At 35.0% G+C, this 144,179-nt stretch overlaps 1 pseudogene across 1 annotated transcript; it reads right to left on the bottom strand.

Annotated features, from left to right (window-relative positions):
- Window positions 1-44,905: 44,905 nt before the first annotated feature.
- LOC308340213 (nucleophosmin-like) lies at window positions 44,906-113,893 on the bottom strand (annotated as a pseudogene). Its single transcript has 2 exons — window positions 113,638-113,893; window positions 44,906-45,412 (listed from the first exon to the last, which is right to left on the bottom strand). The product of its transcript is annotated as a nucleophosmin-like (transcript).
- Between the last annotated feature and the right edge of the window lie 30,286 nt (window positions 113,894-144,179).

Here is a 144,179-nt window from a genome sequence, read left to right as displayed (position 1 = left end):
GGCTTTGAATGAAAAAACAAAACAAAACAAAACAAAAAACAGATGGACTTAACAGATATATTCAGAACATTCCATCCCCAAACAGCAAAATACGTATTCTTTTCAACTGCACATGGACCATTCTCCAGAGTAAACCACATAATAGACCACAAAACAAATCCAAAAAGATCAAAGTCATACCAGGCTTCTTTTCTGACTACAACACAATGAAACTAAGAATCAATCATAAGAAAAAAACCTGGAAAGAGCAAAAATGCATGGAAGTTAAATAGTATGCTACTAAACAATGACTGGGTAAGCCAAGAAATCAAAGCAGAAATAGCAAAATAGATGGAAATGAATGAAAATGAAAACAGAGTGGTACAAAATCTTTGGGATGCAACCAAAGCTGTCCTAGCTGGAAAATTTATAGCAGTACAGGCCTACTACAAGAAACAAACAAACAAAATATCAAATAAACAACCTAACCTTACACTAAAAAGAGCTACAAAGAGTACAAGCAAAACCCCAAACCAGTAGAAGGAAGGAAATAGTAAAGTAAATGATGTAGAAACAAACAAACAAATAAACAAAAATAACAGATTAATAAAGCCAGGAATTGGTTCTTCGAAAAAATCAACACAATTGATAAAACTCTTGCAAGACTCATCAAAAATTTAAAAAAAGAAAAAAAGATCAGATAAGCAAAATCAGAAATGAAAGAGGACAATTGACAGCTGACACCAAACAAATACAAATATAAGAGAATATATTCTTAGGGCACCTGGGTGACTCAGTGGGTTAAATCCTCTGTCTTCAGCTCAGGCCATGATCTCAGGGTCTTGGGATCAAGCCCCACATCGGGCTTTCTGCTCAGCAGGGAGCCTGCTTCCTCCTCTCTCTCTGCCTGCCTCTCTGCCTACTTGTGATCTCTGTCTGTCAAATAAATAAATAAAATCTTAAAAAAAGAATATATTTACATATTTATTTACATACTTACATATTTTCATAATATATTACTTACATATTTTTCATAATATATTAGAGAATATTATGAGGAATTATATGACAACAAATTGGACAACCTAGAAGAAATGTATAAATTCCTAGAAGCATATAACCTACTAAAATGGGAGCAGGAAGAAACAGAAAATTTGAATGGACCAGTTACCAGCAATGAAATTGAATTAGTAACCAAAATATTCCTCAAAAAAGGCCAGAAGCAGACAGCTTTACATGTGAATTCCACCAAACATTTAAAGAAGAGTTAATATCCATTCTTCTCAAACTCTTCCAAAAAATAGAAGAGGAAGGAAAACTTCCAGATTCATCCCATGAAACTAGTATTACCCTGATACCAAAAGTAGATAAAGACCCCACAAAAAAAAAAAAAAAAAAGACAATCCCAGGCCAATATCTCTGATGAACATAGATGCAAAAAATTTTCAACAAAGTAACTAGCAAACTGAATCCAACAATACATTAAAAAAATCATTCACCATGATCAGATAGGATTATTCCTGTGATGCAAGGGTGGTTTAATATTTGCAAATCAATCAATCAATGTGATAGATCACATCAATAAGAGAATGGCTAAAAGCCATATAATTATTTCAATAGATGCACAAAAACCATCTGACAAAGTGCAACAACCATTCATGGTAAAAACCTTCAACAAAGTAGGTTTAGAGGGAACATGCCTCCATATAATAAAGACCATTTATGAAAAGTCCACAACTAACATCATATTCAATGGTGAAAAACTAAGGTCAAGAGAGAAGGATATCCACTCTTACCATTTTTATTCAACATAGTACCGGAAGTCTTAGCCACAGAAGTTAGACAAGAAAAAGATACTAAAGACATCCAAATTGATAAGCAGGAAGTAAACTTTCACTATTTGCAGATAGCATGGCTATGTATACAGAAAACCCTCAAGACGCTACCCAAAAAGTAACAGAAGTGATCAATGAATTTGGTAAATTCGCAGGATACAAAATCAATGTATAGAAACCCACTGTAGGGTGCCTGGGTGGCTCAGTGGGTTAAAGCCTCTGCCTTCAGTTCAGGTCATGATCCTGGGGTCCTGGGATCAAGTTCCGCATCGGGCTCTCTGCTCAGCAGGGAGCCTGCTTCCCTCTCTCTCTCTGCCTACCTCTCTGCCTACTGGTGATCTCTCTCTGTGTGTCAAATAAATAAATAAAATCTTAAAAAAAAAAAAAAGAAAGAAAAGAAAAGAAAAGAAACCCACTGCATTTCTATACACTAATAATGTAGCAGAAAACAGTATGGTGCTGGCACAAAAATAGACACATAGATGAATAGAACAGAATAGAATTTCCAGAAATTAACCCACAATTGTATGGTCCATTAGTGTTCAACAAAGGAGAGAATAGGATAATGGAATGGGGAAAATGTCTCTTCAACAAATGGTTTCAGGAAAACTGGATGCAACGTGTAAAAGAATGAAACTGTGCTACTCTCTACTCTCTTACGCCACACACAAAAATAAACTCAAAATGGATTAAGGACCTAAATGTGAATCCCCAAACCATAAAAATCCTAGAAGAGAGCACAGGCGTAATATTCTGATATTGGCCCTAAGAGTATCCTTCTAGATATGTCTTCTGAGGCAAGAGAAACAAAAACGAAAATATACTATTGGGACTACATCAAAATAAAAGACTTCTTCAGCAAAGGAAATAACCCAACAAAACTAAAGAACAAACTGTGGAATGGGAGAAAGTATTTGCAAAAGACATAGCTGATAAAGATTTATTATCCAAATATGTAAAAAATTTATACAACTGAACACTAAAAGAAAGAAAAATCCAGTTAAAAACAGCAAAAAACATGAACAGATATTTTTCCAAAGACATACAGATAGCCAACAGACACATGAAGAGATGCTCAACATCACTAATCATCAGGGAAATGCAAATTAATTAAAATAGTGAGATATCACCTCATACCTGTCAGAATGGGTAAAATAAAAAATATAGGAAACAGCAAGTTTTGGTGAGGATATGGAGGAAAAGGAAGTCTCATGCACTGTGGGAAAGCAAACTGGTGCAGCCACTCTGAAAGATGATATGGAGGTTCCTTGAAAAATTACAAACAGAATTACTGTATGATCCAGTAATCACACCTTTGGGTATTTACTCCCTCCCCCAAAAAACACCAAAACAAACAAACAAACAAACAAACAAAAACAAAGCAGAAAAAAAAAAACCTAATTCAAATATATATATGCATTCCTATATTTATTGCAACAATATTTATAATAGCCAAGATACAGAAGTAGCCTATATGTCCATCAACAGATAAATGACTAAAGAAGATTTGGTGTATATGTTGTATACACTGGAATATTATTCAACCATAAGAAAGAAAGAAATCCTGCCCTTTGCAACAACACAGATGGAGCTAGAGAACATAATGCTAAGCAAAATAAGCCAGAGAAAGATGAATACCATATGATTTCACTTATGTGTGGAATTTAAGAAGGAAAACAAATGAACAAAAGGAAAAAAAGAGAGATGAAACAAAAAAAAAACAGGCTTTTTAAAAAATTGTATTTTTTATGGGAGAGAGAGAGAGCAAGAGAGAAAACAGAAGAAGGAGCAGAGCCAGAGGGATAAGTAGACCCCCCCCCCCCCGAGTGTGGAGCTGGATGCGGGGTTCCATCTCAGGACGCTGAGATCATGAACTGAGCTAAAACCAAGAGTCAGATGCTTAACCAACAGAGCCACCAGGCGCCCCTATATGAAGTACGAAAGTTGGAAAATCAGTCTGTGCTGACAGCTGTCAAGGTAGTGGTTACCTAGAAGCAATCACTAAAACTGAATTCAGTAGGGCTTCCAGGTTGTTGATAATGTCAATTTACACAATTTCCATTATGGAATAAACAGGAAACCAGTGCATTTATCTTTCCCTAACACTTTATCTTCTTAGTTATTGTAACTTTTATCCAGATTATTAATGCAATATTAATAATATAGGTTATTATATTATTATATTCAAGGAAAATATAAACTTCACCGTGGACATTTTTGATACTTCCTTTTGCCATAAAAATGTATATAGCTTACTCTTATTCAGAATACAATTCTAATTACAAAACATTTCATTTGAGGCTTCACATGAATTCCCTCAACATATTTTTATATTCTTAAAATCAGCAGACTTATAATTTTAATCAGGTTCTCTCAAATTTTGTAGTATTCATCAACGGAAGCCTTCTACTCTAGTTGTATGGTCTGTTCAAACATTAAATGAAGACACACTGAAAATTTCATATTCTTTTAACAATATTTTTTTTCTGTAGACTAGATTGGAAGCTGCCTCTCTTCTCTGTTTCTATGTATATAAGCTATAAAAATAATTGAAGCTATATTATTGTATTTATTTTCCTTTTGCTTATCTCCCATCTTTTAATCTATTGACTGTTTTATTATTGCCATCTCCCATTTTAAACACAGGCACTAGACGATGGCAGAGATTCAGTAAAGATCTATTTAATTGAGTTATAACTTCATATTATTTTTAAATGAAATATTTAACTGTCAAGAGACGTAGAATAAGAGATTTTTAGTTTATTTTCATCCCAGGAAATAAGCCTAAGAAAATGTTACCATGATAAAATATCTTAGTAAATATTGACCCTCAGAAATGAAAAGTAGGTTGTATTCAGTGTTAATAATATCAAGCAAAATAATTAGACAACTTCCTATTTAAAAACCTATTATATACCAGACACAGGAGCTAAAAATTTAATCAAGCATTCTTTTCCAGTATCGGGAAGGATTTAAAAATTTGCTCAAATTCTTTTCAGTGTTTGAGACTCTCTCCAACCTGGAAGGTTTTAAGAAGCAAGAAGTCAAGGGGTGCCTGGGTGGCTCAGTCGTTTAAGCATCTGCCTTGTGCATAGGTCACAATCTCAGGGTCCTGGGATTGAGCCCTGCATTGGGCTCCCCACTCAGCAGGGAGTGTGTTTCTCCCTTATTCTCTGCCCACCCCTCCTCCCCACCCCACTCCACCCCTGCTAGTGGTCCCTGTCTCTCAAATAAATAAAATCTTAAGAAATAATAATAATAAACAAGAAGTTGAACCTGTAAGTTATGTCTTTTAACTGTCCCTTTTTTTTAGAAATGATGCCCAAGACCTTCCGCAACTTTTTAAAACTACTATTGATTTCAACATGTTATTATAAAATGTTAAAAAGATGACAAAATATATTGATACTACATTTAAGTAACTTCTAAGAAGCTCTGTAAACTCATGAATAATATGATATAACTGCTTATGAATATACAGTATATTATCTGATGCCTTTCTTATGTGAAAATATGAGAAACTATAAAGAATACTTGAGCATTTATTAGTTTTAATTTAAAAGTTTATTCCCTAATCTGAAAATAATTATTTTCTTTGGTACGTTGCTGAATTTTGTGTGTGTGTGTGTGTGTGTGTGTGTGTGTGTGTGTGTGTTTTAAAGACTAACTTACCATGATGTGCTAATTTTCTATTGCTGCTATAGCACAAAATTTCTAAATTCATTATCTTACAGTTCTGGAGGTCAAAAGAATGAAATGCCTCTTAAAAGTAAAATCAAGGTGTCAGCATAATTGCCTTCATTCCAGAGGCTTTAGGGACAACCCACCCTTGCTGTTTTCAGCTTCTAGAGGCCTCTTACATTTCTTGCTCCATGCTCCTTCATCTTCAGACTGCATTGCTTTTTGTACCCAGTCTCTGCTTCTGTCATCACATCTGCTGATTCTGTCTTTCCTTCTTTCTTCTTATAAGAAATCTTATAATTAAATGGGCCCACCCATATAATCCAGGATCATCTTCCTGTCTCAAGATCTTCAATTTGATCTAACTGCAAAATCCTTCAATTACTCTGCTTGGGCTGCCATAACAAAACACCACAAACTGGATAGCTTGAGACCAATAGACATTCATTTTCTTCCAGTCATAAGGAGGATAGAAATCCAAAATCAAGATGGCCAATGGCAGTAAGTCAATAGTTAATTCCCAAAATATTTAAAATAAATAACTTAGGAAACCTGTCCATTCCATATGGATTTTTAAAAATTGAACTACCCATTATGTATAAGTTGATTCTAGTAATTAGTACCCACATATTTATTATTACTGCACATTTACTGTTTTTACTAAATACATTTGGTTTCCCTTTAATTGAAAGACATGGGAGAGTCTAAAATTATATTTTGAAATATATTTTAACAATAATGTGTGATTTTATTTAACAATTGGAAGGACTTCAAGATATGCTATATTTTATAAATAGTTACAATGTAAAATCAGCATGAGTTTTTTATTTGTACTTAAGTGTTATATATACTCTCCACATAAAAGAACTGTTTCCACATGACATTATTGTGCCAACATTGTTATACCATCTATTTGGCTAAAGAACTGAGTATCAGCCTACAGCAAAACCCGCTGACATAGGAAGTCTGCAAATTTTCATTAATTTCTTCATTAGTTGCCCCATATGAATCTAAGACATCATGTGGCAATCAAAATGGATTTTAGGAACACCAGGATGAGCCAGTGGGCTCTTTTAATGTGGTTGCTTGCAGGAAAGTAGAATTCGTAATTGTCTTAGAAGCTAGAAGGTCAAAGTAGTTTGGATGTTGACATCATGCCTTTATCAATTTTGATGTTTGCATTCATAAACTAATATAACCTGATACTTGTGCTTGGATGCCCTTTCTTAACAAAATTACCTTTAGTAGTTGGATCTTGAATCTGAATCTAGTAAAAAATTTAGGATCAATAATCAGCAAACCTAATGTTGTTAGCTTTTTAAAAACAATAAACAATGAAGAGTGGAATTATCTTAGGAAATATAGGAAAGTTTACATATCTTCAAAAATATAGAAAGAAGGCAACTGGAATAAAGTTTCATATCGGTAATTAATTGACCTTAACTTATAAAAATGGGTAATATCAATAAATGTAATATTGAAAAGGACCAGAGAATTGCCACTTGAGAACAAGATACAAAATATCTAGATGTTATAAGTCATCTTCCAATTCTAATGCTCAATGCTAGCCCAATAGGAACATCTACCAAGTTGTGTATTAAACTTTGTGTTTTGCTGATGATAAAATTGAAAAAAAATTTTCATTTTGAATCCTTTTTATTCCTTTGTGTTTGTTTTGTTTTTAGTTATTATATAAAAGGAGCCAGAATTTTAAAAACAGCGATATATATAGAATAAAGGAAATACTGAAGTCTTACTAAAAATAATATTTTTTCTATATTTTCTTTATGAATTTTTTAGTAAAGGAAATAGTACAACTTTTCCAGTTTATAGATTACTTAGATTTTCATTATTTTCTCAGAAATAGAATTTATTGAACTAAACACATTAAAATATATCTTAAAATCATACAATAAAATTATACTGAAAATAAGTATAATTACCTTATTTGAACAATAGGCATTAATAATTCAAATCTGATTTGTTTCTTTTAGGAACTGAATTATATACCAATTAGCCACATTGTCTCTTCTGATTAAAATTTTCATCAATTAAACTATATGTAATTCATTTATAAGAAAGTTTTGTGGAACTGATAATATCCATTTGTCTGCACAATTGGATTTTCAAACGTCTTAAAAATAAGGCTGTCTTGAGTAATCAAAAATAAATTTTTAACATTTCAGAACATTTGTTTTCAACTAGGAGAGGAAGGATTAAAATACCTTAAATATTTTATAAATAATATTTATTTATTTATGATTTCATATTCAGGAATACTCAAACTAATGAATATAATTGATTTCAGCTTTGGGTTTTGCTAACTATTGACCAATTGAGGAAATAGGCATCCAAATTCACCAGTGCCTATTTGATGCATAAAAATTTGATAACAATGTAATAAATAATACAGGAGTTCAGAAATCTAGATATCATAAAACCTAATAATTTCATATGAAATATCAATACTGTTGACTGATAAGAAACTGAGGAAATTATATTTAAGTGAAAAGGTTTTAAAATATAGGTTATAGAACAAAAAGTATGGTATGATCTAGTTTATGTACATATACTCATTTGAATGTTTATAGGAAAAAAGTGCACCAAAATATTAACTGTAACTACCTCTAGTCACTAGAATTTTAGAATTTCAGTTACATTTCATATCTCCAAACACCAGCATGTAGGGCTTTCCCTTTTTCTAGGACTCTTGTAAAGCATGAAATAAACTTAGGGACAGACTTAGGGGTGGAAGAAAAACAGTCCAGAATTTACCTTCCGTAGTTAAAGTGTTTAAACTCAAATTCATTGCCAATTTTTCTTCTCATTTTTTTCTTTTCTTTTCTTTTTTTCTTCATAAATTTATCTAAAGATCTTTTTTTCCCAAGAAGAGAAAATACATAACAGTATGACAATGGGCCAAAATTGGCTGTAGATAGTATCATGGAGACTTTGAAGGGAGGCATCAGTTTACTAAGGTAACAGATCTGCCCATAGCAAGATACTGTTCAATAGATCAATTTTTGTGCTGTAATTCCAGTACTTGTTAAACATGCAGTGATGTGCTTTTAACCAACATAGCCCAACAAAGATTAAAACTGGAAATATATGGTGACATTGGCCAGCTTTTTTAATTTCTACATAATGGTTTTTGTTATTGTGAGATCTTAAGTAGGTCTGAAACAGAATAAGCATAGTATCGAGGCTAAGTAGTATATACTTTTTTTTAAGTGTCTAAAATTGAGACTGTCTCCAAATAATACCATCAGTTCTGCCGTTCTTTTCAAAACTCTAGTTTTGTGAAAAGTCAGGGACAAAGGCAACCTTATGCACAAAGTCCCCAAGTTTTGTTCCGATGGACACAGGAACCTCTCTTACACTCAGGGATAATGATAGAGGTTTCTAGATTTTTGACTTTCAGACCTTTTGCTTTGTTTGCTCCCCAACAACACAAATCAGGAGTTAATACTGATTGCTTATATAGCAACTGGATTTTTATAAAAGACTGGTTTCCAGGGAAATTTGGGAATAAGCAGGAACATGATTTATTGTCATTGAATGGGACTTTGAATTTCCACATTTTTTAACCTAATTTAAAATGGGAATAATTGTTAGTGAATACAGGATCTGCCACTTCTTAGCTGAAATTTTGGTATTGTAAGATGATGAATCTAGTTAAAGACAAAATCACAAAACTAAGTAAAATGGAACATAATAATAAAGAAGACAGATAATACTTGAAGTGATGAAGAGCTATATAAAAAAAAACAAAAAATAAAAAACAAAAAAACACTAAAGATAGTAAAATAGTTGTCCTGTCCCTTCCCAAAATAACACTCTGGGCATATAATTTTGAAGTGAGTTAGAGAAAAAAGTCAAGAAACAGGTAATTCTTTTTAAAATCATTTTCTTATTTGGGTTTACTTGACACAAGATTACATTAGTTTTAGGTGTACAACATAGTGATTCAGCATCTCTGTATGTTATGCTGTGCTTACCACAAGTGTAGCCACCACCTGTAACCATACAACGCTGTTACAATATCATTGGCTTTATTCCCTATACTGTATCTTTTATCCCCCATGACTTATTTATTCCATAAATGGAAGGCCATACCCCTCTTTCCCCTTCACCCGTTTTGCTCATCTCCTCACCTTCCTCCCTCTGGCAACCATCTGTTCTCTGTTTATGGGTTTAATTCTTCTCTTTGTGTATTTATTTGTTTTGCTTTTGAACATATGAATGAAATCATGTGGTAATTCTTAATTTCACACTTTTATTCATCTTACCTCTTTCCTCAGGGTTCACTACATTTGAGAAGTCCATATCTTGCATCTAGTTGGAAAAGTCAAAAGTTAACAAACAGTTTCCCCTTCCTTACATTTACTTTACAAAAGATAAACTTGGAAATTTAATTTCTAATTATCCCTCACATCCACTGATTGTCTTCATTACTAACTCTAAAATTCTTGCCCGGGTACCAACTTCTGTCTCCTGGATCATTACAATAGATGACCAACTGTTCACATACTTTCCCAATTCCTCTGATCTGTTATTCACAGAGTGACCCAGACTAACCATTGTAAAATGTAAATCTTAGAATTTTTAATCTATGTTTAACATCCTTTAATAGACTCAGTTTTATCTTATAATAAAAAATTACACTGTTTTAAATGGCCTCTCTCTTTTAGATTTGTCTCTCTCCACTCTCTTTGTTTCTGTTACACTGGCCTTCTGTCATTTTTTTTTTAAATAAGATATACCTCCTAATATCTTTGCATATGTACATATTAAATTTAATAGCTTTAAAATTCAATTAAAATTGATAAAAATGACAAATACAAAGATCTCAAATTAAAGGAAAGTTTGAAATGATTAATATACTTAAGAAAAGATTCTCAACCCTGATAAAATTTTTAAAAAATACCATTTTTAAATGATAAGATGGACAATCTCAAAAGTGACAATATTCAAAGTAGACTATCCTATGAAAAGGGTGGGATTTCCCTTACATTGTTGAAAAAACTCATTAGTAGTTGCTTTTTTGAAGAAAAATTTCTGGGTATTTAAAGCCCATACTCATGTACAACTTGATATAGCCAACATCCCGCAGGAATCACAGTATATACACATAAAATATCTTTATCATATATTTCATATTATATTTATATTAGCTCAAAATTAGAAATGAATTAAAAGCTAAATAAAACAATGAATTGAGGGTTAAATAAATACAATAAAAATTAGCATATTTCTACCTTATCAGGACAGATATACTTGAGGATAGATAGTGGATGGCACAGAGAAATTTTTTAATTTTACATTTTTTGACCACATTTCTCATTTTGCACCCTCTAATTCCTCTTGAAGGTACAAATGAACCCTTAATCAATTTTCCAAACACAAGCCACCTCAGATATGCTCTAACCAAATGAATGTGTAGCCACCTGAACGTGCTATTCCTTTATGAATGGTCCCCCTCCAATTCCTAATTTCTCCTTAGGAATATACTTGTATTTTCAGAGTGCATACGTAGCTAATACATTTGAGCCTTATGTCTTATTTTAATTATTGACCAAATTTACTTGCAATTAAACAGTATACTTGTTTTGATCTCTTTGAGTTCTTAAAATAATTATACTTATGTGTAATAAAGCAGAAGTGGGTTAATTGAAGTTATTGTTAATTGCATTAAAAAAAGATCAGTCAGGGGGCGCCTGGGTGGCTCAGTGGGTTAAAGCCTCTGCCTTCAGCTCAGATCATGATCCCAGGGTCCTGGGATTGAGCCCCACGTCAGGCTCTCTGCTCAGCGGGGAGCCTGCTTCCTCTTCTCTGTCTGCCTCTCTGCCTACTTGTGACCTCTGTCTGTCAAATAAATAAATCAAATCTTAAAAAAAAAAAAAAAAAAATCAGTCAGGACAGTTAAACAGAACTGTCGATCAATGTGACAGTATTTTTAGTTAGATAATTAAAGAGTTTGGGTAAAATTAAACAGAGTCACATATCCAACATTATCTCAACATTAATATAAAAATTGAAATGTACTAAGTAGTAAGCAGGCAGACCTAGATATGATCTCTTCTTGTAAGGATTTATACCTACCACTCTGTCTCTTTCAGTGCTTCTCAGTTCTTTGACCTCTTTATCTCAATCACAAGTATTTTGCCTACTCCCAGAATAATTATGCTGCCCTAATGCCCAAATCTCTGAAAATCTCTTTAAATGGAGACATCATTCTTTCTGTTGTTCTTGCCCCAAACATTGGAGTAATCTTTGCTTCTTCTCTTGCCAGTCACCTCTTATCTATCAGGAGAGCCTGATGGTTATTCTGTCAGAATATGTCCAGAGTGTTACCACCGTTTATTACTTCCTTTGATACCATTTTGTGCATGCTTCTATCATCTGTTACTTGAATTATTCCAATTACCTCTTAACTGGTCTTGGTTTCATCTTGTCCTCTGTAGATCATTGTCAATAACTGTATTTCACTTTAAATATAAGGCAAGTTAGAATGTATTGATGTTCTGTTCAAAATACATCTAATTTCGAGGGGAAACAAAAGGTTCATATAGATATAATGTGACTCCAACTGAAAAGATCATCAAATATGATTCTGGGATCACTGTCTTCTTTTCTTGCTCTCACTTTACTACAGTGACATTGATTGGAGGAACACATGGATTATTTTTTAAGCAATACTTTGCTACAAAGCCTTCACTAATATTTTAGCTTTTCATTGGGATCTACCTACCCTGACCCTCCTATGTAAAATTACAAACCACCGAGATTCTTCCATTTCATCTTCCCTGATTTATTTGTCTCCCTTACACTTGCCAACTTCTGATACAGTATCTGTGGCAAATTATGTTTTCCAAAGGGGCACGACATTATTTCCCATCCCATATACTCATCTGCAGCAGGAACTTGGTGGATCCTAATTGCCTGTCTCTTGAATTTGAACTGCCAGGTAAGTCACTTCTCGATGTATAAATGCAGAAGTCATGCTCTGGGATTTCCATGGCTATGTCATAAGGAATCTTGTCACTTTCACTGAGTTCTTTTAGAATGCTTTTTCTTGGGTCTCTCCCTCTTTGAATTTAACCTCCATGCTGAGTGACATTAGTCACATGGAATGGTCAAAAATATATGTGCATCAGTCCACAACTCCACCTCAGCTAATGGTTAACATTCACTGAATGAACCCTCTTGGATATTCAGCTTAGTTCAACTTTCTCATAACTTCTGCAGAGTCAGCAGACAAGAGACTGCAGCTTCATGAGGAATTCCAAGGAAGAACTGTCCATCTGAACCAAGAACAACCCACAGATAGCTAAGGGATAAAATACTTTTTTATATATGCTCAAGTTTTTATTTGTTTGCTTTAAAAATATATATATTTATTTATTTTGAGAGAGAGAGCATGTGCTGAGGGGGAGAGGCCAGAGGGAGAGGGAGAGAAGCAGACTCCCCACTGAGCACTGAGGCTGACACGGGGCTTGATCTCACAACTGCGAGCTTATGACCTGAGCTGAAAATCAAGAGTCAGTCGCTTAACTGATTGAGCCACTCAGGCGTCCCTGTTTGTTTGCTCTTAAATGCAGTAATAGGTCACTGTTATTTATCATGTTTATTAAAATATCTACCTAATAATGAGTAGGCCCCACGAAGGCAGGCCATTTTCTGTGTATGAGTATTGCTACCCTGGCCTTCTTTTGGCATCTGTTTGCATGATAAATGTTTCTCCATCCCACCACTTTCAGTCTGCAGGTGTCTTTTGGTCTGTTAAGACCAAAATACAAGACTTGGGTCTTGTATTTATCCACTCTGTCATGTTGTATTTTGGTTGGAGCATTTAGTCCATTTACATTCAAAGTAATTATTGATATATATCTATTTATTGCCATTTTGTTACTTGTTTTAGGTTGTTTTTATAGGTTTTCTCTGATCTTTTCTTCTCTTGCTCTCTTTTATGCTTTGTTGGCTTTCTTTGGCAATATACTTGGAACCCTTTCTCTTTATTCTATGCATATCTCGCCCATTGGTTTCTTCCCTGCAATTCACAATCTCCGAAAATGTCCCTATTCAGTTCAGGTAAGCATCCTCCCTTCTATCTAGTTATTGGTGACTTTTTTCCCCCTTGGCATTACCAATTCTGGTTAACTGCTTTCAAATTTTATCTTGACAGACAGCTTCTCATCATTTCCAAATTATTCCCAAGTTTAAAGCACCATCATTGCTTACATTCAGTCAATCTCCCAATATTCCTTCTATATCAGACTTCTATCACACAGTCTCCAAACAGGAATAAAATCATCTCTCAGTGATATGCTCCTCCATCAAATACCTTCAAAGCCTTCTCAAAAATATTTAGACAAAAATGTGAAAAGCTTACTTGCCTTACAGAGTTCTTCAAGGTACTATACCTGACTTCTTCAGTATGTTTCCTGTCAATGCTGTTTTTGCTCACTGTATTCTAGCTAAAATAGTTACTATGTGTTTTTGACCAAATATTGAGCATGTCCCTATCCAGGATTTTAGATTATGCCTGGAATCTGCTATTTTTCATAATTTTCATAATCTACTTCTTCAAATTATTCATAAACCTTAAGATTACCTCTTTAAAGAAATCTTCCCTAACTACAGTATCCAAATGCCTTGCTTTACACCAGGTGTCAGCAAACTTTTTCTTAACAGGACAGATAGTAATATGTTAATCTCTAATGGTCATATCTATCACAACTACTTAAACTTCATCATTGTAGGATGAAAACAGCCATAGGCAATATGCAAATAAATGAGTGTGTCTGTGTTACAATAAGATAGGCAGCTGGCTGGTGGATTGTAGTTGGCTGACACCTTTTCTGCATCGTTGGCATACTTCATTGTTTTTCCACAATTTATCTACCTAACCTTGCGTTATATGTTTATATTGTTTTGGTTTACTGCATGCCTTTCTGTTGAATATAAGACCCTGAGGGAGGGTGATTTCTCAGTTTTGTTAATTGCTCTGTCATAACATGTAAAACAAAGCCTCAAACATTATGAAGCTTCAATAGATATTGGCTGAATGAACAAATGTATACATGAAAGAATTGACTGAATATTTCATCCAAATGTGAAGAAATACTAAGAACGTACTGTCTTTAGGTTATCTTAGACACTACTGGGTTTTTTGGGGGTTTTTTTTTGTTTTTTTTTGTTTTGTTTTTTAGATTATTTATTTATTTGACAGACAGAGATCACAAGTAGGCAGAGAGGCAGGCAGAGAGAGAGGGGGAAGCAGGCTCCCCGCTGAGCAGAGAGCCTGATGTGGGGCTCGATCCCAGGATCCTGGGATCATGACCTGAGCCGAAGGCAGCAGCTCAACACACTGAGCTACCCAGGCACCCTGAAACTGCTGTTTTTAACAATCACTCTCCATCAATCTTAAGGAAGCTGCTAGTTTTAAGAAGTTGTTACTTTTTTTTTTTTAATCCACATTTTGGATACTCCAGATAGTCCATCTGTTGAAATGATATTCTCTGTTCCTTCATTGGTACAACAGTTGATTTCTGTATATAAGTAACTCTGTCTCTTTGGTTACTTTACCACAGTAAAAATTAAGGCCCTTTCTTAGGCACTATAAAGCTAAAAGAAAGATACGCTAAATTATCAAGTTATGTATTTTGAATGGTTGATATGCAAATAGCTTATTGTAAAACAATTGTGACTAAAAGTAAATGTCATATTCTGTAAAATGCGCTCCCATTATGTTTAGGTGAATGAGGCCCAATTGTTTTATGTTGCTTTCTCAAGAAATATCTTTGTTGCTCTTTGATACATAGATTATTTACTAATCTCTCTTGGAGTTCTGTTTTTCTGCCTTCAGAGGGCTACTCCACCTATGAAGCAAATAAAACAGATAAAATAGAATCTTAAGTATGAAGGAGTGAAAAAAGAAATGTCTATGTGTTGTTTGGGGTGCTAGGTTGCAGGAAATTTTAAGCAATCTGGGTGTGCATCAGCTTGAGAAGACTAATAAAGTGTAATGAATACACACAATGTAATAACACTATAGTCTGAAGTGAAGGAAGACAGCAGCTCCAGGAATTACTCATTTAACAAAATTAAAACTTTATATCCATTGAATGACAATTCCCTTTTCCCAGCTTCTGTGACTTTAACTTTATTAGATACCTCATATAAGTACAACCAGAAAGTATTTGTTATTCTGTGACTGGATTATTTCACTTGTATCTTCAAAGTTCATTTATGATATCACAAATGGCAGGATTTCATTCTTTTTTAAAGCTTTATAGTATTCCATTGTAAGCATATACCACACTTTTTTTTTAATCCATTCATCCGTTAAAGGACATTGAGGTTGTTTTCATGTCTTTGTTATTACAGATAATGCTGCAACGAACATAGATATTCAGATAGCTCTTCAATATCTTGATTTCAGCTTTTTTGGATATAAATACAGATGTGTGATTGATGGATCATATATGAGTTCTCTCTTATTTATTTTTTGATGAAACTCCATGTTATTTTCATACCTGTTGCATAATTATTACATTACCACCAACACTGAATAAGTTTCCTAATTTCTACAGTACCTTGCCAACACTTTTTTTTTTTTAAGACTTTATTTATTTATTTGATGGAGAGAGAGATCACAAGTAGGCAGAGAGGCAGGCACAGAGAGAGGGGAAAGCAAGCTTCCTGCTGAGCAGAGAGCCTGATGTGGGGCTCGATCCCAGGACCCTGAGATCATGACCTGAGCTGAAGGTAGAGGCTTTAACCCACTGAGCCACCCAGGTGCCCCTGGGTGCCAACACTTTTTAATCATTTTTTTAAGTAATAGTCATCCTAATAGATGTGAGTAACAAAATGATATTATGAAATTCAAAATTTACTAAGAGGGTAGATCACATGTTAAGGGGGTAGGTCACCTGATGATAGTTAGCAATTCATAATATTATTCTTGTAATAAATACAATTAAAATGATTGGCTTATATTCAGTGCCTTTTCAGACTACTAAAATTTGGATAGATTTATTTTCTTGTGATGATCATATGTAACCCTACTCAATAAAAGATACAGTGATGCTTATAGTGAATTGTACTTCCTGGCCTAGATTTTAAATGATCACCACCAGTGCAGACAATGACATTGTTGAAAATTAATTTAGTAACAATATGGAAGATATGTACATATAAGTTTGCAGATTTCATAAGAACCAAAGATAAAAACTTTTTTTATTTAAAAATGAGATACATACTTGTTTTTATATATAAATCAAAGACAGTGTTGCTCACTGCATTTTTTTATTGAATTACATTTTTGATGTTTTCACCTTAGTTTGAAAAGTGCACACTGATAATACAAAAATAAATTCAATATAATATAATAAACATTTAATTTTTGTCACATGATTAAAAGCGTGAAATGTACAAGTCATAAAATTGTAGGTAATAAAAATAAGAGAAACTTTGAATCTTCCAATATGTGCCTATTTGCATTTGATTTCTTCTTGTCACATACATGTACATGTGCAAACAGTATGCTGGACATTAGGCATGTGGAATGGGGGAGAAATGAACAAGATAAACTTGATCCCTATCTTCACAGAAGCTATAAAGTAATGGGAAATCCACAAATTGAATACTTACATAAAAAAATAGTTTATAAAATAAATTTGGGTCACAGGGTAGTGAAATTTAAACTTTTTTGAGAACATGATGCTTAAACTAAAATCTAAAGACTCAGCAGATTTAGCCAAACAAAGGTGGTGGGAGAAGGGAGTATCTGATACGGGCAATGGAACTATGTGTGCAATTGCCTGTCACAGAGAAGTGAAAGGAAGAAAGATCTAGAGTAGCTAGAACATGAGAAGTTATAGTACTTTACCCAAATACAGTGCTGCCAACAGTAGTTCCAAAGGTAAGAAAGAATCTACATGAGGTGTTACTTTGGACTTTTTAGCTTGAGAAAGAGGATAGCCAGTGATATGTTTTGAAACAAGAGAGTAATCTAATTTTAGCTTACAAATATTTGTCTCAGTTCAGTGGGGAGAATGTGCTTGATGGTCGAGTGGATGTAGCAGTCAAATTACTGAGTTACTGCATTTGTGCAAGTGAGACATGATGGCAATTTAGACTATAAAGAGGCACTTAAAGTACATCTAAGGAGAATACAGAAACACTTGAAGCAATAGTAGAAATTGATTAGCGACATGCACTTTGGAGGCAGAGGAATTAGAGTTTAAATTTGGATTTTATCACTTATTAAGTATGTATGTTTCAACAAGTTTTTGGCTAAAATTTAAATTCTTAATTTCTAGATTAATATTAGTAATAATAATATTTACATCATAGGGTTATTTTGTGAATTAAATTAGTCAACATTTGCAAAATATTTTGTCTGTGGGAAGCATGTCGTATGAATACAGGCTACAAATATGGCCATTGTAATAATAGATATCATAGGACTTGAATAAACGGATGTGAGATTTAGGAAAAGAAGGGAAACAGCTATGACTCCATTTCTTCAAGATTGAGAGACTAAGTGAATGGTGGAGGCTTTTAGTAAAGATGGGAGCCTGGAGGAGAAAAATATGCCGGGGTTACTGAGGAATAGATAACAATGTCCATGTCCCAGGCATTCTACTAGGATTGAGTAAAAGTAAAATGAAGCCAGAGCCTGCCCAGTATTAGTTAATGTCTACATAATTATTTTGTCCTTCTGTATGTCTCCTTTTCTAAATACTTTCGTCATTCCTTCTTTTTATCAGAATACTGTTCCAGCTGTTGTCCCACTCCCACACAGCTTAGTATTTTTTTCTGCAGATACTCCTCTTCTACCTGTAAATTGAAAAACAAAAGTATTCCTCTGAAAACTATGAATATTTCTCTCTTGATTATGGTTTTTGTAGGTTAAAGCCTGGTCTAAATAAGGTTAAATTCCGCAGGTGTGAAAGCATTCTGTGAATTTTTTTTTTTTAGAAGATTTTATTTATTTATTTGACAGAGGGAGAGAGATCACAAGTCGGCAGAGCAGCAGACATAGATGGGGAAGAAGGCTCCACACTGAGCAGAGAGCCCGATACGGGGCCCAATTCCAGGACCCTGAGATCATGACCTGGGCTGAAGGCAGAGGTTTAACCCACTGAGCCACCCAGGCGCCCTGCATTCTATGAATTTTTGTGACATTATTTCATTCTCTGTTTTTTTTTTTCATTCAACCTAACAGTTTTGCAAATTCACTTAATACTTGTTGTAATTAACTTTTACAAATTCAACTTTCATATTACTAATACAATGTTTAAAATTTTAATACTTACTTGCAAATTTAATTAACATTAATTACTATATATCAGAACAATTTTCTTAATATTCTAAGCCACTTCTCATTATATGTCACCAAATTAACATTAATTACTATATATCAGAATATAATTTTCTTAATATTCTAAGCTACTTCTCATTATATGTCACCAAATGTCCTTCGTGAAACTCTTTATTCATTCATTCATTCATTCATTCATTCATGTACACATGCATTTACAGCTCATATGTTTGTTCTATACCAGTTGTTTTTTGCTATGCTTTCAAAACACAAGCTTTATAAGATCATTACATATATATGTACTGAACATTTACTTTAGGGATGACACTGATGGGCTTTAAACAGGGTGCTTGATGTAGTGAGCACTGGATGTTATATGCAACTCATGAATCACTAAATTCTTCCCCTGAAACTAATAACACACTACATGTTAATTAAATTGAATTAAAATTAAAAAATAAATAGAGGGTAGGTTTTCATCTGGAAAAAAATGTCATGGACAATGCACTAAGTGAATTGTCATGTGTGTGTTCCAATAAAAATTTATTTATAAAGCAAACTTTAAGGGTGGTGAGACAGTTTGACCAACTCCTACTCAAGGAATGAAGGAACAGCTTGATCACACTTTTATGTTTAATAGTATGATGCCGAGAAGATGTATGAGTGGAAACAGGGAGTCCAGTGGGAGCAGTCTGCATAGTCGAGGTGAAATGGTGTAGTAGCATACCGGTGGTAGGAAGCTCCTGGATACGCATATATTTTAAAGATAAAGTGCCCATAAATTCTTGATGTAGATTCTGGTGCGCATGCATGCATGCATGTGTGTATGTGTAATTGAGAGAGAGGGAGGGAGCAAGAGGTGTCAGTGAAGTTAAGATTAGTACATGTCACTGGAAATTCAGAAATGCCGTCAAATTAGGTGGGAATCAAACTATAGTTAGAGAAATTGAGGAGTAAAATTTAGAAGTTAACCTTTGGATGTTTTCACTTTCAGATAATTATTAGATATCCAAGTATGATGTTAAATAAGCATTTGGATATAAGAATCTGGGGTACAGAACAAAATCTGTCCTGAAAGCAGGGAAATGAGAATCTTCCATTTATGGGTTATTTTTACAGCCACGTGTTGGATTATGATCACCTGAACAATGAAAGAACATAGAGAAAAAAAAAAATGGAGCAATGAGTAATGATGGTGACATGCCAACCTAAATAAAAGGGAAAAGAGGGGAACATAGAGACTTAGTAGGAGAAGCTGGTTATGTAAGAAGACCACAAAGAAGACAAGGTTTTAACAGTGCTAGGTGAAGAAAGTGATTAAATGAGTTGAATGTTGATGGTGTGTTAAATAACTGATACATCACCACTAGATTAACAAATGTGGAGATCATTGCTGACCTTGGATAAAAACAATTCTCTTGGAGCGATGGTTAGAAAGATTTGTTTGGAGTAGATTTAAGAAAGAAATGAATGAGTAGAATTGGGGACAAAATACAAAAAACTTTTTCAGAACTCTTGTGGCAAAGGAGAAATGTGGATTAGAGCTTTAACTAGCAGGGAAAGTTTGGTCAAACAAGATTGTTGGCTGTTCTTATTTAGGTGGGAGAAATAAAAATGTGTTTTTGTGTTAGTGAAAATTGTCGAGAGAGAAAATGATGTTCTGAAGGAAGGAAGAATTACTGGAACTACATCTTCCAGAATACATAAGAATAGGTAAGACTTAGTGCAGGGGAGGAAGGATCGACTTTAGGTAAGAAGGTAGATTGTTAATTTATAGAAATAGTGAGGAAGAATAAACAATGAGAAATAGGAAACGGAAAAGTTACATAAGAAATAAGGCTTGAAAGCAGGAAGAACAAGTAAGTTTTTCATAACTTAGTGTTTCTGAAAAGCATATGCACTCAAGGTGATAGTTTGCTATTTCCATCATCAACAAAACAATGTGCCACAAATGGGTTTAGAAAGCATGTAAAACAGATGTCGAGAAACCTTTCATCATACAGAGACCAATAAACATCAGGAATGACCCACCAAGCAAACTGTGGGTATGGAATCATTGGAGCCCTCTAGGAAGTAATTTAAACACATCTTTAGTGATCAAAAGTTTTATGGAGAAAGAAGTTTGATGAGTTACATGGTATTTAGTTTTTTTAACCTACATTTTCTCTGTTTTATGTTTTTTCCCCCATGGTTTTGTAGGAAGATGCATTTCTTCCATCTGTTATTTACCATCTTAGGTACTGCATAGTAAACTACAGAATTCAATCTGAAAATTCAAAAAAAAAAATCTTCACTGACTAGCAGTGGAGAAATTTTAAATAAAACTGTTTGCAATTATGTGAATCTATAGTCTGCAAATACTTCATTTAAAAATAATAATAATAAATTAAGGCATAATGATTTTTTCTAGGTTTAACTGGAAAATAATTATTCGGTTACTCTAAAGAAACGTTGATAGTGTCAGTAGATATATATAGAAATATTTTTAATTAAGTCTGATTCAGAAACCTGTGAATCTCAAAACCTCAGATTTTTATTTCTGTTAATTTAGGAGAAAACATAACGGCAAAAAATGTGGAGACTAAGAAATTGTTGATGTTGACAGCTTTTTCAGTTTTCGTTACTACTTTTTTGTCTTTTTTTCACAGATGCCACTTTTATTGTACTAAATACTATTTATGTAGGTCACCACAAATAAATGGAAATGAGATTTATAAAATTGTAAAAGTTGTCAGGTGACTTTAAGTGTATTCAACAAAAGAGTAGTGTCATAATAACTAATGAAAGATATGTTCATGTATATCATTTATGTGCACTATTTGTCAGTTTTTCCTACGAAAATAAAAGAAAGTGTATTTGAGATGATTGTTCAAATATAGGAAAAGTATGTTAGAAGGTAGTATAATTATTTTTATAAATATTTATATTAAGTATTAAATGAAAAGCAAAACTTTATATTGATTTGACAGTTACCAGCCACATTTAGTCAGTTCGAGAGCAATTTTATTTTTCCCATTATGAAGCCACAATCTGGCAGTCTCAGCAAAGCTTCACCTACAGGACTACCTGATTAAAAAATTGAATTGACCAACAAAATGTATTAATTATGTGCTGCAGCAAATTATGGTGCCTTCATCAGTGCCCATATTTGATCCAATTGAATAAAAAAATGCATATTTTTGATATACAAATTTAAAATCTTCTTTTAATACTTCACAATTCCTATGTCAAATATTGTGTGTATAGCTTATTACATTTTCATAAGATGACATTTGTCCTTCCTCTCTCTTCATGCCATGAGTATTTAAGAGTGGTTATTAGTTTGAACATTCATATTTTTAATTTAGTTTAACATCATAAGCTGTAATGTACATATCTTTATTTTTTTTAATTTATGTTTGTGGAGAAGTAGACTTAAAGAATTTATGTAATTTGTCCAGGGGCACACAACAATCAGTTTTAAAGGAAATATTTTATTACAGCAGATTCAGGAAAATATTTCTTAAAATACACATACAAATATTACCTATAATTCTATATTTTAGGAAATTGTTCTTGCAGTTCACTTAGAATTATTTCCTGTAATTCCAACACCAGAGATTACTTAGTGTTCCGTGAAGAAGGTTGGTCATTTTATTCAGTCTTTTATAACTAATCCTCTGCTCTTCTTCCTCTCTCCAGTGACAATGAGAATTCATTCTTTCTCGTATCCAAGGCAAATCCTTTCATCATGAAAATAGTATATTTTCTCCATCTTTTCAATGACTTCAAGAGAATTTACTTTCTTTTAAAGCTTACCTGGGTTTTCTAAATCCACCTTTCTACTGCAACATCTTACAATACATTCAGGATTCTCATCTCAGAATAAACCAATAACATGTCAACAACATTCCCTAGTTTCACTTCTACTGGTATCTGATCTCTATGCATTAATCTAAATGTAAGCTTCTAATGGGAATTTTCTACAAATGTTGTATCTATTTACATATTTCCCATTGACATTTTCTCCTTTGCTCATCTAACTTCTCATCTGACCTACCCCTTCAAAATCACTCATGCTATGTTTATGATTAACCAGTTTTCTAATCAAATGAATACTCCTCATTTCTTAAGAGTTTTACCTCAGCCCATAAAACCCACTGCTTCACTGCCATCTTTTGAAAACAACTTTATTGAAGTATAACTAACGTACAACAAAATATGTATTTTTAAATTACAAAATTTGGAAAGTTTTGGCATATGTAATGTATATGCATACAAAACATCACATAAATCATAATGCATATATCCATCATGTCCATATTTTTCCCTTTCTCTTTATACTCTTTATACTTTATACTTTATACTCTTTATACTTTATACTTTATACTCTTCCTCCCATCTTTCCTTGTAGCAACACTCATACCTGCCTTCCATCCCCAAGATAACAGTGATGTGCTTTCACAGTAGATTAGTTATTATTTTATAGAGTATGATACAAATAAAATTATGCAATGTTTCTTTTTTGTATGGCTTCTTTCATTCAGCATTAAGATTTTTTTCCATGTTGAAATATATATCAATATTCCAATTGATTTCATTCTGAGTATTGTTCCATTATATAGATAATACCACGGTTTGTTTATCAATTTGCATGTTAAGGGAGTTATTTTCAGATTGGAGATGTTACAAATAGGAATGCTATAAGCAGTCTTTTAAAGTCTTTCTATAGACATATATTTTTATTTCTCTTGCATAAATACCAAAAGTGGAATGGCTGCCTCATGTAGTAGTTGAATGTTTAACTTTATAAATCCCTGCCAAACTGTTTTCCAAGAAAGCTGTAGTATTTTGCATTCCTACCAGCAGTGAAAGACTTCCAGTTCCTTTACATCCTTACCACCACTAAGTGTGGTCAGTCTTCTTAATTTTAGTCTTTTTTTTTATTGAATGTGTTATAGTATCTCATTGTAGTAATAATTTACATTTCCTGAATGAATAATGATGTGTGTTTTTACATCCATAAGCTTATTTTCCATCTATATGCATTCTATGATGGAGTTTTGGTCAAATATTTGGACCATTTTAAAATTTTCTTCTTTCTTATTACTGAATTTTGAAAATTTGTTACACATTCTTTATTAAATATATTAACTGCAAATGCTTAACTCCCAGCCTGTAACTTATTTTTTTATTACCTTTACACTGTCTTATGAAGAGAAGTTTTTTCCAAAATTTTATGAAGTACTGTTTTTCAATTTGATCTCTATGGATCATGCTTTTAATATTTTATCTATGAAATCTTGGTCTAATCAAGAGTCACAAAGATTTTCTCCAAACTGCAGAAAATAGCATTGAAATTAAACCTACAGTAATAGAAACATCCAATTTCAATCACATAAAGAAAAATGAGTAAACAAAATAAACAGAAAATCAGTAATATTGAAATAGTATAACATATGTGTGACTGGAGGAGGAAGGAGACAAAGAAGGAAGAACAGAAAATAGTTTTGAAGAAACAGTTGCCAGAAATTTTCACATTTTTTTGAAAGCATAACCCACAAATCCACAATCCACAAATCCACAAAGTCCAATGAATCACAACAACAGATGAATAAAAAAATCAATCCAAGCTACATCATACAGGGGAAAAAATGAAAAAATCAGCCTGTGTGGGGGAAAAGAACCAGTTTAAGTACACACAAACATGATAGGAATCATTATGGATTTCTTGTAGGACTCTAACCAGTTCAAATAAAATGGAAGAGACTCCTGAAGTGTTTGTTTATTTATTTATTTATTTATTTATTTTTTAAGATTTTATTTATTTGACAGGCAGAGATCACAAGTAGGCAAAGAGGCAGGCGCGGTGCGTGGTGGTGGGGGGGGGGGTTGGGAAGCAGGCTCCCTGCTGAGCAGAGAGCCCACCGCAGGGCTCGATCCCAGGACCCTGAGATCATGACCCGAGCTGAAGGCAGAGGCTTTAACCCACTGAGCCACCCAGGCGCCCTTCCTGAAGTGTTCAAAGAGCAAAACTCTCAACCTAGTATTTCATAACTAGTAAAAATAACTTCTGAAATAAAGACAATACAATTTGTTTTTAAAGATTTTATTTATTTGAGAAAGAGAGGGAGCACAAGAGCAGGGTGAGGGGTAGAGGGAGAAGCAGACTCTCCACTGAGCAGGGAACCTGATGCAGGACTCCATCCTGGTTCTCCAGGCCTGAGCCAAAGGCTGGCGCTTAATTGACTGAGACACCCAGGTACCCCAAGACAATACATTTTAAACAAGCAAAAGCTGAGAGCATGCATTGCCAGACATGCTGTATTAGAAATATTAAATAATTCACACAGAAATAAATGTTACTAGATAAAAACCTGACCAGTTCCCAAAGAGGATTTTTTTAAAATGCTGGAAATGACAAATATGTGGGCCAAAAAAAAGCATATTTTTTCCACTTTACTGTCTTTAAACAATAACTGATTATTTATAGAAAAAACAAATGTATTAGGGGTTTGTAACATGAAGATACAATGTACAACAATAGTACAAAGAATTGGAGGAGAAAAATAAAAATATTACTTTATCACATTTGCATTATATATGAAGTGGTTTTATGTTATTTGAAAGTGGAATGCCATGTGTAATGTGTGTGTGTTTGTAGCCACTTCAAAAAATAAAAAAAGATATAGCCAGTAAAACAATAGTGAGGATGAAAAAGAGATGCAGAAATGAGTATTTTTAATTGATTTAAATTCTGGAAGGAAAAGAAGAAAATGTTTTAAAAAGTAATGAAACAAAGTACAAATAAGTAAAATGATAGCTATCAACCCAACTACATCACAATGAATATGGATGACCTAAACACTCTAGATATATAAAGGTAAATATTTCCATAGTGTGCATACTCAAGAAAAAACTATTGCTTCTTTTGAAAACAGGAAAGTAATGTATGGAAAGAGATATGCCATTTAATATCTAAGTCTAAGAATAAAGAATGTTACCAGATATATAAAGTGACATTTCTTACTGATACAGAGTTCATTTAGCAGTAAAATTTTAGCAATTTTAAATATGTATGTACTTAATAACAGAGTATCAAAATGTATGGAATGTTAACTCACAGAACATTAAAAAAAGAAAAAGAAAATTAAACTTTTCTTCACAAATCTCTCAGAACAAATAAAGCAGTAGTCATTAATAACTGTCCATCAACATGAGTAGATTAAGATTTACAGAAAATTAACTCAAACTATGAAGAATGCTCACTGTTTTTTCAAATGTATATCATACTTTCACAAATATAGACTGCATAAAAGAATTTCTAATTAATTAAAAATGATTGAAATCATTTTTGAGTGTTTCCTGACCACAAGGGACTCAAATCGAAAATATTAATGACCATAAAGTATACATTTGTCATTTAGATTACTGGGATTGATTGTATTTCTTGGTTGATTCTACATAAGTTGAAATTAAAATATTTTAAAAATACATGATTAAATTCTATTTCATTGAAAAGTCACTGATAGTGATAAAGTCTAAAACTTGAGAAGTTGTATTGAATATTATTAGAATTCACAAAAAATGTATTCCATAATATTAATTAATTAAATATAAAACTGTAAATTGCATGTAATATTATATATTTTTAAAATTTTCATGTTACCAGTGTAGTATACCAGGTAAGAATATAGAGACTTGAAGTCAGCTTTTCTGGTTCTTATTGTTATTATGAGCTAAATAAATTGCTCAATCTACCTGATCATCTGTTTTGTTTTGTTTTGTTTTCAGTTTGAAAAATGATATTTATAACTACTTTTATCCCTGGGTTCTTTCTAGAATTGAAGTGAAACAATCCCTATGCTGTGCCTGCACATTGATTGGAATATAGTTAATACCCAGTACAATTACATTCTATTAGTAGTCACAAAGTAGCAGCAGTGTTAGCAGAAGTATTGTGGTAGGGTAGCCATATTATTACCATTTATTTACAATGTGCTTATAGACTAGTAAATTTCTCTAATAACAGTACTTTCAAGTATGTGTTTTAGGTTCATATTTTTTATGACTGGAATTTTCTCTTGGCTTTAGCTTTCTATCATATATCTCCTTTCATTCATTTTTCTCAAATCCCCATGATGTACAGACCATATATTTGATCCCAGAAATAGAAAACATTGGAGGGAGTAGAAAATAAATAATAAACAAATAGATGCATACTTACATACATTTAGATTGCCATATGCGCTTTGAAGGAAACAAAGAAAGTGCATTGTTTGAAAATGACTGGGAAAAGGGCATGACCTAATTTGGAACAGAATCATCAATGTAGACTTCTCATTGAAGATGTTCTTTATTTTCTTAATTTTTTTTTAAGATTTTAGTTATTTATTTGACAGACAGAGATCACAAGTAGGCAGAGAAGTAGGCAGAGAGGAGGGGTGGGGAAGCAGCCTCCCCACTGAGCAAAGAGCCTGATGCGGGGCTTGATCTCAGGGCCCTGGGATCATGACCTGAGCCAAAGGCAGAGGCTTTAACCCACTGAGCCACCCAGGCGCCCCTGAAGATGTTTTTTAATCTAAGACCCAAAAGTAGAAAATGGTCATGGGTGATTTTTCAGGTACATGGAAATTATGTAGCACTCCAGAACAGAGGTAAGTAGTCTAAGAGGTAAGTAATCTAACAGAGGTAAGTAGTCTAAGAGAATATTAATTCCACTGGAGAAAGAAAATTCAGGTCAGATAGCTTGGAAGTAGAAGGTGAGATTGGCATCTAATATATTGGGAGTCATAGTGTCACTAGATGGTATTTAAATACTTTGGAATGGATTTTGGGAAAAGACATTTGAGTGGCATAGGACAAGTTATGAACTCCCTTTTTGAGGTCTGAAAGGAAACTAAAGAATTGAAAAAACAAACAAACAAACAAACAAAAAAGCCTGATTAAGATAAGGCAGAAAAAGCAAAAGAAAGGATAAATAGCTACTATTATGCAAAACAAAACAAAACAAACAAACAAACAAAAAATAAAAGGAAATTTTTCTGAGAAATACAAATTAGAATCTTTAATTTCCTGAAGTATTTATATACAGTACATTATAAAATGCTTTATGTATACATATATCTAAGGTTTTGGTATGAATAATTTACCTTTTAATATTTATTTGATTCACTAATTAAAATGATTTTTCTTGGGGCGCCTGGGTGGCTCAGTGGGTTAGGGCCTCTGCCTTCGGCTCAGGTCATGATCTCAGGGTCCTGGGATCCAGCCCCGCGTCGGACTCTCTGGTCAGCAGGGAGCCTGCTTCCCTTCCTCTCTCTCTTCCTGCCTCTCTGCCTGCTTGTGATCTCTGTCAAATAAATAAAATCTTAAAAAGAAAAAAAAAATTTTTTTTCTTAAGTTCCTTGTTTTTTCTGTCTTGTCACTATAATCCTTATTTCTGTCTTTAGCAGTTGTCCCTATTGAGATAATGCTTTCTCTTTTCCTTTTTCCTGACTGCCAGATTGGAATTTCTAACAGCCTACTTGGTGTCTCTGACAAATAAATATATTATTTAGATATATAGATATTTATATGGTTAGCCTAGAGTGATCAATTCTCTTTTGTATCTTCACATTGGATAATATATATGAATATTTTAGCATAAATTATTTCTAAAAATCCCCTTTCTCCAGGCTTCTTAGTATATGGCTTCTGTTGCGATTATGATGAAGATGTATCTATCTGCTCACTTTGTTCCGTCTGAATTTTCTCTGCTAGCTGGTTTGCTTTATACCTTGGCAGTTTTCCATAAAATACTGTTTCCATGACCAACATCACATCCAGTTGTTTCATAGCTCATTTCATTCCCATAATCACTTCTCAGCAGCTACTTTTCTTGGACAAATTATCTTATAAATAAAATTTTATTGTCAAATTTGTTAAAAACTTGCATTCTGTAAGCTCAGTTGCAATCAAGTTTCTAAATGACACTCATCAGTACTCTGAAATTACCGTTAACACAATTGTTATTTGCCTATAAAAATCTGTATCCATTGATTTTTCAGATGATAATCTGAATATCTTTTTTGAATTTCAGATGAAATATATATAAAACATAGAATACCACCCTTTGTTCCCATCCACTCCCACACAAAAAACACTTAATTCTGTAAATCTTTATTTTTATTATTTTTGAACAGGATCTTTCCTATCCAAGAAAAATTGTCTTTGTTTCTCCCCTTGCATTTGGTTTCTGATTCTAGAGTGTTCTTTCCACAAAGCTGTCAAATAAATCATTCTAAAAACCAATTCCAATCATTCTCCTGCACAGAAAAATAAGAATGAGAATAAAAACTGAATAAGGAATTCATTTGACCTTTCTGTTTTGTGCTTGTCATACAGTTTTTGCAGTTCTCATACAGATTAACCTGCCTAATCCACAGTCCCTTTTCATTGCTATAATGGTTGATAGACCCCTTCTTTGTAAAGGGAAGAGACTATATTACCATTTTCTTGCATGAACAGCAAATGGACATTCATAGCCTTGTTAGGGACTAGGAAGGTAATTCTATCATGAAAGGTAATCTAGCTAATTTTTCTACATCCAATTAGGGAAAATAAAAATGCTATGTGAGTATCTGTAAATTCTTTTTTTCTTTTTCTAACAAAGTTAATTTATGGTACAAATATATGAGAGAGATATTTATTGTTTCATCTTGTAGCTACCTCATGAGGTTAGTGGTTGAGTTATAAATATTGGTTGATTCTCTGTGTTTTAGGGATGGGGCACAGAAGGAATAAACCTTGAAGAGGGAGGAGCTCAGATTCAACAGGCACATAAAGACAACACTGGTGTATGTAATCAAAAGGCAAAATAGAGGGGACCTGGGTGGCTCAGTTGGTTGAGCAACTGCCTTCAGCTCAGGTCATGATCCTGGAGTCCGAGGATCAAGTCCCGCATCGGGCTCCCTGCTGAGTAGGGAGTCTGCTTCTTCTGCTGACCTCTCTCCTCTCATGCTCTCTCTCATTTCTCTCTCTCTCTCAAATAAATAAATAAAATCTTTTTAAAAAGAAAGGCAAAATAGAGTCTTGGCAAGAAAGAATTCATTTAGGAGTGAGCTCCCATGAATTCTGGTGGGTTTCTATTTTCAGCTTTCTATATGTATCCTTGGAAATAAGCCCCCATGTTCTCAAGAAGACACATAAGAATCTTCCCATTAGTTTCTGATGTATGGAGTCATCCAGTTGACTTTATTGATCATGTCTGCTCTATCGAAACTAATGGAGTTAATTCCCATAACATGTTTAACATTTTTCATTATTCTAGTTCTTTTTTTCTTTTTTGTTTATGACATTTCTTTCATATTACCATTCCTCCATTACTTGGTAAATATCCTTACTCTTCAAAATACATCTCAACTTTCACTTCCTTTATGAGTAGATCACCATATAATTTATCAGTGTATTTGGCAGTGAAAAAGGAACTATTAATAATACTGGGATGATAACCACTCTAGTGATGGTGTATATAACCTGATAAACTTACAGCCCATCCCATTGCCATTGAATTGACATTTTAAACTCTTTAAGCCCTCAAAATAGTCTGTTTGACTCAGATTTACAGTTGAAAGATAAAGTGATAATTGTATGACTAAAAATAAGCACTTACATTTTTTTTCATATAGGTGCCAAAACAAACGCATTTTGATACAAATAGCACTGAATCCTGTAATATCTGATATCTTAGTTACTTGTTTCTGAACAGCACAACAGTAGAGACTCATTTTTTCAGATCAGTACCAAAAATAAAAAGGTGGCTATGTTCCACCTCTCACAAATTTTGCCTGGACATAGTGACCTTTGGAAATGTTCTTAAAAATATCATGCCTTTCTCTTTTTCACTTAAAACTTTAGCAGGAGTGAGGTCTAATGGTGTGATTTTGTGTGTACCTTTTTGGGTTCTAAAATTTTCAAAAAGGTCTACATTGTTATGACTTTTTATTAATATATCAAGAATAATAATAAACTGTTTTTAAATAATCTAAATATTCAGTATTTTGGGAGGATCTGTTTAATGGTTTTGACATAGGCATATATTTCATTCAGGGTTAATATTTTAACATCGACAGAGAAGAAACAGTTTGTAAAACACTTCATTATGGAAAGCATTTTTGCAAATCCATAAGTTATATTAATGCCTAAAAAAACAATAAATATAACCTTATATTGTCTTTTAAGTACCTAAAATAGATTTGCTGGTGCCCTTAATGTAGAAGAGAACTGATTTTTTTTTTTTAAGACTTTATTTATTTATTTGTCAGAGAGAGTGAGCACAGGCAGACAGAGAGGCAGGCAGAGGCAGAGGGAGAAGCAGGCTCCCCGCCGTGCAAGGAGCCCAATGCAGGACTCGATCCCAGGACCCCGGGACCATGACCCGAGCCGAAGGCAGCCGCTTAACCAACTGAGCCACCCAGGCGTCCCAGAGAACTGATTTTAAAATACAAAATGAAAACAACATTTAAAAATATATAGAAACTCTTTTTAAAGTTTAGTAAGAAGATAAGATGATCAAAATACTTCCAAAACCAAGAAGCTAGATATCCATTCACGTATTATTGAATATTTTGGTTGTTTTTTTTTTTTAATTAACCTAGATATATAAAAGTATTGTAGATTTTAAATTTTGCATATAGCAAAAGTTGAAAAAGATTTTCATAGCACAGTTTAAGAATGAAGATGTGACTTTAGCCATAGGTGTAAGTATACATTAAGTGATGGATTGATTTAAGTGATAAGGTTTTGAAGATAGGACACAGTAATCATTGTTGCTGAGGTTCAGGGCTATGTTATTTGTTAATCAATTTTATCCCCAACTAACATTTTCACATTTATATCCAAAGAATATTTCCCTCAAAATATGAAGCATTTTACAAAAAGTATTTTGTCCTAAAGAACACATGTTAAAAATTACGTGACTATTATGTAAATAAATATCCCATGCTCAAAAACCTATGTAAAATTCTAGGTTAACAAAGGTCCCTAAAAGTTTCTTTTCTTGGGACACCTGGTGGCTTAGTCAGTTAAGTGTCCGACTCTTCATTTTGACTCAGGTAAAGATCTGGAAGTCCTGGGATCGAGTATCACTTAACAGGGCGTCTCCTTGAAGATTCTCTCCTTCTTCCTCTGTCCTTCCCCTGCTTACTCTCTCTCTCTCTCTCTCTCTCTTTAAAAATAAATAAATATCTTTTAAAAAGTTTCTCTTCTATACATATTCTGAGCTTCTTTAATTTCTGTGAAGGTATATATTTTATTGTTTTATCTTTTTTTGACTTTCTTCCCTTGAAACATTTGCTGATAGCACACGGAACCCAATTTGAGAAATGTGGACATAATAAAATATTTACAAAAGAGTCATGACATTGGTTCGTGGCCAATATAAAATAATGGAGTATTAAACAGTATTCTTGTAGTGTAAAATTATATCTCATGGTGAAATCCCATGCTAAAACCTTTCATATGCTTATAAAAGAAACAAAACCATCCTGCTTGCTTATAAAGCATCCGCTGGTTGATACGAAGTCATATACACAGAATTTGGTTCTTCTCTGTTGGTAATAAAATTTTATAAACAGAATGTTTAAGTGAAATACAAAGTCTTTTTTAAAAGATATGTTTGATATTTTCATATTTGTGGAATGGTTTAAGACTGCATCAGGACGGCATCTCATCAAAAATACTGAAATATTTAAGCTGTTTGTTGCAACACTATGTTCAGCTCCTCTCCTACGCTTTCTATGACTGTTGTGGGTGTGACTAGGGAAAATCTCCATGATCTCTTGAAACTGGGCTCACTATAAATCATCAACACAATATAAATGTGTATAATAAGTCAATCTTGTTTTAACAGGTGAGGAGGTGCCTTTTATTAGTTCTTATTTGTAATTGTATAAGTTCTAAATATCTGAGAAATCCAATTAAATGTTTAACCATATTCTCACCTTAAAAATCCTTTTTCACTATTATTTTTTCTCTAATCCTCAGATGGTGATGCTAGTGATAATAATGATGATGTTAATTATCAACACTTTTTTTGCCCTATATGCTGACACTTCTCTAGTTAGTATTTCTCTCTAGATCTACACTTTCAGAATATATATATGACTTCAACTATTACCTGTATTCTGACAATGAAACAAAGTGCATTGTTACTCTTTATCTCTAACGTGAACTCTAAAAGCACTTCCCAAACTGTCTTTAGTGTCTTCCATTCAGATTTCTACATGTGGTGTTCACATGAAATGAGCATAGGAATTTCATTCAGAAGACATTTGAATGATCTTTTCATGTATATGCTGTCAATTGACCATGGTAATCTTTCTGAGCCTCATTTTCTGCCTCATCTGTGAAATATAACTACTTACATTACAGTGAGCTAGATCAAGTGAGATATCAAATAGATGTGCCTGACAGTTTTCTATACCTATTGTGCAATTTATAGAATGTCTAAAAAAAGTTCATATTTTTTCTCATATTTCTTTTCTCTATTCACAGCATCATTGAATTCATTCTGTCAGCAAAATTTTCTCTATTATTCATTAGTCTTTTCCCCCCATGCTTCCCATCTTTTCAATTTTACACCTGAAATTTAATTTTTCATCTGTTCCCTATTCAACTGGTGTAATGTAGGTATCCATTATTTCTTCCTAACTAACAAGTTTTTCTTCCCTTAAGTTTCCTATTTATGCTACTGGCAAATATATTTCTTAGTCACCCAAATCAGAAGTTTCCTTTTGACTTATTTTAAAATCATATTTAAAAAAATTAATTTAGTGGCTCTCATCCCATTCTGTACTTAAGAAGCTTAAAACAGAGAAACAAAAAGCACAAAGTGATACTAAATACTGTATGATTCCACTTACATGAGGTACCTGAACTAGTCAAATTCATACTGACAGAAAGTAGAATGGTGGTGACTGGGGAGTGGGGGAGGGAGGAATTGGGAGTTATTGTGTAACAGGTACAGAGTTGTGATGTTGCAAGATAGAAAAGGTTCTAGAGATGGAAGGTGGTGATGATTGCACAACAATGTGAGTGTTACAGTGTGTGTTGTACAACAATGTGAATCAACATTGCTGATCTGTACACTTCAAAATGATAAGATAGTATGCTATGTATTTTAACACAATTAAAAATGAAAATAATAATATGTAAGATTAAATTATGGACTTTTTACCTGTACCCAAAAAGGAAGCTCAATCAAATGGATTACTGATTTTGAAGGAATTATAATAAAAACTACTTACAGGAGAAAAAACACACACACATACAAAGCAAACCAAAAGAAATGAACAAGAATACCCCATAACAACTCCTAGAACCCCACTCAAAACAATTAAGTCATATTCTGGGTGGTGGTCAGGGCGTAAGTGAGTATTAAACATCCCCAGGTATTTATTCTGCAATCAGGACTGGGAGATGCTGTTTTGCCTTTTTCGCTTCTCTATTTCCCCAGGTACACATTCAGATATAAGGTCCTATAAAGCCAGTGTATTTGCCATTGGATTAAGAAATTCTAAAGTAACAATTTCTGAAATACAGATGTTGCTCAATTAATACTAAGTCATACTTATTTAATATGCAAGGTAACATCTTAAAGGTCAAAATGATGAGTTCTGTTGTGGGCAGATGAACTATGTGTGTGAAAATATTTGGGCTTCTGTTGGGGATTTTGATTTTATGCATAGAAAAAAAGATTAGTAGCTAGAGACACAAATTTGGGCCAAATTTATATGGGGAAGACATTTTAAGTGTTGGAACCTTGTGTGATGTTATAAAAAGAAGAAAGGGAAGGAAAACTAAAACATCCAGATAAATTAAGGACTGCCATAATTTAAATTAGTAATTGGACCTGGAGTCAAAAACCCTGCTGTCAAGTATTATAATAATCCATGTTGAATATTGAGCAAAATACTCATTGTCTCTGAAGCAAAGTTAGTTTCACTTATTAAATGGGATTATTAATATTTGTCAGAGCTGATATGAAAAATGTGCATATGATAAGTAAATGTTGATAACAAACACTTTGAATATAGAATATTATTATTTTTTTAAGTTATTCTTGAGGTGAGGAGAAGACAGGATTACACCCAGGGAAGTACAAATTTTATATTTTTCCTATGATGCTCTCTCCATTACTATTCTTCAGGGTGGACTGAAGACATAGATTAGAAACAAAATATTTTTGAGGCACCTGGGTGTCTCAGTGGGTTAAAGCCTCTGCCTTCGGTTCAGGTCATGATCTCAGGGTCCTGGGATCGAGCCCCGCATAGGGCTCTCTTTTCGGCGGGGAGCCTGCTTCCTTCTCTCTCTCTGCGCCTGCCTCTCTGCCTACTTGTGATCTCTGTCTGTCAAATAAATAAATAAAATCTTAAGAAAAAACTTAACAAAAAAAGAAACAAAATATTTTTGTAGAAAAAAACTTAGTAATTGCCCTGGGTTGAATCCATTTCCCAACGAAAAAGTGAACTAGAAAAATCAAAAGCTATCTTTGTAAAATACGGATAGAAAGTCAGCAAGGCATACAAGCTGATACATTACATTAAGTTTTTTGTTTTGTTTTGAATATTGGAAGTTCAGAATCATTGTCAGTTATGTAGGTAAAATGCAATAAACTATTAAAGATGGGAGAATGATAAACTTTTTCAATTATCAGATTGAGCAAGATTTCCAGTGATAGTAATGAAGGCAGTGGTATGATGAAATGAAGCCACTGGCCACATGTGGTTATTGAGCACTTGAAATGTGACTACAAATTGAGATATATTGTGAGGATAAAATACCTACTGGTTGGAAGACTTAGTATGTAAAAAGAAGGTAAAAATTTCTCATCAATTTTTATATTCATTACGTTTTGATATGATAGTATTTTAGACATAAAAGATATATTAAAATTAACTTCAGGGATGCCTGGGTGGCTCAGTGGGTTAAGCCTCAGCCTTCAGCTCAGGTCATAATCTTAGGGTCCGGGGATCGAGTCCCACATCGGGCTTTCTGCTCGGCGGGGAACCTGCTTCTCTCTCTCTATCTGCCTGCCTCTCTGCCTACTTGTGATCTTTGTCTGTCAAATAAATAAATAAAATCTTTTAAAAAATTAACTTCATTTTTTAAAACTGTAGCCATTAGAAACTTTAAAATCTCCTATGTGGCTCACATTGTATTTGTTTTAGGGAATGAAATATCTTCTACTTACTTTTTTTTAATAGATAAATATTGAATGTAATGATGTGTACATCAAAACAGCTGATTCATCTTTCAGATTTTAATTATCTTCTACCTCCTTATCGCCTGGTAAGCTTTAGTTGTAGGTCAAAGAGTAACAACTACTATGGTTTGCAACCACCATGGCGCATTTTCTCTTTCTTTTGAATACTAAGACATGGTTCTGCTGCTTCTATCAGAGTTAAGTTTACCTTCAGAAGACTCTTCATTTAGTCAGCCAAAGAATATGGCAGTTGGAAGCCACTGCACCACTTCTCCATATCAGCTCAAGGTAGAATTTTGTATTCCTGACTTTCCTGAATTTTCCATTTTCCATATGCATTTATGCATGTATGATTTTTATATTAAGAACTTATGAATACTAAATTAAGACCAATTAATAATGAAAACTAAAGTACCTTTTTAATTCTTTTAGTGTATATTCAAATACTTATATATATATACACATACACATATATACACATATATATGTACATATGAGTACATAATAAGTGTATATGTGTATATATATCTTTTAATATGCTGTGATAAGATACAGGGCATGTTACCAAATTATTTTATATGTTCTACTAGAGTAGCAAGAATTAAACTATTTTAGTAGTCATTTTTTTAACTAAACTATATAAAAAGGGTTCAGTAGTTTACAAAAGAAAAAATAATAAATTGTTGAAGTTTAAGTATGAAAACTGGATCCTTGCCTGATTTTACACCCCCAACCACTGTTTTGGAGAAACCTTTGCAGAATGAGAAATCACAGGACTTCTGTTCTTACTTTATAGGAAAATATAATTACAAAGAAATTTAGCCAATACAAGTATAAAAAATAAGTATTTTTATACTTAAAAATTTAAGTATATTTCTCAAATATAAGTTTAACTGTATCAAATTTAAATTTAAATGTAATTATATTTTATTTTTTAAAGTAATTACCTGCTTATTTTCTCTAACTTCACTAAAGCAAAATTTATTATTTTGTATCATTGCTGCTATGAATATTTCAGTATTTTTACTCTGATAATTAATACTATTACCTATGTTACTGGTACTACTACTACAAACACTTCTACTAATGCTACTATAATATTAATTTGATCAGAGCCAGTTTTGTTTTTGTTTTTTGGTCTGATCCAAAAGTTTATACTCTGTATTCAACTGTTGATATTATTCCTGAGATTTAAAAAAAAAAATCTTTTTATCTCTCTCTCCACACGAAAAACATGCAAAAATACAACCATTATCATATTGATAAAAGCATTCTGGACTTAAAAAAATAGCTGAATCATTTTACAGTCAGTAAGGAAAAGGATGACTTAGAAACATAGAAGTTAAAAGTTCACCAGAGACATTAGCACCTCCATCTTCAGTCTACAAGTATAATCATAACCAGAACTTTTAACTACCTCATTTAGTTAAAAGGGATATTAAAAATTTTGTTTGGGAATATCAACACAGTAAACAAATGATAATGTTATAGTTATTCCAGAGAGTCAATTAACATCATTATTTAGGGACATTAGGATCCCGTGAAGTTGCATTCATTTAAGAACTACTTTTTTTTCTCCCTTTGCCAGGAGATAGATAGATAGATATAGATATAGATGTAGATGATATAGATATATAGATATATATATATTTGGTATTCTTACATTAGCTCTTGGTAATAAATATCTGTATTATTTTTTCTTTTTCCATTTTATTTTCAGAATCTGTTTTCATTTTTTCTTCTTTATTGCCAAGTGTAAGTGAATGTTTAATTTTAGTATTAAATTTATTCTGAGACACATGCCATTATATGAAATAGTTTTACGCTGAATATGATTATGCCAGAGATCAATGTATAATCTTCAATTCTATCTTTATTTCTCTGGAAGTTAAAATTGCAATGAGAGAATTCTGTTTTATGATATGAAGGAAGACACATGAATTCCTTGTCACTAAAGTCTGTCACCAAGACATCTTAAGAGAGGCCTTTGTATTGAATGTGCTGTCTAAATCAGCTTTCCCATCAGTTCTGAAGCTATTTGTAGTCAAAAGTAATGAGTGTCTCAGCAGCTACTTCTTAGGGTTCAAAGTAATATATTAAAAAATCAAAGTAAAAGTGCAATGAATAAAAACCATTGAGCTTCAGATAGCAATATTGCCAAGGCAATTACATCAAATAACAATTACATTTTTGATGTTATTAGCAATTGTCAATTTAATTTCTTTAAAGGTTGTCCCATGTTGTTCAATAATGGATATTAATATATAGGTCAAAGACAAACATTTATCATAGAATACAGATTTATTTGTTGGAAGATGTGAAATAGAGAAGATTTTAAAACTTGCTCTCCTATAGATGAATGCAATATTCATGCCACAGTTCTGTTAAAATAAGTAGGTCACAATTCATTTCAGCTTTATAAAAAAATAGAGTTACTGTCATTCAGAAATAAGGAACTGATTATTAGCCTTCAATATGAATAATAGGTTCCCAGTTAAAGGCTTTTTAAAAATATTTTTATTTATTTATTTGATAGAAAGAGACACAATGAGAGAGGGAACACAAGTAGGGGATGTGGGAGAGGGAGAAGCAGACTTCCCACTGAGCAGAGAGCCTGATGCAGGGCTTGATTCCAGGACCCCGGGATCACATCCAGAACCTAAGGCAGATGCTTAACGACTAAGCCACCCAGGCGCCCTTAAAGGCACACTTCTTATGAAAGATAAGGAGACAGATGTAAGGGTATCACATGGATGCAAAACTTAGCTCCTTTAAGAAATGATATGGAGGATAGAATTTCAGAAAGTTTCTCTGTAATTTTAATCGTATTTATGAAGTGTTCTGAGATTACTTTACCACTTACCTAACCCCAAAATGTAGTTGAGACAAAAATTTATTTAAATACATGTTTAATTATTGGTCAAAGACATCGAGGGACATAAAGAAAACCTGATATTGATAGAATTTTGTTATATTACCTGTTTAGTCCCAATGGAAAAATCAAGATTTTTGTCATGATTATCTAAATTGTTTTCAGCTAATTTTCAGGCCAGAATTTGTTGAAGTTAACATGAAATTGTTCAAACTGCACAGATTAATAAATCAAAGATGAAGATCTTCCTATTATTCCTAGTTACTCTGGAATGAGGATGAATATGTTCCCTTTACTTATTATTAAGTAGCACATACTTTATTTTTGTTAGCTTACAGTTGCATTAGAGACTACTTAAGAAATTCTGCTAAGAGGATGACTATTAAATATATACAAATTTTGGAGACGATTATTCATGTCATCTCCCTTTGAAATATGTTAAAAATATCTGAAAATTCAAAAGAAATATGACTTACAAGTCTACCAAAAACAAGTCATATATTTTAAAGCAGTCCAAATAAAGTTTCCAAAATCTTATCTAAATTATATATAAATCAAAAAAGTTGCTTCAACTGCCATTTTAATTATTCTAGAACTCCTTACATAAATAGTACTAAAACATGTTAAATATATAATTTTTCATGTGATACTGGTTTTCTTATTTGTTGAACTAAAAATCTTACAAAAATAGCTGTTAAATTCAATTAAAATATGAGTTGTGGTTATAATTAGTGACACAAAAATTTATATTATAAAATAGAATTTGAGGCCAATATGATTAAGTAAACATAATTTGAATTGTCAGTATTAATCTAAATATTAAAGTTTTCCTTATAAATAATATTCATTTCCAGAAATTCGTATTTTAGGATATTTTTATTTTTTAATAGAAGTTATAAACATCAATGAATATGAACTGAGTCAATCCAATTAACTATTTAAGACATGTAAATAGATAGCAAAGGCACAAGAGTTGGCCCATGCACCACGTTTGATAAAATGAGAGAAAATACGAAAAGAAAATATGAACTAAAAGTGTTAACATTCTATGGGTTTCATTAATCTAAAGACACAAATTAGGTCAAATTTATAATAATACCAGTCTCCTTTGCTATATTCATGCAAAATCTATTAGGCTTTAACAGAGGATGATGCAGAGAATTCCCAAGACCCAAATACATTCCCTAGTATCTTTTCTGGTCACCATTACTACTTGAGTATATTCTAACTACCTTTTAAGAAAGATACAAAAGGGACACCTGGGTGGCTCAGTTGGTTAAGCAACTGCCTTCAGCTCAGATCATGATCCTGGAGTCCTGGGATCAAGTCCCACATCGGGCTCTCTGCTCAACAGGGAGTCTGCTTCTCCCTCTCCTACTCCCCTTCTCATGGCTCTCTCTGTGTCTCTCATTCTCTCTCTCTCAAATAAATAAAATCTTTAAAAAAAAAAATAAAGACACAAAAATCATTCCCTCAGTTCCTTGCTGCTTAAGAAGTTTGTAATTAAGGATTAGTCTATCTAGACTTCCTTTTTATATTCCAACATTTGAAAAGTTTGCAAATCATAAGTTCTGCCTTCACAACAACAAAAGAAAGCTGAACAGTTGAAAGCCAATGATTTTTCTTAGATTCATTAGAATATTGAGGTTACAGATGTCAAAACAAAAAATCTACTGTACAGATTTAAAAAGCAAAGAAGACTTTCATCAAAATTATGAAATATGGGAGAGAGACTAAATTCAACCCCATTGAAATAGAAAGCAGAATTTTTAAGTACTGGGGTGAACAAGTGAAAAACCTGGAGAATATTATTCATAAAGTAAATATATAGAAGAGGTTAATCAGTGAGATATGGTGGGCACATTAAGTTATTCTGAGTTTGCCAATATTTTTCTGTTTAATTAGGCCTTCTGAGTTTGCTGTTTGGCACTCATCAAAGTTACACTCTATACCATCCTTCAGAAACTGAGAGATAGGGGTCCAACCTCTTTGGATATTTATATTTCAAAGAGATGATTCCCAAGGTCTTTAAGAAGGACATTACTGAGTTGTAAAATAAGCAAGAGTTTGGAAGAATATTTACATTAACTACGAAGGGGCAAAACAAGAAGTGGCAGTTACAAGTATTCTAAAGTAAATCGTTCAAGGAAAGGGAGTTCAGGAATCTATAACCAGAAAGAAAATCTGTCTGAAATTTAGTCAAGCGTAGGGGGACATTAAGGCTGTTTTGGTCACAGGAGAAACTATCACTCTGAAAATGTAGGAAATAGGAGAATACAAAAAGAAAAAGACAGAGAGATCAGCTTTCCTGAAGCAGAAGCTGCTGAATCCAATTACCTTGATAGACCGCGTACATAGTAACTGGTGAATTCTTAGAGGCAGACTCTGTGTGCTGGATGTCCTAACTAATGCTGAAAGATATGAAAATAAAATGAAAGATACAAAGAGGTATAAGGAAGGGAGAAAGAAAACTGTTTTGTTTGTGGATAACATGATTAGGTAGAAAATCTCAATGAACCAACAATAACAACACCAAAAAATACCTGTGGAATTAAGGATTAACTCTATTTAGTTTGCATAATACATTGTTAATAACCTGAAGTCTGTTGTTTTTTTTATAATGATCAATGAACAATTAAACAATTAGAATTTGAATTTAAAAACATAATACAATTTATATAAGCACCAAAATAAAGGAAATACATAGGTATAAAATAAATAAAAAATAAAATAAAAAAATACATAGGTATAAAACCAACAAAAAATCCAAATGAGGGAAATAACAACTATGATGAGGGAGAACAAAGACTATAAATAAATCAAGAGATGTTCATGGATGGGAAAACTCAATATTGTTAAAATATCAATTCTTCTCAACTTTATCTATAGATTCAATGAAATCCCAATCAAACTTCCAGAAAGTTATTTTGTGGATATTGCCTAATTCTCAAGTTTATTTTTATTTATTTATTCTTAGTTCTCAAGTTTATATGGACATATAAGATACTCAGAAGCACCGAAACAATATTGATATGACTGAGAAGAGAATGCCCTTCTTGTATGAAATCAAACAGCAAAGAATATGAAAGTTCACTGATTATTCATAGCTGAAATGAAAGACATCATGTGTTTGAAGATTGGAATACTTAAAGTCTTAAAATGTCCATAGTGATCCAAGATTCTATGTAATCCCTAGCAATCCCAATGGCAACTTTTGTTTTGTGGTAAAGGAATAAAACATCCTACAATTCATGTGGAATGTCAAGGGACTCTGAAGCCATAACCTGAAAGAGAACAAAGCCGGAGGACTTATATTACCTGATTTCAAAACACAGAACAAAGCAAAAGCAATTAGGACTGTATTTTACTGGCACAAAGGCAGAAATATAGAACAAGTGAAACAGAAAAGAAAGTCCAGAAATGAACCTTTGCATATAAGAACAAATGATTTTTGAAAAGGGTTTCAAGACCATTCAATGGAGAAAGAATCAACTCTTCAACAAATGGTGCTGGAAAAACAGGTATTCCTATGCAAAAGGATGAATTAAGACCCTTAGCTAATACCATACAGAAAAATTAACTCAAAATGGATCAAAGATGTAAGACCTAAACCTATAAAACTCCTATAAGAAAATCTAGGGAACAGTTTCAGAACATTTGGTTTGCCACTGATTTCTTGGATATGACACCAAAAGCATAGGCAAAAAAAATTTTTTTTAAAGTGGGCCTACAACAAACTTTAAATATCCTGTGTATTAAAGGAAACAACAGAATGAAAAAGCAACCTATGGAATGGGAGAAAATAAATCCTAATCTTATATCTGATAGGGGATTAATATCCAGAATATATAAGGAACTTATACAACTCAACAACAACAAATTAACTCACTTAAAAAATAGGCATACAACTTGAGTACGTATTTCTACAAAAAAGATAGACATGATCTTTATGCACATGAAAAGAGGTTTAATATTGCTAATATCAACAACATTACTGATAATTACCTCACAACCACTGGGATGCTGTTATCAAAAAAACAGAAACTAGCAAGTGTCGGTGAGGATAAAAAGACAAAGGAACCCTGCACACTGTTGGTGGGAATGTAAAATGTTAAAGCCATTATGGAAAACAGTATGAAGTTTCCTCAATAATTTTTTAAAAATAATAGAATAACTGTATGATCCAGCCGTCCTACTTCTGGATATATACCCAAAAGAAATCAAAACAAGATCTTGAAGAATATCTGTATATTTATGTTCATTATAGTATTATCCACAATATCCAAGAGGTAGAAGCAACCCAAATGTTCACGGACAGATGAATGGATAAAGAAACTGTGAGGGGCACCTGAGTGGCTCAGTTGCGTGTTCGGCTCTTGATATTTGCTAGGTCAAGATCTCAGAGTCATGAGATTGAGCCCTGCATCAGGCTCCGTGCTGGGCACAGAGTTTGCTTGTCCTCCCTCTGCTTCTCTCTCTCTCTCTCTCTCTTTCCAATAACTAAATAAATAAAATCTTAAAAAAAAAAAAAAGAAAGAAAATGTGTACACACACACACACGCACACACACACAGTGGAATATTAGGCAGCCTTTAAAAAGAAGGAGATCCTGTAACATAATACAACATTGATAGTTAAGCAAAATAAGTTAACCACAAAAGGACGGATAACCATATAATTCCTCTCATAGAAAATGTCTAAAATAGAAAAAAAAATCATAGAAAAATAAAATAGGGGATGCCTGGGTGGCTCAGTTGATTAAATGTCTGCCTTGGGCTCAGATAGTAATCCTGGGGTCCTGGGATTAAGTCCTGTATCAGGCTCCCTGCTCTGTGGGGAATCTGCTTCTCCCTCTGCCTGCCACTCCCCCTGCTTGTGCTCTCTCTCTCTCTGACAGATAAATAAATAACATCTTTTCAAAAAAAAAAAAAAAAAAGAAAGAAAGAAAGAAACAGGGGCTCTTGGGTGCCTCAGTGGGTTAAGCCTCTGCCTTCAGCTCAGGTCATGATCTCAGGGTCCTGGGATCGAGCCCCACATCGGGCTCTCTGCTTAGCGGGGAGCCTGCTTCCTCCCCCTCTCTCTACCTGCATCTCTGCCTACTTGTGATCTCTCTCTCTCTCTCTCTGTCAAATAAATAAATAAAATCTTTTTTAAAAAGGTTAAAAAAAGAAACATAAAGTAGAAAATTGGTTGCCAAGGTATGGGGAGACAGAAAAAGATAATTAATATTTTGTGGTTGTAAAGTTTCAGTGTTGTAAATGAAAAGGTTCTGGAAATCTGTTGCACAATAATGTGAATACACATTTTGTTAACTTTATTAAAATATTGAGTTTATCTCAAATGTATATTTTTATCTCCACACTTCCATTTGTCTGACCACCACTACTACTATATCTTACCATGACATTCCATACATACTTAACACCAAGCAAAGGGTGGAGTTCCATCTTTAAAAACTAAACAGGCATTTTGGAAAACATATTCTTGGTAAGGAACCTAGACAACATTTATCAGACATGGGAGAGAAAGTTCTCACTCTGCATTATAAAAGGGATAGCCAGATATCAACTGTATCAACTATTACAGAATGAAAGAAGACTGAAATTTTAACAAACTGTTTAAACTGTTTTCTTTAAGAGACTTCCTCCACCGCCAGAGATCTTCAGTAGCCTCTCAGTCAGTCATCTGGAAGCGATTATTCACATAATTGATGAACTTGGCTTCCACTATGGGAAGAGAACCACTTTTTTCTATACTTGCTTACCTTTTTGTCTTAATGTCTTCTACAGAACTAGGTCCTATGGTGCTTTGGGAGCTTTTCCTGTTTTTTGAAATATTCTTGACCTTTCAGTCTTGGTGTTGATGATTTTGAGTTTTTTTCCATTCTGGTTTGGTTTTTGTATTTTTATCTGGATTTTTCCCCCCTGGATTTTTCTGGATTTTTTTCTTTCTGGATATTGTATTTTTATCTGGATTATGTTTTTATCTGGATTAACATGTATAGATTTCTTTACTGGAGGCTTTTCTTCAGCTTCCTTCTCATCATCATCTTCAGGAGCAGCATGTTTTACTTTTTTCGGTGGAAACTTGCTACCACTTCCAGGGACAGAACACTTTCCAGATCTACTAATGAGTTTTACATCCTTTGTCTTCTGACTCCACATCTTCTTCCACAGCTACTAAGCTCCGTCCACTAATATGTGCAGGCCCTGAACCACATCTCAGCTATAACACCACACATGGTGTTATTTCAAAGCCCCCAATGAAAACTGTTGGCTGTACAGACATTTTTAGAGTTGTCAGTGTGACTTTAATTGGACTGACTTCATAATTTATTGCCTCTGCTTCAACAATGTGTAATTCATCCTTTGCACCAGCTCCTAATTTTCAACATTATCCATCTTAAAGTGGTAATTTTTGTCAGCCTTTAGTTCACAACCAAAAAGATAGTTCTGGGGCCTCTGGGGGGCTCATGTCTATGTCCATCAAATCTTCCACATTTCAGTGGGAGCGAGGGTGGATGGAGATAAATGACTACTATTCCATAAACAGCCGTGCAGGATGGAATCACACCAGCGCCTAATGTGAATATACTTGACACTACTGAATTGTACATTTAAAAAGGGGTAAGGTAATAAATATTATATATTCTTTGTCATAATTTTTAATTGGCAAAGAGTGAATAAGCATTTATCAAAATCATGTATGTAAATTGTCAGTACTCACATGAATGAAAATGCTCAACATCACTAATCTTTAAGAAATACAAAACAAGCCACAATGTGATACCACTTTACACTCACTAGGATGACTATTATTAAAAAAAAATAATAATAATAACAAGTTATGTAAAGATGTAGAAAATTGGAACCCTCATGCACTGTTACCAGTGGGACTGTGAAATTATGCAAATTGTGGAAAATAGCACGACGGTCCTCAAAAAAATTAAAATGTAGTTGGTCATTTGATCCATCAATTTCACTTTGGGGCATATACCTCAAAATTGAAAACAGGAACTTATGCAGGTATTTTTACAACTGTAGTCATAACAGCACTATTCACAAAAGTCAAAAAGTGGAAAGGAAACAACCCAAGTGTCCATTGAATGATGAATGAATAAACAAAATGTGGTATGTACTCTCAATGGAGTATTATTCAGTCTTAAAAGTGAAGGAAATTCTAACACATGGATAAACCTTGAAGACTTAAAATAAGTGAAGTAACTCAGCCACAAAAAGAAACATCGTATGATTTTCCTTGTAGGGGGTTCTTAGAGTGGTCAAATTCATAGATATAAAAAGTAGAATAGAAGTTACTATGGGCTAAATGGAAAAGGGAATAACAAGTTCATGCTTAAAGGATACAGAGTTTCTATTTGGGATGATAAAAATTACTGAAAAAGATAATGGTAAAGGTCACACAACATTGTTCATGTACTTAGTATTACTAAAATGGTGGATATTATGTTATTTTACCACAATTAAAAAATGGAAACAAGGGGTGCCTGGACGGCTCAGTTGGTTAAGCATCTGCATTTGGCTCAGATCATGATCTCAAGGTCCTGGGATGAAGCCCCCCATCGGGCTTTCTGCTCAATGGGGAGTCTGCTTCTCCCTTTCCCTTTGCCCCTCCCCCATGCTCTCGCTTTCTTTCTTGCTCTATTTTTCAAATAAAAAATAAAATCTTTTAGGGGCGCCTGGGTGGCTCAGTGGGTTAAGCCTCTGCCTTCGGCTCAGGTCATGATCTCAGGGTCCTGGGATCGAGCCCCACATCGGGCTCTCTGCTCAGCAGGGAGCCTGCTTCCTCCTCTCTCTCTCTGCCTGCCTCTCTGCCTGCTTGTGATCTCGCTCTGTCAAATAAATAAATAAAATCTTTAAAAAAAAATAAAGTCTTTTAGAAAATGGAAATGAATATGAGTTTATTATGGGAGCTCTTTATAACAGGAGGACTAAAGAAGGTATTTATACTTAAGCTAAATGGGAAACATTTTAAAAGAGAGGAAAAGAATTAATAAGGAAATTTATCTGGGGAAGGAAATTGTGTAACAAAACAGTGATAAGTGTGACTTGAAATATCTGAGGAGTGTCAGAATAAAGTATGGAATCAATTCTAGAGATAATGAGAGGAACCACATAGTTTTAATCATTGGATAGAATATTTGCTCACAATAGAACATTTATTTGTTTGCTTGATATTGTCCTTTAGATTTTGCATAAATGTTTTCTACACTATATGCTTTAGTATATTTGATAATAAGGTATACCTTCAGTAAGTATTTAGAAACCATTTCCTTCCTTCCTTCCTTTCTTCCTTCCTTCCTTCCTTCCTTCCTTCTTTCCTTCCTTCTTTCCTTCCTTCCTTCCTTCTTAGTTTTGATAATATTTCTCCACTTCTCTGGTATCAGAATCAGTAATCAGCAATCATGGCAGAGGTACTTGATATTCAGAGGATAGGGTCTTTTTTGCCCACCCTGAATCCCCCAAGCTATGTAGCCAAGCTGCTTCTGGAACACTTGCTGAGCAGCTTCTATGGCCAGAGGGCTTCAGGATAGTAGGTACTACTGTGCTAAGAGCTGAAATTGACTGAAATTAACTTGTTTACCATACAAGCTTTCTTCTTGAAATTGTAAGCCTTCAGTAGACTCAGGTTCTAATGTAGTTACATTAGGCAGATTCAGCCATTGCAATTTTATCTCAGTAGGGAGACACATTCCTGGTGCTTCCTACTATGCCATTGTCACAGATAATGATATATACACACACAAACACACATATACACACATAGATATATGTGTGTGCATGTATACATATATGTATCTATATATGGCATAATGTATACATTTTATGTATGTACATATAAGATGATATCTTTAAACTGTTTAATGTAATTTAGAGAGTGAGGGGAAATTTAGAGGAATATAATATAGATCCTAAAATTTCTTGAAATGTATGTCTATCAAGTACATTCTATATGTGGGATACATATTTTCTAACAACTAGAAGAAATGAGAAAATTTGGCAATATGTTGATGAATTTAGGTCATGAAAATCCAGGATTATTATTTATTAAATATTTGAATTTGTGTTTATCTGTATTGTTCTAATCAAGTTGATAAAAGAAGAGGCACCTAACTACAAGTGGAGGTCATTTTATGATGCATTTTTGTTTTTGTCCTTGGGGAGTATGATGGTATAATTCCAAATACTGAATTTCCAACTTCCATATAAATTTCCTTATTATTGCTGGATAACTTTTGTTGTTGCTTTCCCTCTTTTTTGAGTATTTATTTTATGCTAACATTTTTACTGCATATTAAATGACTATGAACACATAGGTCAGTTAAAAGTGTCTGTAGAGCACAGAATATGTTGCTAGAAAATGTTTTGGAGATGTGCCTAGTCACTATTTACATTGGCACTTGCAGTCTGCAGTATAATCAAAATGAGTTAATGTAATGTTGTACTAAGTAAGCAGGTGGCTTAATTTTGCAGGAATTAAGCAGTCAGTAAAATAGGGAATTTGAATTTGGTCCATAAGCACAGGAGTTGCTTTAGTTAACAATGTTGCCAAACTTGGAAAGGACAGCAGGATGTGTTTGTGTGTGTGTGTGTGTGTGCATAAATGAAAAGTAATAGAATATGAATATGAACTTGTTAGAAAATCAATATTGGAGGGGTGCCTGGGTGGCTCAGTGGGTTAAGCCTCTGCCTTCGGCTCAGGTCATGATCCCAGGGTCCTGAGATGGAGCCCTGCGTTGGGCTCTCTGCTCAGCAGGGAGCCTGCTTCCGCCTTTCTCTCTGCCTGCCTCTCTGCCTACTTGGGATCTCTCTCTCTGTCAAATAAAGAAAAAAAAAAAGAAAAGGAAATCAATATTGGAAAATAGATCACATCTTGGTGATTGAAAGAAATACTAATACTATGAAATTTATTTCTTCCAATAAATGAAACAGAGTGAAAAATTCAAAAATGTTTTAAGTACCTTCATATATTTTATTTATAATTTTATATATAATAGAATATATAGTAAAGGTATATCTCAACAAGTTGACTTTATTATAAGACTAAATAATATACATTAAACTGATGCTTATATGCATAATGGAATGTGTACTTTATATGCCTTATTTATATTTTTTCAACATCTTTATAAAATACCAACTTTTAATTTACCATGGGGAGAGTACAATGTATTTAGTCAAAGCAATGTAGCCAAAATTAAGCATCTAATAAGCTTCCAGCTAGGATTTCAAGACAGTCTTTCTTTCTGATATCAAGGTTCTGTGCTCAAAAAGTTGCTAATGTTCCCATTTACTTAAGGAATGAACATCAAGGGGCTGGATGAAGGTTGAAAAGGGCAGTGCTTACTCCTGTCTTGATCTGAAAGAATTCGCTGAAGTAACTTTTACATTTAGAAGAAAAGGAACATTGTATTTCTAAGCCAGATGGGGAGGGAACAATAGAAAATATTGTGAACAGAAAAATTATTATGGGCAGTGATACACAGGTTGATAGTTTTTTAGGAGACATGCCACACAGTCCAAATACATTTTGTAATGTAATTTATAATCAGTATGTTAAGGGCTTTCATTGAGCTTGTAAGAAGAAAGTTGAATTGTAAGATGAAATTACAAGGGATTTATCAAATGAAAATAGACTCCCCATCATAATATATATGTGTGTATATGTCCATAGTATATATTTGATTTGTTTACCCCACAAGATTTCAGTTACATTAGATTCGAGCAATTGCATTAATTTGGATGTTGAGTTATTAAGGGCAGTGTTGAGACTTTTGTCAATCAAGTCGATTCACACATATGTTTTTTCTCCTCCACATCTTTAACAATGATGAGACCCATCTAACTTATGGTTTATGGCACTATGATCCAAATTGTTCTTTTAATTCTACATCTTGGGGCACCTGGGTGGCTCAGTATGTTAAAGCCTCTGTCTTCCGCTTGGGTCCTGGTCCCAGGGTCCTGGGATCGAGCCCCACATTGGGCTCTCTGCTCAGCAGGGAGCCTACTTCCCTTCCTCTCTCTCTGCCTGCCTCTCTGCCTAATTGTGAACTCTGTCCGTCAAATGAATAAATAAAATCTTTTTAAAAAATTCTACATCTCAATCATTTTTATGATTTATTGTTTTCTAGAAGGAACTATAATGAAAATCCAGCAAGTTAAAAAGATGAAAGTCTTTTGAATCAGAATTTTTTATGATTCCTGCCTAAGCCATACTTTGAACAAGATAATTAACTCTCCAAATTACCAATTTTTAAAATCTATCAAATAGTGAGGAACTTCTAAAGATATTGCTTAGTTCTAATGATATTGCTATAAGAAAAATTTAAGAGGGGCGCCTGGGTGGCTCAGTGGATTAAGCCTCTGCCTTCGGCCCAGGTCATGATCTCAGGGTCCTGGGATCGAGCCCCTCATCGGGCTCTCTGCTCAGCGGGGAGCCTGCTTCCCCCTCTCTCTCTGCCTGCCTCTCTGCCTACTTGTCATCTCTCTCTCAAATAAATAAATTAAATTAAATAAAAAAATTTAAGAAGGAGAACACAGCAGTATGTGATCAAGAATTATTAGTGTTTTTTTTTTTTTTTTTTTTTTTTAGGATTATTAGTTTCTGTCTTTTCACCATGTCTACTCCTGCTCATTACTTTGAACTAGGATCAATAGTCATTGACTTTTGTCTAGAACATACTGTACTACATGTAGCAGCTTAATTTGGGTTTGATATAGATAGTCAAGGCCAAATATGAGGTTTTGTTAGATCAAGATCATGAACAGAGCTAGAATTATTATTTTAAGCCTCTCCCATCGTTGGTAATATAGTTAATGGGGTTTCAGAAGGCATAGTGATCATCAACGTACAGTTTGATAGTAATATCAAAATGTTTCGGTTGTATTCTCAATTTTCAATTCCTTTCAGATTCTCCAAAACCAGTCTTTGAAAAGGAATAGGGCTTTAGCTTCTCAAACTGTACTGAATACTGAAATCATGTAGAGAACTTCTAAAACTATAGATGACAAGGTCATCACCCATATCAATTAAATCTGTATGTCTGCAGATAAAAGTGAAGAATAAATATTAATATATTTTTAAAGATTTTATTTATTTATTTGAGAGAGAGAGAGCACACAAGTGAGGTCAGGGCCAGAAGGAGAAGCAGACTGCTTCTTAGGGAGCCTGACACAGGGATAGATCCCAGGACCCTGAGATCATGAATTGAGTTGAAGGCAGATGCTTAACTCATTAAGCAACCCAAGATCCCCTCAGTATTTGAAAGACCCCTTTCTCCCTCTTCCCCCTGGTGATTCTACTGTATAGCAAAGATTAAGAATCACTGGCCTTGGGTTATGTTCTCTTTCAATTTGACGTTCAAACTAAGATTTTTATATGTAGCCTGAAAACCAAATTAAATTAAATTTAGTCAAGCAATAAAATGAACAAATATAATAACAAATAAACAAAAATAATCTAGTTATTTATCAGCTGCTGATAAAGATTATAAATTGTCTTCGAATATTTGCAAGTGTGATTACTCATTGTCTACTGTGTGAAATGACATAAAACTGCATTTCTGTAATTATAAACTCAAGTTTTTAGCTTTCGGGTTTGGATTCAAAAGGGGATGGGTCACAAGTGGCAGAAATATAATGTTGGGTAGTCTATCTAAATGCAGATATCTAAGGATTCTCTCCCTGTCGGTTTTTGCATTGAAAATACAGTGTTTCCTGGTTTTATTCTTCCATCGAATTCAACAGAAGGCATGATGACATATAATCATCACTGTTCAGCTTAAATGGCTTTTAACTGCATTCAGCAGGACTTTCTATTAGAACTTGTGTAATAAACTCCATTATCAAGTAGATATTACCAGAAATTGTTATCACTAACTCAAGTTGTATTATTTTGTGAATTCTAGTATATTTCATTTTATGATACTTGATTCCACTTAAATTAGTTATTTTCTTTTCTCTTGAAACGTTTCTCTAACACTACGATCACTTTGTTGTCAACTGCAACAATCTTGTTCATTACACATTTTATTGCAATTTGTCATTATTTAGGTAACATTTATTGCTGAAGAATTACAAGTTTTGCCCGTATCACTAAGTTTTATAAGCTATATGTATATAAGTCATATGTGCATATATATGTGTATATATATATGAGGTTCTTTGGTATGTCATGCAGTTTGTTTTTACTCAATGAGCTGTTGGCAAGATGTAGACATTGTGTCAGGAAATAGATCTATCACACAAAATAACCCAATTGCCTGCTTAATGGTAAACAAGCTGAAAAGAAAATAGTGGAAGCATAGCTCAAGGAATCATGTCTAATCATGATCATTATGTAGGATGCCTTTTTATAAGAGTGCTAAGTGCCTTTTTTTTCCTTTTTTTTTTCTTTTTACAGAATGATATCAGTATACATATGCTATTAGAAAAAATTTACCATACATATTACTCTAGCAATATGCATTTATTAATTATTTGAGATAAGAACCAAGAACATAACATAATGACATAATAATCTAAATATATTCTATATTTTATGTTCTATAACTTATATTGTGTAAGAGTTTAAGCCTAGTCACAATGTTGCCATCAAACACTACTGGCAAAATATAAGCTCATAATACATTTTGGATAAATAATTAAAATTTACTATCGAGTTAATTTTAAAAAGTACTTGCACAGTCAGATCATGCTGGTTTTATGAACTGTTTATGCAGCAGCGGGGGGACTTCATGAAATCTATGTACATTCTGAATAAAAAGCATTAAGTATTCATGAAGTTATTGTGTGGTGTGTCTGGCAATACAGTATGCATACATTTATGTGAATATATATATTGAACTCACTGTTTTAAATATAAAACAAATCTCACTTACTATTTACAAAAGAACAGTTGATGAAAATACTAGAAAATTTAAGTTTCTAAAAGTAACCAATGTAGAAAAGAATTGATGGCATATACTACACAATAATTTTAGGATGTTACTAATATCCCAATATTTTTACAAGACGAAATCCTTCAATTTAATTTATTCATGTGACTTTTTGATACTCAGTGTAATCCAGTAACTCTAATTCTTATCTGATTGTTGGTGCATAGCCAAAAGTGTATATTCACACAAAACAAATTCCTACATTTTAAAATCACATCTTAACAAAATTATGTCCTACACATTATCCATAAGCAACACTTTTGGAAAATTCAGACTTAATCTTTTCTGTTTAAATTAGATCCAAACTTCCTTCAGCATTTTCAGATGTAATTTATATTATATTTACTGTCCTTACAAACATTGAAATTTTTGATGATTCTCCAAATACTTTCTCTTCATTACTCACACTTCCTAATGGAGCAACAATTTCAGAGATTCACATAATTTCTAAAACTTCTCTTTGTTCCTCTATCACTTATCACTTTGCATAGTGCGTGGTGGGATGAGTTATGCATTCTATATTGTTCTCTTTTTCTTTTAATTGGTTTTTATTTTTTATTAACATGTAATATATTATTATCCCCAGGGGTACAGGTCTGTGAATCACCAGGTTTACAAACTTCATAGCACATACCTTCCCCAATGTCCATAACGCCACCACCCTCTCCCTAGCCCCACTCCCCCTGGCAACCCTCAGTTTGTTTTGTGAGATTAAGAGTCTCTTATGGTTTGTCTCCCTCCCCGGTCCCATCTTGTTTCATTTTTTCCCTTCCTACCCCCCACAATCCCCAGCCCTGCCTCTCAAATTCCTCATATCAGAGATCATATGATAATTCTCTTTCTCTGATTGACTTGTTTCACTTAGCATGATACCCTCTAGTTCCATCCACGTAAATGCAAATGGCAAGATTTTGTTTCTTTTAATGGCTACATAGTATTCCATTGTATGTGTGTATATGTATATATACCACATCTTTGTTACCCATTCATCTGATGATGGACATCTAGGTTCTTTCCATAGTTTGGCTATTGTGGACATTGATGCTATAAACATTCAGGTGCACATGCCATTTCTGATCACTACATTTGTATCTTTGGGATGAATTACGCAGTAGTGCAATTGCTGGATAGAGGGTAGCTCTATTTTCAACCTTTAGAGGAACCTCCTTACTGTTTTTCAGAGTGCCTGCACCAGCTTGCATCCCTAACAACAGTGTAGGAGGGTTCCCCTTTCTCCGCAACCTTGCCAACATCTGTCATTTCCTGACTTGTTAATTTTAGGATATCTCATTGTGGTTTTGATTTGTATTTCCCTGATTCCAAGTGATAGCAAGCACTTTTTCATGTGGTCTGTTGGCCATCTAGATGTGTTCTTTGCAGAAATGTCTGTTCATGTCTTCTACCCATTTCTTAATTGGATGATTTGTTCCTTAGGTGTTGAGTTTCATAAGTTCTTTATAGATTTTGAATATTAGCCCTTTATCTGATATGTTATTTGCAAATATCTTCTCCCATTCTGTCAGTTGTCCTTTGGTTTTGTTGACTGTTTCTTTGTTGTGCAAAAGCTTTTGATCTTGATGCAGTCCCAATAGTTCATTTTTGCCCTTGCTTCCCTTGCCTTTGGTGAGGTCTCTAGGAAGAAGTTGCTGCGGCTGAGGTCAAAGAGGTTGCTCTGTGTTCTCCTCAAGGATTTTGATGGATTCCTGTCTCACATTGAGGTCCTTCATCCATTTTGAGTCTATTTTGTGTGTGGTGTAAGGAAATGGTCCAGTTTCATTTTTCTGCATGTGGCTGTCCAATTTTCCCAGCACCACTTGTTGAAGAGACTGTCTTTTTTCCATTGGACATTCTTTCCCGCTTTGTCGAAATTAGTTGACCATATATTTGAGGGTCTATTTCTGGGCTCTCCATTCTGTTCCATTGATCTATGTGTCTGTTTTTGTGCCAGTACCATACTGTCTTGATGATGACAGCTTTGTAATAGAGCTTGAAGTCTGGAATTGTGATGCCAGCAACGTTGGCTTTCTTTTTCAATATTCTTCTGTCTATTCAAGGTCTTTTCTGGTTCCTTATAAATTTTAGGATTATTTGTTCCATTTCTTTAAAAAAAGTGGATGGGATTTTGATAGGGATTGCATTAAATGTGTAGATTGCTTTAGGTAGAATAGACATTTTCACAATATTTGTTCTTCCAATCCATGAGCATGAAATATTTTTCCATTTCTTTGTGTCTTTCTCAATTTCTTTCATGAGTACTTTATAGTTTTCTGGGTACAGATTCTTTGCCTCTTTGGTTAGGTTTATTCCTAGGTATCTTGTGGTTTTGGGTGCAGTTGTAAATGGGATTGACTCCTTAACTTCTCTTTCTTCTGTCTTGTTGTTGGTGTAAAGAAATGCAACTGATTGCTGTGCATTGATTTTATAACCTGACACTTTACTGATTCCTGTACAAGTTCTAGCAGATTTGGAGTGGAGCCTTTTGGGTTTTCCACATATAGTATCATATCATCTGCAAAAGAGTGATAGTTGACTTCTTTGCCGATTTGGATGCCTTTAATTTCTTTTTGTTGTCTGATTGCTGAAGCTAGGACTTCTAGTACTATGTTGGATAGCAGTGGTGATAATGAACATCCCTGCCATGTTCCTGACTTTAGCAGAAAAGCTTTCAGTTTTTCTCCATTGAGAATGATATTTGCGGTAGGTTTTTCATAGATGGCTTTGATGATATTGAGGTATGTGCCCTCTATCCCTACACTTTGAAGAGTTTTGATCAGGAAGGGATGCTGTACTTTGTCAAATGCTTTTTCAGCATCTATTGAGAGTATCATATGGTTCTTGTTCTTTCTTTTATTAATGTATTGTTTCACATTGATTGATTTGTGGATGTTGAACCAACCTTGCAGCCCTGGAATAAATCCCACTTGGTCGTGGTGAATAATCTTTTTAATGTACTGTTGGATCCTATTGGCTAGTATTTTGATGAGAATTTTTGCGTCTGTGTTCATCAAGGATATTGGTCTGTAATTCTCTTTTTTGGTGGGATCTTTGTCTGGTTTTGGGATCAAGGTGATGCTGGCCTCATAAAATGAGTTTGGAAGTTTTCCTTCCATTTGTATTTTTTGGAACAGTTTCAGGAGAATAGGAATTAGTTCTTCTTTAAATGTCTGGTAGAGTTCCCCTGGGAAGCCGTCTGGCCTTGGGCTTTTGTTTGTTTGGAGATTTTTGATGACAATTTCAATCTCCTTACTGGTTATAGGTCTGTTCAAGTTTTCTATTTCTTCCTGGTTCAGTTGTGGTAGTTTATATGTCTCCAGGAATGCATCCATTTCTTCCAGATTGTCAAATTTGTTGCCATAGATTTCTTCATAATATGTTCTTATAATTGTTTGTATTTCTTTGGTGTTGGTTGTGATCTCTCCTCTTTCATTCATGATTTTATTTATTTGGGTCCTTTCTCTTTTCTTTTTGATAAGTGTGGACAGGGGTTTATCAATCTTATTAATTCTTTCAAAGAACCAGCTCCTAGTTTCGTTGATTTTTTCTATTGTGTTTTTGGTTTCTATTTCACTGATTTCTGCTCTGATCTTTATGATTTCTCTTCTCCTGCTGCATTTAGGCTTTCTTTGTTGTTCTCTAGGTCTTTTAGGTGTAGGGTTAGATTGTGTATTTGAGACATTTCTTGTTTCTTGAGAAGGGCTTGTACTGCTATATATTTTCCTCACAGGACTGCCTTTGCTGTGTCCAATGGATTTTGAACAGGTGTTTTTTCATTATCATTTGTTTCCATGAATTTTTTCAATTCTTCCTTAATTTCTTGGTTGACCTATTCATTCTTTAGAAGGATGCTGTTTAGTCTCCATGTATTTGGCTTCTTTCCAAATTTCCTCTTGTGATTGAATTCTAGCTTCAGAGCATCCTGGTCTGAAAATATGCAGGGAATGATCCCAGTCTTTTGATACCGGTTGAGACCTGATTTGTGACCCAGGATGTGATCTATTCTGGAGAATGTTCCATGTGCACTAAAGAAGAATGTGTATTCTGTTGCTTTGGGATGAAATGTTCTGAATATATCTGTGATGTCCATCTGGTCCAGTGTGTCCTTGAAGGCCTTTATTTCCTTGTTGATCTTTTGCTTGGATGATCTCATCTTCAATGAGGGGACTGTTAAAGTCCCCTACTCTTATTGTATCATTGTCGATGTATTTCTTTGATTATGTTATTAATTGGTTTATACAGTTGTCTGCTCCCATATTAGGGGCATAGATATTTAAAATTGTTAGATCTTCTTGTTGTACAGACCCTTTGAGTATGATACAGTGTCCTTCCTCATCTCTTGTTATAGTCTTTGGCTTAAAGTCTAATTGATCTGATATAAGGATTGCCACCCCAGCTTTCTTCTGATGTCCATTAGCATGGTAAATTGTTTTCCACCCCCTTACTTTAAATCTGGAGCTGTCTTCGGGTCTAAAATGAGTTTCTTGTAGGCAGCATATTGATGGGTTTTGTTTTTTTATCCATTCTGATACCCTGTGTCTTTTGATTGGCGCATTTAGCCCATTAACATTCAGGGTAACTATTGAGAGATATGAATTTAGTGCCATTGTATTGCCTGTGTGGTGACTGTTACTGTATATTTTCTGTTCCTTTCTGATCTACTACTTTTGGGTATCTCTTTGCTTAGAGGACCCCTTTCAATATTTCCTGTAGAGCTGGTTTGCTGTTTGCAAATTCTTTCAGTTTTTACTTGTCCTGGAAGATTTTTCTCTCTCCTTCTATTTTCAATGATAGCCTTACTGGATATAGTATTCTTGGCTGCATGTTTTTCTTGTTTAGTGCTCTGAATATATCATGTCAGTTCTTTCTGGCATGCCAGGTCTCTGTAGATAAGTCCACTGCCAATCTAATATTTTTACCATTGTATGTTACAGACTTCTTTTCCCGGGCTGCTTTCAGGATTTTCTCATTGTCGCTTAGACTTGTAAATTTTACTATTAGGTGATGGGGTGTGGACCTATTCTTATTGATTTTGAGGGGGGTTCTTTGCACCTCCTGGATTTTGATGCTTGTTCCTTTTGCCATATTAGGGAAATTCTCTCCAATAATTGTCTCCAATATACCTTCTGATTCCCTCTCTCTTTCTTCTTCTTCTGGAATCCCAATTATTCTAATGTTGTTCGTCTTATGGTGTCACTTATCTCTCGAATTCTCCCCTCGTGGTCCAGTATTTGTTTGTCTCTCTTTTGCTCAGCTTCTTTATTCTCTGTCATTTGGTCTTCTATATCACTAATTCTTTCTTCTGCCTCACTTATCCTAGCAGTAAGAGCCTCAGTTTTTGATTGCACCTCATTTATAGCTTTTTTTATTTCAACTTGGTTAGATTTTATTTCTTTTATTTCTCCATAAAGGGCTTTTATCTCTCCAGAGAGTGTTTCTCTAATATCGTCCATGCCTTTTTCGAGCCTGGCTAGAACCTTGAGAATCGTCATTCTGAACTCTGGATCTGACATATTACCAATTCTGTATTGATTAGATCACTAGCCTTTGGTACTGTCTCTTGTTCTTCTTTTAGTGGTGAGTTTTTCTGTCTTGTCATTTTATCCAGATAAGAATATATGAAGGAGCAAATAAAATACTAAAGGAGTGGCAAAGACCCCAAGAAAATGTGCTTTAACCAAATCAGAAGAGACCCCAAATTGTAGGGGGAAGAAAGGGGGTAAAAAGAAGTTCAGGGAAAAAAAAAAGATTAAAAAAATAAAGAAAAATATAAAAAAGAAAATATGTATATTAGACTGGTGAATAGAACACAGTCACCCACTTAATTTTGGGAATATTTTGGTCTCTTAGAAGAAACTAACTCCCCAAATTTTAAAGAATTAAAAAAAAAAAACATACACACACACACACACACACACACCACACAATAAGGGTAAAAACGATGAAGGGATGGAATATGACTATAAAGATGAAAATCTTTTTAAAAAAATTTCTTTAAAGGGAGTTGATAAGATAAGTTGGTTGGGAGAATAAAGGAAAGGAAAGTGGAGAGAATTTTCTCAGGCTGGAGACTAGGACAAAGCCCTGTGCTAGATTTTGGGTATATTTTGATCTATTAGAAGAAGTTGTATCCCAAAATTTTTAGAAGAAAAAACCCTATGTGTATACAAAAAATAAAGTTAGATACAATGAAGGATAAAATATGAGTATAATAATAAGGGTTCAAAAAAGATTTTTTAAATGAAAGGTATTGTTAAGATAAACTAGTTAAAAAACATTAAAAGAGGTTGAGTAAAAGTTAAAAAAAATTTAGCATAAGAAAAAACAAAATTAAAAAAAATTAATTAACTTTGGAAGACTGAAGAATCATGGGGAGAAAGCTATGAATTCCATGCTTTGCTTTCTCCTCCTGTGGAATTCCACCGTTCTCCTAGGTAAGTGAACTTGGCCTTGGCTGGATTTCTTGCTGATCTTCTGGGGGAGGGGCCTGTTGTAGTGATTCTCAAGTGTCTTTGCCTGAGGTGGAATTGCACAGCCCTTACCAGTGTCCAGGCCAAGTAATCTGCTCGGGTTCGCTTTTGGGAGCTTTCATTCCCTGAATGGTTTCCATAGAGCTCTGGAGGACAGAAATGAAAATAGTGGCCTCCCAATCTCTGGTCTGGAGGAACGGAGAACTCGGTGCACCCTCAGAGAAAAGCGCTCAATCACTCCCATCTCTCTGGCCTCTGGCCGTGCACTGAGCTCACCCAGCCTGTGACCAAGCATCTCTGTCTCTGGCACACAGCCCTGCCTGGAGTCTCCAAACCCAGCAGATCCCTGTGCTTTTCCAGGGGGGTCTCCATGGATCTTTTGGGGTCTCTTCTCACAGAGCAGTGGCCAGACTCTGCCACGGATCACAGTTTAAGGTAACCCCGAGTTGAGAGCTCACTCCTCAGCTCTGTCTCTGTAACCTGCTTCCCTGTTCCGATACCTGCAAGCTCTGTAACACTCAGACACTCCAAATCCTTCTGTGATCCCGCGGGACCTGAGACCACGCAGTCCCTGCATGGGCTTCACCCTGGCTTAACCTCTGGAGTGATGTCCTTCAGTGGAGCAGACTTTTAAAAGTTCTGATTTTGTGCTCCATTGCTCTGCTGCTTGCCGGGAGCTGGCCCCTCTCCTCTGCTGTCTATCTTTCTGTCACTTTGGATTCACTTCTCTGCAGGTCCTACCTTTCAGAAGGTGGTTGATTTTCTGTTTCTAGAATTGTTGCTCTTCTTCTCTTTGATCTCCTGTTGGAATTGTAGGTGTTTGGAATGGTTTGATAAGCTATCTAGCTGATCTCATGTTACCTGATGTCATCTCAGCCTGCTACTTCTCTGCTAACTTCGAAATCACATTCTATATTGTTTTCAAAGTAATACCAACCCCTAAACCCATCACTCATCAGTCTGAATTAAATCACTATAGTATCTCCTCTGGTCTAAATGGATTTTTAACCTATTACTAACACTACTACTGTTTGGTTTGAAGTCAGAAAAATTTTATGCCAAAATTTCTTTCTATTCTACTTATTTAGTACTCAGTGAGATTGCTAGAATCCCTCTCAGTGGAGAAGTGATTCTTGTAGCATCTAGAGAAGTTGAGTCCATCACTTTATTTTATTAGCATGAAGTATGATCCACTCAGATAATAAGGCAATAATATAGAATGTGCTATAACAAAAAGTATGCTGTGCGGAAACCGTATTACCTCAGCGACTACTACTGACCACTTACCAGTTTGTTCCAGCTGCTGTACATAGTATTGACTTCAGTTTTCTATATCATTGAGACACTTAATTCATTAAAGTTATCTTTCTTCATCCTTATGCTAATAGAGAAGCTCAGGCATTTCTGCTAAATAACTACTAGGTCCATTTTTGGTTTTCTTGTTTGTTTTTGAGAGAAAAATCTCCTTTCAGACTTGTTAAAAATGATATGAAGAGGTTTATCAGAAGAAAATATAACACTCAAAGAAACTCTCCTAGGGTTTCCACAACATAGCTTGCCAATACATGGATTTTAAATGTTTTGACCTCTATAATTGGAAGATACTAACTCTGTGTTGTTTTAAGTCACCAAGCTTATAGTTTATTATAGCAACAATAGAAAATAAATACCCTGAAAAAGGACTTTGCCAATGTTTATAACATGAGGAATAAATTTGTTTAAGAGGTTTTATTTATAATTCTAGCTTTTACTTAGGATTTGCTATGAGCCATCTCCTAGAGAATCCCATATCTCAATACTCCAGAAGCAAAAAGATAAAATTTATCCAGGTTTCCTTTTAGTAGCAGTTTTTTCTTATACCAATTAATAGAACTGAAATACACATTGGTATTTAAATATATTTATTATATTTACTTTTTATAATTGAAATAGGATTAAAAATGCCTCTTTGTTAGGCAGATGTTTAGTTGTTTTAATTACTCTTAGATCTTACTTAGAAAACCTAATCCTAACCCTAATTATAAATATTCTTGGTTGTAGGGTGAGCTTTTATCAGTGACTTTTGAACATTCCTCAAATTCTGCCATTCTCAGATTTTTACAAGATAAACAATTATTTTCAGTCTGAATTTAGTGTATTAAAATTTGATCTCAGGAACTATTAAGAATATTCACTAATGCTCTTTACCTTATAAGCCCTGCTCCGTTCCTTCTGGGAATATAATGAGATTGTATTTCCCCACCTCTTTCAAAGATAAGCATGGCCATTCCATTGGCCAATAAAAAGTGAGAATAAGAAATAGTTGTCAGTATACTATTGAAACTTTAAGTGCCAGTGCACATCTCCCTATATAGACACAGGTGGATAATTGCATGGACATGGGGCCTTCATTAGCCTCCATTCCTTTGACACCTGCCTGTCCCTTTTTAGGCATGTGGTGTAAACAAGAAATAAACTTTGGTGTTTTGGGGCCAACAAGATATTGGGTTATATTTTATACAATACAACATTAGAATCTAACCTGATTGATATATTTATTTCGATGATATAAAAAACTACAACATACTTAATCACTACATTTTTTTTTTTTTTATTTTTACCCTCATTGGTTTTGTCCACCATCATTATGAGATCTATATGCAATTTTGGTGATAAATATCTGTATCCTGATTATCTACAAATACTTATTCTGTAGAAAGGAATACATTTTAAATATTCAATAAAATCAACTGACTTTCTGTTCATAAATTGAATTTCTTACCTAAAAATTATATCCCCAGGGCATAACAGCTTGGTAATAAGTTTGGTTCCGCCAGTGTGCCACACAGGTTTGTTCTTGGATTGGACATAAGAAACCTGCAAGAAGAGAATATCTGCTTGATCCCCAAATGCAAAAGTGTAAATTTTAAAGTTATTTAAAAGGAGAAAATTTGAAGAATTTTATTCGATTGTGAATCTGATCTTTCTCCTTGTTTACAACCTTATTCTATTCTTCAATTTTTGTCAAGCAATGGAACCCCAACAATATTAAATTCTCTCTGTCATATTCAGTGATTTAATGTTTTGCCCTTGAATACTTCATTTCTATAACAGGTGAGTAATGTGTGAGCCTCAAGCAAAGCTCTAGCTTCCTTCTTCTCAAACTACTTTGCCATTTCCCACTCTCCAAATACACTGAAACACACACTCTCTTTTTCACACACACACACACACACGCATATATACACGGAGAAATTTATAACTATACACACAGCAATTTATGACTAATGTCCATTTGTCATTAAGAGTTTCATATACTACAAAAGAAGCTCTAGTTGAATACTATATAGATAATAATACTTAACTGAAATGATTGGTTTATGCTTTTCTATTTTAATATACACAAAATTTACAATATTGTTCTAAGATTACCTAAGATAAGCTACATTTTTTAACCATTCTTTGGGTCTTACATTACAGCATACACTTATCCCATCTACATAGCAAAAAAAAAAAAAAAATCATTTCAGTTTATGACATAACTGTTTTCCTACTCCATTCTAACTAATTTGCACAGGTCCAAATCTTCATTTCCCCACACTAAATGTTTCTTGCCAGATTATATTTTTCATATTGCACTGGTCTACCTACTCCCCATGTCATGTGTCCATCTACTTCCCATTATCACTGAGTACTGATTTCAGAATCCAATGTGGATTTATTTTATAACAGTTTTATTGTGATATAACTCACATGCCAAACTAGACACTTTTTAAAAAGTGTGCAATCCAGGGGGCCCTACGTGGCTCAGTTGGTAAAGTGTCAGGCTCTTTTTTTTTTTTAAATTTAATTTTTTTTTTCAGTGATCCACAGTTCATTGTTTATACATCAGGCTCTTGATTTCAGCTCAGGTCCTGTGATGGAGCCCTGAAGCTGGGCTCCCCACTGGGTGTGGAGCCTATGTAAGACTCTATCTCCTCCTCAGACCCTCCCTCTGTTCCCATATACTCTCTTCTCCTCTCTTTCTTCTCTTAAAAAAAAAAAAAAAAAAAAAAAAAAAAAAAGCATACAACTTTGTGTGGTCGTCATTACTATCTAATTTTAGAATATTTTATCATTGTCCCTAAAAGCCCCATATACATTAGTACCCATTTCCTATTACAGTAGTCCCCAGCCCTTCACAGCTTGATTTTGTGGTTTTGGTTACCTAAGATCAGCAGTGATTCTCAAGCAGATGACTCCTCTGACACATGGTAGCCTAACAGTCCATCACAATGCCTCATTCACCTCACTTCATCCCATCACATAGGCACTTTATCATCTCACATCATCACAAGAAGGCTGAATACAGTAAGATGTGATTATTTTGAGGAAGATTACAGTCACATAACTTTTAATATAGTATATTGCTACAAATGTTATATTTTATAATTATTGTTGTTAATCTCTTGCTGTGTTTCCCTTGTTAACAAAACTTTATAATTGGTATGTATGTACATGAAATAACAGTATATATAGAGCTCAGTACTATCCGTGGTTTCAGGCATCCACTGGGGGTCTTGGAAAATATCCCCCATGGATAAGGGCACAGTACTGTCCTCTCTTACAAACCAGCCTTGGCAACCACTAATCTCCTCTCTCTGTGATTTGTTCATCCTGGACATTTCACGTAAAAGGACTCTTGGGCAACTGTAAAATTGGAAATACATTTTAAAATACGGTAGGTATTTTAAAGCAACTTCATACTATAGTAAAAAATAAAAGGTTTAAAAATTAGCCAAAAAATTGGTGTTCCACTAATAGTAGACTTTACTAGCATAAACAGTTGATCCCATTTATATTTTCTGTTCTGCAACCTGAAGTCTTTAAAATGAGAAACAATTCCAGACACTAAAATCAATCAATGAGAAGAATAGATTCCGTTTGAATAGACAAGAACACAGATTTTACTAAACTTTAAAGTCTATAATAATTAACTTATCAGTTATTGTGATAGACTTTAATGGAGCAATTAATAGAACTAAATAATTCCATGGGACAACTAATGGGAGATGGATCTTTTGCTATTCCTTATAACAAACTTTATACAATAGTCAAATACTGTGATGTGATTTTTCCTATGATAAATAGGAAGCTGTTTAGGCTTAGCAAAATTTCCTTGTGTCTTTTCCAGTTTATTCACATATATTAAAAAAATAAGAGATAACTTTCTAGGAATGTTTAAAAGGAAAAATATTGAAATTTTAGCCCAAGGATTAATTTATATTTTTAAATGATTAGAGGTAGTTATTTGGAAATCTGGCACAGAGAATCACTCTTTACAGTGTTCTGCATAATAATGCAATAAACAATAAAAATCACCTATGAGGGATGCTTGGGTGGCTCAGTGGGTTAAGCGTCTGCCTTCAGCTCGGGTCATGATCTGAAGGTGCTGGGATCGAGTTCCACATGGGGCTCCTTGTTCATCAGGGAGCCTGCTTCTCCATCTGCCTGCAGTCTCCCTGCTTGTGCTCTCTCCCACCTTCCCTCTGTCTCTCTCTCTCTGACAAATGAAATCTTCAAAAAAAACCACTTATGAAGTAAAATATTATATTACTCAGTTTATTCTAAGCTATCCATCTAAGTTTGAATATTTTGTAAGAAGGAAAAACTTTCAGAGAATTCTTAGTTTCACAAAAATAGTTAAGAGGAAAGTTATGCTTTTCTGATAATTTGAGTAATGTGAATAAGTTATTTGTCCTTAAAGTAGCAGAAAGAATTAATTTTTGAGCACAATGAAATTAAAGGGTTTTAGCTTGCCAGATCTGAACAAAGTAAGATAAATTTTTAATACAGTGAATTAATTAGGCACGTAATGAGAAATAGAATATATAATATTTCTAATTCAGATAAATAGCAAAATAGACCAGATCCTAAAAGAAATAAATATCATTCATCATAGACATACCTTAAATTATGTTTATTGGAAAATATTAATGGCAACAGATATAACAGAATATTAGATGAATTCTATTGCTGATTTAGTTTCACGAAATTACATTTCATTTTGACCCTCATCTGTAACTTTCTGTGGAGTTAATCTTGGGACATTACTCATTTTTGAAGGTGTTAATGTACCATAAAGGATTTGTATTATCGTTAGACGTACTATCTATGCCAGGTGTTGCATGTTCTCTGCATCTGCCCTGAAGTTCATTTAACAGCTTATAAATCTTTATGACCATATGATGTGTTTCTGTGATCACTTGCATCCTTAAAAAGGTTCTGAATCATATAAAAGTATTTTAAAACTTTTTTATATAACACTGTAATACCTATGGATTAATTTTAATACTTTGGTTTTCATAATATTTAGTTTCATTGAGCAACTTTCAGTATATATGCATATATACATGCATACATATAGGTAGATATATACATATATGAAGAATATAATATGTTAACATGCAGTATGATACATGAATCAGGATCTAATCCTTAGAATTAAAAACAGTACATCTCCCAGCCTCAGTGTTCTAATCTATAAACTATTTTATTTGAGCTGGCTGATTTATAAGTAGTAGCATTTTGGGGGGAAATTTTTGGTTTTGTTATCATTAATAATTGCAAAATATTAAGTTGCATAAAATGATGAATGATGTCTTATTTCATATATTAAATAGATTATTTAGCCAATCACAGGTATATTGTACAAAAATATATTTATTTTATTTAGATTTATTTTACATTTGTATCTTATGACAAATATACTTAAATGTACATCTTTTTGTTCCAATTGAATAGAATTTGTATTAAGTAGTTAAAGAAATAGAGTCAAAAGAAATTTTCATATAATTTGATCACTTAATGAGCAAGAAACTAAGGAAAATATTTAATTAAAACTTTTCTCTAAATAAAATGATGTCAAAGATAGGCTAACATCTATATGTAAAGATACAAAACAATAGTTTGACAAATCCTATTTTTTGACAAATCCTACTTTAAAATAAAAGGCAGATACTAAGTTTTAGTCCTTATAATTTATTAATTTATTAATAATCCTTTAAAATCTGTTTCATAATCAATTGTAAGAGTTAAGCAGTATTCTCATAATATAGTAATTTTTGTAGTTTTGTAGTCTGGCATGTTTATTGAGAAAACACGTTTCTGGATATCACAGCATAACCACTGAATCAGAATTATTAAGGACATTTGACAGTTTTTTTCCCTAACTCCCTTCTTTTTTTCCCTTTTTCCTTCCCTCCCCTCTGTCTCTCTCTTAATCTCTATTTTTTCTTTCTTTCTCTCCTTTTTCTTTCATTCTACAAAATAACTTTGTGGTTCTTACCAACAGCAATATTTAGGAAAACTGCAGATTTAGCATTGGAATGTTTAGAGTTTAGACAATAACATCTGGCTTTATGTAGCACATTTAATTAGTTACAAAAAGTTGTATATATTATTAGGCCAAGGCCCATAACACTTTAAAAAATTTTTGTTGGGGAACCTGGGTGGCTCAGTGGGTTAAAGCCTCTGCCTTCGACTCAGGTCATGATCCCAGACTCCTGGGATCGAGCCCCACATCGGGCTCTCTGCTCAGCAGGGAGCCTGCTTCCTCCTCTCTCTCTCTGCCTGCCTCTCTGCCTACTTGCGATCTCTGTCAAATAAATAAATTAAAAAAAAAAAAAGAAAAAAAAATTTGTCTTTTGTAGGGCCCAAAAGTTTTCTATCTTTATCCTGTATTGATGATTACAATAGACTTATTGTAAGACTATAGCTCGACTTTTTTACAAGTATAGCAGGCATTCAGAAACTTGTTTTTCACTGACCATACTTTTCCATCAGTTTTTTAAAATTACAAATAAGAAGCAGGGCCTCAATATGGTAATATATTGTTTTAACAGATATCTAGATAAAATTAATATGCACTTTCTGCCCTTACTTTGTTAGTTATTTGTTTTTTACAGTATCACAAGGTGAAGGTCAGGCATAATATCTCTCAGAAAACATTTAAGGAAAGGTAAATTTCAGTATAGATTTAAACTAGGACGAGTGACAGCATGAGTTTCTAGTGCTTTATGTATGTTTACTCATTTAATTCCTGCAGTAACTCTATGAGATAGGTAGAAATTTATGTCTGTTTTAAAGATGAGGGAACTGGGGTGCCTGGGTGGCTCAGTTGGTTAAGTGTCTGCCTTCAGCTCAGGTCATGACCAGAGTCCCAAGATTGAGCCCCATGTATGGCTCCCTGCTCAGCAGGGGAGTCTGCTTCTCTCTCTGCCCCTCACCCTGCTCCTTCGCCCGCACTCTCTCCCTCCTCACCTTGGGATCATGGATGACTTATTTAAAAATAAATAAATGTTTTAAAATTTAAAAGATAAAATAAAGATGAGGGAACTCAGAGGCACAGAGACATCTAGAAACTTATTAAAGGCTGTGAAGTTCCAGAGTCCATGTGTATAATCAATACACTCTACAGGCTTTGAGTGTTTTAGTAATGACCACACACACGTGTATTATAGGTTAATAAATTTAATTTGTAACCCAGTCTAAATTTATGCTCTTCCCTTTCTCCGTTTTTTTAAAATTATTTCAAATCATTTGCTTTTTTTCATTAAGAAAGAACTATATATTACAACTCTAGATTTTTTATGATATAAGGAAAATAATTGAATTAAAATACAAATATAAAATAATTATTGTTAATGTTCTTTCTTTTTTAAATTTTTATTTTTTTTTATTTATTTTCAGTGTTCCATAATTCATTGTTTATGCACCACACCCAGTGCTCCATGCAATACGTGCTCTCCATAATACCCACCACCAGGCTCACCCAACCTCCTACCTCCCCCCTCCAAAACCCTCAGTTAGTTCCTCAGAGTCCACAGTCTTTCATGGTTTGTCTCCCCCTCCAATTTCCTCCAACTCACTTCTCCTTTCCATCTCCCCATGTCCTCCGTGTTATTCCTTATGCTCCACAAATAAGTGAAACCATATGATAATTGACTCTCTCTGCTTGACTTATTTCACTAAGCATAATCTCTTCTAGTCCTGTCCATGTTGATACAAAATTTGGGTATTCATCCTTTCTGATGGAGACATAGTACTCCATAGTATATATGGACCACATCTTCTTTATCCATTCATCCATTGAAGGGCATCTTGGTTCTTTCCATAGTTTTGTGACTGTGGCCATTGCTGCTGTGAACATTGGGGTACAGATGGCCCTTCTTTTCACTACATCTGTATCTTTGGTGTAAATACCCAGTAGTGCAATTGCAGGATCGTAGGGAAGCTCTACTTTTAATTTCTTAAGGGATCTTTAAATGTTCATTCTAAATGTTGGAGCAAAACATTTGGCAAGGTATGTCACAGTTATGTGACTGTGGACCAGTTACAGTGATGAGAAAGGAGATTTTAAGTTGCTTCATCTTCCTGAAATCCTTGGTTTCCAAATAAGCTCTCCTAAGTCCCACTGCTTTTTAATTCCTTGGCATTACTCTGCTCTCTCATTTCTCATCTGATGTAATAAGACCCAGATTAAGAACTATGAAGTTAATGTTATCTCCTTATGAAAAATACAAAAATCAAATACATACCCTTAGATACAGTAAGGCTTTTCTTCATACAGTGAGCACTTTTGACATTACAGGTTATATATGTATTGATGTCATTGGCTGGTAGATTTGTTATCACACTTTTTAGCAAGTACATACACTATATTGCTATTTATGTATAACCAGACACAGAGAATCTCTTAAAGACATAGTATGGATTTCTAAACATCAATTATTACTGGTCTGGAGGTATTGCCCCAAGAAGAGCCTTTTTACAAGTTTTCATATACTAAAAAAATTTACAATTTTCAAAAATGTTAAATCTTATCAAATTTCATAATAGAATATGTAGACTTAAGTCAGAAAGAAAAGTGATAGTTCTATTCATCACATTACAGCTTATTCTAAAATAATAGAATGAATAACATTGGTTGATTATATTCAATCTATTCGTAATATTTCTTATTTCATTCAACAGTTTGCTTTCAAAGTGAGGCATTTGGGACACACTGGTAAACAACATTGTCAAGAGATGAATCCCAGGCAGATCATTATTCAATCTGTGAAGACTAACAATAAATTGTTGGGGTTAGTGTAGAGCATGAACTCAGCCATAATACCTGCCTTGCTAAAATGTAATACAGAGGCTGCTGGGGGTGAGGGAAGGTTTCAGAGAAGGGCATAAGCCTTTGGAAAGCAGAGGCCTGCATGACCATTCTGCTGTAGAAATGCCACAGGGAGTTGCCTTCCCTGAACCTTTCTTAGCCCAAACAGCCACCCTGTGATCTAGAGATGTATGTATTGTCCCCCAGGCTTTGTTTACCAGACCTTGTAGACCACGCATATATCATATCTTTCCCATAAACAGATCTTCCCAGTTTCAGTAAGACACCTTGTCACTTATCATATGCTTGAGAAACAGTGATAAAGATTTGTGATTATCCTAAAGGACCAATAAAAGCAGGATCAAAGAAGAGCAAAGGGTCTTCGCCTCTGAGTGCTGACCCCCTTGTCTTCTCCTCTCTTTCCTAACAAAGTTTGGAGTAATCTTTCATCATCCGTACAGGAATTGCTGGCCATTCCTGGCAATAAATAATAAGATAATTCAAATTTTAATAAAAGCTGGTGGAAATTAAGTGATGAAACCTCAAAGAAGTGATGTTGCTATTATATATAAAGCAATCTGGAAGCCTTTTTGAGAAGGTGTGGTATGACCTGAGCCTAATGGATGAGAATGGTTCAGCTATAGAAGCTAGAATACTAATTTGAGGTGGTGCGTTATGATTAAGGTAAAGAAGAGGGACCAGCTGATCTGGCTGGAACAAAGGAAGTAAAAGTAAGGGGTTGAATAAATTGGAGATTTAGTTGACACTGAGGTTATAAAACTAAAGAGTTTATTTCAAGCCCCAAGTGGTGACTTGGGCATATATATATAGGGTAATTATATGACTTCTCTGGGTGCTATGGGAATAACAGGACTCTATGGTTGGTGTCCCAGAAGATAGATAGATTTTTTATATATATATATATATATATATATATAATATATAGATAGATTTGTATATAGATATATATATCTATATATCGATATATATAGATATATCGATTTATGGATAGATTATATATATATATATATACACACACACACTTTTTCTTTTTGGAATGAGAATCTGGTTGATTGTGGTTTTATTTACTGAGATGATAAACCTGGGAGCACAAGCCTGAAGGGGTGGGTTGAGTGTGAAAAAAACAAGAGTTTTGTTTTGTTTTGGTACGTTTTATTTATTTGTTTATTTGTTTGATTTGCTTTGTTTTGGTACATTTGTTTTTTTTTTCCTTTAAAGATTTTATTCATTTATTTGAGAAAGAGAGACAGAGTTTGCAAGAGAGAGCAAGAGCAGGGGGAAGAGGGATAAACAGGGTCCCCGCTGAGCAAGGATTCTAGGTGCAGGACTCTATCCCTGGGATCATGACCTGAGCCAAAGGCAGACACCTAACTGACCAAGCCACCCAGACACCCTTCGTTTTGGTATGTTTTAAATTTGAGAGGCTTATTACATATCTAAGTGGAAAGGTCAAATAAATATTAGAATATCGGTTGTAGAACTTATTAAAGAGTTTGTAGATTTAGATAGTTTTTTAAAAATTTGTCATAAGGCTATTTTTAGTTAAAATGATTGCATAACCAATATCTTGAAGGGAATGTAGAAAGAATAGGTTGGGCCCTAAATCAGGCTGGAAGATAGGGGAGAATCCAATATGAGAATGGAGAGAGCAGCGAGTGAGGAAAGAGAAACACCAGGAATCTGAACCTATGTTGTCAGTGTAGCTTCAGGGATCATGGATGATTTTAAGTCTCATGTAAAGACTCTTATGGCCCTAGATTTGTAGCTTATCATACATTCTAAATGTATTTTGGAAATACATTTCCCACAGATGCTTAATTGTCTTCTAATCTTAATGAGTTTTATATTCTATAGTTCTCAATTCTGCTTTATTCTTAGTTTTCTTGCTTCATAACCTCTCTCTCAGTCTAATGTTGTCTGCATTTGAAGGTATTAGGAAAAATAGGTGTAAAGTCTTCAGCCTTAATCTATTTATCCCTGAGTCCTTTGATCATTTTGTTCAAAGCTTTTATTAATCCCTTTTTTACCTATTTGGGATCTAGGAGCAGTAGTTTTGTCCTGTTCTTTAAGGCTCCTGCCTGTATTCTTAACTATTGAATCTGCAGATTACTTTTTAAGTCTAACTCTTTCTTGTAATATCTTGCTCAACGTATTCAGTAGCAAATGGAGTACATTTTTACCTTCTGTTTTCCAACTTTTTCCCTTAAAGCTCTTGACTGAGTAAGGAAATAATCTTTTTTCCCTCTTAGAACATACAGCAGTATTACTAAATATTTTTATCATTACCTGATACAGATAATCATCTTTTCAACATTCAAGAATAATTTCGTCACAGATGTCCTCTCAGATATTAGGCCAAGTGTTACTGTTTTTGAGAGCTGCACCCCTTCTTTTGGTACTAATTTCTATATTGCTTTTACTCATATTTTACATGACAGAACAGCCCTTATGGCTCTAACCCAAATTCACTAGAAGCTAGGAAATTTAGAAGAATGGATGGGAATACTCTGATCATTAATAGTATTGTCCACACCATATTATCATGCTTTATTTTTTAACTTCATTCTTTTTCTTTCCTCAATAACCAAAGAAAAGAAGAAAAAGCAGGACAGAAGAGAGAATCAAGTCTGCATAAGAATAAAAGACTAGACTCCCAAGGAAATGTTTTTAAGTTGGGGTTACTTACAGGAAGTTGTGCAGAAGTGACAGAATGTAAGCTCAGACTTGAAAGATGAACATTTTCTCGGGATGGAAAGGCTGGATAGAGTAATGATTTCCAAAACTGGCTCATCAAAATCTTGAGTTTCTTTTTTTATAAGTATAAGCCCAAGTTTCCATCCTAGACCCATGAAATGAGACTTGCCAAATATAGTACCCTGCATTTTATGTTTGCTGCAAATATAGTATCTCCATTTTATGTAGCTCTTTATATGGTGAAAAGAATGTTCTACTTCCCCTGGTTCACAAAGTGTTATTTTTATAATATTTGGAGCTCAAGTGAACTTTTAGTATAAAAACTCACCAGTTTGATCACTACAATAGAATTCCAAATTTCATGAATCTATGTCTTGATCTTTAATTGCTTTCTTTAATATTGTGACTTTGTAAGGTTTCAAATAATTTCTCAGTATCAGGAAAGGTCTGTCTACAAGGCTCATTACAGAAATCTGACTCATACTTTGTGATTACTGAGATTAGTAATTCTAAGCTGGCACATAGATAATTTGGGGAAAATCAGTTTAAATAAATGTTTTCGTGATGTTTTAATTTGACTACATTAGCATCGTATTACTAACATAAGTTACATAAGTTTCTTCAAAATTGAAAGTATCTCTTTGGAAGTTAGATTTCTGTTTCAGGCAGGGTATCAGCATGAAACAGATGGCACAGTCAAATTAGAATACTTCTGGGAGTTTTTAATAAAAAGAATATTTATAAAAGTGTGAGCAGAGTATGGCATATCAGAAAGGGTGGTATGATTCTAAGGAGCTTATTACGGTAAAGCTGTTACCACTTCTAGGACTAAAAGAAGGAAGGTAGGGAACAATTGCCAAAACCTAGAAGAAAAGCAGCAGCTACCAGTCATGGAATGCAACCAAACTAGGGTAACACTGTAGGGAAAGAGCCAGAGGAATGAATGCCCTCTCTTTACTGTTCTACTTCTGGTTGACCACCTTTAGGGATCTCATTGGCTTATGTAAAACAGTAGCTATAAAACAAGAAATCCAGTGATGGAGTACGTATAGGCCAGCACTTTAGGGCAAGGAGTTAGGAGAAGGATGAGGAACAAAGCCGAAGGGGCAAATGGGAGATAGCACAGTTTGAAAACAGATGAAAGGGAAAAATTAAGTTGACTATTAAAAAAAAAAGGAAAATAGAATAACTAGAAATATTGACCACTTATTTTATAAGTATTTTATGACAGCTCTTCTAGTTGATACAATTTGATGATTATCATTAAATGATAAATATGGCAAAGCTTTCACTATAAAGACCTGATCAAAGTTGACCTAAATTGGGGATGCCTGGGTGGCTTAGTTGGTTAAGCAGCTGCCTTCGGCTCAGGTCATGATCCCAGCGTCCTGGGATCGAGTCCCGCATCGGGCTCCTTGCTCGGCAGGGAGCCTGCTTCTCCCTCTGCCTGCCACTCTGTCTGCTTGTGCTCACTCTCGCTCCTCTCTCTCTCTCTCTCTGACAAATAAATAAATAAATAAATCTTCAAAGTTGACCTAAATTGACAGTGAATTTGGATTAATATGCTGGAACCACAGTTTCAATAAAATATCTATGCTTTATCAAGCCTATTTGATATCTGGCTCAAATATAATAGAATTTCTTAATTGATAAAAACAGGATGCTTTAGAAGAAAAGATTAAATGTCATTAATAAAATTACTGAATTTGCTAAAATAAACTAGATTTTTATGTTTAGTACTAAAAAAAAAAACTGAACTAAAATTCTTATAAAAATTCCATGCAACAGAGTTGACTTCAATATATATAAACAGATATGTGATTTTTCTGCAAATGTTCTTTTCTTGTATATTATATCAATAAAATCTGATGTTGGGCTCAACCTATGAATATCAGTGGTGAATTAGTCTGCTTATACTCCCATAATAAAGTACCACAGACTTCTTAAATGATGGAAATTTATTTTTTGTTTTACATTGCTGGAGACTAGAAGTCCAAGATAAGTTGTCACTAGGGTTGGTTTCTGATGGACTCTCAGCTTCCAGACTGCTGCCTTTTCACTGTGTTTTCACATGGTCTTTCCTTTGTGTGCAAATGCAGAGAGAATCCTGGTGTCTTTTCCTCTTATAAAGACACCAGCCTACTAGACTAGGGTCTAGTTATATAATCTCATTTAATTTTAATTATTTCCTTAAAGGCCCTGTCTCCAAATACAGTCACATTGGGGGTTAGGGCATCAGCATATCAATTTTGAGTGAATACAATTCAGTCCATAATATATGGCATGTTGTTAAGATGAGTGTATTTGATTAGTTCAAAATCATGAGTACTTCAGCTCATAAAGCCAATTAATAATGATAATTAGTCTATTTTCATACACATAAATTTTGAAATATGTGATAAGGAGTAAGTGTTAAAGTTACATATCAATCTTATATTCCAATATATCTATTGATGTTATATATTTTACATATTGATAAAATATATTTTTTTAATGAAGAAGGAGCTATAAATAAAAGGGTTTTTTTTAAGGATGTCTTTCAGTTTTAGGAACTTCAAAAATTACATAGCTGAAATCCAAAACAGAATCATAGAATGATTTTTACTCCTTTTTTGAAAGAGTAACTGTGTAAGTACTCCTCATATTCTGTTATTGACAAATGATTACTTTTGAGTCGCTCAGTGAGAAGTTTTTTAATCCTTGTTATTTGACAAAATTATTTTAATTTCTTATAACATTATAAGTTATGCATTCCTATTAAAATTTCAGCCAGTAATATGCTCACCTGTGTTGGGTATTCATATAGAAGATCAAGAATTAAAAAACTAATTTTCTTTGGTTTTGCATTATGAGTCCAAACTGGTAAGCTGTCATTTATCACTGATTTTTTTCTAAAGATGATGACATTCTGTGAATGTACATTGTGTTTCAGTTGTTAAAATTATCACTGAGATTCTAGAGGTATTCAGTAATGAAAAGTTTTTTTTTTTCCTATCCATATCAATACATTTTATTTCTTAGATATGGTCCCCCAAAAAATAAGTGACAAAAGAAAAATTATATAAATTACACTTCATCAACATTAAAGCTAGTGTGCTTTAAAGGGCACCATAAGTGAAAAGAAATTTCATAGAACGAGAGAAAATACTTGCAAATCATATATCTGACAAGTAACTTGTGTCCAGAAAGTATTTTTAAAAAACTCTTACAACAACAACAACAAAAAAAGACAAATAGTCTTAATTAAAATTGCTTAAGTGATTTGAATAGACATTTCTTCAAAAATACATATAAAGTACCAGGGAAAGATGCTTTAATTCATTAGCCATCTGAGAAATGCAAACTGATATCACTTCACAATCTATAGGATGACTATGAGCAAAAAGACATATAATAACAAATATTGGCCAAGAATTGGAGAAATTAGAGCTCTCATATGTTGCTGATGAAAATGTTGTATGTTGCAGCTCTTTGAATGGATGTTTATCAAATGTTTGGATGTTTATCAAAATGTTAAACATAAAGTTTCTTTATGTTTCTCGATTTTTAGTTATGTAGCCAATACAAAATATATGTCCAAACAAAAACTTGTAACAAAAGTTAATAGCATTCTGGGGCGCCTGGGTGGCTCAGTGGGTTAAAGCCTCTGCCTTCGGCTCAGGTCATGATCCCAGGGTTCTGGGATCGAGTCCCGCATCGGGCTCTCTGCTCAGCGGGGAGCCTGCTTCCTCCTCTCTCTCTGCCTGCCTCTCTGCCTACTTGTGATCTCTGTCTGTCAAATAAATAAATAAAATCTTTAAAAAAAAAAAGTTAATAGCATTCTTCATACCAGCCAGAGTGTAAAGAGCCTACGTGTCCCCAAATAATAATGCATAACCAAATGTGTGTGGTCTAGCTATACATTGGAATACTACTAGGCAGTTAAAAATGAAGTACTGGTGCACAAAACACATGGGTGAATCTTTAAAACATTATGCTAAGTGAAAGCTAGTCACAAAAGACTATATATTGCATGATTCTATTCATATAAAAAGTCCAGAATAGACATATCCAAAGTGACAGCAAATTGAGCAGTGGTTGCTAGGGACTAGGGTTAGGGGAATGGAAAATGACTGCTAACAAGTATGGGATTCTTCTAGAGTGAAGTATATTTTCTTAAATTAGATAGTTGTGATGGCTGTGCAACTCCTGTGAGTGTATTAGATACTGAATTCTACACTTTAAATAGTGAGTTCATGGCATATGCATTTTATCTCAATAAAGCTGTTTTAAAATAATGACATTTTAAGTGTTTAAATATCTCACCTGTTTTTTGATGATGTCCTCATTAAATTACTGAAAATTAAATTCTGTTTTAGAGAGATATCAATAGTATAAACTTTTGATTAGAAGAAGAGCTTATTTGGGCCCCACTGGTGGCATAGCTAGTTAAACATCTGCCTTCAGCTTAGGTCATGATCCCAGAGTCCTTGGATTGAGTCCCACATCGGGATCCCTGCTCTGCAGGGAGTCTGCTTTTCCCTCTACCCCTCCCCCCTGCTTGTGATCTCTCTCTCAAGCTCTCTCTCTCTCTCAAGTAAATAAATAAAATCTTTCTTTAAATTAAAAAAAAAAGAGTTTATTCAAGAACATAATTCAAATCACTGTATCTTAAAAATTTTATTAAATCACATAACTTGAGGGATGCCTGGGTAGCTCAGTGGGTTAAGCTGCTGCCTTCAGCTCAGGTCATGATCTTAAGGTCCTGGGATCGAGTCCCTCATTGGGCTCCTTGCTCAGCAGGGAGCCTGCTTCTCTCTCTGCCTCTGTCTGCCTCTCTGCCTACTAGTGCACTCTCTCTCTCTGACAAATAAATAAAAAAATAAAAAATAAATAAAAATAAAAAAATAAATGAATCACATAACCTGAAGAGTCCAGCCTGTAGAGATGGTATAAATGGAGAAATAAGTTCTCTCCTATTCAATCTTTTTTTCTTATATTAGGTTCTAAACATAATTATTTTGGATTTGTAGGAACTACACTAAGTATTTTAAGTTTTGTATTATTTCCTTAAAAAAATTATTGTAGATCAGTGTGTTCAGATGTGTGGTCTCTGGGTCCAATCCAAACACCATCACAACTTAATAACTTTATAAGATAATACCCAATTTATCTCTCAAATGCTTTTATTAAGTCATATTTCTAAAAACAGATAGTGAGAATTCCCATTTTACTACACCACCACAACAGTGTTGAGCATTAACATGCTTGGGCAACTATTTCTCAGCTCCATTACCTTTAAAATGAGAGTTAACAGCTATAAGACATCTTCTCTCCAGTAATGTCTGGAACATGGGAAGCAGTATTCTTAGTAAATCAATTAGTTGTTATTAGATTCCAACTTAGTTTTAGTAGTAGTAGTATTTTTAGTAGTCTAGCAGTATTTTTTATTTTTTTATTTTTTTAAGATTTTATTTATTGGGGCCCATGGGTGGTTCAGTCAATTAAGCAACTGCCTTCAGCTCAGGTTGTGATTCTGGAGTCCCGGGATTGAGTCCCACATCGGGATCCCTGCGCCACAGGGAGTCTGCTTCTCCCTCTGACCTCTCCCCTCTCACTCTCTCTCTCATTCTCTCTCCTTCTCAAATAAATAAATAAATACAATCTTTAAAAAAATATATTTTATTTATTTGAAAGAGAGCATGACCAGGGGGAGGGGCAAAGGCAGAGGGAGAAGCAGATTCTCAGCTGAGCGGGGAGCCAGACGCAAGGGCTTGATCCCCAGGATGCTGAGATCATGACCTAAGCAGAAGGCAGATGCTTAATTGACTGAGCCACCCAGGCACTCCTAGTAGTATTTTTAATATTATTACTATAGAATTAGTAAATATGATTCTTTTTATGATTCAAGAAATTAATATTGATTTCAATTTAACAGCATAGTAGGTTTTGAATATAGCCAATTTACCCAACAAGAGTTAACCTCCAAATTAAAGAGTCAACTCACCAAAAGCACATATGTAAAACAACAGTATAGTAAACAAACAGTAAAAGCATACTCTTTAGCAAGTTTGTGGGAACTTGTTATAATCTGAACTGGGTGATTTCTTCTACTATACTACTCATCATTCCATAACCATTCCCAGGTTGGCAAACAAACAAACAAAAAATAGAAATCAACGTGTAACTTTCCAACAGATTAAAAATTTCAAACATCGACTATTAACATGCCAAATTTTAATAAGCTTAGGGGTACACAAGGATTAAAAGATTTATAAATGCTTTCAAACCAACCTTGTAGAAAATACAACATAACTTTCAAATAACCCTGGCTTAATGCGATGTGGAGTGGAATAACATTTTTTCATTTTTTTGTTGGATGGGAACTATAATGAGAAAACATCATAACTGGATTCAAAGAATTTCCTATTGAACATGTTAATAGTCTATCATGAGCAATCTCCACATGCAACTATCAATCAAAATTGCTATTAATCAAGAATAAAAAAAAGAAAAGTATCAATAAATGGTGCTTTCTTGGGGCATAACTTAGTTTACTTAGGTACTTGGAATTATTGACAACAAACCAAATTTTAATTGCTCAATTACAAAAACTGGGAATGTCTTATGAATTACAAAAATATTTTCCTAAGATTATTTTAGAAAAAAGCATAACTAAAACTCAGTGCAAATTCCCCCCTTAACATCAAGGCCTTTCCTGAAGAATAAAAGGTCATATTCTCACTTCCCAATCAGTATTCTTTACTACCTTCCCCGCTGACTTTTTTTTCCACAGAATTTGTCATATCTGATATGCTATATATTTTGTCTTTTTATTCCTACAGCATATGAAATCCTTGAGGGAAGAGATTTCATTCACTGATAAATCCTTCACACTTGTGATATGCATACACGTAGTACAGCTTTTTGGAAGGAAAGAAAGAGGGAAAAAAGGAAGGGAAAAATAAATATAAACATATTTAGGATGTATTTTTCATGCTGATATACATATATATATTTAATCCAGGCATAATGTATCTTTTGTTTCTTTACTAATTCCCATTCCTTTTCTTTTCTCCAATTAGAAATAAGAATTTTAAAAACAACTTCAATCTACATATGTAAGTACATTTTTTTTTTAAGATTTTATTTATTTATTTGACAGACAGAGATCACAAGTAGGCAGAGAGGCAGGCAGAGAGAGAGGAGGAAGCAGGCTCCCTGCTGAGCAGAGAGCCCGATGTGGGGCTCGATCCCAGGACCCTGGGATCATGACCTGAGCTGAAGGCAGAGGCCTTAACCCACTGAGCCACCCAGGTGCCCCTGTAAGTACATTTTAAGATATGTATGCAATCACGTATACATTTAAAAATTACACACCTGATGAATACTTATAAGACTTACATTTTTTACTCCACCTTTTGTTTCAGAGAAAAACTTGGCTTTTGTGTTGTTTTTGAATCACATAAACTACTTCATTTATTTTATTCCTAAGTTTGAGTAATATTACATGAATACATCATATTGATTTATTCATTTCTCTACTGATAACTATTTAGGTTAGTTCCAAGTTTGCTGTTAGAAAAAAAAATTAATGCTGCAGTGTACTTCTTTGAACACTTCCCCTAGTGTACATAAACAAGAATTTCTAGTAATTACATATATATGCACTGATTCAAGATGTGTATTTTTAACTTTATAAGTTTATAAGATAGTACCAATTAATATCCCAAAGTTACATTTCCCAAAACAGATTATGATAGTTTCCATTTTACTATACTACCAACAACATTGAGCATTAGCATGCATAAACTTGTTTTTTTTTTTTTTTCCCAATCTGATAATTGTTACATGGTTTAATTTCAATTTCATGATGACCAATGTTGGATGCTTTACTCGTTCGTATCTATTTATGGGTGATTTCCTGTCTATTAACTTTTTCCAATTTTGTTGAAACAATTCTCTTATTACGTCAGAAGGCTTTCTCATACATTGTGGAGACATATTTCTTTTCTGTTTATGATCTTGACTATTATGCCTGTTTAATGCGATTTGTTAAATGTAGGAAAATTCACCAGTTTATTATTTTATGATTTCTGCTGCTTGTACTTTTTAAAGACCTTTTTTATACCAATTCTTAAAGATATATCTTAAAGATATTTCTATTATGTTAAAAATTTTAACATATTTAGGGACCCCTGGGTGGCTCAGTTGGTTAAGCAGCTGCCTTCAGCTCGGGTCATGATCCCAGGGTTCTGGGTTCGAGTCCTGCATCAGGCTCCTTGCTCAGCAGGGTGCCTGCTTCTCCCTATGCCTCTGCTGCCACTCTGCCTGCTTGTGCTCTCTCTCTCTAAGACAAATAAATAAATAAAATCTTTAAAAGAATTTAACATATTTAATATATCTGTAGATCACTGATTTACAATTGTCCAACTTATGATTTTTTAATTTTATGATGATTCAAAAGCAATACACATTCAATAGAAACCATTCTTCAAATTTTGAATTTTTCCTGGACTAGTGATGTCCTACATGATACTGTCTCATGATGCTGGGTAGCCAGATGCTGGGTAGCCAGCATCATGAGACAGTTTTCCTGGACTAGTGATATCCTACATGATACTGTCTCATGATGCTGGGTAGCCAGCCACAACTATCAATCAGCCACACAATCACAAGGGTCAACAACTAATAATGTTTACAACCATTCTGTATAGCCATTCTGCTTTTTGCTTTCAGTGCAGTATTCTATAAATTATGTAAAGTATTCAACACTTTATTTTAAAATAGGCTTTGTGTTATATCATTCTGTCCATTGTAGGCCAATGTAAGTGTTCTGAGAATGTTTAAGTTAAAATGTTTGATAGGTTAGGTGTATTACATACATTTTGATTAATAATATTTTCCACTTATGATGGCTTTATCAAGACGTAACCCTATTGTAAGTTGAGGAAGATCTGTATTTGTTTGGGGACATATTCTGAGGTAGTGCTTTAGTTTCATTTTATTCCTTATGGATAGTGTATTATCTGAAGTCACATATTAAATTCTTATTTTTATACAGGTGTATAATGCTAAATCTGGCAAGGATCCGCTTATTTGTGGAGCTAGTTCCGTGCTTTCTGTTTTGTTCTGTTGATATCATTTTTAAATCACGTGACCTTAGCCATATTATTTATTTAATAATTTTTATTTTAAACAATATAGTTTAAAATTTTTTCCAGCTTTACTGAGCTATAACTTGTAGTACATAATATAGATTTGTTAACTATAGTTACCATGAGCTACAGATCCATTATCTATTCATTGAATAACTGGAAATTTATACTGTTTAACCAGTATCTCCCTATTTTCTCCATTCCCCAGCCCCTGGCAACCACCGTTCTACTCTGTTTCTGCTTTTTAGATTCCACGTACAAGTGAGTTCATACATCTTTTAATAGATCTGTTGATTGCCCTTTGGATGTCTTCTCTGGAAAAATATATGATCAATTCCTCTGCCCATTTTTTAAACAGATTTTTTTGTATTTGCATTCTCTGAGTTCCTTTCATATTCCGGATGTTAACTCTTTATCTGACATAGTGGTTTGCAAACATTTTCTCCCATTCCGTAGGTTATCTTTTCATTTTGTTTATTATTTCTTTTGCTGAATAAAAGTTTGTTTGATGTAGTCCTGTTTAATTATTCTTGCTTTTGTTGTTTATGCTTTTGGTATCATAGCCAAAAAAGTCATTGCCATGACTAATGTCAAAGGGCTCTTTCCCTATGTTTTGCTCTGTGAATTTTATGGTTTCAGGTCTTTTATTTAAGTATTTAATCCATTTGGAGTTAGTTTTTGTGAGTGATGTTAAGTTACTAGGTCCAATTTAATTTCTCTGCACATAATTATCCAATTTTCCCAACATCATTTATTGAAGAGACTTATCTTTTCCCCATTGAGTATTCTTGGTTCACTTGTCAAAAATTAGTTGAACATATATGTGAGAGTTTGAAAGTTTAGTAGCAAGGCAGATAAGAGCAAATCATATTACAATACTCTGAGGAATTACTAAGAATTTGTATAATATTACAGGAATGGCACTTGATTCGGTTTATTTACTTCTTATAAAATACTATTCTTCCTCTTTCCTAAGTCTGTTTATTTAAAAAAGAGTCATAGACAATGTAAATCTTTGTTGTGAATTATAGCAATTTTTTTTTTCATTTGAAAGGTCTTTGCATGCCTCTTTCAGAAAGAATAAGGGTTATTTTAAGTTCCATATGTAAACATTGGACCCATTATGTGGACAAAGATTATATTTTAAATATAAACTATAATTTAGCTATGTAACCAGTAATCAAAGAATATGGCAATAAGATGTTAAGATTCACAAAGATTTTGTGAAAGACTTCTAACCACTTTATTCTTTATCTTTAGCAGCATAAAGCCCTTGCTTTTACTCTAATATATGTAATTGTACCCTTATGTGCCATGTATCCTCTTGGAATAGAAATAGGTATTTTTATGTGGTCAAAAGTTTTGCCCAAAACCTCTAAATATTTTTCTGATATGAATAGATACATGTAAGCCTTAATTTTGCATTTATATTAGGCAAAAAAGATTGTTATTGATTAAGAATGAAGCTATGTTTAGAATATGAGAAGTACATTTGTGGTTTGTGTATCTTCAGAAAGAAAAAAATACAAATTTTATTTTTCTTTATTTATTTTCTCTTTCCTTCTTCTCATTTATCCCATAGATTGAATAAGATATCCTTTAAAATAATGTATAAATTAATTACATTATAAAATTTTTCTCTCCGTATAACATGCAAAATTAGACATAATATATAACTCAGGACTTATTTATTTTTACACCAGGAATGGCATTTTGCTGTTAGTATTATACTAACTCTTAATAATGAATTTGATATTCCCAAATTGATGAGGAAATTGCTGATTATATGAAGTTTCCATATTTAGTAAAAATGAATATTAATATTGTAAAATGATGAATTGCTAATATGGGACATTGAGCTTGCAATCAACTATAAAATATCCCTCCTATAAAGGACAAGAATTTATAGTGATAATTTTAGAACTTAATTCCATTTCTAATGCCATGTATAACAAAGGAATAGGTAATTCTGTAGCCCTTCATAGGAGGAAATAATTATTTTTCTTTAAATATGCTTATTTTGACTATTTTGGGGAAATAATATAATTGTGTGATCATTATCAGCATTTTATTTTAAAATGTGCTGAAGAAAAGAAAATAAAAAAATATGCCTGCATGGTGGTAGAAGAAAAATGCCTAGCAAAAAATGTTAGTTAATTAATTAAACTTATAAAAGTCATTCTTAATTCCTAACTACACGTAGTCAGGAAGTGTTATGTTAAATTTAGCTCCATTTCAGTTAAGAGGTATTGTTGTATTGGTTTTCTTTAACAGCAACACAGTATCATGTTGGGTTATAATTCTGTTTAAATAGGTTAGAAATAGGGGCACCTGGGTGGCTCAGTGGGTTAAGCCTCTGCCTTTGGCTTGGGTCCTGATCTCGGGGTCCTAGGATCGAGCCCCACATCAGGCTTTCTGCTCAGTGAGGAACCTGCTTCCCCACTCTCTCTGTGCCTGCTTCTCTGCCTACTTGCGATCTCTCTCTCTCTCTGTCAAATAAATAAGTAAAATCTTTAAAAAAAAAAAAGACTCTCTTCTAAATAGGTTAGAATTATAAGCTTAACAGACAGAAAGAGTAATCTCTTTTAATTGACATTAAAGAAAAATGATAAAATTATGCTAATGAACCAAGTACCATATATATAATTAGATATGATATAAATTCAACCCAGTGAAGACTATTTTAAACAGAGATACAAGATCAATACATTTAAATATTTCTATACCTAAACTGTGAAAAAAAAAAAATAGAAAAAGTACATCCGCGACAAAGGAGTAACATCTGGATATATGTCTGAAGCACCTTGTAACTGCTACCTCAGATCCTGCCTTGTCTCTCCAGTCATGGCAGGTGCCCCAGCTCAGAGATTGCTGTAGCAACTGCAACTGATTTCATGTGGGTAGACCCTTACCAACACCTAGTCCATATACTTTTTGCCTCCAAATCTAGGGCTTCCCTATTGACCTTGAGGCATGAAATGTATCAATCCATTTGCATAAGCAACTTAAATTTTGGGGTCAGTTAAAATCTAGGAGTGCAAATCTTTGACTAATGAGATTTAAGAGCCAGTTACATAAGTTCTTACCCTTTCCTCTCTTACATAGCGCTTGCTGAGATGCACTCATTATTGCTACTTAGAGTACTGTCATGAGATCAAGTAGTCCGTACATTTTGTACCAAATGATAAGCATCCTTTCACTGTCTCTCCTTCTTGGCCTTCTTATTCCCTTGTCCTTCACTTCCACTTCTCCAATTTACACTTCCTCAAAGAAATAACATCATATAAACTTTGTCTTTAGCTCTGCTTCCTGAGAGTTCACACTAAAACAACATGTGAAAAAAATGTTATAAATAAAAGATACCGGAGGTCAATTCTAAAATATAGTAATAAGGAAATAACATGAAATATAATGAAATGTAACTTGAAATAACTTGAAATATAATTTCACAAACCAGTAAATACAGTCAGAAAATGAAAAAAGACCACCCTCGTTGCTTATGAAATTCAAAGTAAAATGTGATCTCTGCAAATTTAACTGTTTTTTAGTTTAATAAAAATATCAAATATTGTTAATTTTGAGAGAAGAATCATAATTGTTGAATAAAATGCAAATGCGAACATTCTATCTTTAAAAAATAATGAGTATTTAGTGAGAGATTACTATGGGACAGATATTTTTCTCAGTGCTCTGCATATATATTGAATAATGTAATCTTTAACCGAACTCTGCTATGCGTATTAATGTTACAATTTCTCAGAGGAAGAGTAGAGAATGAGAGTGGAAGTTAGGATTCAAACTCAGCACTCTCACTCTAGAAGACTTACTCACTCTGATGCCTGCTGTGGATTTCAGATACCGTGGAAGCCTGCAGGTATCTGTCTTTCCTGCTTCACCTTCAAGTATCCTCCTAGTGCTTACCCCAGGGCCCAGGCTTCACATAACCAAGGCAACCATCTTGAACTCAAAGTTCCAAAACATGGCTTATGAATGGGGTGATTAATCATTTTTATGCTATGGACCCCTTTGGCAATCTGGTAAAATCAGTTGATTCCTTCTGAGAATAGTATTTTAAAGTTAAAATAAATAATACAGAGAATTATTATAGAAGTAATTTTATTTAAATATAATTTATAAAATGCTGAAAAAGTAAATTCGTGATGTAGTAATATATATGCTTCTTTAACAAGATTTTGTGTTAGTTCTAATAACTAATTTGAAAATAAGAACGTCTCACAATAACTCTAAATGATATTTCAAGCATTACAAGACTTCATGAAATCCGAATTAGAACCTTTACCAAAGGTTTCATAAAACTCAGCTTTGGAGACAGTATTGGCCAGAGTGGACTAGAGTTGGGTATTTCCTTTCACCAGGTCATTTAGGCTCAGATAATATCCCAGAAGGTTAGGCTTATGTTAACTAGGTCCTCCTGAGAGTAGCCTTGTTGAGGGGAAAAAAAAAAAAAAAGAGTGTTCTAGCATATTTTAAGATTCATCCTTCCCCCTCCCCTTGAAGCATGAGGGGAATTTTATTCAATATTTATTGTGAAAATCTACATAAGCTCCCGGAGATAAAACTCAGAAAAGTGTGGGGGGCCTCCCTATGACTTTGTCCCCCTGGAAATTTTTACTTACAGAACTGTGCACACTGAGACTCTGGCAATCTGTCAACTGCAGTCCAGATTTTTCTATCCCAGCACTGGTTCCACAGCATTTTTTCCTCCAAGTTTCTTCTCTGGTAAGCCATGACCTCTAAATTCACCATCTCTCCACTTTTAGAGGCAGCAGTTTTCCCCGTGTCCTCCCTTACAGGTTCAAGAAGAGTTGTTGAATTTTCAGTCTGTTCAATTTTTGAGTGTTGGCAGGACAGTGGACAGTGGCAACATCCAAGTTCCTTACGTGTAGAAATGGAAACTAGAAGTCCTATTTTTTTGTTTTTGGGAAGAAGAACAGAAAGACCGAAAGAAGGCGGGAGGAAGGGAGGAAGGGAACAGACATTCTTAATAGGCAGGATAATCCAAGGGTTTAGAGATTATCTCCCAGAAACTAGGCAAAGGCCAAAACTTTCTTCGGGATGTACAGTATTAGACAGCCAAGACCTGCTGAATTAATCTTCTACTGCACAATCACCAAGTGTTTGTACCTTTGTGTCTTTGCTTAGACAAATTTTTTTTTGCTTGTCCTATCCTTCAAAAACATAAGGGTACCACTCGGTGTAAATTTGTTTTAGCATGGGCATTCTCTTAATCACCTTTGTATCCCTAGTGTATACATAGTGCCCAAAATATAGTATAATAGTAGCTCAACAACTGTTAAAAAATATTTGAACAGAAATAAATCAAAGTCTTTTCTTGTTTTTTTTTTTTAATTACGGTTATTCAGGAAATGTATAGTGGAATGCATCACTGTATAATATAGAGATATCCTCTCACTATAGTCAACAATTGTACAATTGTGCATCTTACTAAATTAGTGTATCTACATATTTTACATACTAGAAACAGGTGAAACATGGGAAAGAATAATCTAATGAAGTACGAAAAGTAAAGCAGGTAATATGAACTATGATTAAGAAGAGATTAAATTTTATTTTGGATAATTTTCAAGCATTTTTCCTATAAGTTTTATAATAGTTCTAATAGATCAGAAATCCATACCAATGGAATTTCAAGCAGCAGTCAGAAGGATAAAGCTCAGGTTGCTTAGCTGTTACTTTCAAAGACATGTAGCGAGAGGATTAGGAAAGATCCCAGTGGACACCTAGATTACAGCTTCAGAAACAGTCTGGCCACAAATGTGAGGGACAGACAGTTATAGGACCCAGATGTTCAACAAATAAAAAAAAAATAAGGTTGTATTATAATTAATAACAATTTAATTAAGAATTAAGTGTCAATTTTGGGAAATTGGCTTTGACCCAGGTAAGTTCTTGCAAACAAGTACCAAGGAACCTAGATACGAGAAATGAGGGACAGGTAAGGAGTTAACCACAAGTGATTTTCCCACTTCCTGGTACTATGCTACAGGGTCAGAGTGGGAGCAATCAAAGTAGATGTAATGGATAACTAATAATCTAGTTCTTTGTTATAACTTTTTTTTTAAGCAGAAATCTAAATCTTGGAAAGATGAAAGCATAAAGTGGCATTAAATGCTCCAAAATTCAAGATTAAAATGACACAGGGTCATGGATTCAGGAAAACTGTTACAAGTTATGATTTATCCCCATTTTTAGAAAGATTATTTAAATTCTCTCTCATTGGGAGTCAAGAAACACTCACAAAATGTTCTTTATTTCTGTGCAACATATGTATGTAATGTTGACCAGTTTCTCTCTTGGTTACATTCTAATTATTGTTTTCCTTTTTCTATCTAGAATCTAGATGGAATCTTGTTACCTTTCTAACTTTGATTTCTCTTTCTACCCAATATGTACCAAATAAGAGAAGTATAGTATCATGAATTTACCAGAAAATAAAGTTAGAACTATGCAGTCAAAATTAATGAAGTGAAAAATACTGTGACAACAAAAAAAGAGATTAGATGGGGGAAGACCGTGAGAGTAAACACTAGAGTTCGCTCTTTCTTTCATCACTTGCATCTGTTCTTATTCAGTGAAACAAATGCAGAAATAAGCTACAGTCAGCATTATTAGAAACATAGACTTTATCAGAGTGAAATACCATCCATCATAATAGTAATTTTTCATGGGAATCATTGCACAATTTTTATGGAGTGTTCTTGTTTTAAGAGATATACAAGGAATGGATTTTTGAATTCGGATGGGCTGGGTTGAATCTTGGAGCTGCCACTTAATAAACTCACTCAATCACTCTGTTCTTTGGGGTCATCTCCTCTGAAAAGTGGTGGGAGAATAGAAGCACCTCCTTATTATTTTGTGAAAATTAAGTAGGTTAGTTTAGTTAATGTTCACACTTGTGCCTGACATAAAAACAATTGTTCAAATCAACACCAACTATTACCTTACACCACAAAAGCTAGAAAAAAAATAGATATACATAAAATCTAAAATGTATTTTGGTAAGAAAATCGTATTGGAAGGTTAGTCTGACTCCTTTGGAAACTAAGTTGTTAACTTAAAACGGGGATGTTGAACGTTTATGTATCAAGAGCCATCATGGCTCTTGCTATCGGCTGCAAGTAACAGGAACTGTAATTCAAACTTAAAAAAATGTAAACAATAACCAAAATATAGTGTATTATTTGACATAGCATTAGGTAGGAAAACAACCCAATTTTTTTTTTCTTTCTTTCTCTCCGGCTATTTAATCAATGCATGCCTTTCCCCTAAGATAATTCTCTCATTGCCATAAGATGTCAAGCAGAGAAACTGAAACATGCTGGGTCCTGGATCCCACCCAGAGAAAGTGAAAACCCTCTCTTCTCAAGTATCGGATAGGAGTCTTTCCCTTCAAACTGATCACTTCTTGCTCACGTGCTCTATGCAACCAAATGGCTTAATGAACCACATTTACTCCTCAAGGTCAGGAGCAGGGTATTGGGGAAGTTTCCCAGATATGTGCAGTTCAGTGGCATTGGAAGAGGCTGACATAAAATGAGTATTTGGTAGGAACAAAGTAGGGAGGAGCAAATGCCAGAGAGGCCAAAACAGTGTGCGCTACAATGGTAGACACTGATTTTGGCTCACTGATTTTATTCTGGTAGACTATCAGGTTAGCCCGGAAACTGTGCACTGATCGATTAAGTTGTTGCTAAAATAAAGAAACTTCTACACAGAAATGTCTCTCTCTCACCTGTGTGACTGGATTTTTATCTTTTTGAGCAGAGTGACAGACTGTTACATGTAACCTTGACACACTGTATATTTATGCATAAAGGACTGATAAAAATATAATTTCCTCTAAATATATTTTGATTAGGAAAAGAGGCAAAAAAGAAGAAAAGATGAGGCTCGAAACATTTCCCAGGGTGGTGTATTATAGAGAGAGAAAAGGATGAATGTGTGGAATAGGAATTTTCCTCATTGCTGATTCTTTCCAGTACTGACGTTCATATGAAATATATTTATGTGTAGAATTAAATACTCTTTAGCCATCAGTCCTTTCTGATTCTTTTTTTAAAGGAATAAATCCATAGAGAAAAGAGTAAGAAGAAGTTAAGTGGGCAAAGAATACAGAAATGTACATACAAACAGAGCCATGTGATTTAAGTATAATTAGATTTTATGACTTAACTATTATAATTTTCTCTGTTTTGCATTTAAATTTGCAAAAATATGTGATCTCAACTCAAATATATTTTATTGGACAAAATGGTTTTTAATTATATGATGCTGGTCATCTTGAGAATAGATTTAACATATATCTAGGATTTGATCAAAATATATTAAACTCATTAGAAATTGTCTCCCGATTTCTTGACTTTATGCTTGAAATCATTTTTGTTCTTTGTTAAGTTCAAAAATCTATAGCTATAAAGTTAAAAGAGGGAAAATCACAGTGGTGTCATACAGAAAGGATATTTAAGAGTCTTTATTTTAAAGTTTAATTGAGCACAAGGAGTAGAGATTTCATAGCGCTAAATTACTTGAAGTATTTATTCATAAAACAGCATATATTTTAAAATAATAAAGATAACAATAATGAATTCAAATAACATCTTGCACCTGGACACAATTTTTAAATATGATTATATATTTAATTCTATTTTTCCAATAACATACCTATTAGATTGAGTGAATTTATGTTCAGTTCCCAGATTAATTCCTTCACTGAATATTAGAGAAATAGATTGTATTTTGTGGGGGGTGCTGCTATGAACTGTTGTCAGCTTACTAATCATGGGACTTGTGTATCCTCTATTTCATCCTTCTTTGAGTTTATTGATTACTCCATCGACTTTTCTATTTCCAGCCTGTCTGTTCATTCAGACTAGTTTGCACCATTAGCAAAATATACAGTTTGTTTTATTCCTCCTCTCAATACCCACTTTGAAATTAGGCTTTGAAATATAGCAAATGCTTAGCATTAAAACAAATATTTTAAACTTTGCAATGAGGTAAATTCCAATTTTTCCTAAATTGAATGGAATATTAGCTGTTTTTGAAGTAAATAATGAAAATATTTACTAGAAATACTAGAAAATAGCTTATTGCTTATAGGAAATAAATACGTGATAGTATTTAGACAGAAAAACATTTTTTGTAAAAGTGAAAGATATGTTTCAAGTTTGTTCAGATAAGAATATTTTTACTGGTAGGATTTAATCTTTAAATCTTTATTGATATTCACTATGATTCAAAAATTTAAGAAGATAAGATATTTTATAATTTAATATATGATTTATATTTCTAGATGACATAAGATAAAGAGTCATATAATTTATGCTTTCTCCACCATTTTTTCTTAGACATAACCACTTTCATAACAATGAAGGTAACATAATACAATAAGTAGTTATTTTTTTCTTATGACAATATTTTATTCATGACTGGAAAACATGAGAATTCTAAATTATCTAAATTCTCCCATAATATTGTTAATAGATTTTCAAATACTGGACTATATGTAGTCCCTATTATAAATCAAAATATGCATATAAATTACATTCACAGATTGTATTGTGGCGTATCTGTACAATCTTATCAAAGAGTTAAAACTAACCAAGGCCTTGTTTTCCAATTGGAATATGTATTTCTACACAGAGAAAACTAATAAAGCAATGACTAAAACAAATCTGCCTCCTTTAAGTATGCTCAAAAACATGTTTTAAAGTGGCATAAGACCTTTAGAAGTTAATAGTGATGACTGCCCAGTGACACAAAGAGGCAACGTTCTTTAATTCAGGTTAAGTTGAAAGGTACATATGGGTGAGGATTCTTACTTATTTTAATTTTTTTTTAAAGATTTTATTTATTTATCTGACAGACGGCGATCACAAGTAGGCAGAGAAGCAGGCAGAGAGAGAGGAGGAAGCAGGCTCCCTGCGAGCAGAAAGCCCAATGAGGGACTCGATCCCAGAACCCTGGAATCATGACCTGAGCTAACCCACGGAGCCACCCAGGTGTCCCGCTTGTTTTAATTTTTGTTCAGTGTTAATCTTGTTCATTGTTCTAGTTTCCAAAACCAGTACTTAAAGATGGTCTCTTCAAATCAATATGTGTTGTGCTAAATAATTAAATAAATAAATGTATTGTTGCTTATTTTCTGCTCTTCAACCAGAGTTGCTTCTGCAACCACATTTAAAGATTTTAACAGTTTTCAGGCATTTTCTTCACAACAGTCCTTGATGCTAGTTAAGTCCATGGCATTCATTGTCTCAAAGGTTGGATGAACACCCTTAGAATAAAAAAGTCAATGGACTTTCCTTACACATTATTTTTGAAATCCAATGTGGAGAAAATAGTTTTAAAGGCAATGTTTGATATTGTATAATCCAACCACTTAATTTATGTACTTACTAGATAACATGTGTTCTATATCAAAAAAAGCTGAGGGCCACCTGCGTGGCTCAGTCCGTTAAGTGTCTGCCTTTGGCTCAGGTCATGATCTTAGAGTCCTGGGATCCAGCCCCATGCTCCCTGCTCAGCTGGAGACAGCTTCTCCCTCTTTCTCTGCCCCTCCCCGAATCCCTGCTTCAGCTCGCTCGCGCGCGCGCTCTCTGTCTCTCTCTCTCTCACACACACACACACACAAAATGAATGAATAAAATCTTTTTTTAAAAAGCTGCAATTGTTAAGTCTAAAAAACTTTAAAGGTAGGGTTAGGGTACATTGAAGTCAGTTCCAAAAGCTTAGGTACACCTGTTAAATATTATAAGTTGAAGGATCAAGTGTAGTGCTCATTTCAGTAGCACATATACTAAAATTGGAAGGGTACAGAGAAGATTAGCATGGCCCCTGTATAAGGTTGGCACACAAATTTGTTAAGGATCTGGTACACAGAGGTTATGCTGTAGACAAAGGACAGGGGAATTACACAAATTGATTTTGGAGTTAATCCCTTCCCTAGTCTAGGAGCTGGCAGGAGGAAGACTTGAGGAATCTATGTGAGGTATATTCTTGAGAAGGGACCCAGTGGTTTAGCCCTTGAGCTAAATCCCTTCTAACCAAAAGGAAGCAATAAACACACACACACACACACACACACACACACACACACACATACACAAAACAGTCAGCTTTTAGAGGCTAGGGTTGCATACTACCAAGAATAGTGCTTCATTCTGCATATTGTCAGAGAGGAAGAATAACAGATTTGCTCAGACAGATCTCACCCCTTTGGACAACCTGCAGAGTCCAGCACACTGCAGTACAGTAAAGAAGCCTCTCTAAATCTTTCATCTCCTCTGAGGGATAAAAATGTGGGTTAGATTAAAAAGAGCCCCTTAAGTACTCTGGAAGAAAGATAAGGTCAAGGAAGAGTATGTGGAGCTGGCAATCTGAGAACACAGCAAGTCCAAGGTATCGATAATGATTGAGGTACACAGCTTTGAAGATCCCCCAACTCAGGGGTCAGTATAGACAGAGAATAGCTATAAGGCTTCTCTCTCCTTTCCTCCTTGAATTAAAGAACATATGTAAGCCCACAAACTCTAAGGAGAAATAAAATATAAAGATGAAGGAAGAGAAATCTGAGAGGGTTGCTTGAATAAGGAGTTATGACTAAAGTAACTCTGTTCCAAATGGAATAACACGAGGTTTATCTTTCTTTAATGGAGAATAGTAACTGTCCTGCAATCAGTGAAAACTTGGTCCTATCATTTGTACCTAAAGAGATGTGAAGATAGGTCTTTCTATACACACCTGATTCAAAGAAGTGTAAATTTCATGCACATTAAATTTGTAATATGTTGTGAAAATGTCTGTAGGTGGCTCCATAGTCAAGTCAAAACTTCCCTTCCTACACTTAATCAGTATCACCTGAAGGGCTTTTTAGTAAAACACAGATTGCTGGACCCCCAGGGTGGAAACTGAGAATTTGCATTTTTAACAAATTTCCAGGTGATGCTGATGTTGCCAGTCTGAACCCTACTCTGGAGCAACCATCACCTTACTATACATAACCATACTGTATGGCTTTTGCTTTAGTCAAAACCTCCAGTGCTTCTGTCATGTGCACTGTTTTCTATATCCTGCTTAATAATCAAACGCAAGAGAAATAAACCAATGTCGCTTTTATTTTTGCAGTTGCACTGTTGAGTGGCAGTTAAATTAAATCATAATGTATGGGATATACCCAGAAAAATCTGGCCTTTTATGGAACTGTGTTTTCCTAAATTTGATCTGGTCATTGCTACTTAGCCTTCTTAGGTGGAAGGGTTCATGCAAGATTAGTATTTTTTTTTTTTCATGCAAGTTTAGTATTAATGAAAAGTACAACCTGGGTGATTGTGCCAAATTTTCTACTAATGCATTTGTTGTAGCAAATAAACAATAGCTTGTTGAAACAGTGTAGAACATAGTTGTGTACAGGATAGAGAAGAGGGTATGTTTGGGTATAGGATAAATTCACTCTCATGTTAGGTAACAAGGTATAATTGATGCCCCCCCAAAAAGCAGATGTCTGAAAACTATTTGATGGATTGATGGAGGTGACAGGTTCTTTGGGCTATGAATGAGCACTGAAAAAAAAGGCTTACTTATTCCCTTTACCTTCATATCATAGAAAAGTCAACCATTTTTCCAATAGGCTTTATTATACCTTTGTGATATACACATGATTCATTTTCAGAGATGGGGACAGAGGTTTCCTTGAGATACTATTGAAGTAAGAGCATAGGAACTCCTTGGACTCCAGGAGATTAAAAATCTTGTGTTGTTACATCCAAACTCCTACTCTGACAGGGTGGGTCCAAGAAGTGAATACAACTTCCTGAACTAAAAATCTTCTAAAATATATTAATTTAACAAGCACAAGATTTTCCAGGCATTGTTTGAAGCATGTATGACATATGTTAATGTTCATAACAAGCCAATGAGGGATGAGAGCACATTGCACAGACATTAAAGTATTTTGCCCAATATCATATAGCTGGTAAGAGGAGTAATTGAGAATAGAATCTGGCATTTGGGGAGGGATTCTTACTGTTGTGAATAAAATTGAGATTTTGTCTCTTTCAAGAATCTATTACTATACATACCATGAGGCTATTATCAGATGTCTGATCCCCTTAATTAAATAATCATGATAGTTTTCTCCTCCTAGATACCTCTGCATAATTGTTTACTCTTAGTGGCCTCTCTCATTTTCCATTTCATTGAATTTCCTAATTTTCTTCCTAACTTACTCACTTTTCTTATGTCTGACTCATGGGTTCCCTTTTCTTGCTATTTGATAAATGAATGCATTTTCAAAATTAAGACATCAGCCTTCTATTTTTCCTAGTTTACTTTGGCAATCTCACATATTTCCAGGTTAACAGATTGTATTTTCAAGAGATACCAACATCTCCCATCCCAGTGTTCTTTTTTCAGTATGAACCTGTCATTTATTTCACCATCGGGAGGTAGAATTTAATTTCCTCCTCTTTCAATCTAGACAAGCTTATAACAGTTTTGACCAACAGAGTATGTGGGACGAAAGCTATATATCTTCTTCCAAGGCTAGGTCAAAAGAGGCTATCAGCTTTAACTTTGTTCTGTTGGAACATCACTCTGAGCAAATCTAGTTGACATGTAAGAAGTCCAACTATCCTGAAACTACCACTGGGTTTAATATTTCCAGGTATAATATTTTCAACATTTTAGTCATCTCTGCTTATGCATGAAACAGGTGAGCAAACCCATGTTACACCATTCACATTAACCCAACCACCAATGGAATACCAATGACCAACCTCAGATAATGAAATGGGAAGCAAAATCTTCCGCATTTATTTTAAATAAATTGCTTTCCTGTCAAACCCTGCCCATACTTCTGATCCACAGAATCTTTAAAAATAATGATTTAAGTGTAACCCATTAAATTTGAAGTGGTTTATTGTGCAAAAATATTAAGTATTAACTTCTTTTTTTTTAAGATTTTTTTAAATTTATTTATTTGACAGAGAGAGATCACAAGTAGGCAGGGAGGCAGGCAGAGAGAGAGGAGGAAGCAGGCTTCCTGCTGAGCAGAGAACCCGATGTGGGGCTCGATCCCAGGACCCTGGGATCATGACCTGAGCTGAAGGCAGAGGCTTTAACCCACTGAGCCACCCAGGCGCCCCTTAAGTATTAACTTCTAATAATTTTCTATTCTCATCTCATCCTCCTCCTGTAGTGTTGTTTTTACTTTCAAACCTTGTATTCTAAATAATTACATTAGGCAGTGGACACATTAACATCAGTAAGATACAATCTCTTCCCTCATGTCTTATTTGGAAAATAAATGTTTTATTTGGGGGATAAAAGAGCAAATATAACAACAAAATGGATTAAGTCAATTTTAAAATTAAACAAAGGTATTTGGGAGGAAATACAGATCACAATTAATACTCAATAGAGTCATGATAGGGCTATAAGAACAAGTGTCACTGCCCACATATTGAGTTGGAGAAAGTAAACCAATTGCATTAGTGTTGGGATAGGCATTTTGGAGAAAGGACATTCAAATAACAGAGCTAGCATAAATAACATAAATGTAGAGGTTTATGGTGGAAATTCTAAGTGGGCTGGTGTTAGAGTTATGAGTTATGTCACTCTAATTCCTAAAGATGTCATAATATAAAATGTTATAATATCAAAATGTCATAATATAAAAATAGGGAGAGACAGACAAGAGCATGGACATAATGGATTATCGGGCTTCCTTTTAGAAATAACTGAGTCTCAGGTAAGAGCACGAGAATCATTGAGTATAAGGTTGGTGCTTCTGAAACTATTGTAATGAAGAATCAGTGTTTTTCCCCATTTTGTCATGGACCAATACTTGTATAAAATACAATAGAAGTGAAGTTACTAGAAAAGTGAAATTGAAGTGATAATAAACTATAAGCCCTTAATTTTTATTATTAGAGTCAATGGACATAGGATCATTCTATCAGATTACTATAAAATTTCAAATTTTATATCTTCAATTTAAGTAATTATCTAGTGTAGACACATAACAAAAAATTTCTGGACTGGAAATTTAACTTTATTCTAAATTAACAATTTAAATTAGTCCATGGCCCACACTTTTGAGTAACACTGCAATAGGGGATCCAGCCAGGTGGCTGGTAAGTGACTACACTGTTTTTGCAATTGTCTAGTTGAGAAAGACTAATGTTTTATTAGAACTAGAAGTGTAAAGGGTAGAAATAATATTAGAATTAATAGAAGAGTTAAAATGCTTATATTTTGGATATTCTCAAACTAAAATCAGGGATGATCTTTACCTTTGTGTCTTAGACAACAAAATAAAAGTTATCCCTCTAGCTGATCTTTCAGATAGGAAATATTTGAAGACTTTATGGGGAAAATTTTAAGTTTTAGAGTTAGGATATGGTTTAATACATGACTCACTGGTCATTTGACCTCAGGCATAAAATATAGGCTCTTCATACTCAGCATTCTGTTCTAGTAATAATAGTAACAATTACAATACTATACAATATGCAGTACTATACAATATATGCAATTTATATTGTATATATACACACAATGTTATTGTATATAACATATACATTATATAATGTATAATGTATATAATATATAATATATTGTATATAATGTATATATTATATATATCACAATACTATACAATATATACAATATACAATACTATACAATAACAATAATAGTAACAATTACAAATACTTAATTTTCTACCTGACTGCTTGATAGGTTCACCTGGGTTCTGTTAGGTCAAAATCAAAATAATAAAATTATTCACACACCTACAAATTAGGTCTACCTTCTGACAATTATTTTTGGTAATAGAGCCACAATAACCTAAGGAAAAGACTATTCTCAAAATTTAGTTTAATTTTTCTATTTGATACATTTATAAATGACTAATTCTGTTGATTCTACTACTCAAATACAATTATGCTTTCTATTTCTATTCCTCGAGTCATTGCTCTAATACATGTACTCTCACTTGTGTGTGTAAGGTTTCCTCATATATAGGCAATATATTCTGTCTCAATCTATGGACAAAAATAAGCCACCGACCCCACAGCTTTCATAGTGGAGGACCCATAGTGTTTATGGTGGATCCCTGCAGCCTGCTCCACAGAGGACACGGGCAGTTTTTGCCACGGAGGTTACCAGCAACCTTTGCTGCTATAGACACGTGAAGAGGGAGAGCCGCTGTGGCCCCCTCAGAAGGAGTGCTATTGCGCTATCCGGGATCACTGCAGCCAGTCTCTCTCCTAACTATGCACACACCCCCCACCTCAGAACCATGGCTCTATCACTCTGCTATACAGCTCGGACACCTGAGCCACTACATGGGGAGCAAGCCAGTGTCCTGGACCCTGGAGCTGCTTTCCTTCTGTGAGCCCCTGTGCTCCAACTGCCAGGGCTGCGGCTGCCTAACAGGCACCATGTATCGGACACAGTGCTCCTACCACTGCTCGTGAGCCCGCAAGCCAGACCTGCTGCCGTGGGGGCGCCCTCAGCCACAATATCCCTGTGGGATAAAAGAGATCAACAGGCCCCCTCAGTCTTTGACAGAGAAGACTCTCTTCTCAGCCATCATCGCTGATACCGGCAGTCTTAACCACTGAGAATCCCCGCATTCCTCGCTACTGGTGACTTTGGTAATGGAGCTGCATGACAACTACACCCCTGGGCCTTCACTGCCGCTGGAATTCCCACACCCACCCTGCTGGCGCTCCCCACCCCCCACGGGTGAAGACTCTTTCCCCATCAAAACCAGTATGTAAAGTCCAGAAGAGGTAACTGCTCCATCAAATGTGGCGCCGTCTACCCAAGACTGTAGGAAACACAAATAATCAGGGAGACAGGGCACCACCAAATGAATACAATAATTATCTCTAGGTAATCCCCATAGGTAAAACCTATGTGGATTATAGGATATCATCAACCAAACAATTTTTGCATTATGAGAATGCCAAAAGGAGGAAAAAGAAAGAGACAGAAAGCCTGTTTAAAGAAATAATGGCTGAAAACTATCTAAAGCTGGAGAGAGATATTGACATACAGGTACATGAAGCTTATAGGTTTCCATGCAAATTCCGTCCCAAAATGACTAACCAAACACATAATAGAACTCAAAAATCAAAGACAAAGGATTTTGATAGCAAAAAGAGAAAAGAAACTCATACAAGGAAGCCCATGAAGGCTGTCAGCCGATTTCTCAGCAGCAGCCTTGCAGGCCAGGAAAAAGTGGGCTGAGAGGTTCAAAGCACTGAAAGAAAAAACTATCAAACAAGAACAGTTTAACCACTAAGTCTGTCCTGCAGAAATACCGGACAGATAAAAACTTCACCAAACAAAAGCTGAGGGAGTTCATCACCCCTAGATCTGCCTTAAAAGAAATGCTAAAGCAAGTCATTTATGCTAAAGTAAAGATTCTGATTCATGAAAACAGACTGAGTTTTATCTCACACCAAAACCTATGTTGTTAAAAATAATGACATATTTTTAATATCATATTCTTTGGAATCTAGGACAATTTTTGGTACACTTTTTATGATTCTATCGTGACCATGGGACTATTAGGAAAAGCAAGATGATATTAAATAGTGTTCAAATAAACATTTGTTTTATCAAAATAATATACTTCCATTTGAATAGCTTTATTTAAGTGGACTGGCATTGTTTTCATGATTACCACTTTATCAACTTTTATAGGTTATATATTTATATAAAACCTAGTAACTTAGAAAATAAGGTGCTTAACTCTATGTTATAGCTGTTATTTTATCTTCAGTGATTTTGTTTCAAAGTACATGTATACATAATAAGGGGTACTGAATAGCACAAAATATACTGCTGTATTATTTTTCAAATGCCAGCTATGTTATATGTGAGAAGTCACCTGTTTCTGTGGTGTTTCCTTTCATCCATGACCTTCTTCTTTTTTTTTTTTAATCTGCCATACATATAGCAGTAAGGTAATAGTTGGGTGAGACAGAACCATTCAAACTGCATTTCATTATAATGGGCATCAGGTAAGAGTTACTAACCCTCAGAGGTTTTAAAACCATTTTCACAAAATTGTGTCAGTCATTGTCAAAACAAATATATTGATATAACAAGTGAGAAGCTTGCTATAGTGTATTCAAGAAATTTCAGTAGTGTTTCTCTTTGGTTTCAGAGTATTATAGTCCATAGTTTATCTTAAATTATTTGAAAAATCTTTTTTCAAAATAAATTGATATTGTCTAACCTGCATGCATAAAATTAAATTAGGACAAAACACAAAACAAAGTTATTTCTTTAATTACCAAACAAATTCACGATTTCATAATCTAAGTCAGATACTCCAGGGTACGAATTGCACAGTGTTAATTCATGCTTAGGTGCATTGATGGCTCAGAGCCTTCAGCCTCATGCTTAACAACACACTAGGTGTGAAATATTACAACACAATTCACAACCTGTCATGTCTTATGGCTTAATTAGGAATGTTTATGATCTTGTTATTCATACTCTATCAGTAATAGACAACTAAAAAAAGAGACAAGGGACCATTATATGCAGAATAGTGTCATCATCATCGCATAAACTGAAAGCTCAAACTGTGGCTTAATTCAGTCTGGGATGGTAGCTAAAGAAATAGTGAAAATAAGTATCATAGGAGACTAGCACAGCCTCAGATATTGTGCCCTGGAAAAGAACTGTGAAGCGACATATGCATGCATTATTTGATCTCATTATTGGACACTTGAATATTTGGGTTTATTTACTTAGGTTAGAAAGACATAAAGTCTAGTCATCCAATAAAACTACATAATATATATAGTTTATATAAATATATATATAATCTGAATATATACACACACACACACACACACACACACATATATATACACACATATATATGGAGGAAATTGAATTAAACCATCAACACAACAGAGGGTTTTTGACTCTCAATACCTCAACTTGAAAAAGATGATCTTTTATTCTCTGATGATAAAACTTCCAGTATTTTCAATATTTCTTATACCTAAATTACTACTTAGTGATTCCACAACTGTTGGATTCTATGTTTTTATTTGCATGTCTATGTGGTAGTAGATAAATACTAAATAATTCACATCAGTTAAGAAATATATAAGAAATATATTAGAGGAAAATTCATTTTAAAACTGTTAGTGTAAAAAGCACTTACAGAATGAATGAGAATTATAACAGATCGAAAAAGATCTTGGGCGTGAGGCTAGTAAAATAGGATTAAACAATATATATAAAGGAATCAGACCCAATTACATATAAATATCCTAATTTTAGCTATAATATCTACTGTAGATTTAACTTTTTTTTTAACGTACTCAGGGCAAATCGATCTTTATATTTGTGTGTTTGTACTGGTCAAATGTCAGTATCTACTACAGGCTTCAGTGCAGAGTAGTAGAAATGGCTACTCAAAAAAGTTTCTTGTGATTATGTATAAATATCTGTTTCACCCATTAGCTCAAGAGTTCAATTGTTTTCCCTGGCCAAGAAGGGTCAAATATTATTTAATATTGTAGCTAGACATGATTTAAAACCAGATTGCTCTGAAATCTTTTGTGAAAGTAGGAAAAGCACCATTTACTTGGCACTTTCTACTCAATCTGCATTGAATTTCCTTAAAATATTAAGAAAATGATTGCATTGATTTTAACAACAACAAAGAAACTGCTAGCAAGAAACTGATTGTTTCATAAATATATTCAAGTAAACTGGTATTCACTGAAATGTATAGTTCTAAAGCTGACTGACTCGATTTAGGTGTTAGCCGTTACTCATCCATCCATTCATTCAACAAATATTTAGTGAGCACATTGTAAGAGGCAGCACCGTAATACACTCCATGCATAGTGGTGAATAAAACCGCCATCCTCCCTTATATGGAACAAAATTTCACCCTCTTAGGTTTTTACCCCACTTCTTTCCAATATTAAAAATGAGGGTCTTCTCATTTTTTTAATACTGAAACTATTTCATATCATCTCTGGAATGATGTAAGTACACTTTGTATCTCAATGAATTCAATTTCTAATTTCATTTCATCAGAAGCCATATGGGTGAACCATTTTCACATAGAAAAATTAGAATGGTGGATGTTTTTTCTCTAAATTATCTAAATTATCAGTATTTCCTTTTGTTAGGTTAAATAATGTTAAAGCAGTTAACCAGGAAATTTGGGCAAGGAAAAAAAAAATAACCATCCTTCCATATGTGAGAAATTGAGAATAGTCAAAACATTAAAACATTTTTGACTGAATCAATGAAAATGTTCCTCTCTATTGATAAAACATACTGGGCAATTTTTCAACCTTTTATATTACTGCACTGATAAATTGATATCATATGTTAATAAATGTGTTTGATAAAACAAAGGACATAAGCAATTATTGACAAACATCCAGCACGAGAGGAAATTGCATTTTTGCCTTCAGTAATTCAATTATATTTAAACTTCAAGGAGAACTAATGGTAAAGTACAGATGAATTTAGTTATCTTAAGATAAAGATATATATGTATATTATATGTAACATATGTATAATTATAATAATATAACATATATATATATATAATTGTTTTAAGGTAAAGACAAAGGTATTAATTACAATTAGTGTCAAAGGGGAAAAAAGAGCACTACCCCCAACTCTTCATTGCATCATCAGTATCTGTAGGCATCAATAAGATCATCCAAAAATTGGTCTCTCAAATTAGTAATATACAAGACATGCCTCTTAACAACCTCTAGTCACATTAAACTCAATGAGTCAATTACAGCATAATGTGATCTGATTATAGTCAGTTCCTTATTGATTTAAAAATGCATTTAAATGGATTTGAAATAAGATTAAAATGATTTCATAGTTGCAACATTATGTTTTGTTTTTGTTTCTTTTCCATAATCATACTTTCTTTTTTGCATTTATAAATTCTCTCATTTCATTATGAAAGTAATATAAAATTTCATGATTTAATATTTTTGGGGAAAAATAGAGGATCCAAATTATTATTTTATGAATTTATTTAAGACTGGCAATCAATCCTGAAGTAATTTATATTACTTCAACATTCTCCCTAATATGGGTTTATTTTAATTTTTTTTTAAAGTTTAATCTCAATCCTTAATTTTACTTTATTTATTTATAAGTTCCACTATACTATGCTCTTATAAGTGCCTTTTAAAACTGCTAGTTTGTATAAGGAGAATTGATGCAATCATCCTTCCAACACATACCCTTAAATATTAATTTGTTTGTCTCACATGAAAGGAAAAATAATTCACATATCAATATAAAAAGATCCATGATTATTTTATAAGAAATATTTTATATTACAAAGTTTATTTCAATAAACATTATTACTGTACCACAATTTTTTTATCTTCATATTTAGAGGCCAATGGAAACAACAGACACTGGGATTTTTAGCACAGTATGAAGAGAATTAATTATGCATCTCCAATTAAGGCCAATTAGAGTTGTACTTCCACTCCCTTGCACACCATGCAAAAACTCTACCCAAAGTGTCTAATAAACATAGAAAGTTCATTAACATTAAGTTTGGCTTCCATGTCTATTATCATCTCCTGTGGTGTTGTGTAGATTACTAAAATGTAGTGGAAAATTTCTATTAGAGATGTATAGAAATGTATCTATTAGGGACTTTACATATGAAACTTCATGAACACCTTAGCGTTAATAATATTTCTAGGATTTTGCAAATTTCAGGAAGTTTTGGACTGAATGGTTTGAGAAAAGACAATTTTAAAAATCCATTACCCATTAAAGGTTTAATTCAGGAAGTAATTACTATGCTGTACTAAAATGAGTCTTAAAAGCTCTCTGTAGTTCTTTGAAGAATTATAAATTTTGTTTCTTTTGGCAAATATATATACAGAAATAGAAAATCTTATTACTTCACATTTTCAATGGTTTCTTATATCACATGTATATAAAAATATGTTTTATATTGAAGAGCCCTGTGAACCTGTGAAAATTTGACTAAAAATAAGAGCTATGAGAATTAGTAAGCCAATAAGTATGAGTCTTAATGTTAATTTCTTATATGGGCTAAAAAATAGTCCATAAATCATAAACACCTTTTTGAAGCTATCTATATGCAGCTTTTATAAAAAATTCATTATATTTTGAGGCAATCAAGATACTAATCTGAACATGACATGCTAGACCAAAACTGAAATTTTCATTTGGAAAACTTTTTTCTTTCTTTCTTTTTTTTTAAATTGTGTTATGTTAGTCACCATACAGTACATCATTAGTTTTTGATATAGTGTTCCATGGCTCATTGTTTGTGTATAACCCAATGCTCCATGCAATCTGTGCCCTCCTTAATACCCATCATCAACTTGCTTGTTTCATACAGAAATAACTTTTTGATTGATATATAGATACTATATTCAGATACAGACAAAATTTTAACTAAATTCTTAATCAAAATCAAAAACACCAAATAAATGTCAACAGATCTGGGAAATACTGCTGAGTTCAATTTTGGGATATCACAGACCTGTAATATGTTAAGATATACACATATATAGACATATATAGACAGTTGAATTGCACCAATGCAATTCAATGGAGAATGGCAAATCTTCAACAAATGTATTAGAACAACTGGGTATCTTTTAAGAAAAACAGTGTATGTAAAGAAAAACAATGTACTTTAACTCATATATCAAACCTTAAAAAAAAATTAGTTTGAAATGGATTAAACACTTATAGTGTCCTTATCAAAAAATTTCTTAAAGATATTGCCTGCCTCTCTGCCTACTTATGATCTCTCTCTGTCAAATAAATAAATAAAATCTTTGAAAAAATTTTTAAAAAAATAAAAGATAAATAGAACTTTATAAAAAATTAAACCCATTTATCAGAATTTACCATTAAGAACATAAAAATGGGGGCGCCTGGGTGGCTCAGTGGGTTAAGCCTCTGCCTTCAGCTCAGGTCGTGATCTCAAGGTCCTGGGATCGAGCCCCGCATCGGGCTCTCTGCTCAGTGGGGAGCCTGCTTCTCCTTCTCCCTCTGCCTGCCTCTCTGCCTACTTGTGATCTATCTCTGTCAAATAAATAAATAAAATCTTAAAAAAAAAGAACATAAAAATGAAAGCTATAGATAAGAAGTATTTAATACACATATATATACATATAATATATGCATATGAAAGTATTTAACATCTGTAAATTCACATCTATACATTATACATATATACATCTATATATTTATGTATAACATATGTATATGTGTATATGCATGTGGATCTGAAAAATGAAATATAAAAGATTTCTACAAATCAATAATAAGATAAATAGCACAAGTTTTTTTTTAACATGCAAAATTCAGTCAGATACTTCATAAAAGAGTATATACCAATAACTAGTAGGCACATGAAAAGTTACTCAACATTGTTTCTTATCAGGGAAATGTAAAATAATACCACAGTGAGGTACCACTTCACACCCACTAAGATGGCTATAACTGAAAAGCCAAAATGTTGGAGACAATGAAGAGTAACTAGAACTCTCATATTTTGCTAGTAGGAGAAAAAATAGTACAGCCACTTTGGCAATCTAGTTGATTTCTTTAAAATCTAAATGTATGCCATATACCCATTTTATAACACTCCATGTGATCTATTCATTACACTTTTAGATATTTACCCAACATATGTTCATAAAGAAACTTATGTATGAATATTTGGTGTAGTTTTATTCATAAGAACTAAAAACTGGAAAAAATACAGGTATCTATCAATAGATAAGAATGGGTAACAAATTGTACAAATAAATGTAATGAAATTCTACTTACCAATTAATAGCAAAATATAATTTACACAACAATATGGATGACTTTGGGGACCATTAGTTTGAGAAGAAGCAGTAGACTGCAAAGAACCCACACAAAATGTTTTAATACAAATGAATTTTAAGAACAGGCAAAACAAGGGACTCCTGGGTGCCTCAGTCTGTTAAGCATCTCATTCTTTAGCTCAGGTCATAACCTCAGTGTCCTGAGATCAAGTCCCATGTCAGGCTCCCTGCACTGTGGATCTCAGCTTGAGATTCTCTCTCCCCCCTCCTTCCTGCTTGTGCTCACACTCTCTCTCTCAAATAAGTAAATCTTAAAAAAAAGAGAGAGAGAGAGAGTGAGTGAGAGAGAATGGGCAAAACTAATTTATGGGGAAAGAAGAACAATTATTGATAATGTTTACAGTAGGGGCTGGTTGAAAAAGAGACAAGAGAAATTGCCAGTGATAGAACTCATCTGTATTTTGTGGAGGATGTGGTAGGTATATACATTACTGAAAGCTCACAAATTAGTACATTCCAGAACTGTGCAGTTTACTCAAGTCATCATATATCAACAATAGAAAGATATGTAAGATATGTGTCATTTTATATTATGTGTATGTGGCGTTTTGTATGTAGGAAGGTCTTAAGAACTATAAAAATTTTGAGATTTCAGCCTATTTGTAACTGGACAAGTTTGCTTCCCAGTTTTATGGATGGTGGCAGAAGAATCAAGATTTCTAGGTTTGGGTCAAATTCCCATATTACTTATGGTATAAGAGGCAGGATGACCTGTATGTGTGCATCAGTTCCCTTTGCTCCCCAAGTCCCATAGAAGGGATGTGGAGGGGCCCAGGTAGATGCTGCAAATATGTATGCCATGGGTTTGTATCAGAGCTAAGGAACCATAAGCCTAGGAAACCGTCAAGTTTCTAAGCAGGCTTCTAGCAAACTTGACCCCATATCACCTGCAAAGAGGCAGTGTATTATTTTGTTAAGGAAATGCATCTATTCTCTACCCTGAGGAGAGACAGGATATCTATCTTCCAAGGCTGTTCTCTTTACAAACATCCTTGAAATGATACCTCGAAAATGGTGATTTTAGTTATGAAGAAAGTCTATGGAGAATCATCTCCCAACATTTGGATATTTTTATTTAAAGATTATTTGGGAAAATACTAAATCTGTTAAAAGGTTTTTGTTTTATTTTAACATGTATGCATGTGTATGTGCAAATATGTTATATTATGCCAATTTATCTATCCATACACATTTCTATAGGAAATAATGTAGAAGAACACCAATACTGTCTGTTTTCAGGGATTAAAAAAGAATAAGATTTGTTAAAAGACTTTATTTATTTAAGAGAGAGAGAGAGAGAGAGAGCATGAGCGGGGGAGGGGCAGAGGAAGAGAGAGAATCAGACTCTGCTGAGCTGGAAGCCCAAGGTCAGGGGGTGGGTTGGGGCTGTCTCCACACAGGGCTTGATCCCAGAATCCTGAGATCATTAACCTGAGCTGAAGTCAGATGCTTAACCAACTGAACCACCCTGGCACCCTTCCTTTTGATTTCATAGACATTTAAAGATGTTAAGGTCAACTATCATAAATTTTATTCTGGAAAAATTAACTTTGTTAAATATTGGATTTTTTGTTCATGGTTTTTATGGTTTAATGTTTTTTCTTTACCTTTCTGCATTCTCAGAAATCAAAGAGGATGTAGTTTTGGGGAGTTTTTTATTTTCTCATTCTAAGAATGATGGATGTATTTTGAACTTCCTGGTACTCTCCTGTTTACTGAGGGAATGCTAGCGCACAGTGTTTAGAGGTAAAACATATATGATAGAGTAAATTCTTGTTGAAAAAGAAAAGTTTCAGTCAAGAAAACATTTATCTCTTTTTTGAGAAATGAAATTAAAGCATCTTGATTATAGCAGTGGATATGAAAGTTCAACACTAAAATAACACTTGATTTTTGGGTGCCTTATCTTTTATTATTCTCACAATAGCAACCTACAGAACAAAAGAGGAAGTTTATAAGAAAGAAGGAAAAAAATAACAAAGTATTTCCATTCTTGGTGAGAATTTATGAAACTATTTCTCTATGAAAGAATTATCAAACAGTGGAAAACTCGACATCCTAAGAGTCACTGAAATTGATGTACATTTTATAATTTTTACATTCTTTTGTCAATCATGATGTTTAAAAATTGCCTTCCTAAAAAATACACTTTAATATTTTATACCTTGCTTTTTAAGAGTGCCTCATTCTCAACAACTGAGAAAAATTTACAGACGGAGAAACAAGAACAAAGGCACCTTATTTTGACGAGAGAAATAGATTATAAAATAGGTGCTATTTATCTATAAATTAAATGACTCCTTATCAATTCACTAGCACCAAAATGAAAACTGAAGCTATTTAATAAAAAAAGAACAACAGGAAACAACAAATAATGCAATACATGCTGTGATGCACACACCTATATGTCATGGAACATATTTCAGGTTTTGTATAGATAAATATAAAAAGAAATATCTTTTCAGGTAACACATATAAAGCTTCATCAAAATTTTTGAAATTTTAGGTATCTAAAATAGGGTTTTCTGATTAAGAACAAATTTTCTTTGGTGCACTTTTGCCCCAAAAGAAATAAAGCAGCATTTAATGTCTATAATGAACTCAAACATTGTCCCCAAATCTACATTCGGATTCTATTCTGAGGTAGCTTTTCAGCATTCAGGTAACTGTGGATCTAGGTTTCCTGTCTAACCTTAGCTTCTGGGTCCTGCAGTGTCAACTCTATTCTGGTTGGGGATCCTCTCCATCAGCACCTCCATTTTTCTTCAGAAAATGTGGAAGGTCAAAAATTTGAACAGGAAACTGCCTTGCATTTTTCACCTGCCCATAGCCCCTCCAAAAATTTATGATGTGAGGAGGAGCATTCCACTGAGCAAAAGGCTTTTGGGGTCTTATTGTCAAAAGAAAAGATAGCAAACAATCAAAAAAACTATCTACTTAGAGGTTCAGGGAAGGCTACCTTGTTATGGAGAACTTTTCACTGAGAATAAAGGCAGAGCTTCTGGCGCTCCTGAGACTCAGGGAGGATACAGCCTCTGGGGTGACAGTGACAATGACTTCTGTAAAGGACACAATAGTCTCACCCTGGAATATGCCTCAGGCGTTCGCTGTCTCCTGAGCTATGAAAAGGAGCTGTTGGGCGGAGGGCTCTATGGAGAGAATGCCACTTCACATTTAAAAACTTTTCAATTTCACACTATTGCCCTCAGGAAAAATCCAAACTAGAGCTGACCTCCAGGTATCAGCCACCCTTAGCTCACATTTCTTTGCTTTCCCTCCCTGCTTATGCTCCAAATCCTCTGAATACCTTGTAATTCTTGAAAGAATTATGCTTTCTGAATCTCAAGGTTTCAGTCTGTGTGTTCACGTCATTATACACTGTGTAATAATTCCTTGTCTGTTTCTTTCCACAGCTTATAAGCTCTTTCAGAAAAAGAGACTATTTCTTTTCTGCTTTCCTATCTTCAGCCATTGGCAAACAGTAGCAGGCAAGAATATTAAATGATTTAATGAATTAATTCCCAAATGAATAAAAATTAGAATTTTAAATTAGAAACTTTGTTCCGAGAATTGTACTCTCTACCTAAAGATTGTAACAACTGGCCAGATAGTAAGAATGCGGAGGCATCCATTATGATAAAGGGGCCCTCCTACTCATGGCTCTAATTATCCTTAAAGGACTATTACATGTGTTTGGTGTTGAGCTATTACTGAGAACTAATTTTCTTTTCAGTTAATAGAAAGCAGACATAAATATCAGTTATACAAACAAAGGTAAATGAACTACTATTGCATTATTTGAATAAAATAAACAATTTTCAGATTATTTGAATAAATACTGATGTTTTCTTCATCCCCTAGGACCACTCTAGCAAGTGGGATAATACACTAAAAGCTTATCTACAGATAAAAATATTTGATATCAAAAAGGAAAAAAAAAGCCATACAAATTGTCAGTATAAAGCTAGCAGATGACCTCCCATCCCCAACACCTCCATTATTAGGCATTTTGAGACGCACCTACAGTCAAGTGTTTACTCTTATGTTTTAATTGGGTCAGGTGACAGAGTTCTTCATTAAGCACTTGGCTGCTGAGTTTATCAAATTTTATATTTCATTCATGCAAAGATGGTAATTCTTATATAATCTTTTTTGCTAAACACATTTTTTGATTATTATCCATTTCTCCAGGGAAATTATTTCTAGCATCCCTATGATCAAATTAAAAAACAAACATAACAAAACAAGCAAAAAACCTCCCAGTGCAAATTTAGATAATGGTTGGTCATAGCTATTTATGTAGTGTACACTTATTAATAGAGACCTTCAAGTGCTAATTATCCACTTCCAAAGTTGTGAACCAATAACCTAGATATGCATATGTGTATATTTTAGAGTAAATTTCAGATTTTTCTTTGTGTAAATATCCAGTGGTAGAATTACTGGAACATATGGTAATTGTATTTTTAATTTTTTTGAGGAACCTCCATACTGCTTTCCACAGTGGATACACCGGTTTGCATTCCCTCCAATAGCATATGAGGGTTCTTTTTCTCCATGTCTTCACCAATACTTGTTATTTCTTCTGTTTTTTTTTTTTTTTAAGTTATTTTCAACATTCTGACAAATGTGAGATGTTATCTCGTTGCTTTGAATTTCAGTTTCTGATGATGAATGATGTTGAGCATCTTTTCATGTGTTTATTGTGCATTTGTGTGACTTCTCTGAAAAAAATGTCTATTCAAGTGCTCTGCCCATTTTTTAATTGGATTATATGTTTTTTTGGCTAGTAAGTTGTATGTTTTTTATTAATTTTTTCTACTAACCCTTTATTTGAGATATCATTTACAAATATCTTCTCCCATTCAGTAGGTTGCCTTTTGGTTTTGTGATGGTTTCCTTCACCAAGAATTTTTTTTTAAGTTAATTATTTTAAATTTAAATTCAATTAATTAACATAAAATGTTTTATTTGTCTCAGGGGTACAGATCTGTGATTCATCAGTCTTATATAATACCAAGTGCTCATTACAACACATACCCTCCCCAGTGTCCATTACCTAGGTACCCCATCTTCCCAGCAACCTCACCTCCAGCAACCCTGTTTTGTTTTGTTTTGTTTTTCCCTAGGATTAAGAGTCTCTTATGGTTTGTCTCCCTCTTTGGTTTTGTCTTGTTTCATTTTTTTCCTCTTTTCCCCTATGATCCTCTCCCTTATTTCCTAAATTCTACATATCAGTGAGATCCTATGATAATTGTCTTTCTCTGATTGTGTTGCAGAGAATCTGAAGCAAACAAGGAAACTCAAGCGGCACATGGGAAATCAGGGAAAACTTAGCTTTATTATCACCAGCAGGCCCAGCGGGATCACTCCCAAAGTCTGAGCACCCAGCCTTTGTTGGGACAGGTATTTATAGGCAAACTAGGGATTTTTGTGGTTTCTCACAGCTGATTGGCTTGGGGGGTCACACAGCAGTTCTTAAAGCTATGCAGAAGTGACTTGGTGGTTCCTCATCTCAGTGAGGTGGCCATTTTGGGCTTTTCCACCTCGTGTCCCCCCTCTTGATGATCCATAGGGTTAACCTAAAGATCATCATTTATATCTAGGGGCTGATAGCCTCAGAGGGCAAGGATATGGACAGTCATGTGTTGGAGACAGTTTCCCTGATAAAGCGAATGAGGTCGGTGAGGATGCAGGGGCCTAGAGTTATCAAGAGGAACAGGGATGGGGGGGCCTGCAAGGGGAAGTAACCATGATGTCCACTTCCAGGGATTAAATCTCCAGGCGAAAAGTTCTCTGCATTGTTGAATGTGGTCTTGAAGCTCTTGAACCTTGGAGGTGACGATCCCAGACTGGTTGATGTAGCGGAAGCATTCCTCCTGCAGGATGAGACAGGTTCCTCCCTTTTCAACAGTGAGGAGATCTAGGGCTCATGGATTCTGGAGGGCTATTGCTGCCAGAGTTGTGTCTGGAGGGATGTTAATGAATCTGTGATACATTCCATGTCATTGCTGAGTTCCTGTGAAATCTTGAAGTAAAAGTTAAAGGAAGTTCTGAGGCCCGATGTGCCAGTAGCTACATTGGTAAAGACTCTATCATCCACTGGTGGCCTTTTTTTTTTTTTTTTTTTTTTTTTTTTAAAGACACTCTGGACCTGATGTTAAGTTATTTTAGTCAGAGGCTGTCCCATAATGAGCTTTGAGGCTCCTTTTACCAGGAGTACTGTTGTATGCTTAGAAAGCCTTTGTTTACAGTTGTACCTCAATAGAGGTGGTTTCTAGGATAAATATAACTAAAAAATACCATTAGGCTCTTTGTTTGAGGTATTAACATTCATTCTAATTACAAGGGATCACTGGCAAGTGGGAGAAAACTTGTCTCAGGAGATAAGGCTATCCCCAAGTGCATTACTCAACTAATCATAAAGAAAGTGGGGTCATCTATTATCTCCATAAATCCATAGTTAATCTTATGGAGCGGGGTATGCTTCTGGCTTTTAGGGAGTGATTTCATTATCCCAGCCACACAGAACTGGTCAAGGTGATAAGTTACACAACTATTGGGGTATCGGTCCCATTTTCCAGCTGTTTAATCATATGCCATGGGGTCCTGTTATTATTATCCCCACAGAATATTAAGCAAGAAGATCATCTAAATGAGCTATTGTGTAACTTCTCTGAAGTTTACCTCAAGTTGTCTAGGCTAGATAAACAACATTAAAATACAATCGAATCTAGAATCCACAAGGTGTGTTATTGAAACATAACTTTTCTGTCTAAAAAGACCCTCATTTCCAGAGATAGCCAAATCATGACTAATTTATTTGAAGAACAAGTCCAGTTTTTAACAGATTTGGCCTAATTACTTACATGAGCTCAGCAAGAACAGTGAGTGATCATATAGATCTTTTAGAATCTGCTTTACTGGAATTTCTCATAAGGAATCTCTAGGTTGGACTTTTAAGTAGCCTCTCCAGGCCAGAAGCCAAACCAAGTACTTGCCATCAGACATGCCTGTATAATATCTATAGATTTGGGCAGATTCCTCTTCATGAGGTCCCCAAAGTATTCTGAGGTTCCTGCACCTGCCAAGAAGTAACAATCTTTACTCACCTGGTGAGGCTGCTGGGAACTTTGTAAGCAAGGTTTCAGGCCAATAGTTCCAAGGGATTTTATGGCTCCGCGTTTTATAAAGTCAGCCTTAGTTCCTTTAAGCTGTCTGGTCATATCTGAGACTATGCATGTCTTTCTCAAATATTACATTCCAGTCAAAGCCCTGGTAAAATAACCCATGTTTCCAACGGTGTCCTGTTACACGGAGAACAGATTCCTATTGAACTTATGCAAATAACTGATTGTCATGGAAGAAAGAATACTTAACTTTTGAGTTTTAGAGGGTTCAGATAGAGAGAAAATTTGAATGCTTTGATTTGTTTATAAATGAATATTTTACATTTCTGTAAGTGACAGGTAACTTAAGTAAAATTTTCCTTAGTATGGAAGAGAAAACATTAGAGAACGAGTAATGCTTCAAAGAAGAGTCACAACACTAAGAGACACAACACTATAATCTTTCAGTTCATTTAGTCCCATGCTACTAATTCTGGTTTAGTTAGAACACAGCTTTAGTTAGTTCTGGAAATTCTTTCCCATTTCAGTTTTAAGATTTTTAATATATTGAATACCTGTATTTGTCCTGAAAGTCCTTTATATGAATCTCCTTTAAGGTGAAACTCATTTTACAAGAGAATTAAAACAATTATAAATGACGAAAACTTAGAACAGATATGGTTAAAGAGCTGATGCAATGAGAGTTTACAATTTAGCTGGCAAGGAAATCAGGTTATTTCTGTAACACATAGCACTTCAATAATTTAATATCAAGTTTGATAAATACTTTATCAAAACATTAAAACTTTGGGAAATTGTTAGGTCAGCGGCCCTAGAAATGCAGGAGGAACAATAAAATGGTGGCCAGACTGCCATCTTCCCCCTACCCAGAACTTTCCCGCCAGAAGGACATCTGTCAAGGACACATCACCTTGAGTACACCGAAACTTATGTGAGAAACAGAAACCAGCCACTTTGGGACTTTCCAACCCCCAACCTCTAACCTTACCAAATATGGTTATGAGCCATGTCTTCGGCCAATAAAAACTCACTCAACCCCTTCCCGTGCATGACTTCCCTGACTCTCCTCTCCTGAGTCATGGAACCTCGCTTGAGGGTGACTTTAATAAATCTTGCCTTCAACCTATCTCGCCTGTGTATCTCGCCTGTAAAACCTTACATTTGGTGCCAAAACCCAGGAGGAGATCATGCCCCCACCCTGGTGAGGAGGCTCTCTACTCTCCCTACTTGGACCTGGACCTGCCTCTCCGAACGTCACTTCTGAAGCCACGGTGAGTTTCCCCCCATTCCACATCTCTCTGGAAAGCCCCATTCTAATCATGGCCGTGTCTGGGCTGACCCCGCCGATCACCAGGTGACCTCCGCAACTCCGGGAATTGGGAGACGTCCTAATTTCGTGGCAGTCAACACTGTCTTTCCGCAACCCAGTGTTGGATGTGGGGACGCCATCCTCCAACCCTCGGATTGCCCAGCGAGGAATCATGGGGACCTCCCAATGCAAATTCGATCCCAAAACACCACTAGGGTGTCTACTGGCTAAACTTAAGACCCTGGAACTGGACCAGGACCCATGAAAGCAACATCTCATACATTACTATACCATTGCATGGCCACAATACCAATTAGACAATCAATCCCAATGGCCTCCAGAAGGCACTTTTGATTACCAAATTCTCACAGACCTAGATAACCTCGGGAGACACCAAGGCAGATGGGCTGAGGTCCCTTGTGTTCAGGCTTTCTGAACTGGCACCCTCATCTACCCCTACGCCTCCCCACTTCTATCCCAACTCCTGAAAAAACTTGCCCCTTCCCATCCTGGTTTTGCCCCCACTGACTCTCCCCTCACATCTCCTTTTCAGCCAACCCCAATAACTATATAAAGGAATTCCAATGTCTGGCCCAGGCCTATGACCTCACCTGGCACAACCTACCTGAAGTCCAAACCACCATCCTCACCAATGAGGAGAAGGAGCGCATTCAGTCTGCTGCCCAAGAACACGCTGATCAGGTCCATCGCACAGACATCACCATGCCCTTTGGTGCTAAGGCGGTCCCAGCTGTAGAACCCAGATGGCCAAGATGGCCTCTGGCGCCATGACCGCATGGTCCAGTGCCTCATTGCCGGCATAGGGGCAGCCTCCAACAAGGCGGTCAATTATGATAAAATTAGGGAAATCATTCAGGAACCCAATGAAAACCCAGCCATGTTTCTAACCAGAGTTACTGAGGCGCTGACTCAATACACTTGCCTAGACCCGGCCTCCCCCACAGGGGTGACTGTTTTAGCTACCCACTTTATTTCTCAGTCAGCTGCCAACATTTGGAAAAAATTACAGAAAGTGGAGGAGGGCCTTCAAACTCCCATTTCTGATCTGGTGAAAATGGCATTTAAAGTCTTTAACTCCCAAGAGGAAGCAGCGGAACTTAAGTGCCAAGCCAGACTCCAAGAGAAGGTTCAACTGCAGACCCAAGCCCTGGTAGCAGCCCTGAGGCCAGCAGGTTCTGGGGGACAACAGAGGGAACTACATCCCTCTGGGGACCTGCTTCAAATGTGGAGCCAAAGGACACTGAGCCTGTCAATGCCCCAATCCCAAAACGCCTACTAGGCCATGCCCTCAATGTCACATGATGGGCCACCGGAAATCGGACTGCCCCAGCCTGGGGGGAACCCTGGCGCCTCCACGCGGAGGAGACCCTGAGATGGTAAGTTCTGCTTTCCAACTTCTCGGATTAGAGGATGATTGACGGGGCCCAGACTCAGACACCCCTCTCACCCATGCCAAGCCCCGGGTCACACTCCAGGTAGCGGGTAAGTCCATCTCCTTTCTGTTGGACACCAGGGCTACCTATTCTGTCCTGCCTTCCTACTCAGGTCCTACTCGTCCCTCCCCAGTCACAGTCATGGGAATTGACGGTACTTCCTCCACTCCAAAAGCCACCCCACCTTGTCATGCAACCTGGATGGGCTCCCCTTCTCACACTCCTTCTTTATCATCCCTTCCTGCCCCATCCCTCTATTAGGCAGGGACAACCTCCACAAGCTTCAGGCCACCATAGGTCTCTCTCCCTCTCCCTCAACTTCTGCTCACCTCCTCCTCCCTCCAGTCCCCTCTGAATCACTCTCTATCCCAGACTGTCTCCCCACCATAGACCCACAGGTATTGGATATTTCCAGACCTGTAGTAGGAACCCGCCACACCCCAGTCAAGATGCGACTCAAGGATGAGTCTACATTTCCATCCCGCCCACAGTTCCCTTTCTCAATGACTCACCACCAAGGACTTAAGCCTATCATCCACGGTCTTCGGCAGCAGGGTCTCCTTATCCCCATTAACTCTCCATGCAACACTCCTATCCTTCTCTATTGCCTCAGGAGCCTACTGCCTGGTACAGGACCTAAGACTCATCAGTGAGGCAATAGTCCCACTCCATCCGGTGGTTCCCAACCCCTACACCCTGCTTTCCAATGTCCCCCCACGCACTACCCACTTCTCGGTCCTCGATCTCAAAGATACATTCTTTACTATCCCCTTCCATCCAGACTCCTATTTTCTCTTCGCCTTCACCTCGGAGAACCCTGAAACACATATCTCTGGACAATTAACCTGGATAGTCCTGCCCCAGGGCTTCCTTCCCCCATATCTTTGGTCAGGCCCTGGCCACAGACCTCCAACAGTGCACCCTTGAGGCCAGCACTCTCCTCCAATATGTAGATGATCTCCTCCTCTGCAGCCCCTCCCTCCCTTCTTCTCAGGAGGATACTGCTGCTCTGCTCAATTTCCTGGGCACCAAGGGATACCGAGTGATGCCTTTCAAGGCCCAACTCTGTACCCCCTCAGTCACCTACTTGGGAATATTACTAACTCCCACTTCCAAATCCCTCACAGGAGATCGTATCTGCCTCCTATAAGACCTACAACCTCCTCAGAATGAGGAAGACATACTGTCATTCCTAGGACTGGTGGGCTTTTTTAGACATTGGATTCTCAATTTTGCCATTCTGGCCTGGCCCTTATACCAGGCTGCCAAAGACACACCAGAGGGACCTCTAACCGACCCAGGCTCCATCAGACGTCTGTTCTATCAGCTCAGGAGCCATCTCACTTCAGGACCAAGTCTGGCCTTGCCCAACCCTTCAAAGCCTTTTCAACTTTTCACTGACCAATGGTTTGGGCTGGCGACCAGCCTCCTGGCCCACCCAACTGGTCCCACCTACCGGGCAGTGGCCTATCTCTACAAGCAACTAGATGTCACCACCCAGGGATGGCAGCCCTGCCTCAGGCCCTAGCAGCAGCCACTTCTCTTACAAAGGAGACCCTCAAACTTACCTTAGGACAGCCCCTCACAGTCTTCTCCCATCAACTGGGAGACTTTGTCAGCCACAAGTCCTTGGCACAACTCACTCCTTCCCATCTTCAGCTCTACCACCTGCTGTTCATAGAAAACCCCCAGGTCACACTCTCTGTCTCCCCTTGCCTAAATCCCACCACCATCTTGCCAACACCCTCGTCTACCCCCACTCCTTCCCACTTCTGCTCTCACCTCCTGGAAGAACTTACTCCCTCCCATCCAGGACTTTTGGATTGGCCACTGCCTGACCCCGATCTCACTCTGTTCATGGATGGGAGCTCCCTTATAGTGCCGGATGGAGAGCAACATACTGCCTATGCATTAGTCACCCTAGATGTGGTCATAGAGGAGGCCCCTCTTCCCATCAGGACTACTTCTCAAAAGGCAGAACTCGTGGCTCTCACTTGGGCCCTTCACTTATCTAAGGGCCAACAGGTCACCATCTATACTCACTCCAAATATGCTTTCCTCATTACCCACACCCACTCTGTCCTTTGATGGGAAAAGGGAGTCCTCACAACCAAGGGAACCGCCATAGTTGATGGGCCCCTCATTACCAAACTTCTTGAGGCCCTCAATCACCCTCCCGAGGTGGCTATCATCCATTGTCATGGCCATCAGACCTCCAAGGACCCCATCTCTTTAGGGAACAACAAGGCCTACTGTATTGCCTGACAAATGGCCTTAAACTCCTCACCAGCCCCCCTCCTATTCTTCAACACACCCCACAGTCCCTCATACACTGATGAGGAGATTTGGGCCCTGAGACATTAGGTGGCAGGTTAGGCAAAAAGGGATAGTATTATGTCCAGGACAAGATTGCCCTCCTGAATGGCCTAATCCACACCCTCATTACTGACATTCACCAGTCTCCCCACATCGGTCCAAAGGCCTTATGCCAATTTCTCCAACCTCTCTTTCACCACCCCCTCCTCCAAAAGACCATTAAGGATGTACACCAGGCCTGCAGAACATGTTCTGTGGTCAACGCCCAGGGAAGCCTCCACAGACTGGGACCCACCCATCAGCTCCTCTGGCATCAGCCAGGCGAGGACTTGCAACTTGACTTCACTCACAAAACCTTCAGATACCTACGAACTCTCGTGGACACCTTCACTGGCTGGATCGAGGCATTCCCCACCACTAGGGAAACAGCAGACATGGTTGCCACGATTCTCACTGAGCACATCATCCTGAGATTCGGACTCCCTAGAACCCTACAATAGGACAACGGACCAGCCTTCATCTCCAGCATCACACAACAAGTCTCCAAGAGCCTCAACATTACCTGGAAACTTCATATCCCCTATCATCCCCAGTCCTCAGGTAAGGTCGAGAGGGCCAATGGCCTCCTCAAGGAGCAACTCACTAAACTCACTCTCAAAACTCACCTCTCTTGGCCAACCCTTCTCCCACTAGCACTCACCCGACTCAGGGCCTCTCCTCGCAGACCGTCAGGACTCAGCCCCTTTGAACTCTTGTACCGCAGGCCCTTCCTGCTCAATCACAACCTCCCTGCTTCTCCTCCACCCCTCCTATCTTATCTGCCCTATCTGACTCTTCTAAGAGCCCTTTGAGGGGCTCATGCAGATGCGACCATCCCTGCCTCCAACAGCCTGGGCAGAGACTTCCCCCAGGCCCTAAATCCCAGGGACCAGGTTCTCCTATGAGAATTTCATCCAAAGTCCTTACAGCCCGGCCCCCATACTGTTATTCTTACAATTCCCACCGCGGCAAAATGTCTGGGGCACCACCCGTGGGTACACATCTCCAGCCTAAAGCGAGCTCCACCACAGGATGGCTGGACTTCCCAGACCCTGGGGCCCACGCAGTTGCAGATTTCCGGCACCACTTCTCCTCATCCTCCTCCTTCTCCCTCCCCCCCGCCCATAGCTGCCTCTCTGGTGACCTTGGGTTCAGGTGGCGCTTCTTCCTAGTGGATACTTGGACCCATGGGGATACCACACATCTAGTCAGCTGGTCACCACAGGTTGCCAGTCTGGAGGGTGCCAGTCCTAATGGAAATGGCCATCCTCAATACTCCCCTCCCCCAACAGAAAAGGGTTTTATTTCTTCCCCTGGTCATCGGGTCTCCTTAGCATCTTCCTTAGTGGCCACCAGACTGGGCACCGGGGCCCTAGCCTACCCGACAGACGCTACCCGAGATTTATCCGAACAGCTCCAGACAGCCATCGAGGCCTTGGCTGAGTCCTTGGCATCCCTACAGTGGCAGATTACCTCAGTGGTGCAGGTTCGCATATGTGAGGTTTCCAGAGTCACTGTCAACCAGCTCCTCCTGCATCCCTACTCCCACCTGCCCACATCTGAGGAACCCTATGACGATGCCTTCCACCAGTAGGAATTAGCCAGATCTGAGTCGCCGCCCCTATTATACCGAAAAGGTCAGAATGTTAGGTCAGCGGCCCTGGGAATGCAGGAGGAACAATAAACCAGACTGCCATCTTCCCCTTACCCAGGACTTTCCCTCCAGAAGGAGATCTGTCAAGGACACATCACCTTGAGTAAATCGAAACTTATGTGAGAAACAGAAGCCAGCCACTTTAGGACTTTCCAACCCCAACCTCTAACCTTACCAAATAAGGTTACGAGCCCCCGCCCTGCCTTGGCCCAATAAAACCTCACTCAACCCCTTCCCCGGGTGCAACTTCCCCGACTCTCCTCTCCTGAGTCGCAGAACCTCACCCGAGGATGCCTTTAATAAACCTTGCCTTGCGCTTATCTTGCCTGCTGTCATGTGTATCTCGCCTGTAAAACCTTACAGAAATGTATAGAACCTCTAGCATAGTTATAGCATTTACCCAAATGTAACCCAAGGTTTATCATTTGTTTAGCAGTACTTCCTGAGTAACTTATCATACCAAGGAAAAGCCTAATGAGTTAAAGATATTTCATTTACAATTTAAATCTTGTCAACATTTGCTAAAATCTTAGACAGTTTTAAAGCACATGCCTAAATACAATTAGGTATGTTAAACACCTGATATAGGCAAAATGTGGAAAATGTTTTTTCTGGACAGGCAAAGAGGAAACAACTGTTTATATTTTGTTCTTAGCAGCAGATCAATTAACCTAAGAAAACTTTGTCCTTTTAAACAAAGCAAAAACCAGCTTTCTATACCAGTGTCTTTTGTTTTGTTTTGTTTTTTATTTCAATCTTAGTCCATTGTGACCACACTTAAAATTCTTTTTCTGAATATTTCCCTTCATAAACCTTCTACAACTTTCCTTTGCATTTAGGTTTTGTCCCAAGCCATTTCCTTCCAAATAACCATCTCATTTAAGACAAAATTACCTTCTTTTCCTTCGACAAAATGCATTCCCATTCCTTATATCTTTCTTATATATCTCCTACTTTTCCACATACAGAGTTGTTTCCCTTATTTTCATCAGTCATAGTTACAGTTAGCATAATTTTGTACTCTTAGAAACACATCAGTCTCTAGTGATTGCTAAGTATTAACCAATTGTGAATGGTTACAACAGAATTCTTTAGATGGCAAATTTATGAATCAGTTAAGCACAAAACATGTTTACAAACAGATTTAAATAGTCTTAGTTTCTTTGCAGTAATAAGTCAAAAGCAATGTATGGCGCTACGTTTCTCTGCCTCTAGGAGGCAATGATGCACCATATAGTCTTTCTAATGTACACTTCCCCTGCCCTTGGTACTTAAAAAATTCTGCCCTGCCCCCCCACCCCCCAAGTAAGAAGATAGCCTTTTACTTCCAAGAGTGTAGGCAAGCTGTCCGGGAGAATCCAGCCTTGGGTCCGCTGAAATCAGCGGGGCGTGCCTAAATCCTAGGGTAAGTACTCTGTTTGCCCTCCATGGCCTTTCTCCTGTCCCACACCGGTGGCACAATGGGCCAGTGGGGTTGGGCTTCCCAGTCAGGGAACCAAATGCGGAAAATCTGAAGTGACCAAAGAAACTAAGGCGGCACACAGGAAATCTGGGAAAACTTAGCTTTATTATCACCAGTGGACCCAGCGGGATCACTCCCAAAGTCTGAGCATCCGGCCTTTGTTGGGACAGATATTTATAGGCAAACCAGGGATTTCTCGTGGTTTCTCACAGCTGATTGGCTCAGGGGTCATGTGGCAGTTCTTAAAGCTATGCGGAAGCGACTTGGTGGAGAAGTGCCAAGTCATCTTGGTGGTTCCTCATCTCAGTGAGGTGGCCATTTGCAGCTTTTCTGCCTCAATTGACTTATTTCACCTAGCATAATACACTAGAGTTCCATCTATGCCTTTCAAAATCCAATAGTTTAATTTTGCTTCTGTTTCCTTTGCCTAAGGAGTCATATCTGAAAAAATGTTTTTACAGCTAATGTCAGTGGAATTAGGGCCTGTGTTATATCCTAGGAATTTTATGGTTTCGGGTCTCAAATATAGGTTTTAGTTTATTTGAGTTTATTTTTTGTGTATGGTATAAAAAGTGATCCAGTTTCACTCCTTTGCAAGTAGCTGTCCAGTTTTCCCAAGACCATTTGTGAAAGAGACTTTTTCCCATTCTTCACCCCTTTGTCATAGATTAATTGACCACAAAAGTTTGGATTTTTTTCTGAGCTTTCTATTATGTTCTCTTGAGCTGTGTGTCTATTTTTGTTTCAATACCATACTATTTTGATTACTACGTTTTTTTGTATATCTTAAAATCTGGGATTATAATACCTTCAGTTTTCTTTCTCCTTGTCAAGATTGTTTTGGCTATTTGGGGTCTTTTGTTGTTCTTTACAAATTTTAAATTATTTTTTTCTAGTTCTGTGAAAAATGCTGTTAGTATTTTGATAGGGATTGCATTATATCTATAGATTGCTTTGGATATTACTGACATTTTACAATATTAGTTCTGCCAATCCGTGAGCTTGTAATATCTTCCCATTTGTTTGTATAATCTTCAGTTTCTTTCATCAATGTTTTATAGTTTTTGAAGTGCAGTTCTTTTACTTCTTTGGTTAGGTATTTTATTCTTTTAGGTGCAGTGGTGAATGGGATTGTTTTACTTCTTTCTTTTTCTGTTGTTTCATTATTAATGGATAGAAATACAACAGATTCGTGTACATTGATTTTGTATCCTGCAACTTTACTGAATTCATTTATCAGTTCTAGTAGATTATGGTGGAGTCTTTAGGATTTTCTAAATATAGGATCATGCCATCTGTGAATAGTGAATTTGGATGTTATTTATTCCTTTTTATCGTTTGATTGCTGTGACTTAGACGTCCAGTACTGTTGAATAAAAGCCATCAGAGTGGACATCCTTGTCTTATTTCTGATCTTAGAAGAAAAGTTCTTGGTTTTTTACCATTGAATATGATGTTAGGGTTTTACATATATGGTCTTTATTATATTGAGGTATGTTCTTTCTAAACCTACTTTGTTGAGATTTTTTAACATGGATGTATGTTGTACTTTATCAAATATTTTTTCTTCATTTATTGAGATGGTCATAAGCTTTTTATTGTTTTTCTTGTTAATGTAATGTATTATGCTGATTAATTCATGATTATTGAACCCTCTTGCATCCCTGAGATAAATACATATTGATCATGGTAAATGATTTTTTTTAATGTATTGTTGATTTTTGCATTTGTCCATCAGAGATGTTTGCATGTGGTTTTCATTTTTGTTGGGTTTTATACTATCTCTATCTGGGTTTGCTATCAGGGTAGGCCTGGCCTCATAAAATGAATTTAGAATCTTTCCTTCCTCTTCTGTTTTTTTGGAATAGTTTGGGAAGAACAGACAGTATCTCTCCTTTAAAAGTTCATTAGATTTCACCCATGAAGCCATCTGGTCCTGGAGTTTTCTGGAAGTTTTTTCTTTACTGATTTCATGTCTTCACTAGCAATAAGTCTGTTCAGGGTTTCTATTTCTTCCTGATTCAGTTTTGGAAGGTTATATGCTTCTAGGAATTTAACCATTTTTTTCTAGATTTCCAATTTGCTGGTATATCATTTTTCATAATCACTTATTGTCCTTTTTATTTCTGTGATGTGGGTTGTTATTTCTCCTTTCTCACTTCTGGCTTATTTATTTGAGTCCTTCCTTTTTTTTTTTTTTTTTTTTTTTGAAGAGCCTGGGTAAAGGCTTAGCAATTTTGTTGATCTTTTCAAAGAACTAACTCTTTGTTCCATTGATCTATTCTTTGTTTTTGTTTTTGTTTGGTCCCTATTTCATTATTTCTCCTCTAATCTGTATTATTTCATTCTTTATACTAGCTTTGAGGTTTTTTTGTTCTTTTTTTTAGCTCCTTCAGCTGTAAGATTAAGTTATTTGAGATTTTTTTGTTTCTTGAGGTAAGCCTGTATCCCTATAATCATCCCTCATAGAAGAGCTTTTTGTCACATCCCAAAGATTTTGGGCCAATGTGTTTGTTGGGTCCCCCCCAAAATTGGGTACCCCAATAATGGGTCTGTGATTAAAGGAGTGAGACTGATACAAAGTGAAGGTCAAGCAAAGCTTTATTTCATGCCAAGCATCAAGAATCAGACTGACCCTCAAACAGACTGGTCGGGGTAGCCCCTTACAGAGGACGACCCCTCCCTGCTTTCCAGACTAACTTTTATAGAGCAAAGGCCATGTGGTTGGGCCTGGCCATGCACAGGTGGCCAATGAGATTGTAACACACACAGGAAACTCCACGGTGATGCTAGGTGACCAATTGAATTACAATTTACCCTAGTAGACATTTGAGCCAGCCTATCACCTGGTTAAGAATTGGTGTCCAAAAGGTGCCCAAAGGGGAGGGCCCATACTCCTTGGTAGCTAGGAGACAGTATGCACCCCCACTGATTGAATACCTTCACCTGGCCTGACCCACCCTTGTATTTGGACTTTGTTATCTGGGACTGGTTTCCCAGACTTGCCTTTAAATAAGTTCCCCTGGCGGGGGGGGGGGGGGGGGGGGGGGAGTCAATTTAAGTTTTACAACAAAATGGCAGTTCAAACAGGGTGGGGCCACTCTAGCTGAATAGGCCCTTACAGTGTTTTCATTTTCACTTATCTTCCTGTAGTTTGTATTTCTTCTTTGATTTTTTTTTTTTTTTTTTTTTTTGGTTAACCCATTCATTGGTTAGTAGTATGTGTTTGTGTTCTCTCCAGATTTTTTTTTCATTAATTTCCAGTTTTATACTGTTGTGTTCACAAAAGATGCATGATATAATTTCAATCTTTTTGAATTTGCTGAGATTTGTTTTGTGGCATAATATGTGATCTATTCTAGAGAATATCCATGTGTACTTGAAAAGAATGTGTATTCCTCTGTTTTTGGATGGAATGTTCTGAATATGTCTATTAGATCTATCGTGTCTAACTAGTCATTTCATGCCACTGTTGCCTTATTGATTTTCTCTCTGGTTGATACAGCCATTGATGTAATTAGGCCTTACTATTTTTGTATTACTATTGATTTCTTCTTTTATGTCTGTTCATATGTTTCTTTATGTATTTGAGTGCTCCCATGTTGGGGGCATAAATATTTAGTTGTTAGATTTTCATGTTGGGCTATTCCCTTATTTACGTTGTGCTCTTTGCTTTCAATATGCACGTGTCTTTAGGTCTGAAGTGTCTCTTATAGGCAGCCTATAGGTGAGTCTTGTTTTTTAATCCATTCAGTTACCATTTAGTCCATTTACATTTAAAGCAATTATTGATAGGTATGTACTTATCGCCATTTTGTTACTTGTTTACAGTTGCTTTTATAGTTCTTATCTGTTCCTTTCTTTTCTTGCTCTTTTCCCTTGTAGTTTGATGGATTTTTAGTGGTATAGTTGTATACCTTTCCCTTTATCTTTTGCATATCTATTACAGGTTTTTGATTTGTACCATTAGGTTGATATGTAACATCTGCATATAGCAGTCTGTATTATGTCGATGATTGCTTAAATCTGAACCCATTCTAATAACACTAAATTTTTGACACCCTCTCACATTTTATACATATTATGCCATACTTTACATCCTTTTATTTTGTGAATCCCTTGACTATTTTTTATAGATATAAGTGATTTTACTATTTTACTGCTTTTGTACTTTAACCTCCACACTGTTTTTTTTTTTCTTTTCACCTCCCTAATGGTTTTATAAGTAATTAATTTACTTTTATTTGTTTGCATTTACTTATGAAATTTTTTCCTTTCCTAATTTTCTTACTCTTGGTTATGGACTTTTATTTCTCCTGATTATGGCTTTTCTTTCCACTCAAAGAATTCCCTTTAACATTTCTTGTAAGGCTGGTTTAGTGATGATGAACTCCTTCTACTTTTGTTTGTCTGGGAAACTATCTCTCCATTTCTGAATGATATCCTCACTGGATAGAGTATTCTTGGTTTTTCCTTTGAATAAATCATGCCACTTTCTTTTTGCCTGCAAAGTTACTGCTGGAAAATCTGCTGATAGCTTTATGGGGTTTCCTTTGTATATAACTGCTTTCTTTTCTCTTGCTGGTTTTAATTTTTTTCTCTTTTCCACTGCTTTTTGCTATCTTAATTATTACTGGTCTTGATGTGGATGTCCTTTGGATGATTTTGCTGGGGGGGTCTCTCTGCTTCCTGAACCTGGATGTCTGTTTCCTTCCTTAGATTAGAGAAGTTTCTCAGCTATTATTTCTTCAGTAAATTTTCTGCTCCCTTTTCTCTCTCTCTTCCTCTGGGAAGCTTAAAATGCAAACATTATACTTGATGAACACCCTGAGTTCCCTTAGCTTATTCTCATGTATTATTTTAATTCTTATTTTACTGTTCATCTTAGTTGGTTTTTATTTCTCTGTCTTCCAACTCACTGCTCCATTTTCCTGCTACTTCTAATCTATTTTCGATTCCTCTACTTTATTGTTTTATTTTAGTTTTTGAGTTCTTCATCTCTAATTGGCTCTTTTTTATATTTTCTATCTTTGTTGAAGGTCTCAGGGAGATCCTCCTTTCTTAAGTCCAGTAAGTACCTTTATGACCATTTCTTTGAATTCTCAGTGTCTGTCTCATTTAGCCCTTTTACTGTATTTTTATCCTATTTTTTTCATTTGGAACACATTTCTCTTTCTCATTTTGTCTGTCTGTGTTTGTTTCTATGTATTTGGAAAGTCATCTATTCCCTGATCTTGAAAGCAGTGGCTTTATGAAAAAGAGGTCCTGTGGTGCCCTGAAGTGCAATGTCCCCTGTTCACCAGAACCTGGTACAGAAAAGATGTCTCCTGTGTGGATTGTGTGTGCCCTATTGTAGTGGCTGAGCTGCTTTTACCTTTAGTCGTGCTGGCTGCAATGGCCCACTTTGCCTGTTGTGAGCAGAGTTTGGTCCCTATAATCTAAAGAGGTCAGTCTGGGGCTGCCTTGAGGTTATAATTAAAGACCAGGTCTGCCTCCAGACCTTTTGCTGGGGATACAGTCTGATGGAATGGCACGGTTCTCTCCTTACTGCCTCCTGTGAGGTTTTTGTTGGTGGGTGGAGCCAGCAGTCAGATTATTGTCTGCCTCCAGCCCACTGCTGGGCCTGCAATGAAACTGGTATGTGTGCTTATTGGTTATCTTCACTTCTGCCCAGGAAAGGATTCACTTTGAAATGGCACTGGTTACTGTCAGGGCTGCTTGCAGAATGAAATGTGTCAGGGGCCACTTTGGAGGGACTCCTGCAGAGTGGGGTCGTTTACATGGGGGCAGGTCTGAAGGAGAATGTGGAGTGAGGTGTATGGTATTAGCAAGCTAGGTGGAGAATGTTGGAGCCAGTTCCTTTAAGTGCCTGGATATCAAGGCTGGTTGATAGGGGGAAGGAAACAGTGCCTACAGCTCTTCTGTTCCTGGAAAATCTGTCTCCTGCTTTTCCAACACATTCTTTAAGATTAGTAAATAAATCTTGTAAAACTAGCTGACTCCAGGAACTTTTCAAACTGCTGCTTCTGTGCTGTACATCAGTGAAGTTGTTAGGCTGTCTCTTTAAGGGCAGGGACTCAGTTTCCTATCACCCTCCAGCTATTCCAGAGAGGAGCTTGCTGATTTTTAAAGTGCATGGAGTTAAACCTCACAGATGGTATAAATTCATGAAGTTAACTCCTACTGGTTTTCAAAGCTAAATGTCATGGGGACACATCTTCTCAGTGTAGGTTCCCCATGTCTGGGATGCTGGTGTGGATTCTGTTCCCATTCCTTCTCCATGCTTGTTGTGACCTTTTAGTTTGTGGTTAGTCTCACCAGGAGTTTGGTTACCAACTGCATCTCTGCCCCTCCTATCACTTTTGATGTGGCCTCCTCTCTACAATTTACCATGAAAGTCTTTAGTGCCCATCTTCAGTCCATTTTCTGGATTAATTGGATGGAGTGGCTTTTACCTTGGTGTATCTCCAGGTGTGGTGAGCTTATGGTGCTCCTACTCTGCCATCCTTAGAGGCTCCAATCTCTTCAAATTCTTGATATCAGGAGTAACTACACTCATGAGTAGCTGATGAAAAATTAAACATTTTTTACAACTATTCAAATTTAACAATAGTTAAAATTATATTACTAAAAACCATGTTTCAGGAACATCCCTCTATTAGATAGATGGGATGCTGCCTGATTCATGAATAATTTAATAAAGCCAATTAGATCTTTAGATTTTAAAACATTTCTTCCTTTTTTTCACTAATATAATGTTGAAATAATAAATTAATTTGATTCCAGTTGAATTTTTCTCACCAATTATTTCAAAAAAATTAAGAAGCTCTAATTTGCAGATTGATAAAGCAATCCTACTGTAACCAGCTTGGATGCTACCAAAAGGGTATATCGACCACAGAGAAAGAAATGTATACCATACATGAGAAGTTGGATATTCAAGAGTCTGCAGACTAGATCTGTGTCTAGTGAGGTATACTGTCCAGTTCCTCCACTCCTTTACACCAGTGCTCACTTCTTTTCCTGACCTACTATTGGGCTGCCTGCTTTGTTTTCCAGACCCTGAGACATTAACTCTAATTACCTGACCAGGTGTTTTATCCGCCATGTGCTATGTTGCTCTCTGCTGATGCTGTTGAAGTCAATATCTTCAGAATAGAACTGATTCTTGGCCATGTTCAACACATTTTGTCAGGACAATGTGTTCAACATCACTCTTGCTTTTTATCTGCAGTGACCACAAGGTTTGCCATCTAACTTTTCTTTAAAAGTGACATTCTACAAAGAGCCCTCAGATGGGTTGCTTATGGCCAGAGATGACAGGCCTAAGGTCTCTCACCACCCTAGGCACTGGCCCACTACTCCAGAGACAGTGTCAGTTTCCTAGTGCACATGTGGGATATAATTGGTGGAAAGCTCTGATATGGAAAGCTCTTACCCCATAGAAGAATGCTGTGGTAGTTCATGTAAGAACTATAAAAGGTTCTGGCTCACATGAAAGAGGATATATTAACTGTAAAAGAAACCCTAATAATTGGTGGAAACTTAAATATTACTTATTCATTCAGTGTTATATGAAACTCAGAAAGTTAGAAATTAAATCAATCTGGATTTAAATCTTAGATCTACAACTTTTTTAGCATCTAATGCAATCACTCAAAATTTAATCCTCAGAATTCTCATATTCTATAAAGGAAAACAATAGCTGTTTCAGAATAAAGCAGGTGTCTAGAAATGAGTTAATGAAGGCAGTCAACTAAACTGACAAAAATGTGTAGTGCAACATAATTTACACTAACAAATATTTTTAAACAGCCCATTTTCATAATAACACAATAATGAACTGGGTCTTAAAGTGTTTTTCCAGTCCAGGAGTGTCAGAACACTTGGGAATGAAGATTTTAAAAAGCCACTCCAGAACTTACTGAACCAAAAACTGAGCAGAGGGCCTAGCAGTCTGTGTTTTAGCAACCCTTCAGAAGGGTCTGATACATGGTAAAGTTTGAGAACCCCTGGTTTAGTGACGCATGAGGCACAAATACATTTTTTGCATTGTTAAAATGAATATTGTATAAACTAGGAAGAAGCCAGTTATGATATCCTACTAAATATAAATGCAAGTAAAGCACTTAATATCAGAATTATATAAAATGTGGATGTGATCAAGGAAATTAGTATACAATTACAAAAATAAGCATGGTTTAAATTGGAGGTCTGGTAGAAGAATTAATCTCTGTATAGTTGTTGGAACAGATTTTCAGAGTTCTCAATTTTTCTCTATTTATAGAACATAGTAAATATTCTCACAATTTAAGAAGTGAACTAACTGTTCATATACAGGTACAGAAGGCTGATAGCTTAATTTGTATTTTTATATAGAGATACTCTTTTTTTATGATTTGAGTGAAAAAATTCCTGTTCCTTTAACATAATTTTTTAAATTAAATGTTTGAGCCATTATTATTTACATGCCTGCTAGTCAATTACATAACCCAGAAAATATTTCATTTGTTTTATTTTTATTAACTGTAATAAACACATAGAAAGACTTGTAACCAAGACAGCAGGGAGAAGGTGCACTTAAATATTAAGTAAGAATAGTATGATACTTGTCTTGACCTCAAAAAGGTGATTTTTGATGCTTTTTTTTACAGTAATATTTTAGTCACTGAAATTTAAATTTTTCCAACATTTTCTTTCTTATTTTAAATAACTTTAATGTTAATTAAATTCTGAGATATAAATTTAATTATAATATAGATTTCTGTAACTAAGACAAGTGGAAAACACTAAAATCATAGTTTTTGCTTATCTTGTATTACCTTATCTCTGTCTATTCATAAACTAAGGTTTTTATTCATAAATCAAAGTTGTGAATGTTATAAAAGGTAAATTGGAACATATAAGGTAAATTTTGCTAAAATCTCATTATTTTCAACACAATAAAAACACTATTTAAATAACTTCTCTCTATCAACTCCCAACAAAATCTTAGGAATAAAAAAGGTAATAAAACAATACAAATTAATAATATGTCATAATTCTACTCCCTTTAGCTTGCTTATAATTTAATGGGGAACAGGAAAAATTTGTGTCAAGTTAGAAAAATATAATGTTTTTTGGAAAAGAGATATAAACATAGTATTAGAGGGTTAAAATCAAGAAAGATAGTTTCCACTGTTTTTGTCAGAGAATTCTTCTCAGAACCTTGATCTCTAAGACTAAAAAGTAATCAAATAACTGAGAGAAGTTCATACAATTCTGCTTCTGATTTTTACTTGAATTTATTTATAAACATTTTAGCAATCAAAGAAATTAGTGGTTAGATGCAGTGAAAGAGAAGAGAAATGGAATCATTACTAGGCTTAAAAATTTGGTATTGTTCCTTTTTCAACACTAATCTCATGACTATCTGTCAATGACAGATAGTATAAAAAGTATACTTAAGACTTAAAAAAATGGATTCTTTTACAATAGGATGATTTTTATTCTGAATTGAAAACTTGGATCATTACCTTAAGATTATAGTTTGTGCCTAGTATAAATAGAACATGATGAGCCTCTGCCATCTTTTGGATTCAGGAGAAACATTGCACGTTTGGTAACTGTGGTAAGCAGCATAAAAACTTTCTATTATAACAGCTCAGTTTTACAAAGAACTTTTTAAAAATCACTAACAGATAAAGCTATTCACTTGTGAATAGGACATTATCATCTACTGAATAACTGAATGCAAGATCATTTATCATTGTCAGGCTCTGACATCTTTCGCACAATGAAAATGGTATGTGATTACAGAATAATTTGGAATAATATAAAAATACAACCTTACAAATCGCTTAAGAATACCATTATATTTATGTTAATAATGCAAAGCACCATTTAGATTTCTAACTGACTTTTGGCATGTTTTATACTATTTTTCCAATTTTTAACAAGGTGAAAGCAATTGCAAAATTTGAATTATGAGAGAATCTTTGTTTTTTGTAGAAACTGAGCTTATATCTACACATTAATGTAATTTCAAATAAGGTTTTCCTAAATTCTATGAGAGCAATTATTCTTTTTACCGAAGTATCAGTTACCATTCATAGTAGAAAACAGTTGTGTTCTCTTGAACTAGATCAGACATTTATCCTTCATCACAGCAGATAAGCTACCTTTTGAGTTGGCTTTTTTTTTTTCTTTTTAAATCATTGCACTCAATTCTAGCCTTTTAGTCTTCTGAATTATACATGAGCTTTTACCAGTTAACTTGGTAAATGACCATGATGGCCTTAGCATTCCCCTCAGCTTAACTAAAAGTTTCTTCCTAACTATTGGTCTATGACCTTCCTTTTCTTAGAGCATTTGCTTTAGAAATCTTGCAGTTATAAATTCTTTTTCTACCCCTTTGAGAGTTAAATCTTCTTCCAGCCTCTTTCTAAGTTTAAAACCCTGGAATGCCTTTTTCAAGTCCCTAGGAAACATCTGTTTGAAATGTAAATATAATCAAGAAAGATAGAACCTCTGTCTCCCAGTCTCTATGGGAGAATAGGATCCTAACATTAATAAGTATCAACTAGCAAGCATGAGTGGTCTAATCACACTGACCAACATCCCTCCTAACATCTAGTACTTTTCCACTAACTCACCCCAGTGCTTAAAAACTCTCCTGCCTTTTGTTTCAATAGAGTTGAGGTCAGTCTCTCTCCCTGTTGCAGTAGACTTGAGTAAAGTCTTCCTTTCTCTTTTAATTTTTCTGGTGCGACTATAACTTCATGCTACATAGTTATATTACTTCCCTAGGGCCTTAGAACTTTTGTTTTATACTGCTTTGTTTAATGAGTTAAGAAACACACTTCAGGGGGCACCTGAGTGACTCAGCGGGTTAAAGCCTCTGCCTGCCTTTGATTCAGGTCATGATCCCAGGGTCCTGGGATCGAGCCCTACATCGGACTCTCTGCTCAATGGGGAGCCTGTTTCCTCCTCTCTCTCTGCCTGCCTCTCTGCCTACTTGTGATCTCTGTCTGTCAAATAAATAAATAAATTTTTTTTTTTTAAAAGAAATACACTTCAGGATTATGAATTTAAAACTGAAAGATTGTTACTGAAAATGAAAAACAAGCAAAATCAAAGTTTATATTTTAGGAAAGAACAAACACTATTATTTGAATTTTCACATGTTCTCACCAACCTTCCCCACCTCATACTGAAACACTACTCTGTTAATGATCCTGCAGTTTTTCTAGCTATCTTGGCTTGAAACACTGAGCTTATCATATTTAGCATTTTATCTCAATCTTTTTTTTTTTAAGATTTAATTTATTTACTTGACAGAGGTAGAGAGACAGCAAGAGAGGGAACACAAGCAGGGGGAGTGGGAGAGGGAGAAGCAGACTCCCCACTGACAGGGAGCCCAATGCAAGACTCGATCCCAGGGCCCTCCATCATGACCTGAGCCAAAGGCAGACGCTTAACAACTGAGCCACCCAGGCGTCCCTATCTCAATCTGTTTTAAGAAAAGATCTGGGAAAAGATCTTTCCTTCTCAGCCATTTAGAGATAGAGAGTATCTAATTATTCTTATATTCCCAGTAACACCTATTATTGTACCTTGGATAATAGGCATTTAGTGCTTTTATTTTTTTAAAGATGTATTTATTTATTTTGAGAGAGAGAAAGTGCGCATATATGGGAGAAGTGGAGGGAAGTGAGAGAGATAATCTCAGGCAGACTCCTTTCTTGGGCATGGAGAATTAGATGCACAACTGACTGAACCAACCAAGTGTCCTGTTTAATACTTCTAGATAGAAGCATAGAATTCATTCATTTGAGTTTCAAAGTCAATTTCTTTTAGAAATAGAATGTATTATTTGATAATTTGTTACTTTTAAAATTGTGTAATATGTATTACATAAAATTCTGTAAAATGTGTCTATTGATCTTTATACATGAAGTTGTAACCTAAGATATAAATAAAAATAACCCATGTACCTTCTAACACACAAGCATAGATTTCCTTATATAAAAACATAACCAAAATTTCAAGCTTTAATAAGTAAGTTATCTAATAAAAAGTGTTCTAATATATTAGGCTTTTTAGGTAGTCACTGGATTTGAGGGGGGACAAGAGGGATCATAATAAAAAACAGTATTTTAGATAATCTGCTTAAAATATAGAAGATGAAATTTAAGCAAGCAAGTCTAAAATACAGAAATGAATTCCAAGAATCATCTAGATGACAAGAAGGATCTAAACTTGAAAAGCAGCAGTAAGAATGACATAAAAGGACATACAAGAAGTAAATAATGACAGTGATTGTTTATATTTGTTAAGACTGTGGAAAAGGAAAGCGTTAAATACAACTCTAAGATTTCCAGTTTGTGTGCCAGGGGTAAGGGAACATTGGACAGAAAGAGAGTGATGAGGAGAGGGACTGGGTAGAAATGAGGGGCGCCTGGGTGGCTCAGTGGGCTAAAGCCTCTGCCTTCGGCTTGGGTCATGATCCCAGGGTCCTGGGATCAAGCCCTGCATGGGGGGTGGGGGGGGTCTCTGCTCAGCAGGGAGCCTGCTTCCTCCTCTCTCTCTCTGCCTGCCTCTCTGCCTACTTGTAATCTCTGCCTATCAAATGAATAAATAAAATTTAAAAAAAAATGAAAATGAACAAATGGTTTGGACAAGTAATGGTTCATCAAGATAGGAGTATGTTGGATAGAATTAGACAAGAAACCCCAGAATCTATAGCTAGCCATGGAGGAGAGAGATCTTCAGAGCTTGAGCAATCACACCTAAAATGACCTAACAGGGAAAAAAGCAATAGGGAAAGAAGAAAATCAGGCAGGTTTACTGTTTTTAATCTGCCATTAGTCTCTTTCCCCCAACACAGTTTTTTCCCTGCTTTCACATTGTACATCCTTAATTATTTGTTTTATTTTTTTATTCAATAATTTTTTTTAACATTTCTTATTAACATATAATGTATTATTTGCTTCAGGGGTACAGGTCTGTGAATCATCAGTCTTACACAATTCACAGCACTCACCACAGCACACACCCTCTCCAATGTCCATAACCCAACCACCCAATCTCAACCCCCCTACCGGCCCCCCCACAACCCTCAGTTTGTTTCATGAAATTAAGAGTCTCTTATGGTTTGTCTCCCTCTCTGGTCCCATCTTGTTTCATTTTTTTCTCTCCCTACCCACCACGACTCCCCATCCTGCCTCTCAAATTCCTCACATCAGAGAGATCATATGATAATTCTCTTTCTCTGATGGAACTAGAGAGTATTATGCTAAGTGAAATAAGTCATAATATATTTTTTTAAAAACCTTGTAGTGCACAAGTGTGCCCTCTCTCCTGTTCCCTGATTTGCTTTGTTTCTAAAAATTACCACCACAGATAACTTTTTTCCCCCACATATATATTCTCCCAGAGTTTCTTTAGGTAAGCAAAAACATATTAATCTACATTCTTGCCCTCCTCCATCTTTTTTATGCAAAATTTTTCTATATAGACTGTGTTTTGCTCCTTGGTTTTTCATCCAACTATAGGTCTTGGAGCATGTGTCAGAGTAGTGTCCAGTGTCCTTGGTTATTCCTGATTGTAGATACATATCAGTGCCCTGCATCACTGCATCATCATTTATTCAAACATTCCCTTTTTGAAGGATACTAAGGAAGTTTCCTGTCTTTCTACTTTCAAACTTCTTCTAATCAGTTTTTCTTCCTATTTATTACCTCTTCTGTCATTTTCTTTCAGAAAGAAAATCTAAGGGAAAAATTCTTCAATAGAAAAATCATATGGAAGAAATAAACCACCATGAAACATTAGAACCATGAAATATTAGCCAGTAGCAAAAGATTAATGCCAAAAAACACTAGTATAATGCAAATTCAAAAATATCACTATTCTTAATTTTTTAAATCACGTTTTCTTATAAAAGTCTTACAAACATTGCTTAGTAATTGATTGCTTAATTTCATTAATATTTTATCCTGGCAATTAATCAAGTTTAGGGTTTAAAAGCTACCCATCTAATTATTTTGTTCATACTTATTATTCTACATATAGATTATTTAAGTAAAAGTCTTAGGAATTCCTAATATATACTTTTTTTTAGGTCAAAGAAATAGGGTGATATTAAAGCCTGTATTATTAGGTGCTAAAAGATGATCAACTCCCAAACACTGAAAACTCTCTGGCTCTGTCTACCACATTTCCACCATTTAAATACAGAAAGGAGGAATACAACCACAAAATAATTTTATGTGGTTCTTGAATTAGTAAAAGTTTATGATTTATTAGTTTTATGACAATAATTTGGTTTTCTGCCTAGACTTCTAGTCTCCTGTTGGGAATCTCAGATGAAAAGAACACAAAGTGGAGATGGTCAACTTTCTGATCAACTTCTGTGGTGTAACCTTGTCCCTGAGAACTGGCTGGCCAGCCTGGAAACACATTTCCCTTCACCTAGGCATGCAGGTGACTAGCTCTCCCCTGCCAAATGGGATCGTTTGTATTGTGCTACTTATTTGTAATGACATTTATGGAACAGGTTTGTTGATGAGCCTTTTCTCCTTCATCAGCTGGATATAGACAAAGACCAGCTAGTAGGAGGTGGAGGCATTTCAGATCGGAAAAGTACGCTGTCCTTGATTCAGAATACAGAGGAAGCTGCCTACTTCCTTGGGATACCCCATTTGGAACAGTTATATGAGCAAAACATAAGTTTAGATTATGATAACCCACTGTAATTTAGTAATACATATTTTTCAGCACCTAGTGTAACAATATTTAATACAATACAGATCAGCACATGAATGCATGCAAAATTTACAATGGGCCTTCTGAATTTTTCCTTCCTTTCCTTCCCTCTTTTCTCCTTTTTTTTTTTTTTTTAAGATTTTATTTATTTATTTGACAGACAGAGATCACAAGTAGGCAGAGAGGCAGGGAGAGAGATAGGAAGGGAAGCAGGCTCCCCGATGAGCAGAGAGCCCAACGCGGGGCTCGATCTCAGGACCCTGGGATCATGACCTGAGCCGAAGGCAGAGGATTTAACCCACTGAGCCACCCAGATGTCTCTCTCCTTTTCTTTTTTCCTTATGTTTTTTCTTTTCCTTCCTGCCTAATTAGTTGAATCAGTTTATGTGATTATTGATGGAAGTGAACTTGAGATATGTTCAAAACAATCAGGCTTCTATAACTCATGCATGAAGAGGACTCCGATGACACACACCAGTCAGGCTGCAGTGGGCATCTGCACAACTGCAGAAATTCCTTAACAAGAACATCAAAAGAGAAATAAGGACATTCAGTGGAGGTAAAGCCCCTGCCTCTTGCTTTCACTTCAGCTTTAATAAGCAACTTCTCAGGACTAGTTAGATACATGTTCCCCAAAGTGTTCTGGCCTTGACTGATAAAAAATGGATGGTGCCAGTAAATCTATGAAGAAAATCTCAACACTTGTTTCTATATCATCCAGGGATATAGAACTTTTTACTATAATGAAAATTATATTTCACAAAAAAATTAAGGATGCATTGTATAATAGTAATTAGAGTTTTAAAAGGCAAAGTGAATTGGCAAAATATGAGGAATTAGATTAAAAAAACAAAAAGTTTTTGTATATTTGATGTATATTCCAACCACTGACCACACATGTTCTCCCCTGTGTTATTTGTTCAATTTCATTCCCTCCCTCAGTTGAAACAGTTAAGAGGAAAGTCTTACTCTCAGCCATTATTTAATATTTTCTCTGGTTACTCACATTAGGTTTTGCTTAACTTCTGAAGCTTGGATTCCCTGAGTGATTATTTCAAGCTTCTTACTATAATCTATGAATTGAGTTCACATGAACAATAATTATTTTTTATAAAAATATCTTTAAACAAATCTATATGTTCCTATCGGTTACATATCTCAAAAAAATGATTATCTGGAGAGGGATCACCACTCTGGGGGTATAAGAGGGCGTATGAAGTTTAAATAAAAAATCTCCCATCATATAATTCTGGTATACCTTGAAACAGGCACGCCCTCCTGTTATGCGTGCTACTTTGTGAATAAACAGAGACCCAGAGAGATTTGGTAATCAAATTGCCCATAAATGCAGTATTCAAAGTATATGCAGTTTTGTAATTGAGCTTCAGATCTATTAAAAAGCAGATTATTCGTTTACATTTATAATCAGTTCATAAAAGATAGAACGGAAGAGAATTTGTTCCTTATGTGCTAACTTAATCTACACAGGAGCAAGAAAAAAGTGAAAATTATTTCCAGTCTGGCTCTTCACAGTCAATAGTCATGCATACCATCCTCACATATCTGACTTTTCACCTTCTGGAGACACATTTTGTTAATGGAAGACTGAAGTTTCTTATAGAAGTAGAGAACCTTGTCCATGTGTCTCAGTTCAGGTTATGTGCCCAATTTAGATTTTGGGAAACAGGAGTTCCTTCCTGTAGAATAAGGTAGCACACCAAGAACATATTCCCTTCTGTTATATCTCTTATACTCTGATTATAAATTTAAATGAGGACTGCTTACTTTTAAATAGATTTTTAAGTCCTGTTATAAATTTGACATACATTTGAAATCTCTCATTCACGGCTTATTCAAACACCAAACACTCTGGGTTTCAGTTTCTTTTTATAATGTTACACCCATGACTGTGGAACATGTCATTAGTAAGACATGACAGAATTATATAGTGATAGAATTGTGCAATGAGAGTTTCACTCTTTAGTAGTGCATGCCCCTCCCTACCCCTCAAAGTGAGTGGTCTCTTTCCACATAATCATTTTCTTTAACAAGATGTTACTAATAATGCAAATTTGGACATGCAAACTACGTTAAAGCAGAAACATTTTTGGAATTCTGGATTAATGTCACAGTTTATCAAATAAACTTTGTTAATGATAAAAATCTGGAGTAGTATTAAATACAGTTTATCAAATGAATTTTGTTAATGATAAGTTCCTTCATAGGTCTAGCACTACTGCTGTTGTACTCATGAATTTCCTTCTCTTGACTGGCTGACCACCACTCCTTGCATGTTCTCACCTTAGGTGCTAAGGAAATTTTCACGAATCTCAAGGCTGACTCATATTCCATTATTATATTTTCTTTGAAGAACTTTATCCTTTTCTTCATATCACATATCTTAGTTATTTGATGTTTTTGTATTGTTTTTTTTTCTTTCTTTGATTCTGTCTTTTAAATTAATTGAAAATTCTTAAAACATTCAATCAAATGATTAAGTGTGTTTGGATCCCATTGTACTCTCTTGTAGAGCTCAGTGCCTTTCTGGGAGCTCAACATTTTACCTAACATTGAGACACAATTTTATCCTTGGTTACATTCAAATATAAGATTATATAGACAGAATAGAAGGAGCTGCCATGAAAGAATTCAAGATTTGATGCACTTCTGAGGATACTATAAAGACAAATTTATAACCTGTGCTTTTCACCAGATATTTTACAGCTGGCCTGCTTCAGTTCTTTTCCTTTCTTAGTTCTTTATTTCTGTGTCGATTTTTTTTTTTTTTTAATACCCCTTAAGTGAAAATTTCAAATGGAAAGAAACCAACTTTCAAGGAGTGAAAAGTAGAGAGGGAGGACATTGCCACCAATTTAACTTTGGTGATGGTCAGGAATAAGCTCAGAAGATCAGAGAGGAAGCTGATTGGCCAGCCTGTTAGCCAAAGGCCTTTTCCCTAACTATTGCTTTTTGGAGGGTCTTTCTCTTCCATTCCAGTAATATTATTCCACATTGCCCTCCACCAAGCGTAGGATTTGAGAAAAATCATCCCAGTTCATATGTTTTGTAACACGGATTTCACTCTAGGACATGATCTGTAATGTGTTCCGCAATGCTGACTTTACATTATTTTGCTACTGATACAAAAGACCCATCACACCCTCCTTACAAATGTGCTCTGAGAGGAAATGTTTGAGCACCATAATGGCTGTTCTATTGATGCATTCTAGGTTCGCTGTTGTGTCATTATTGCCTTAATTAGAGATTTATGTGAGAAAAAATGCCCTAAATTAAACCATTTTTATATATGTATAACACATAACATATAAGGTAAGTTAAATGTGCATCTGATCACCGTAAAATAAGAACCAGATCATGTAAAATTATATAGGTTGCTTGTTTTAGGCTGAAGGGTTACAGACAAAATATGTCCCCAAATATTTTATAACACCATTAGTGTTATACTCAGCAGTCTTTATATCTTATCTTCTAATGGCATCTCATAACAATGCAGATAATTGATCAGACATTAAATGCTCAATTACTTTTCAAAAAGATGTATGTGATAAGCATAAGTTTCATCTCATTCCCTTCAGAGAGAAGTGGCATTTGAAAGCCAAATCCTTATATATAATGTAACTGGAGACAATATAAAATAATTTGGCCTTCGTTATCTGTTGGAAGGAAAACTTTTTATGTTATAAAATCTCCTCTTGTATCACAATCTCCGAATGATTCTAATCAAACCCTAATTGACATGGAAGGACACTTTCCAATTAATGAAGACAGTAAAAAACAATCTGAATCAGGGTAAATGAAAGCCTTAAAAAATTATGAGATTATTGCTGAGTGAATGTGCCATAAATCTGTCAAGGTTTTACACAATAAGCATACTAAAATAGTCTGCTGAGATCAAAAGTAGAGATGAACAAAGAAACACCTCATGTAGGGTAAGGGATTCTGAGATTTAAACACCTTTTTGATTTATACCTCTTGACTAGTCATAAATAGATACTTCGCCTGTCTACCCATGTGAGGTAGGTCTTATTTGAACACATTGATTTGAACTTCAGCTAAACATTTTTTTTTGCAATTATAATGCAGTAGTTGCTTGAATATCCATGCAAATGGAAAAGAGTTTCAGTAGATAAGAGAAAACTAGAGTTCATTCAAACCACAAATCAAATTTTGTTTCAAATAGAGTAGTAAAAGATTATTTACCACTCCAGGGAAAATACCTAAGTATAGTCTATTTGTCTTGCACCAGAAAATGGATTTCTGCTATAGTCCTCTTCATTTGGCCATCAACTATATATATTGCCTCAATACCAAAAACTTGAAAGTAGTTTTACAGGCAAGGCACGTACATAGTTTATTTCATTAAAAAAAAAAAATTAAGTAATTTTCTACTGTGTATAAAATGTGTCTTATGTCATTTTGACAATATGATAAAACAACTCAATGAGTAATAATATAATTTATCTAAAACACTAAGGCTCCTCTCTTTTAGGTACAAATAATTAATTGTATTCCATTTAAATTATAAACAATGTGATTTAAGATTTGGGCCATTAGATTCACATTATTAATGTCTTGTTTGTAACATATAATACTTTCCACCAGATTGGTGATTAAAAATTGATGTGGGTAGATAGATGGATGGAAAGATAAGCATACAATAGGGTTTCTGGTCCCATTTCTAACATGGGAATATATCATAACAGACCTGAACTTGTGGGTGTTTGGACCTCAATGTTTCATATAGATAAACAGTGTTTTTTTAGAGTAAATGAAGCCTGCATGGAAGAGATCAGTCAACAAGCACCTGGAGACAGGAGTCAACATGATACCTCTTCCATATAGAATAGTTCTGAGTACTTTTAAGAAAGGGGTTACAGGAACAAAATCTAAAGATGATGTTTAACCAGGAAAGGAAAGAAGGAAGGAAGGAAGGATGGTAGGAAGGAAGGAAGGAAGGAAGAAATTTGTGTGTTTGTGTCATGAGAATATGCAGTAGGGAAATTGAGAAGTATGAAAGGCATAGGGACATTTCTAAAATTTTTGCATAGAATGGAAAGAACAGGCTATGCCATTCAGGTTCCTCCAAGCTTCAGTCTTCCTTAACAAGGACAGCAGCAGCAGTGGCAGTGGCAAGGCCAGGTTTCAAATGTTTTTGTCAGTAGCAGACATCATACAGGGGGCCCAAAGGGAAAACAGATAAGAAAAATGAAAACAGTATTTGTAATTATGCATGAAACTCCTCAAAGAACCATAAAAATGATTGGGGAGAGAAGCCCTTTGAATGGGAATTCAGTTTCTATGTTAAATAGGTAGAAATCAGGATACAGTTAAATTGGATCTATTATTGATAATTTGATTTCATATCTAAACATAGCTCTGTGAGGCCTATGCAAACACACACACATATATATATATGTATAACACCAAATGAATGCAATTATACATCTAAATGTATTATACACACACATAAATGCACACACTCACACTCACCCTCCATTACTATGTGTGTATGAAATATGCATTTGGATGTGTTAATCCATTCATTTCATGACAATTATAACAATGATGGCAATGAAGAATACTAAAAACTATGAACGAACACAAATTTATCTGCTAATTCAAGGGTACATTTCTTTAGAGTGGATGTATTAGTTTTCTAGGGCTGCTGTATTAAAGTACCACAGACTGGGTAGCTTGGATAACAGAAAATTATTTTCTCATGGTTCCAGAAGCTAGAAATCTGACATCCAGTTTTGTCAGGGTGAGTTACTAAGGAAAAGATCTATTTCTTGCTTATCTTTTGCTTATATTTTCTTTGGCCATCTTTGCTTTGTACCTTTGCTTATCTTTTGTTTGGCCATCTCTTCTTTGTGTCTTCAAGTAGTATTTTTTTTCTGTATGTGTCAAAATTCAAATTTCCTCTTCTTATAAGGACAGACAAGAACCGGCGTGTGGAATAAGGGGGCCTCCCTAATCACCTCATTTTTTTTTAAAAGATTTTATTTATTTATTTTGACAGAGAAAGAGAGAGAGAGATCACAAGTACACAGAAAGGCAGGCAGAGAGAGAGGGGGAAGCAGGCTCCCTGCTGAGCAGAAAGCCCGACATGGGGCTCGATCCCAGGACCCTGAGATCATGACCTGAGCCAAAGGCAGAGGCCTTAACCCACTGAGCCACCCAGGTGCCCCGCTAATCACCTCATTTCTAAATTAGCTATTTCTGTAAAGATTCTATCTCCAAAATACAGGTACTGAGGTACTGAGGGTTAGGACTTCAATATATGAATTCTCCTGGGGGCAAAGGGGGCACAATTCAGCCCATAGCAGTGAATTACTATTTCTATCCTCTAAATGAGAACAATGAACCCATTTTATTTAAAAAAAAAAAAGTCTGATGTCTTTTTTGCCAATGTTGATCCTTTATTTCAGAATGTATTGATTTTATTTGTTTGGTAGGGTTGGGATGGGAGAAAGTTAGGAAAATCACTTGTCAGAATGCTTTTTATACCACTTCTTCTTAAATAAGGGATTTGTTTTCTTCCTGTTTGTTGAATCTATAAATCTATATCTTCATTCAGTCTTTTAAGGTGTGCTAAATAAATGTGACCTGTGAATGTTCTCTTAACATTATTCATATTTTCACGTATTGTTCTTTTTATGTTCAGAGAAGAAACACCTTGCATAAACAGAATCTTAGAAAAATGCCTTTCAGGAGCACCTGGGTGACTTAATTGGTTAGGCATCCGACTCTTGATTTCGGCTTGGGTCTTGATCTCAGGGTCTTGATCTTGAAATCTTGAGTTCAGGCCCCATGTGGGGCTCTATGCTGATTGTGGGGGTTATTTAAAAAAAAAAAAAAAGAAGAAGAAGCAGAAGATGAAGAAGAGGAAGAAGAAAAGAAAAAGAAAAATGCCTTTCAAGACAGCAGACTGGTTGCTTTCGCTTGTCTTGCTCAAAGTCTCATGTAGTTCACAGCAATAGTGCTAGCTTTTTATAAGCAGTTTAAATATGGAACAAGGCAACTGTCAGTGGCTCAAAGAGCATGTAGTCTGTTTTTAACTACAAATGAGATGCCCAGAAGAGACCTATCTATGCACTCAGGCTGCCATGTATGGTGGCTGGTTCATGACTTTACCACCAGAAGCCTTGTATTTGGGAAATGGGCTTCCCAGAATACTGATGAGAGCAATATTGAAGGGAGTTTGAGTATGGTTTTTTATGCAATGGGATATAAATTTTCTTTGATATTTTGAGGATAAAAACTTGAAAAGACAGCAGCTATATAGAAGTATATTTTACATAAGCTTTCATTATTTTCAAACTAGTTTTCTTATCTGCTGCTAATTAAAAATGAGTCAAATCTTAAAAAGCCATATATAAAATAGTTTAATTTGGGATTAAAGAAGAATGCTGAATGTCTTAATTAAATTCAGGCTCTACCATTTACTCATTTCGTGAACCTGATGGCTTACTTTTCCTCTGTGTCCAAGATTTATTTTTATTTTTATTTTCCAAACATAAATGGGGTTAAATGATTTGAAGTTCTTTTACAGTCTAATAAAATGTTCTTACTCAGGATTTCTAATATCTCTATTAGGAATGATGCACTTAACAAAGACAACTATAAAATATAAATAAACTGATTAAAGCTTATAAATTACTCTATTGATTCAGTGATCCTAAGAGTTATCTCCTTTCCTGTGCAAGGTAGATATAGAAGGTTATCTACACTGAGAGTTCATCTGAAAATTTGTAGTCATGAAACATTTTTCAATTTGTGAACTATAGCCCAGCATCAATATTCAAAAGGCTATAGAGAAAAAACAAAAACAAACAAACAAACAAAAACTTCATTACTGCTCTCACTTTGTAGAAAAGGAAATCATTATTATGTTCTGCAATGGCTCAGCAAGAACACATTACTCCATTTCACCCACTTTTAGGATCTGGGAATTCTGAGGTGTTTTTCTTGTATTGCAATAAGAGAAGAGCGAATATTTGAATACACTCTTGACCATAAACTTTTGGGTGCCCTATTCTCTATAGCAACCAAATATGATCCTTAAAAGGTGGTAATGTTGGAGACCACTATTATCATAAGGTTGCTGTGTTATAGGATGATTATCATTATCTCCAAAAATATACTATTCTTATAATCATTAGAGATAATGTACTGAATAAACAGATGGTCTGGTGTGACATAACCATTACTGAGATAAAAGCAAAGTGTAAAAGTTTTAAATGTTCATACTTCAAAATAGAAAAATAAACCATTAAATTTTTGATCTCATGACAATTCTCTGTCTCTTTCTCTGTCGCTCTCTGTCTCTGTCTCTGTCATCCTGTTATTTTTTTTAATCCAGAATTAAAGACATAAGAAGTCATCTTTCCAAACTATCACATTTCTAAGCAGAATGGTTAGTAGTTGAAAATAGATTCACCTCACCAACTGTGTGACCTTGACAAGTTTTAGAATTTTAAAATAGGGAGAATACTAACACTTCTCTAATAATATGGTTGCAAAAACTGAAAGAGTTAATATGTGTGAAATGTTTAAAATAGATTTTAACAGTTTTTATTCACAATAATTAGTGATGTGACAAAAATAATGATTATGATGATTTTTTTTTTAAAGATTTTCTTTATTTCAGAGAAAGAAAGAATGAGCAGTGGGGGGGGGGGCAAAGGGGGATAGAGAGAGAGAGAAGCAGACGGACTCCCTGCTGAGCAGGAAACCTGATGCTGGACTCAGTCCCAGGACCTGGAG

Source organism: Martes martes (genome assembly GCF_963455335.1).
Source record: "Martes martes genome assembly, chromosome: 3".
Lineage (NCBI taxonomy): Eukaryota > Metazoa > Chordata > Mammalia > Carnivora > Mustelidae > Martes > Martes martes.
This window is presented reverse-complemented; position numbering and strand designations above follow the sequence as displayed.